The sequence below is a fragment of the Crassostrea angulata genome, chromosome 7 (assembly GCF_025612915.1).
Source record: "Crassostrea angulata isolate pt1a10 chromosome 7, ASM2561291v2, whole genome shotgun sequence".
Lineage (NCBI taxonomy): Eukaryota > Metazoa > Mollusca > Bivalvia > Ostreida > Ostreidae > Magallana > Magallana angulata.
The window spans coordinates 19817721-19961899 of NC_069117.1; the positions used below are offsets into that span (position 1 = coordinate 19817721).

Here is a 144179-nt window from a genome sequence, read left to right on the forward strand (position 1 = left end):
TCACTTGTCCAATTTTTGTTAGTATAATTTTTCAGTACAGATATATACCTGTTCAACAGGGTTGCATTTTTCAGCGGCTTCGTTAAAACATTAAATGCATGCCATATTTAAGAATGTTTTCAAAGAAATAAATGTTTATTTTTTTTATCAAGCTCTATATGTGTAGGAAAAATTACATATTATAAATTAAAACGTATTTTAATGCAATTAAAGATCAATTCCTATTCTCATAGCCGGATAGTTTATACCACTTTTTTAAAGCTATTTATCATCACGTGATGTCAAGCTTACCTTAGTACGTAAACAAGATTTCGACGCAAAATTATGTTTGGCCTATAAATAGTTGGCTAACAAGTTCAGAGAAGTTAAATAAGAGGCGGAACGAAGTCTGTATTGGGAACTATTTTAGCAGTGGAATCGTGTGAGAAGAAGTTGAATATTACGTATAAACAGGAGCAGCTTGCAAATATTTGACAAGACAGTATGCCACACAATTATCATTTTTTTTATATAAGACCTCCTGATTTAGAAAGAGAATATATTCTAAAGCTATCAACAGGATTCTAAATTCTATAAATTTGAATTGTTTTAGTGTAAGATGGGTTTAAAAGGGGTAATATTGATGCTCGTTTTATGTAGTTTCTGATCAGGTATAAAAAAGATGGTTTGTTCTAGATATATGCCGGAAACAGTTCTATGTGAAAAAATATCAGATAGTTTCGAGTTCCGTTAAGGCCGAGAAATGTCTGATATTTTTTCATACAGAACTGTTTCCGGCATATATCGTACTCGAAACGCTGCCATTGAATTTCATTGTTGATTTACCTGAGAAAGTCAGATTACTGTTACAACTGGTAACGGTCTGATATTAAAAAGTTCACTAATATCGGACCGTCAAATGTAAAATGTAAAACCTTTGACTGCGGGAAAAAAGGGGTGACATCACAGCAGTGTTTCATTATTTTTTACCTTTCTTTTAAATTCTTAATCTTTCTGTAGGAAAATACTATTTTTATCAACACCACAAAAGCGTTTTCATATGAATGAATTTTGTAAACATCATCATATTAACAAATTTGGGTATGCTTTTACAACTTAAATTTTTATACGGGATACAAATATATTGCATTGAACGTTCATCCCAATATATTTGCATGGTTAATCATAGACATGCTATTAATTTATTTGGCATTTTTCATAAAACTGAAAAATGAAAAAAAGATTAATTTGTTTTAATGATAATGACCCTGTCAACTAATTTAATTCTAAATGTCAGCATAAGAACAGCCATTTTTGAGAGTTGGTTTTAATCAACTCTTCTATGCAGTTACTCTGACACACCGAAAGTGAAACAGTGTTTGGACCAAAGCACAAATCATCGCCGCTGACAAGACTTAATTCTTGAAAATAACTTATAAATTCGATAAAATGTATGCTAAAGCATTGTTTTTCAAGGAAACTTATTTATAAATACTTTGAAAATAGTCAGATTTTAAATGGTACGACCAATTTAGATATTTTTTGTATTCGTATGTATTCTAACGCGAAAGAGAGAGTCTCTCTTGCTTGTCGGAGATTAACGGCGACAGCCGAGCGTTTGGTTGAACAAGACTAGAGTTCAATATTGCTTGGATCCATAAATTTTCCAGAAATATTTCTATCACTGATACATAGTTTGATTGAATTAATTCTATCTTTAGATATTACTAAACATGATTCCTATGGAGTTTTATCGTCATTCTTGTGTCGAAAAAGTCCAAAAATTCATATTATAAAAATAGGCATAATTTAAATACAGACTAGAAACTACCCATACTTGTAATACAAAAAAAACAACATATCATTGATTTCAAAATAAATAAACATCGATTAAATCAACTCCTGTCAGTTCTTCGGTACTTTGATTCTCATTGTAAGCAACGAGTACATGTTTTCGGTTAAACTGCCATAAACCCTAAATTATAATAACTGTCCTGTTTATCACCCTTTAAATTAACTTTGACAACTTAATATTTTTCTGACGCAAAGAAAACTGTCAGAAAAAATATTTATAGTTCACAAATAATCATATCATACTCAAAACTACTTAATCCGTCAAAAATATTTTGACACCAATGTGCGTAATTTTTCCTGTCAAATACGAAATAATGCCTCATTCATATGATGCTTATAATCGGGTTAAAGAGGTCTTTCCCAGGTCCATCAATTTTATTGGTAATTATATCTAATAATGACAGAGTTTAAGCTTTGTAAGCCATCGAGGGCAAATGAATTATAATTTTATTCAAATATATGTACCATGTCATAGAATCAGCAAATCTTTTTTAACACCGTTAGAAAATAGGTTTTAAAAGTTATCGCGAAAAAGGATATTAGGAAATAAAAAGAAATTTGCAATATTTTAATCTCAATATCTTATTTTGTCGAAGCACAGAGTCTGGGATTTATATGCATCTATGTCAAAGCCGTAAAAAATACAACTTTAAAAGGAAAGGTTTGTGAAAAACAAAGATATTGACGTTACAAAAATATAAGCATCATAATTATCTTTGAAACACAAATATTTTTTTCGTATTGCATTCTTGCATAATATTTTTACGTCTGTTTCATTAAAAGTATTACATTTAATGATAAGATTGCTTATTAATATATATAATGCTACTTTACAATTTTTAGAACCTTATGTTTTAAATAGAACCCCCAACAAACAATCGCATCGTGGTTATCTTTTCATATCAAAAATATTTCTTTATATTGCAAGGTATATATAAATGATGATGATCAACAATTTTATGCAATTGAAGAAAAATACCAGAAGTCTTGTATTTCGTTGTTTACTTTATGGTAGAGAAGATATCGTTATACCTTGGTCTATATGGATTTACTTTTTACTTCGTAGAAAGCATTCAGTGAGGTCAGTGCTGTGAATTTGTAAAGAGGGGTGACAGATATCGCCTTGATATTTGTAAAAAAAAAACATATCAAACACAATAAATATATACATGTAACTATCTTCTACTTCTACATCTACTTTGCCAGAATTGTGATTGTAGACTCCATTGATTTAACTTAAGACAATTTGTAATTTTGTTGTAATATTCAAATTAACCTTATTTTACATAATTATGTTTTCTTAGGACTAAACTATGTTATACTATATGGCCATACGTTGAAGGCATATTCCTTGGGTTTTGATTGGTTTATCTTAATTATGTGTCTCAATATACATGTTGCTAATGTAGTATCAAACAGTTCTCATATATTAAAATAAATTTTGGATTTGGTATCTGAATCAAGTAAAACTTCTTTACAAAAAAAATAAGAACTAATAAAGACACTGCATAAAGACAATTACAAATGATGATAATGTTTTCATCACCTGAACAATATTCAACGTCAACTTCGAACAGAAATTATGGGTTTGAAACCGACAAGTTTTTAACAATTGTGACAGCTGATGCCTTTTATTCCTTGTAACTTACAGAACATCATTGAATCCTTTACGATGTAAATCAAGGCAGAACATAGTTTTTGCATGGTTATATCTTTTCAAATGAGTGTATTATTGTAGGTATTAAAATCATTTGACACTTTATGGGTCTAAATGAGTGATTTTAACATTCGTTTTCAGTGTAATAAAAAAATAATAAAACATGATATGGTATTTAACCACAACACTTGGTCTTCAAAACATTTAATTGACCAGCATAAAATGGATATAAATGAAAATAGCTTAGTATTATCTTCAAAGATAACCGAAGACCCCGTTTAAGACCTCTATAATGATATGTTGACAGATGTCGAACTTTGCGTAGCTTCTCTTTCATATTATTCACTTTGATGGTAATGGCTGTTTTATCCTAAATTCGAAAGAGTACAATAGTAATTTGAAACACAAAAATACCGAATATTTTTATACCTCATTTTTTATTTTATTTTTTCCAGAATTCATTTTGATTTGAAATTCACAGCAATGAATGAAATCACATAAGTATTAATGATTTAATCCCTGATCAGCGTGCACAAATCTATGAGGTATTGTCAAGGTTTTTTTAGTCAAAATGTTTTGAATGTTAAAGGTTATGCATGCCATACAGTGATTATATTCCTTAATAACCGTGAGTAATCCTCTCGCGGAATTAAAAGGATATTAGGAAAGTTTTGGGCAATTTGTAGGTTTGTGCTAGGTGTTAACAGTGTTAACAGTGTTCATGTGTCCATGGGCAGTGTGCTAGAAAATATAAGGCTATCTAGAGGTCTACCCGTCAGTTACCCAATTGTTTGTATCTAAAACTTTTGTAAATGAGTTGAATTTCTAAAAGATATCGCTTTTGTCATCAACAACCGATTAAGAAACGAGCGACATTGATGTTATCAGAAAAGTTTACCCAAATGCCCCTATAATTAGAAGACTTTGCCCGAGCCGCTCTGACGCCAAAAATTGGTTGCAGGCTTCTAAATACCATCTGTTAATCATGTTTATTTTTTAATCATTTCTGGCTTGACTAGCATTTTAAAAATCAAGCAGTTGACATGGACATGCTAGTGAGCTTTTTTTGTCAATAAATGCAAATAAAACTGGTAGTAAATAGTGATGGCAAAAGATAACTGATATCAATACTCCAAGAGGAAAGTATTTAAGCATCGACAGAAAATATGACAGAAGTATGAACGAAATTCGTTTTGCCTTTCAAAAACTCCCTTGTTATATGTGCAAGATATGCATGAGCAAGCTAAAAACTCGCTAACAAACAACATAAACAGTATATAAATCATTGAAGTAACAGTGTATGTGTAATATATTTTGCTTAATTAACTGTTTCTTATACCTATTTACAATACATTGCAAATGTTTTTTTTTATTTATTCATAGCTATGATGTTAACCTTAAGCAGTTATTAATGTGCTGTTCAATTGTTTTGTCCATTACATACGTTTGAATTTCCAAATTCTAATAAATAAGGAATAAGAAATCATTCTTTGAGTATTATGAGGTGATAATTTTGGTCGGGGCGTGATCAAATCCAATAAAGCCCGAAGGGCTCTATGATAGATTTGATCACGCCCCGACCGAAATTATCACCTCATAATATTCAAAGAGTGACTCCTTATTACTTATATTTATATAATTTTAAACCATCGTACGGTTAAATATTTAAATATAAATAAGCAAACCCTGCTGCCGCCTCAATTTGGCTTTATGAGATATATAGTACAAAGTCGATACTTAGTATTATCACAGGCAAAGACACTGAAGAATGTAAATATTTAACGTTATAAAGAATGGTTTGATAATTATGGTTAACTGCTCAATACTCAATGTTTGTATTTTATCTTTACTAAGGAATAGGAATATTTCTTTGAGTGTTATGAAATAATCAAATAGGGTCTGGATTATCAAATCATGTAAACTACATAGAGCTTTGTCATAGATTGGATCACACCCGATCGTATTTATTCACCTTATTCTACTCAAACTATGATTCCTTATCACTTATATTGATTTAATTTTTAGCAATGGTACGATTAAGATTAACTTAGTCATTAATGAAATGAATTGACTCTACATTAAAAACGAAATCGTAGTGTTATCACAATGACATTGGATAATGTAAATATATTGTTTGAAAACGTAAACACATTGCAATTGTTTTTATAAAACGAAAATCTAGAACGTGGAATTGAAATAATATCGTATAAAATTTAATAGATTATTATACGGTATACATGTACATGTTTATTATTGACATTAGAATCAAGCAACGAAATGAGTTTTAGACACATTAGAAAATATATTGCTATAAATGATTACAGTACAATAAGTATCACTCATTTAAAGGTGCAAATGAAACAAAGTATAATGTCAAGAAAATGTAGATTACACATGATACATTTTATACTGTCAATAACTGTACATTGAAGATAAGAGTGGTCTTGGTACGATAAGACCAGCTGTCTGTCTGTGATACAATTCTGTAAAAGTGTTTTGATGATCAGGATAAACACTGATGTATGGATTCATCATTCTATGAGCGTTTGCTAGGTTGGCCTCAGCAAGCAATTCCAAACTTACTGATGTCTGACGTTTCCATTTTGTTCTGAAAGCAATAAATATTAAATCTGGATAAATATACAAAATGAAATAGCTTTATTCTTTCGCAATTGAACTAAGACATTTAAAAGATATAAATCGTAGATATATTTGGAAAAGAAATTTTTGTATAATTTCAAATATACTAAAATTACCTTCTATTTTGGTACCAAGTTTTGACTTGAGTGTCGGAAAGTCCTAGTTTGGCAGCTAACTCCATTCTGTCTTGAACGCTAAGATACTTTTGTCGAGCAAAGTGCTTTTCAAGATTGTTAAGTTGTTGATCTGTAAAAGCTGTCCTGGCTTTACGAGGTTTCTTTATTTTGGTAACCATTTCATGTCTTAGGTAACCTTCTGAAAAAATTATATTTATCATGAAGAAAAAACAATACTGTCTATTAAAGTTGTTGATAAATTTTTTATTACCTACTCATTTACAGTGTTTATATATTTAAAAAAAATGGCGTTGAATAATTTATATGCATGTACCTGAAGTAGAGCATCCCCTCGAGGCTGGAGTGTTCAATTCCTCATCTGAATCTCCATTCGATGCTGTATCTGAGCAATTATAATCAACATTTCTGCTTTTGTTTTCTGTCGATAAAATATCACTGATCATGAACGAAGTCCTCTTTGTGAATGATTTACGACCATCATCACAAGATGATAAGAAATTAGTCCCATTCTCACTTGATCTGGAAGGTTTGCACGTTCCTGAAAACTCTTCAATGTTTTTGTTCCAAACTGCACCTATGTTTGAATGAATAGCAGAAACTAACTGCCTGCTTTGATCTTTGGTATGAATTTGGTAGTTCCTGTAGAATTCCATGCTGTTTGCTGGTAAAGCCCAAATGTTTGGATTTTTTACCCTTTATAAACGTGTCAACAATAGAAAACCGCTTAAACCAATGGCAAACTTTTCTGCATTGTAAAGTTCAGATATCCAGTTGCATGCTTCGGGGGCGGACCTTCCTTGATGTGGTTGACAGGAATTTACAAGATTTTTGGTTGCATTTAGCACTACGTTTAAAAAGTATGTTTAAGCTTGCAAATCTTTGGTTTCTCAGTAAATTGCTACTAATACGTTGCTTCAATTAAACCTTCTTTTATTTACCATTAAGAATATGGCCTTGTATTTTACCTTTCTTAAAGACAATGGTTTATTAATTTAAGATTGCAGTGTCTGTCTTACAAAGAACAGTTTTTGTGATTCAAATTCTTTGAAAAATTTTTTATTTAAAGAACCTGAAATATCAATTGTGATATGTTTTTATGATTTTTATGTTGAAAGACGGTGTAATGGGGTTTGATATTAATTTGCATACTTGATGGTATAAATCAATTGTTATAAATATTCTGTTATAAAATCCAACGACCAATTTTTTGCGGTACTATGTATTTTGTTGTTGTGGGCTAGTTTTGTGCCTTGCTGCTTCCAGAACATGTATTTTCAGCCATCACTTTGTTTATGCAATGTGGAATAATTTGCAACCAGTTGAATATTGCCAGTAACCTAACTTTAAAGTGAAGGGGAAGGGGGGGGGGGGGAGGGGCTGGCAATTCATAAACATCATTGATAGTCCTCCATTAGAAAGTTAGCTATACTGGATAGTAACTAGTATAAATTAGACCTTGACAGATTTTGTTTGTGTTTTTTAAGGTACAAATGATTGAAGTTCTTATATGATGTTCCTATCATATCTTACTTGTGGTGAAAACCCTTCAAATCGACTAGCTAAATGGATGCAAAATACTGGATTTGTAGCTAGAGGACATGGTTTCGACATAAGTAATTGCTACATAGATAGAAGTATATAGATTTTAAAAGTGTTATTTTGTCAATTGCAATTGAGGCGTTGATATATTCATTGATAATGAATCTTATCCAAACCGTTAAGTTATATATATATATATATATATATAAAATAATACCTTCTTATTTTATCTAAGGTGTTTAATTTTCTCTACATTCATAAAGTGTAGGTTTTATTTAAAAAATTATAAAGCGGAAACGCACATTTTAGACTTTTAGTTAAGCATATGATGTTATATACTATTCTTATTACAATTAAACAGGTAATGATTACTCTTCAAATGTCGCAATCTATAATATTATCGATGTGTGAAGTCACCTGTCCGCAAATGGTTTTCTTAACATAAAAAACTAGTATTTGCCTTTTTAAAAGCAACATATATGTGACACCGAAAGAATTTATTCAGAACAAATTTTTTCTAATATTGAATGACCAACAGGGATAATGTTGTAAAGAATGTGGTAAGAAAGTGTTTTATATCTTGTCTTGTGTTAAAGATTCCAAAAACGAAGTAAAGCAGACTTAAATTGAGGTCTATCTTTTCATCTCGTAAAATCGACTAAATGAAATTGATATTCATTAATTGACCGATTAGAAGATTCCAAGATAAAAATTAATTGTAATAGCTACCGAAAACATTATTTCGAAATGGTTTTAGGAAACGTTTTCATCTTATTTTTTATATAAAATATTTATGATTACCAATAGAAAAATTATACCCTTAGATAACATAATACATTTCTTAAGTTATAAAAGTAATCGTATTATTTGCTGGGAACAAAGAAATTTGTAAATTGTTTGCATTGAAACCACCATAAGGATAGGAAAGGGATAGAATTTCTTCAAATGGAAATTTGAATCCATTTGCTTTGAATATATGTATTTCTGATGTTGTTTATACCTCTATAGTTAAGACGGATCTTTTTGGGAGAGTTATCGTAAATAGGAAAAATATATACCACAATGTATATGCTAATCACGGCTTGCACTAAAAGCAACAGACATTGTTCCTCCTCAAGCAAGACTGCTAAGGAAAAAAATAATATTTATATATTTTCTTTTGATTAAAGTATGCACAATGTTAGAAAGTTGGACTTGGTTGCAAATATTTGACATCGAAAATCGTGAATAATATTGTGTTGAATCCTCAAACTTTAAACATTTTCGTCGCAAACAATTTTGATGTTCCTGATGCAGGAACAATGTATTTGTTCACAAGAATTTATTCACAAGTTTACTAGTATACAAATTTCACTTAAAATGGGATCACTTGTGAATTGATTGAAAAAGGCAATCAATTTTCTAATATTTGAAATATATTTAATTATCTTAAAAAATGTTCTTTAAAATGTTGTTGCAAAAATATTGCATTTAAACAAAACTTTGAAAGCGAAGAAGAAGACTATAATTAAGGGTACATTGTATTTAATTATATTATTTCGACAAAAAAAGTTAACCATTACATGAAAAATAATTTGACCCTGAAATGTTTAAAAATTGATGTAAATGAGATAATAATATATAAATGTTACATTTTGCTCTTTAAATGTATAGTGTTATAATATTGAATGGGCAATTGTGAGAGTAATTAAACGATCAACACGAAGAACTATTTCACTATTTGTACTGTATTGTATTTCTCCCGAATTTAAATTTTCTACTTATCGTGTCCAAAGAACTCATTATTTGCCCCATTTAAGTTCATTTTATGTTTCTCAGAGTTATTAAGTTTGAAACCTGTAAAAAAAATACATCATTAGGTATATTAAATGAATCATAAACAATCTTAAATTTTAGAATATTAAACCTACAATTTACATTGCCGACCGCCAAGTGAGGTCTAATTATGTTTATTATTCGGTCTTAATATCTCAAACAGGTAGAAAGAGCTTAATATATGTATTTAAACGAAGGCAAAGCACTTTTCCTATTGATAGTTTCAATACAAAGAACCATGGTTTAGAAAAAAATAAATTTGATACTTTTATCTATTAAAATAGACGAAAAATATGCATTGAAATTTCTGAAATACAGTTCCTTTTACAATTTAACGATATAGTAATACTTATCAATAGACGTCAAAATATGTGATGCATTTTTCACATGAGTATCACGTTTTGATTCTAATTTCCTAAAGACTATTTGGCGATTACAGCCAAATTATAGGTCTTTTGTTAATTGCTGATAAATATTAACAATTTATGTGTTAAACTTACAAATAAAAACGAAGCACGCGAAGAGCAAACCATCTTTAAAATGACAAAACATGATCGGTAATTTTCCAAGTCAGTAGGGTTAAAAGTATAATACGCTGGAGACGGCTTCATTGTTATTCTGTGTGTAATAGAATATCGTTATGACAATTATAACCGTGTCTGATAACTACAAACTATGAAGACTTTTTCCGATAAAAGAAAGATATGTTAATGGGCTGGGAACTTGTATAATTGTTAGGTTGAGCATTGAAACCCAAAAAGAAATTAGACGCACAAAGTGACATAACAAAAAAGCGAATCAATTATAATAATTATCATTTTTCTTCTTCTATTGTTCTTTACATTAGTCATACATTTATATGTGAAAAATGTGTTTTTCTTCCAAATATTTTGAGAATTGGTAATGTATTTTATAACATTGTGCCTCTATGCTCTACATGCAATGCATTATAAAGAACAAATGTTAATTATACTTCTATAAGTATTTATTTATTATTTGTCTTGAGTGTTAAAATGTTATCTATGAATTGCCATCGCCTATCTCTTTGCACATTTTTCACACAGATTGGAATTGGTGTTAACACGATTTTCAGTCCGTGTATCTACATGTTAAACACAAATAAACAGGCCAGCAATTGTCATTAAAGTGTCGTTTTTAACAACAAACAAGAGATTAAATGGAGATAAATGGCATCCTTTAAAGTTATCGTCATGTCCATCAAAACACACAGTAAACTGAAGCATTTTCTAAACAAATGGGTCTTTCAGCAGAATCCAAACAATTCAATTACTTTAAGAAATTTAACAAATTTCATAAAATGTTATGTAAAGACGAAGATATGATAGATTGTCGGCAAACAAACAGATGCTTTGTGCTGCTGTTGCTTGCAAAAACGGACCAAGGGAGACAATTGCTTTGGAGGTTAATTTTTTTCTTCGTATCGCAGAGATCATCTTCTTCATATATTCTTTACCCCTGTCATCTTACTGATGCAGTTAGTGATAAATTTGTTTTAGTTATGAAAAAGCAACTGTTTGTTAAAGAAATGTATCATTTACAGTGTCACGTAATACCATCTACGCGCCGAGAAGTTTTTCTTGCGTTTATATTTCTGTACCAATCAACGAAACCTTCTTTTAAAACTTGAAACTATTTCAACAGCTGTGATAAATGAATAAGAATAGATTCAAAATACACACACACACACACACACACACACACACACACACACACACACACATATATATATATATATATATACACACATTTTTTCATCGACTAATATGCAATTGGGATCTGTCAATGTGAATGTAAAAGTGATGCGAGGTTAGCAAAATATATTCAAAATCGATGAAATACTATATATATATATATATATATATATATATATATATATATATATATATATATATATATATATATATATATATAGTCTTGCCTAGATGGACGAGTGGGTAGCGCGGTGGCCGCTCACTGCTAGGAGAATGGGCTCCAGAGGTCGTGGGTTCAAGCCTCGGTCGGTATATATATATATATATATATATATATATATATATATATATATATATATATATATATATATATATATATATATATATGTATATATATGTACACGATTCGGCTAAAATTGTAATGAATCCTTAAAGAAATGGTATAACCTGTGACAAACTGCGGTAACATTAATGTTTTTGGTGACGTTACACTTTACACCAGTTCAAACTACCGATACGCAAGTTTTACTTCTGACAAATCTTTTCTTTAACAATAAAAATATGGATTTTGATTACTTTCTGAATGCATATTACATGTATTATTGTTGTCTGAAATAAATTTTGTATTTAAAGGATATTTGACAAAAATATTTGGCGCTGTGTTGGCGCTGTGACTTGTGTGTTAAAGCTCAATTCATCTTTTTTCTTCTTTCCATCATATCACAAGAACGCTTGGATTTCTGATCAGTGGTAAGAGAACATATGTTTAGATAGCTTGATAGATGAAGACCATCAACACTCTGAGTGGTGCCTACATGTCTTAACCATCGTCTGATGTTTTCTTCCGATTATTTTTGATAATGTCCTCGGCATTGCCAGTTAAAGGTACTTTTGGACCAGATCTTCTGAAACCTTATTTTGTCCAAATCACAAAAAGATGGATTTTTTTAATCTTGAAAAGGTTTTCAAATAAATTGTTAAAAATACGTCTCTTTAAGTGATAAATGTTTCTCTTTAAATTTCAATGCTGATGTTCTATCTTTTTGCGCATCAATGTAACATAACGCAACTTTCTTTCTACTATTTGTATTTTAAAATAATGAGTAATCACTACATCTAAAATTGCTAGTTGGGTAAATTTTAACAGTGCTCGGAAGTAAACAAAGAATCCTACTATGGAACAACTTAACCTGAATGGCCCTTAAGTTTTTGAAAGCATCCTCGTTGAAAGGAGATACAGATAATATTCAATCCAATAATCTGTCTGGAATCAGAAGAGATGCCCTGTAGCCAATTCAAAATACGTCAGAGATAGAGTGATAATAGAAACAAATCCAATGCTCACTAAATTTCAACATCTTTAATCTTTTTATTTACAGAGCAATTTGTATACTGAACAAATTTACATTAATTTCATACTTTTTACGGAAAGGATATTTCATTTCTTCGAAGGAGACAGGGGTGAACATTAAAATTGTAAGTGGGTGGGTGTACTTTTATATTTGAACTCTGCAATATGACAGTTTAATTTTGAAATAACTTGATATAGGTGTAGATACACAAATTACATTAAGACAAGTTTTTGCACATTTCAAACTTGGTATTTACATCCACTCAGTAGATAATTTTTTACAACATATAAGAAATGGTTGATATTTGCGCCACTTTAAGATATATACCAAATACTCATTTTTACAGGGAGTCTTGCATATAGAGAGAGAGAGAGAGAGAGAGAGAGAGAGAGAGAGAGAGAGAGAGAGAGAGAGGATATCTATATTGTGTGATTTTATCTTTGCTTTATCCAACGAGTTGAAATGGTGTATATATTCGCGAGGCTTGCCGAGCAATTATAATATTTTCAACGAGTTGGATAAAGGAAATGTAAAATCACACATTTATAAATGTTCTATTTATCTCATACAATTTCATTTATAATTTGAAACTTTCGAGACAGTCCCTTATATGACCGGAATTCATTTTTTTTTTCAAAAATTAAAAACGATGATGCAGCGTTGTGTTATGCGGTTATTGTGACCTTGCGCAATACATTAAGTTGGGAATGCTCGTTAGTTTGAATTGACTCGAACGAGGAACGGTTGTTGATGTTTTATAAAACAAACACTAGCCTAATGATTCGAAATAAAATTAGTGAATACGGATGCTTACTGGTGGTGGAAATAAAGGCTTATGAAACATTATTTCGTTAAGTTCTTGTGTGTAAACACAACCAGAGCGCTCTGTTTTCATCGCGTCGTCAGTATGAACTCATTGATAGTTAACGTACTTGCAGTTTTATAAACTACACAAAGCAAATTTAAAGTTGTAAGGGGGCTAAACTTATCAAACATCTTGACAAACAAGAAAATGGGTCTTTTGGTTACGGTTGTGTATAACTTTGCAGAAAGGGGGGGGGGGGGCTAAGCCAGCCATCCCCCCCCCCCCCCCCAAATAGCCCCCCGGTTCCGACGCCTATGCTTTTCCTTCATATTTCTAATTTAAATCTTTAAAATCCATTTTAAATCATTTTTTTTTTGTAGTAGATATAGTTATGTTGAAAGTTCGAAAATAGGTCACTGAAGCGTTGAGGCGAGGGGCTGTGTCAAAAATAGTTCGGACCGGAAGTATTTGATAAAGCATCACCCGTTTGATATAGCAAAGGTTTATCCCACGGGTAATATACACCACACGTATGAGATAAATAAATAAATAAATAAATAAATATATATATATATATACATATATATATATATATATATATATATATATATATATATATATATATATATATATATATATATATATATATATATATATATAAAGGTCGATTTTACAGTTACAACTAATAATTATGATTGCTCTTACTTTGACCTTTTTTAATTTCTTTTTTCTGCATCATCTATTTTGGAATATTTTTTGGGACATTTTAACAATGATATTGTAATTGTCTATAAAAAGAAATAAAATTGAATATTGACCGCTTTCTCTTTTTATATTCGTCTGTCTGTTTGATTGATGGAACGAAGTAAAAAATTTCGGAAAGTACTTGGAAATCATTAAATGCTATTTCAACGTTTAAAAAAAGCGTGTACTCAAATATCCTTTACATAATGTATATTTCTTACACTAAACAATTCAGAGGTATTTGGCGAGGAGTATTAGGACTTGTTTCTACCTTTCGACCCATATGAAAAAAAATCCCGACAAAAAATGTAATAACTAAAGGAAATTTTAACAGTTATTGAGAGATCGTTGCATTAGTGATTATTGGCGAAAAAAGAAATTGTTATTGTCCTTGAAATTAAAATTCTGTTCCTTATTGATTCTTCCAAACATTTATCAATTGTCTTGTGAAAAAACACCACGAATACGTTTGGCTTTTTAGGTATGTACTGATAACTGCACAGTCCACATATAGTTCAAATAAAAAATAAAAATCAACAGATCTGTTTACATATTGTTGACAAACCATACATAGTATAAATAGACACATTATGGTCGATTTTCATTCCTTAACACGTTTTAGTACATATCAAATTTACGGTTTATGTCCCATTGTACTTGTAATATCGAAATGCAAGATGAATTTCGAATAACAATGTAAGAAAGACAACTCAACGTTGTTGCAGTCTGTAAATGTTGTGAATTACACCAAACATGAGCCAGACATATTTTGATAATGTTTTAATACACTTTGTACATTTTTTTTTCCATTTGAATCCATCCATTTGAAACAATAGAAGTTGTTTAATTGATCAAACAGTGTACAATAAAAAAAACGTCAAAAGAACGGATTCAAACCATTTCTTTCTTTACAATAAACACGTCCGAAATTTGCGCACTTGAAATTAATAAGACTGAAAACCAGAGTATATTTCTTATGCTGGATTTGTATCGAGACATGGACAATACGATGTAGCCTACATTAAAATCATAACATATAGCTGATTAAATGATTTACACGCAATGATACAACATATATACACATATAAATGGGGCGTAAACTCGGAATGAAAACTACTCAAATTACTCCTTTTCAACCAAAATTTGGCCTACAGACATACATTAAATGAATACATTTATGTCATTGCCCTAATGTTTTCTGTTCTAAAGCGTACGCTCAAAAGTGTTTGAAAACAAAATGCCAAAAATCATCATGAAAAGCTAAATAAATTTTGTTTAATTTGATATACTCATTTTTACGGAAATATGCTTGGCATTTAGTAAAATAAGATTTATCAAAAGTACATAGGAGTACAATGCCTCTCATATCCCCCGCATCCAGGATGTTTGAACATCAAACGTACGGTCTTACAGAGAGACCTTATACTCGAAGATGTGCATCAGGAAATATAAAATTTGGACAAACACGATCACAAATACTAAAGATTTTCAAAACTTTATAACTGTAACACCTCGTGATAAAAGCAACAAAAATCAAACTCGATCAGTGATAATTGCTGTGTTGGAGAGAATGGTACAGTGGCATCTGCATGATATATCCCATATTCTCTTTTCTCACCTTAACTAATTGGAATACTGATCGGGTGCATCACTAACCAATCGTAAATAAGAATAACAATAAGAATATTCCAAGAAATAGTTACTGTTGATTAAAAGTAAAAAATATCAAACTTTATTTGTAGGGCATCATTATGAAATTAAACCGGAAGATTAAAATCAAACCTAACCCAAACAAAAAAGTTTTACAGGAAGGGGACTAATAAAACAGTTCCAACAATATACATATAATGCATTTGCAATTAATGTAAAATCAATAAATAACAGTTTCAAGAGGAAAAACATTTTTTAAAATGTAAATTACGTCGTCAAAAATGTCATGGCTTCTTGAACAACATCTTCCCCCTCAAGATCTTTAGTTTTCAGCCATTTCAGGGCTTTCTCTTCTATCAATTTCCATTCTGATCTATGTTGATCAAATTCTTTTCGAAAGACTGCAATTATGATGGCTGTAGTCCAAACATCCAAATCCTTAAAAACAAACAGAGTTTGATTTCGAATAAAATATAAGGAGGAAATAGTATAATGCATGCCATAAAAGCCTACCTTATAAGAATAAAATCCAAAAACATTGTCGTACACTGTTTAATGAAATAATTTTCAATGTACAAACGAATGACAAAATAAACAGATTTGACTTAATATCAATTCTACATACTTTAACAACAGCCGCATCCTTGATTTTTTGAAGCCCAGTATTTAGAATTCCACATAAGCCTTCATCAAGCGTCCATGATCCGTCAAACTTCTGTTTTTCAATTAACTGAACCATTTTCGATGAAGGATGTCCTGGAAGGAAGAAACGAATTTGATGTTGATTTTAAATATCAAAACGTTTGATACAACCAATGGCTAGAAATATACTGAACCGGTCTGCAACAACCAATGGTAAGTTTGTATTGCGACATGAAAAATAAAAGTACTGAAGAAGTACTGAAAGCCGGGCTCTTTTGATGTGTCATTATGCATATTTTGTAGTAAAAACCGGCAAAATCTCTCTCTCTCTCATCATTTTAAATTTCGGAAATGCGCCTGAGAGAGACTGGATTATTTGTTAGCAGCTATAAATAAAAATATGTCTGTCTAGTAGAAAGAAAATCAACAGTTGCATTGAAATTTGAAACAAGCGTTATAAAATCAACCCCCTTCCCCTCATTACTTCTATATGCAGCCAAACACCAATGCTTTTAAAAGTAGACCATGGAAATTCATGCGCAATGTATATGTGCCAAAAACGCGTAGTCTTGTTTTTAAAACACGTAATTAATAAGAAAGGAAAAAATTCAACGCTAGATTTATTCGCAAACAAAAAAAACCCCAATAGATTTGACAAAACATGGCTCTCTGTTTTACTATTTGGTATAGCGGAAGCTTTTGCTTAGACGCTGCTCGGTTTTTTGTTTACTTTTGAAGTTGTGCTATTTATAAAATCATTGTCGATTTGCCTGCCTACAGCTAGGACTCTGCTTTCTGCTTTCAGCAAAGCCCGGCTAAAAAACGCTCTTTGTTTTCTTAGGCATGAGCTTTATGTGATACATTAACATTTTGCAATTCAAAGAATTTCAAAACTATCTATAACAATCTTCATAAGGTCACAATGTACATAATCATATTTTATAATGATCTTTCATTAGTTTTTCTATGAAACGATTTTTCTCTACATATTCAGTAAAACGTAAGGAATTAGATGTAAAATAGACAAAATATTTAGAAATTTTTCCTCAATTTAATTTGATTTTCTGCTCATTTTTCTTTAAAATGTTGTAAAAAAAAGTTCCTTTTTTATTTCTTATTAAAAATAATTTGTTTTTCTTTTTATATATTTTTTAATTTTTTCAATTAATATATGAAGTAAAGATAACGTCTTTACGTCTTATCTGTTTATTGGCGTTTATAGTAAATAATGCTTTAATGACTCAGTCGCAAATGAGAACAGTTTTTCTTTCTTTCATTTTTAAGAATATAAAACCACTAATGTGTTTACTTGCATTTTTAATTTTTGGCGTTTAATGATAATTTGTTATTTAAAATTAAATCGTTTTTATTTTTTTTTTGTCTCAAACGAATGTATTAATAAACAGTGAATTTGCCGCTTCGGAAATTTTCGGCCTAAAGAGTTAAAAATTATTTGTTTACAAAATGATAATGACCGTAAAATATTCTCTAGAGTTCAACGAAAAAAAGATAAAACTTATCTGCTGCTAATGTTTTGTTCGGCACAATTAAATAAACAGCATGCAATATTGGGTAAGCGTTTGATTCTTTCTACCACTTGCTACATTATTTAAATTACATTTAAAAAAGGAAATTTCCGGAGTGGTGAATATGAGACATTTTATTGTTATAAATTTGACACTTTTCGTCCTGCTTTTCTTAAATTAACATCAATTCTCAGCTTATAAGAATTTCTGATTTGTTCCAATTAGATTCCCTGTGAAACAGGCTTGGGGCAAATTACATTGTAAAGTAATGCATTACATTACCATTACTTTATGAATTTGGGCATTAAATTACCATTACCATTACTTGATTTTCTTGAAGTAATGCATTACATTACCATTACATGAGTAAAGTAATGCATTACCATTACCATTACTTTGTTTTAAAAAAGCAAAGCTTATAAAGATGTTTTGCAAATGTTTCAAATATAAAACACTCTTTAATATATCTACAGGTTCATGCTCAGTATCAGGTTCAAATTCAATGACTATACAAGAATCATTTTGTATTTGCTCAATATATAATCATCTTGTGGCATTATGAACAACATTCGTATTACATAAGTAAAATGATATTTATAGACATTTGGCATGATACAATGTAGGATACGAAATAGAGAGTCTGACACAGAATTGCATGCATAACAAAAAACAATTTATGGAATAATGTTGCGATTATTAAAAGCTAAATAGAGATACCGGTATTTATATATAAATAGAGATTACACAAATCTTTATAATTTTGGACACTTAATTGTATTAATTCATAAACAGATGGTTTTTCCCAATTATATTTCTTAAGATACGGTGTTTTTATTGTATTTCTTTCTACTGACGACACTTTAAGACAAAAGATTGCTTTTGCACTTTCAAAGGGTTCATCTTTTAACTGCATCCTGTTAGTTTGAAAATCTTCCCAGCTATACTAAATAAATGTTTTACAGGAGCAGTCGAAGCTTGGACTGAAAAGTACTGTTTGACGATCTTTATCTTAGGATATATTAAGTGCAATAATCGAAATAATACATGAATCTTGTATTTTCTATCAGTCCAAACTAATGTACAGTGTACGTAATATACGAGAGAGAGAGAGATAGAGAGAGAGAGAGAGAGAGAGAGAGAGAGAGAGAGAGAGAGAGAGAGAGAGAGAGAAAATAAGTAAGTAAAATTAAAATTTAAAATAAATTTAATCAAATTCAGTTTCAACTATTCATTTATTCATCACATTTTTAAAAGTGAACATGCATAAATAAGCATAGTATTGCAAAGTAATGCGATGTAATGCCAGCATTACACTAGATTTTGGAAAGTATTTAATTACATTACCATTACTTGTAATGCTAATTTTGTGGCATTACACATTACATTACTAGCATTACTTTGAAAACATGTAATGCATTGCAATGTATTACTATTACATTTAGCATTACCCCAAGCCTGCTGTGAAAGTGAGTAGTTCAGCAGACACAAAACTGACTCCCCAGTATTACGAATAGTGTAAAAACACACGGTAAAATATGTTAAAGCAAATTATAATAGTGGAACATTTTCATCCATCTTTTTTAAAATCAGATCCTCTCATGTAATCGCGTGTGTAGCCATATACTTGAACTTGGACTTGAACTTGGACTTGGGGATCATGACTCAAAATCACGAAAAATCCCAGGCTTAATTACATTGTAAGTCAGAATTTCAGTCATTTACCAAATACTTATTAACCATTTTTTTGCACATAAAATGTGTTGATACAGTGTAGCTACAACGTAGAGAAAAAATTCTACAATAAATTTTGAACTGAGTTGCAATGTAATAATACAATTTTAATTCTATGCACAAATTCTGACTTGAGTCTAAGACAGCTTCACGATTCTTCCTCCTGATTTTGATATATTAATGATAAAAAACATTAAGTACAGTTGTTGCTTTTTCATTGCAATCAATTCTTTCTAACAGTTAAAAAATGTCTTCAATTTGTTGCAAATTTATATATTATATTATTATCTGAAATGAGAGAAAAGTGAACACTTAGCCCCATTGGCTCAAGGTCAAACAGGTATGACACATGAATAGCTCTCACCAATACTTGTCTGTACAGTTTCTTTTGATTCTGCACTAAATGAAAAGTGTGACTTATGGCTGGCGAACAGAATAAATTGAATGGAGAGGGATGGTGGACTTCACAAACACTAATTCCTGACAATGTATATTGCTAAGTACATCTAATTAATGATAATCTATAAAGCATGCTTTATCTATTCTACATGCTACTCTGAAAATTGAATTTTAATTTGACATATTGAAAGCAAAAAAACCCCCACAGTTTAATGATATCAACGCTCTCAGGCATTATTTAAGGTTTATGACAAACAAAATACAAGAGAAGACTTGAACAAAGCTATTCCACAAATCAAGTTTTATTTATTTCATACGGAGAGAAGCCGAATCGTTTTCCAAAACTATTCATTATACAGCAATTGTTATAACGTATACACTAAAAATAGACAAAAGTGAGATACCTTCAGCAGATTTAGAGTCGCTGCCCCTATCAAATTCATCTTCTGCAACCAAGGAAACATTTATTACCCAATTGTCATTGTCATAGATTCTCATTAGATATTGATATTTGAAATTTCAATGTAGTAACGAACGATTTATTACGCGAAAATTTACCGTCCATGTCCAAATGCTGATCCATATGGGAATCTGATTAAAATAAAAGTTAAAAAAATCTATATCTTCTCTTGTCTAGAAATCCTTTATAATAAAAAAAAAACATTCAAGGGGATCAAACGAAAAAAATTAATAAGCTTTGCATATCTTAATTTTACAATTACTACTTGTACATCATAAGATCGCTTGTAAATATATGTATTTAATTATCACTTCTCAACAGAAACCATACATTGATTATAATACATTTCCAAAACAAGTTTGCTAAAATATGACCCTGAAATTAAAATAAATAATACAATATATATTTAAACGACCTTTTAGAATTCCATTTGTAAACGTAAAACTTTTACAAAAATATATTTTTCTATTTAATATAATTTATAGACATGTAATTTAATATGCAAACCTAATCCACTATTCTTTACTTCGTTTGATGTCCATAAGTTTCGTTTCGCTTCAGGCTTTTTCTTTGCAAAAAAACCTGTAAAAAGAGTCGACAATAGTTGAAAAGTAACCGACATTTAAGAGTTCTACATAAATTAAAGTACTCAACTATAATATAAATGATACAGAGGCAAAAAGTTCAAATCACTCACCAGAACCGTTAAAAACATTTGAAATCCTCTTTCCTAAACCAATACTACGTGAAGACGTTGATGACCTCGCTTGGGTCGTAGAACCACTAAAACCATATGACGCCTTGCGTTGAAACGACTGTACATCACTTGATAAGCTGAATGACTTTAATTCTTCTGCCGAGTCTCCACAGAAACAACAGGCTATCATATATTTAGGTCGTAGTAGTGGAACTACAAGTTTGTTGTCTTTATCCACACCCACAAATGCTGTGTGTTTACATGGAATATTAACTTCAACGCTAAGTGTAGTCACTATAGTATCTAAAAAGACATACATTAAGTCATTAATATAAAAAATTTTCAACTACAATTTTAATTTTCATCTTTATCACATGAAACAGTAAATTAGAAAATATAAATAAGAAAACGTGTTTCAGACAACGTTACTGTTATGCAAATCAGAAAAAGATTCATAGACCATATACAAGTAGTTGTTTCGCTTTAGTAAACATGTATATAGAACCGACCAGGTATAGACAGGTCATCTAAGAGCAATCAACCCTTTCAAACACAATTTTTTTTATCAGTACATGTGTGTGCGAACGTTGAAGTATATTTGATATGTATTAAAATTTACATTGTATTTTGTTGATCTATTTGGAAATGACACGATCATGGGGCTTTATTCCAGTTCATCGCTATAAAAGTTGCGTGGTGTGGTTGTATATTACGGCGAATAAAGTAGTTGATAGCTCACTCACTCTAAGACATGTGTTGTTTTTATTTATAAAATAATTAGAATAGAAATACTTTATGTTCGGATGAGTGAAACGAAGGAGAACATAAATAAACGTGATACTAGTATGATGGTTTAGCTTGAAAATAGTGACAAATACAATGTTGTCAATGGCCAGAAAATACAAAACGTGCATTGTAGTAATTTGAAATTGAAATATATCATTAAAATCAATGCATAGGTCCAATATCTATTAAATATCATTAATATCAGTGAAACCATTTTAACTACTTAGTTAAAGGAATCTGACCCATGGATGAGAAGTAATTATTAAAAACAAGTTGTTTATCTACGACATTTTTTCTCAACACTTGAAATTAAACTACTAATGTGAGGAAATGTTGATTTTATTTCATCAATCGTTTATTCATCTGAAAACAATATTAACAATATTTGACTGGCAAAAACTAAATTGTGTAAATGCGCTCCTTAACAAGCCTTGGAGTAAAATAAATTTTTATGTCGGCGGGTCGTGTAAATTTTATCTGCAATGATTGTTACTGTCATAACCCGTATGGACAAATTAAAAATACACATAAATATTGTTTATATAACATCTTTCTCTGAACCTCAATTATGCATAAATAATGAGTAAACGTACGCAATAGCACTTTATTCCACATTGTCATTTAATGATGAGAACACAGCAAATTATCGCCTTTTGATGCAAGAAAGTTTATAATTTATTTATCTATTGTTACTAAAACGTAAAAACCGTTCTTTTTTTTTTGTCGATAAAAAAGTAAGATTCATTAATTTTCGATTTCATACAAACTGATTTTGGCATTTGCCATGTAAGTGTTAGCCATTCCAATCCACTTTACTTGGAAGTTAGCAAATTCAGTCCTTGCATTTATACCAGTAATACGTTGAAGCTCCATTTCCGACAGTTTTGTTTTTGCAGCCAGTCTGTGCAGTGGGAATGAAAAATCAACGCCACTGCATGTATCCAAGTTGAAATCAAATTCAAATGAAAACTCTACTGACTTGTTGCCAGCTTTCCCAATCAACTTCAGAGAGTTCTTGTCCGAGTAATCCTATAAATTGACAAAATTTCAGGGTTTTGCAAAATGTACTTAATTTCTTTATACTTATGGTTGTTCAAGCATAAAGAACATGGACGAATAAGATGGCGCAAATGCCTTTTGGTTAATTCGGAAAACCAAATTTCAATTTCTTATTTCCATATAAATTTACTGCTTATATGTAATTGCTTTCTATCATAATAAAATCATGCAAAAGCATAACCAAACTATTGTCGGGTCAAAAATTCAAACAAACACGAAGAAAAAGAGATAAAAGATTCAAAGGTTTCGAACCTTTAACTTTTAGGAGCTAGATTGTTCTAACCACTGAACCATTTAAGTCAAAACAGTTGATGGCAATCATTTGCAAGTAATAATCTGTCAGCGAGTGAAGGGACTTCTATTACTTTCCTGAAATGCTCAAATGCTGCTTATTAAACGATGATTCTAATATATGGGTTTTCATATCTCGTTGATTTTGTTTACTTCAATTTTTTTTCTACATGTATTTACATTATACTTTAACTATACCATTAAAATAATATTGAACACAGACCCGCTCTATAGATTAATAGGCACTGAAGTGTTAAAATGTCGCCGTTTGAAGATTTTGATATGCATACATAAGTTCTTTTAATTCAAGCGCTGTATAGGATATTTAGCTAGCTATACGATGCTGAAAACATCAATTTATTTATTTTAGAAGAAAAATAGATACATTGGTATTCTACTTTTTAGCCCAACTGAACCAAAGGTTCAAGTGAGTTTTTCTGATCACCTGTTGTCCGTCGTCCGTTCGTCTGTCTGTCTGGCCGTCCGTCTGTAAATTTTTCACATTTTTGATATATTCTCTAAAACCAATGGACCAAATTTAATTAAACTTAAAAAACAAAATATTTTTAAATGAAGGGGATCCAAAATTGTTAAAACAAAGGACAAAACCTTTTTTAGGAAGATAAATACGAAACAATAAAAATAGGGTAGTTGTCTTCTTCTTAAGAACTACAGTGTTACAATTTGTGAAATAACAAGCATCCTCAGATAGTGAATATTTTAATTGCTCAAATCAGGACCCCCGGATCAATACTTGGGCCTCAAGAGAGGTATAAAGTTTAATATAAAAATATATAGGGAATTGTTTAAAAATCTTCCTCTCAAGAACCTTTGCACCAGAAATGCCAATTTATACATTTAAAAGCTTTTATTTATAGTGAAGACTCCATATTGTAAAAACCGTCACCCCTTGACCAACACTGGGGCCCCAATAGGGGTTCAAATTTCAATATAAGAATATGTAGGGAATTTTTTTTTTTTTACAAATTCTTCTCAAGAACTACAATGCTACAATTTGTGAGAATACTATGCAAACATCCTCAAATAGTAAATTCTAAATTGTTAAAACAGTGACCTTGGACTAATACTGGCGCCACCAGATTCAAATAAAAGTAAACTAAACTAGAAAACTGACCAGTCAGGAAGGGCCCCGCTATGACAATTAATATAGAGAAGTGAAAAAAACTTTGAATTCCATCCTCTTTATATTAACAATGATGAAAAATAAATGCCCGGCAGAAGATGTAAAGAACTGGAATATATAGCTTTGCCTCAACTTCAAACAAACATCACTTGCAGACACATGTGTACGGTAATACATATAACAGATAAAGACGGACCTTAGATTTCTATAAAATTATCATAAATCATTGTGTACGGTATTTTAACCAAAATAAAATATGAATATCATATTTTAATTCCATATTTCAAAAAATGTACACAATACTACACATCATTCAAAATTGACCTTAACTTCAAAACAAAGTTCATTTGCAGACACAGGCAGTGCAGTAATTAATCTCAATGTGACAGATAAAGATAAAGCTTAGGATTTTCTTCCTGTGGAAGGTTAATTAGTCCCAAAGGACAAATATTGCACAGCCTTCCATGAATACAATGATAACATTCTCAGCAGTTATCTCCCTTTGCCCATTCATTCTCAGTAGTTATCTCTCTTTGCCCATTCATTCTTATGCATAGTTAGGAATCTACCCCACCACCCCAGCTCCAAACCAGAAGACATAGAGAACCAAACTTAGCATCAAAATATGTATTTCTGCCATACCAAATTTGAACTTGATTGGGCAACCATAAAAAAAGTTATTAGAAAAAAACAGAAAATTTGTGGACGGAAGAGTGACAGGCGGACGGACAGAAGGACGGACGGACAAAGTGATTACTATAGGGCACCCGCAAATCCTTGCGGGGCCCTAATTATTTTAAAATCTTCATAAGAAATGCAAAGGTATGTTTAGTTATTTTTCTACGTTAGCATCCATATATCGTCATATCCGCATATCAATGTCACAGTATCTTCCTATCATTTTTTAATGAATATTTGTAGCTCATTTTACAGTTTCGTTATCTTTTACAAGTTGAGACTTAAGATAATAATATCGGTCAGCTGAGGCATCTTAGATCATAGGATATGATAGCTGCAGGTCTGTAGCTCCCGGTCTAAAAAAAAATCGGATGGACGACCTGGGAGCTACAGTGCCTCTCATGGTAAAAAAAGTTGTGCTAGTTTTGGACCGATTGATCTTATTTCCGAACATATTCTGTACAAATACTTGATTTCAAAAAATTCCGCGGACATTTTACTGAAGATATCATCACTTTATTTATTTCTGATATTATTTTAAACACCATCACCAGTCCCGTAAAGTGAATTGGTGCAGTTTTTATTTTCCGAGGTCGATTAGCATGTTTCAGGGAAAGTTTGAGGCAAGGGAAGAGACGCTATCAGTAGGAAATTGCATGAAAAAGTTAATGGGACTAATTTTTTCACATAATTTGTGTGTAAATAAGGTTAATCAGTCCCAAACAAGCGCATATTTTTGTGCGCCGTAAATTGCAGATTTTTTCTATGGGAGGCACTGTAGCTCCCAGGTCATCCATCCAATTTTTTTCAGACCGGGAGCTACCTGTACAGACCTGCAGCTAAGGATATGATGTCCAAAAATGTAGGCTTCTCTTGATGTATTGTTTACTTATTGTAAACTCTTGGAAAATATGAGAGTTTTACAATATTTTCAGAGTTTCATATTAAAAAATTTCGAAATATTGTTCAGGTGAGCGATGTGACCGATGCGCTTCTTAATTATTTTTCGTTCTATAAGGCATCTTATCCACCTATTTTGGCAATCTTCTTATTACTAGTAATCATAAACAAAATTACTTTAAATGGAAAAATATCTCCTGAAACGTCAAGGATTTTTGTTAGCGAAGTTTTTCAACACCTGACTAAGTAAAAACTAAATGTTGGTATACCTTTGGAATATCTCCCGATAAAACTGCATACAGAATCGTTTTTTCTCCTGGAAAAATTGCAGGCACTTGTTCTGGGATATTGATAACACAGCATTCTTTTGGTAGGCTCCATTGTAAGGAGACGTCAGATATCCCATGAGTCATGCTACACCTCAAGACGTACATAACCTTTGAACGTTAGCCAAAACTGCTAATTACTACATAAAAGGATATTGATCTTGAAAACAAACAAGTACCTTTACAACATTTGCCATTTTGAATGTAAATTTCAATTAAGCTCAAGGCACAAAAGCCTGGTAATTAAAGACAAACTTAACTGGTCTGAATAATCTTTAACAACCTTTGATTGAAGGCGATCGTTGTCTTTTACAAAGGTGGCCTTTCCGTTGCTTACTCTTGCAACATCTTTTACAAGCTCTGTGGAGCAACCGTCTCCAATCCCAAAAGTGAAAACTCTATAATTGTATAAAGTAAAATAATAATAGAATTGAATGACTATATTTTATGAACTTTATAAATGGTGAACTATAGTACGATATTCGCTAGTATTTACATCAAAGAAATATAACAAATGAATCATTCATAATTTGTTTAGTAGGTTGTAAATTCAAACCTTGTGTTTTTCTGCTTTTGTACAAGGTCAACTATTTTTTTAACATTGTTAACCTGTCCATCAGTCAGCAAAAATATCTATAAAAAAAAGAAAAAAAAAATTAATGAAAGATAAAATGATGAAAATTGTCAAGGATTTGTAATATTAGTACCTTTTGGAATTTTATCATATTTAGATTTAATTTGTTCCTCAAATGCTTAAGAAAACGGCATATATTCAAAAATCAAATTTCTCCGAATGTAATACGTGTATCTGAGTTGTAACATGAATAGGATTCAACTATGAATGAACATTTACAATAATTTTCAATTCGTCACTCCATCGTTTTGCTTTGACTGAAATAGATTAAACAATGCATACCTTAAAGTTAAAGGGGTAGTATGGTCACGATTTTGGTCAAATTCTATTTTTATGTTTTTATTATTTACAATGCTTAAGAAATGCATTTCTAATGATCAAATAAAATTTGAGAGTCATTTGTAGAGTTATAAGCAAGATACGAGGCTCACAATTCTCTGTCATGTAAACAAGGCTCGTGTCCTGTTTTTGTTTACATAAGTTCAATATACCAGTAAAAAACCTTTTTCCAGCTTATTTATCTATCTTTTTTTATTTTAAGCATAGTTAAGCAGTTTTTAACGTCTAACACATTCGTTTTAGGTTTAAAACTGGAAATTTTGCTTCAACGTTCAAAATGTAAACAAACGCTTTGTTTACATAGCGAAGAATTTCAGCCTCTGTGACTCGCTTATAACTCATCAAATGACACTCAAATTTCGGTTGCCTGTTAAAAATGCCTTTCTGAAGCATTGTAAAAATAAAAACAGGAAAAATGATTTATGACCAAAATCGTGACCATGCCCCTTTAAGTAATAGCTTTAAGTAAATACATGTCTGTAGCTCCCGGTATGAAAAAATTCCGATGGACGACCTGTCATTCGTCCGATTTTCTTCAAACCGGGAGCTACAAACCTGTAGCTCCGTTAAGTAATCGATATACCAATATATCAATGAAAACTGGTATTTAATAATTATTAACTGTACATATATATATAAGAAAGTACATGTACCTGTCTAGCATAAGAATCGGACGATTTGTTTTTAAATACGCTCTCCAGTGGTTTAAAGATCTCGGTACCTCCCATTTCTGCTGTCATACTTTCTTGTAGAGACAAAGCTTCTTTCAAAGTACTCTCAGTATACGGCTGGCTCCTACATGTACACACGATAGTAAGAAACGTGAGGATTTATTGTTTACAAAAATGTTATAGTGTGGAAAAAATATTTATTTATTTATTTAAAATTTTATCAAATTTATGGGTTTAATGTAACTTATCTAACAAAAGTGTGATTTAAAAAGCAACTCTAGCGTCGTAGTACCTACTTAGAAAAGAGGGAAGAAAAGTTTGTTCCGAAACTGACGACATTAAATATACAGTTGACAGGCAGGCTTTTTAATAACAAAAGAAGGGTTTCCTTTGCTTTCTCAATGCGTTCCCCTCTCATTGAACCTTAAAAGGCAAAACAAAATGTAATGTTAACATGACTTGTCAGAGGGTGATCAGAATGTTTTGGTACATGAATAAAATCGATCTAAATACTATTGAGCAACAAACTTCCCAGGTCTAAATTAAGTTTCATTATTATATAACAATGTTTTAAAAGGTGTAGAAAAAAAATAATTCTACACTTTAAAGCACCGTGAGCGTATAACTAGTAGTTCTTGGACACACTCCGTGGTCCATATTCAACATTTACATTATTTAGAACAGAATCTTTACACGCGGGCCTTGTTGTATGATCGTTTTCTTATTCAATTTTTAAAAACAAATTATGTATAATTATCATATAATTGAACTGAACTTACAAGAACGGTCAATAACAAACACAAATTCACAGGGCATATTTCTGTCTGCTTCCTCGATTTCAGGAACAAAATTAACCATCAACACATCTGATGACAAAAACGCACCTGAAATGTAATATCAAACATAGATTATTTACATAGTTTTCATGGGATCTATCATTCTGTTTTGGAGTGTAAAAATTTACAGATGAAAAATTGCGAGTTTACCTCCGTCTGTTCTGCCTTTCTCCAGAAGAGCTCCTGGTTTCTCAAAACCTTTGTAATTCAGTACAATAGAAAAGTCCGAACCAGGCTTTAGTTGCTTCGAAGTTGACATCTACAGAGTATAGTTGGTATAAATATTGCATATATATATTGCGAGGTACTCTTATACCGGGTATGATTTTTCCTATTTTCTGTGAATGATTGAAGGATAAAATTTCACTATAACGGTAATAGCTAAATTCATCAATCTCGAGTGCTACCTTCATAGAATATAATGATGATATCATATTACATATTATAATAAATATTGACATCTACCGAGTATGATTCCCTCTATTTCTTACGGAAACGTATCGTTAATTCATAGCTCTATGGAAAGAGCCAGACTGAAATCAACACGCCTCGTTTATCGATTGGTTGAAACCTACAGCGTCCTAAGAAAAATAATGGACTGCAGAAATGACCATGATGATGTCACACTCAAAATTCCCATAGGAAACGTTTTGGCTGTTTCTTTTATCTAACGTGCTGGTGTTCATTTAGCGATCATTGCAGAAAAAAATTATATAACTCGCTAACGCGGATTATGAATTTTTTCTGCAATGTCGCCACCTTCATATCCCGCATTAATCACAAAAGAAAGCATTTTATTGTTCAAAAAAACTTTCAAATCTACCATTCCAGATAAATGAAAAACATAATCTTTCTTTTACCTTATTTCCTATTATAGCTCCTAAGACATCAAATTCCATTTTATTTTCAGACATCATTAGATTTTTACCCCCAGCAACTTCTACCGCCAGGTTAACGGTCAAATCTGAGTAACAGACAGCACCGACTTCCGATAGTGACGTCATCGTTGGTTGTACCTGGTTTTCCAACGAATTTGATACTTCAGTTTCTTCATCATTTGGTTGATCAGTTGGTGCTGAAACATAAAAGCCAATATGAGTATTTTTTAATCAGTTATATGTAATGGTTCTATGTATTTATTTGTGGAAATTTTGAGAAATAAATAGATGTTCTATCAACTTTTTGTTAAACTTCCAAACCGACTTTACACTGTTTTATTTTAGCTTATATACGTGTTTTTTCATGCAGACTTAAGACTTACATTAAAAATATTATTACTGCGCGTCATATATTCATTTTCTACATAGACAAGTTTGTGCGAGGAGTACATTATCATGAAATAGTATATTCTATAATGTTTCCACTAATAACTAGTATTCCACGAATATTGATGAAACCACAGTTTACTAGTATCTTAAGTTGATCAATGAAAAAACCTTACTGCAGTCAGGGGTATAACGAGGATTCAGGACCATCGGAAGCATGAACGTCCCTGTCTGGTCACAGCTAAGAGCCAGTTCCTGAACGTAGGAGAATGTCAGTTTGGCGGCCATTTTGGCCGGCAGATTTCCTACTCTCACACGAAATATATCCCCTGCATCGTCGTCTTCTGACATGTACACAGCAGTGAGGCCGCTTTCGACAGCGTCCACATAAGTGACCTTCGCCTTCAATAAAAAAAAAACCCAATTTTTATTCTTGTGCCTCTTTTGAAAAACAGGGCCGTCTGTCGGTATATCAAACGTAGTCCGATTTACATCTTAAAAGTACCTAGCTGTGTAACAACTTTGATGTCGGTCCAGCAAAGTACTTTTAAAGGGGACGTTTAAGTGTTTTGAAGGTAACAAAGTGAAAGGTCAAGGATTAAGTACCCTTGACATCAACCGGCAGATTACTAGAAATCATTGGAGCCTTTTGCAGGTAAGACAACTCACTAGTTACCTACATAGATGACTCCTATTTATATATAAGGTCACTAGACATTTACCCTAGCATGCACCGGTTTAGTAAGATGGACACTATTTTAGAAAACGAGTTAATCATTAATAATTTTGCCAAAAACCAACCAATCTTGAATCATAAACAGGTTTATGGTATATTATGCATAAAGGAAATAAAAACAGTGTATTTTCTTTAATTTCGTATCAAAAATTCATTTTTGCCGCTCTTCCTTCACAACGGGATAGAGGGCTCGAATTGGCTTAGGGCTCAATGGTCTGCTATGAATAAATTTACAATTTGCGCAAGAGGTTGGTGAAGAGCACTTGCCCTTAGCATATATATATATATATATATATATTATATATATATATATATATATCCTTCGTGTAGTCATGATTCATGTAGATATCGATATAGAAAAAAGTTTTTAGCAAACGATAACACAATACTCAATTTCTCTCGAATTTAACCCAAAGCGCTTTCGCCTGATCGGATCTTCAGTTGATTTTAAATTAAAACAGAAAAACTAACTGTTACAATCTAAAATTCACTGAAAAGCCGACCAGGCGAGAGCGCTTTGGATTAAATTCGACAGAAATGGTTAGGAGTATTGTGTTATCGTCTGCTAACAACTTTTTTCTATCTATCTATCTATCTATCTATCTATCTATCTATCTATCTATCTATCTATCTATCTATCATCTATCTATCTATCTATCTATCTATCTATCTATCTATCTATCATCTATGATATTGACATTAGGGGGGAGCTTACAATCAAGGAGATTATAAAGTTTGAATATATATGTATCATGTTTCCAATTACTGTCCCCGATTTCTTCGACAATAAATTATTAAACACTGATGCAGAAAAATTAAGTGTCGTTTAGCAAAATTCTGTCAGGTACAATATTTACAATATTATCACCATGTAAAATGTATATTTTATATGTTGCGAACATTCTCTATAGTTTTAGCTTGTTGGTAAATTAACGTTATTTACTCTTCTTAATTATCGTGAAATTCCTTCTTACTGTGATGTGATAGAATTTAAATTAATGTTTATCAAACGTCTTAACTGTAACAATGCTTTGTGTTTTTAGAAAGCTACCTTTTTCAACCTCTTTCCTTTTCTTAATAATACATAATGCGTTTGTGGTCCTTACAATTACCCAAAGGAAATTACATTGGTAACCCTGTTCATGATTAAGCATAAGTACTTTACATAACTTTAACATCTAAATACCTGAGATTTTTCCTGGACCTCTGCTACAATCGTTCTACCGTCTATCTCCGCCTCAAACTTGTAGACGGCTGCGTCTGAGTCCAGGGGAAACACAAAATCTGTCTCAATGCTCTCATCAGCTTCGTTAACATAATGGAGGTCTGACTTCACGTTGGCGATAAACCCGTAAATTGACACCCGAGTGTCGATCTTCTTCAAAGGAACTACAAAACAGATGATCACTATGTCACAATATTTTTTTTTTACAATTGCAAAATTATTATATGTGCACATATACATTAACATGTCACATGGGTGTTCTTGAAAATCGTGAATCCAAATATAAGTATCGTCTCTAAAATTCTTGCATCATTATCATAATTTGAATTCCATAAATACGTGAAAAAGATTGTTCTAAAAAGCTTATCTCTTAACGGATGAGCTCCTGAGACACCCTTCAGGTTTCACGGGGGGTTTATCACTTGACCAATCAATTTAATTTACCAGAAAGTTTTGAACTTGACTGGTGTGCATCTTCAAACAAATGTTCAAATTTAAAAAAAAGTGTAGTTTTATTTTTTATTTTTAGAAAACAAATATATAAGACGACAAAATCAAATCCAGACATTAAGTTTAAAACAGTGTATTATAAACCTCGCATAATCTTAAATTCTTAATACTAACAGAAAATTAATAATGAAAACATTGTTTACGTTGTGCAGTTTTAAGGAACTTTAAAAGAAAATTTCAGTGACAGATTTAATGAAAAATTGGTCATTGACCGGGTTATTTGAAAGTTAATGACAGCTGTACATGTACAACCAAACACTCCATAGTTCAATCAAAATGCGCACTGTATAAGTAAAAGCAATGTTCTCATTCTTGTTTGTGGAATATTTGTGCCATATGAGTAAAAATCTATCTTGGCATGTTTTCTTTTACTATTATAATAACAACTTCTAGAACATGTATTATAATAGTTTGCCTCATGTGCTATCTGATTAAAATACAGATCCATACAATTATAGTGAAATATCTCAATCTTTGGTTTGCTTGAAATTGCACACAACTTTTATATACTTTCAAACAAACTTAATTAAGTTTTTACCGGTGCCAGGTTGATTCGCTGATATAGACACCAATCCACATTTTGGATTATTCATGGTGAATCTCTGAAACATAAACAAAACAAAAAGTATAATTCACAATTCCAAGAGACTCCTTATGTTGAAAATTATCGTGACATGGTTTCTAAACTATCAAAATAAGTCGTGCACTAGCTTGTAGTAACAAGATGTGTATATTAAAGACTCATACATGTACCATCTAACACTGCATTATAACGTGATGTGATATAATAACTGGACATACTACCGGTATAAGGTCTAATTAAAGACAAACGAACGAACACGAATCTTTGATCTGAGTGGCCTACAAGTGGTTGGATATGCCTGCTTTACTTGAATACTATCGATACGTTTTAATGAAAATAAAGCCAGATTATGATACTTGACATAGATAGGGCTTATATGCAAATATTGATGTTCAGTTTGTTTTACATTTAATATATATATATATAACTGCATTCTTTTATTAAAAATTCATTAGCACACGGGTCTTGTGAAAACTCGTAAAAGACGAGAAAATGTTGACCATGTTTAAAGTATCTAATTAGGCAGTTTGCCTCAAAACGGATTAAAACATACATTATGATTTACAACAGGAGAGAGAGAGAGAGAGAGAGAGAGAGAGAGAGAGAGAGAGAGAGAGAGAGAGAGAGAGAGAGAGTAACCACCATCATACTAACCTACAAGCAAGCTTCGCTTCAATTCACAAAATACAAAGTGAGATTAGGATGCAACACCTTGTTTCATTGGGTCATTAACCAAAATAAACCATTACGAATTGTCAGGTTTGTTTCCTGATAGTTTACAGGTCTAGTAATTTCCACAACGCCGAGCCCGATTAATTATTCAACTTTAAAAGGTATCTCACAGGTAATTTTTTTCGCTATAAAATCCAATGCAAGAAAAAACATCGAAATTATATTTTCTTTAGGAATGAAATAAAAGCAGTGTTTTATGATAACTTACTCATTATCAAACATAAAAGGGCACAGCCAATACGACATTTTTTCAAGTTTTCTACATTTATCTACATGTACGAATACGCCCACCTCTAAAAACCCCCGAGTTTTCAGTTGTCTGTAAACAGAATGCGTGCATCCCAGGATGTCGGATTATATACCTTATATTAAAATAGTTTCCGTAAAAAGCCAAATTCATTTTACAAACTACAAATTTCCTAGTCAAAGATTATCATATTAATTTTATTAAAATCGATCATGGGAAAATGTAAAATTCGGGCAACAGAAAAATATTTTAAATGTATAAACTACAATGGATATGATACATTGAGGTAGTCTTGATATATCCATTATTGATACCGCAGTGTATGACAACCCTATACTAGCATATAAATGATTTTATTTTACATCTGAAACAACCAACTACAATGTATGAATAATTAAGGGTGTCAAAATGATACGCGTAGATTTAAAAAAGTACGAAAGCCCGGAAGGCTCATTCGAGATTGGAGATTCAAATTTTGATATTCTAAATACGATTATTCGTGAGTTTAAGTGATTTTGCTCGACATGTGAGCATTCTCCACCGATACGTTTTAACCCCGATTGCACTCGCCCCGATTATGTAAAACCGGTTCGAGAAGACAGACAATTTTAAAAATCTGCTTTGATATAAAAATTTGATAATGATCAGCGTGGTTTTAGCCATGGATGTAAGATTTGATACTTACATTCAGTGTATATTTCCCCTTATATCTACATTGGAAATCTGCGACGTAGCCGACCTTCAATTTCCTATATGGACGTATATTCAGTATAGTTCCTTGTTTGCTTGCATTGGAAATCTACGAGGTTCAACTCCCTTTGAATGCACTTGGCTAAATCATGCTCCATGAGCACAAATATAAACCGTCATTACGCATTTTGAGTATATTTATATTTGTAATATTGAATAAAAAGTTTAATCTTACATAACCAATTTGATATGTACAATTTGATATGAAAAATTTTAATTAAATCATAGCTACTCGTTAATAAAGAAAAAAGATGTTTCCATACAGTTTCTGGCACTATAATATTAGTCGCAAAAGCGAACTAAATAACATGTTAATATACTAGACGTTCCATGCATGTTTCATATCACTGACAAAGAGCGTATATAATGGCTTTACAGCAACGATACACATATATTTCATACAAACAGACATCAGTATGAATATAAGCATTGAATGCTTATTTTTGAATGTCGTCGGTCCCACAGGGGCCAAGCCCGTTTTAACATCAATTTCAATGTAACCATAAATAAAGAAAGGGGTCAAACTCTGACTCAGATAAAAAACTACCAGCTCGGTTCAAAAGCCTTATAAATCAATTATTTTTTACAACACTTGCAATATGCATGTATTTTTCAGAAAAGTAATATCTAAGATACACTCATGCCGAATTTCAAGTGATGATTCTTAAAATAGCGGAGATACACGTCATTATTCTCTCGAAGTCGCCAGTTTATTTTTACTCGGACATTTACCGGTCCAGGGCTCACGATGGGATTTTGCCTATGAACAACAGCAGTATTGCAAAAAGTCGAGAAACATTCGCACTAATCTTTTAAAATCTCACATCAAACGCACGTTACTTACATCCTTAAATTCCGATAAAATTCCTTAAATACTCTCCAAACTGAACTTTTATTCTGCAGCCACATCAACTTCTGACCAGGCCGGCCATTGTGGTAGAAAATGTTAAACTCAATTTCATTGGTTAATATTCCTGATGGTCCAATCAGAATCAGTCTTTCTCGAAGACGTCAAAATGGCTGACCCTCTTAGAAGTCAATGTGGCTGCAGAATAAAAGTTCAGTTCGGAGAGTATTCAAGGAATTTTATCGAAAGTTAAGGATGTAAGTAGCGTGCGATTAGTGCGAATGTTTCTCGACTTGTTGCAATACTGCTGTTGTCATAGGCAAAATCCCATCGTGAGCCCTGGACCGGTAAATGTCCGAGTAAAAATAAACTGGCGACTTCGAGAGAATAATGACGTATATCTCCGCTATTTTAAGACCCATCAACTTGAAATTCTTAGGTGGCAGGGGACAGTTCTTTTGATACAATTCATTGTAGCTAAGGGATGCTTGTCTTCGGAACTCTGTAACTAGAATTTCCTCTGTTCCAATTCAGTACAAATACCTTTAATTCACCCTTTATAAGGCCAATCACCAATTTCTGAAGAAAATTACTTGTCAAAACCTGTAAAATTCTCTACATACTGGTTTTTTATGAGATTATGACCCTTTCATATTCTGCTAATTTTTCATGATTTTTCAGCTTTTTAGACCTCCCTTAGTTAATTCCCTGCAGAGGGTTGACCTTCCGTACCGCGTGCATGTTGCACTATCACATGTCAGAAACTTACTGGTGTATAGTTTACAATGTCCCATTAACATACTTTTCGTGTTATTTTACCTCCCGTCTGTAACTTGCAATTTCACTATGTAAAGTCAACACAACAGTCATAGCCGCAGGTTTCGCATTTTACGTACGTAACATAAGGGGCCTACATATTGCATATCAATTTCAACAAAAGACACCCCTCTAACTAATGATAATCATTAAAAATCATTTCATTAATATTAGCAACACTCATAAGCCTGCAAGTACAGCAACTCTCAATTTTACCAAAATATTGACCGGGTACTATATTCGAAACTGCCCCTTGCTACCTTAGATATTACTTTTTTGAAAAATACATGCATATTGCAAGTGTTATAAAAAATAATTGATTTATTAGGTTTTTGAAGCGAGCTGGTAGTTTTTTATCTGGGTCAGAGTTCGACCCCTTTCTTTATTTATGGTTACATTGAAATTAATGTTAAAACGGGCTTGACCCCTGTGGTCGGTCCTATAAAACACCAAGCGGTGCAGATAAATTATCATACCGCGCGTTAGGTATTCTATTTGCCTGCACCACTTGGTGTGTTATAGGACCGACGAAATCCATAAATAAGCATTCAGTGCTTAAAATTATATTCATACTGATGTCTGTTTGTATGAAATATATGTGTATCGTCATCATGAAGAACAGTCATCATGATTTAAATTTACAACCTGAGCGACAAGAAAGTGCATTGTAGTGTAATACACTAGATGATATTTCGCGCAATCGCGGAAATTAACACATTACACATTAATAGGATAAAATGCCTAATATATTGAACCATATTTTATTTATTTTTTTTATGTACTGTGTCCGAAATTTTTCATAATTGCTTACTTAACATATTCTTTAGAATTCAAATTAAAAATAAAACACGACTGCATCGCTAGATATTTAGAGGAGCGTGCAAAGTTGAAAAATCGAAACTGAAATGGATGACATATACATGTACGTGGCCGTAATTCGTTTTGTTGCAACTGGCTGAAAAAAAAACAATTTAACTTATTTATTTTATTTCAAACCAGTGAGTGGGTATCTAGTACGATGTATTTCTAAATGTTGTTCTTTAGGTCAAATATTGCTATAATTTTATCACTGTTTCAATTAAGAATTTAGGATAAACAACTGTTATGAAAAAAAAAACAATTTGGAGGAAACGGGGGTCCCCATTCAATTTTTTCGTTTATGTATGCATCGTTACATAATTAATTCATATGGACGAAGAATACAATCTGTTAATTGTTTACAAGTTAATGATATGGTTTACTTCCGATCTGTCGTAGTATAAAAATGTTTTAGATTAAAAAAAAAACCGCTAGTTTATCAAAAATTTATTTGCATATTTTAAACCATAGTTGTCAGGTCCAATTAAAGTATCTGCCCAAAAGTTAACTCGCCCTACATTTTCCGCCATGACGTTGATTAAGGTCTTTCCATCAAAATTAAAATCACAAAAATATTCAATTTTATCTTTTATTAACTTTTGCATTAAGCAAAGATGTCCTAGTCAAGATATGAATATCTACCCGCGATGCATTATGACCTCGTCCTACGCTTTTCGCCAATACATTAATTAGTCAACCAGCGTTCTTGGTTACCCAGTTGTGGAAAGGTTTATCTCATTCTCTCACCAAAGGTTAAAACTAAAATCGCGCGTTCATGAAACGAATTGCCTAATTTTAATTATTCAATGTCTGTCAAATATTAACTTCTACATATACTTTGAGTGAGTTCCCAGTAAACATATTTTTTCAAGTAATCATCCAACATTATTTCATTGCAAGCATTTATTTTGATGCAAACTCCCACGGACATGGATCCGCCAAAGCGTGACCACCACTTTACTCTCATTTTTGCTATTTTGGGCTGTTTTATCGAAAATGAAAGTAGTTTATTACTTAATTTAGGAATGATAACTTAACAGGTAAACTTCAGTTATAGCGTACGGACATCATATCACACGTGTTGAAATACAAAAGGTGTAAGCAGTTACTCTGGTGCAGGCATTTTTTTAGTTTAATGGCAAAATGTCTTAATTTAAAAGTGTAGATGCATGATAGCCATGATTGAGATCACACACATACACACACACAGAGAGAGAGAGAGAGAGAGAGAGAGAGAGAGAGAGAGAGAGAGAGAGAGAGAGAGAGAGAGAGTATGAACAAGCTGACATACACACAGACAGAAAGGGTGCTATAAATGAAGCTAACTGTACACCTCTTGCAAAAATTTAGTTTAACACTTAACGCTCTGTTTTGGTTTAACACCAAGAAGGATATGATGTGTTGTTTTTTGTTTGTTTTGGGGTTTTTTTGTTTTTTGGTTTTTTTTGGTGAAGGGGATCACTTCCACAATTTCAGTAAGGATGAGCAATGGGCCTCAAATCCAAGATAAATTTTAAGATAATGAGCATAACACGTAAAGCACAGGGGTTGACAGAAATGGTTTTGAATATTTCCATAAAGACTATGCTTGGAACTTTTAGATCAAATATTTCAATATGTTTATTTAAAAGGGTAAATTGCAGTGTTTAAAAAGGGGCGAGATCGCAGTGTTTAGAGAATTCATTTTTTGTAGTAAACTTGAAACTAGAAGAACACGGAACTAGAAAAACGGAAGTGAATGTCCGGGAAAGGAAGATGATGAAGGTCTTCTCTATATGAAATTTTTGTAACTGGTGATTTCGAAAACCCTGATCTTTCCATCCTTGGAGTCGCCCACCCAGAGTCGATGTTCACTGTCAAACATAAGAGCAAATGGAGATCCAAATCCTACGTCGCATCTTGAAGCAAGGTACCCCAAAAATTGTCCAATAGGGCTCAAAATATGAATGACATGATCCGCTCTATTCCCCACAAATATATCACCTCCTTCGTCGTGGCAAACTGGACCCGGAACGAAGACGGAGAATCGATCCAAAAATGTGCCACTAATTCCTAAGGAAACGCCAGTATATCTGGTCAGCAACTCTCCTTCAGGATCAACAATATAGACACATTTGTTTGCAGTGTCAGATACGCAGATCGTATCATTTGATTTACAATACGACATTGCTCTAGGCTTTCTCATATAACTTTCACTGGAAAACCTGGTTATCTTTTTTAAAAAATGTCCACGTCTATCGTAAAAATGAAGGGCCCCCATTTCATCATTGTTGTTGGTCTCCTTTGATTTAGATTTACCAGGCTGATCCCTGCACCAGCCAACACAAACAATTTGTCCGTTATTAATCTGACACACAGCTGTTGGGTTTAAGTTTTCAGTTTTTGTAAACAACTGGACATCTCCGTCTTCCTCTTTAAGGAGCATTCTTTCGTGAAAATGAGCTATGATTTTCTGTTCCATTCCTATGCCAATGATACAAGATATTCCTTGGTCGTAGAAACGTCTGTCCAGTTCAGTTCCTTCGATATCAACACGAACACATTCAGGACCGTAGCATGTGATGATTTCACAAAGCCCAGTTTCATTTTCATGCATATTACTGACAAAAATGTTTTGTTCGTCCCCTGGATAAGATGACATTGGTTTTATTGAAAAGGAAGATTGCAAAGTAGCATTAAATTTAGTTTTGATAAATTGTCCCGAAATAGCTAGATGAAATGGAAGAAGCCCGTCGTCACTGAGGTCTTTATCCTCATCCTCATCCGACCCGGAATCGGAGGTGACTTCATATTCATCATTAGAGAGCGTTAATGCCAATTTATGGGAGAATTTGCAAGAAGGACAAAGTTTCAAGTCACAATGGGAACATGGTTTTAAAGGAGTCCTCTCGGGACATAAACTGCAACAAAGTTTTTCATCAGGCTCTGGTGGTTTTAATTTCACAAAGTAATTATCAGGTAGCTTATCCAGACATCCAAAGAACACCTTTTGCTTCTGTCTACATAGTGGACATTTTATCTCATCTCTGTTTTCAGATTTCTTCTGATAACTTTTTAAACATGAGAGACAAAATGTATGACCACATTTCAGATTTTTTGGTGTTGCAAACTCGTCCCAACAAATAGCACACACTTTACTGTCGTCTTTCAAATTGCAAGCCATTCGCTTAACCTAAGGGGAAAATGTAAGTTTTAGTTTCAAAAGCTATTTCATATAACTTAAAGTAAACGACGAGATAGCGGGACCAATTTTCAGGTTATTGTTTTTGTCACGTTATATATGAAAATATAGCTGTACACTTATGTATTCAAGAAACAGATGTGTTCAGAAATTGTTATGGAAGGAACAAAAATAAAACTTACTTTCTTTCGCTACACGTACGATAGTCCTACTTTCAATTTGATTTTCACAAGAAATTTCTTTTTCAACATTTTTCCAAATAGCATCCGCGTTAATCTCAAGGGTTACATAAAAATAATGTGCGCGTTAAGGAAGCATTCAAACGGTTTTGTGTCTAATAAAAACTGTACTCGTATACTGTAAAAATATCATTTTTTATTAAGAGCAAAATTTTGGCTTTATGAAGTGCCGGTACATAGTAGAGAATACTCTGCTTAAGGTATAATGTTCAGTACAAAATTATATAATACATGTAATTTGAGGTCTTCAAGTCCTCATAGAGTTTAAAAATTCCCAATTCATACACTATGAAATACCCGTATGACCAAAAGGTTGAACTCAGAAACAGATACCCATCTGGGTTTTTTTCTTCTAAAATAAAAAAAAAAGAGACTGTAACCATACGAAAGAGCCCCCCTCCATTATGGCTATGTAAAAACTTTATTACCTACCGTGTCCTCACCGTTCTTTTGGTGATCATGATTTGAACAAAATTGAGTTATCTTGAGGATTCTTCCACACAAGTTTCAAATTTTCTGACCATATGGTTTTCAGAGTTCAGAGTGAAAACTTAGGAATAGACAGCTTAAAAAAACTTTATCTGGAAAGAAAAGTTGCAACTTAAGTAAAGCACCACATCTATGTTTGAAAAGGAAGTTTGATGGTAAAAAAAAAACTAGCCATAAGATCTACCTAATATATGAGATATTTCACCGTTGAAATTTGGGTATTTTCCTAAATTTTTATATAGAGCTCTTTTTCTAAATGAGACAAATACAGTCTAAAAATGGCCACTACCAACGAGTCCTCTTAAATCATGATCAATTGTGGTAGTGATCGAATATTTAATTCTTTAAATACTATATAAAGAACTTATTCTCAGAAACAATTAACCCACAAAAGTTGAAATTTGTTTTAAGCATCCCAAGGAAGTTTCGATTTAAGTTTTGTTCTATGTATGATATCCGGGGGGAGGATGAGGCCACGATAGGGAGTCAAATATTTACATTAGACAATATATACACTTAAGTAGTGAAAATTTCTTCTTAGGAGCAATTAAAATCTTTACTATGCAAGCGTCATGATAAATCGTTGATTCTTTTTTATTCAAACTCTCACTCCTGGATAATTCTGGGGCTTCAAAAGGGGTTAACGTTTAATTAAGAAATAAATATGGAAAATATGCTCAAAAACTTTGATGTACGATGTGATATGATATGCACACATATAAGAAATGTAGATTCGAAATTGTTCAAACTGTGACATTTGAATTAATACTGTTGTCTCAAAGAGGTTCAAAACTTAATATAGAATCCTATTAGATTTGAAAAAGTTTAAACTATGATCCCACAAAGTCATAATGGTATCTCTGGAGAAAAAAATCAATAGAGGAATAGTAAATAAATGGTAAAAAAAATCTTTTAAAGATATTCCTTTTAAAGAGACAGTACGACGCATCTTATCGAAAAACCGACTTGAGAAAAATTTCCGATCCGGTTCGGTATTTTTGTACTACTAATGAATGTATAAACTTTCAGAAAATTACAAAGTTCTCCATGCAATAAATCTAATTATTTCATTAAAATTAATAATTACGTATAACCTATCACATAAATACATCGCAAAGTGTTCGGGGTTCAGCCTTCTATACTTTTACGCATGCGTATTTACTGTAAACAAAACACATGCAGGGCTCGCGAAGAATCTCCTGGACAGGTTTGTTGGTAAAAATATGTCTTTTCTACTTCTCATAGGTAATAACTGTTCAAAGTGTTTTAAACAACCACAATTATTATTTTGTAAGCATGTATTTTTCGTGTTTATCATAGGAGTTGCTACAACCTAAATCTATTTTTATAAATGAGGCCCCTTGAGGGGTTATTTGACATATTTATGTCTATTCATTTTAAAATGAACCTAAATTGGTAAACCATTTATAAATTATCGAGTAAGTAAGGATGTGTTTCATTTATAGAATCGCTTTAACTTCGTTTTCCATGATGACTGTAGTGGGACGAAGATCTTGTAGTTTTCAGCACGTGTCAATTACTGTCAATCAAAGTCCACGTGGTACAAATAAACGATATAAGATTATTCCGGTTTGTACGGCCCTTGAATTTCCGGAAGCTCATAATTAAATATGTGAAAGGGATTTTCATGTATTTCAACTATTGCAATAAACGTTATTTCTTATTTACTAACTATACAATAGGTAAATCTGAAGTTATTCACACGTGTTTTCAGCTGTACTGTCTCTTTAAGAACTTCAATGCTACAATATGTTTAATTTTTATGTATTAAAGCTTATTGATTTAGTTTTAATTCTAAATTGTTGAAACAACACTGGAGCCAAAATGGGTTCAATGTTCATTATACGTATAAAATATTTTAAACAAGATATACGCTACGTAAACTTCACAAAAATTCTTTGATAAAAAATATCGTTGTAACTCGACTGAGTTATGTTTTAATGAGGCAATCTAAGAAAATACAATGCAAATTGTGGCATTTAAGCATTAATATTTCCTATTTTACGAAAGTTCTGCTTCTGATCTACAACTAAAATGTTTTGAAATTTAACATCATGAGTTTACAATTTGACACAACAAATTACTATTCGAATACTAATTCTTATTTCCCTGAATATTAAACTCAAAATGTCTGCTTTAATAGGAGGGGGGGCTATCCCCAACATTCTCCAACTAACTCCCTTGCATGTTATTCGAAATAATTCGAGACAAAATATTAATGCATTAACACATCAGTCAAATATCGTATCTAGAACCCAAGGAGTCTGAGAAATAACGTTGCGATATCAGTAACGCTGATATTGGTTAACAACAGAGCAATGTGCTTTCTGATTGGCTGAATATTTTTTTTTATATCGTATAACGAATGTTGCTTACGTCACAGTTGGAACAATTTAGGCTTTTTTTTAATAAACCGCTTTCCGGTTTATAAAGCGTAAATTGCCCTAAAGCCATTTTATTAAAACAATAAAATGCTTTCGTTTGTGATTCATTCGGGATATGAAGGTAGCGGTTTTGCAGAATAAATACATAACCTGCGTCAGTCAACAGCCAAATACTAGTAGTCTCCTGTGAGACCTTGAGTCTAACATCATCATGATTATTTCGTACAGTCCGTGATATCGATAGGTTTAGACCAATCGATAAACTAGCCGTGTCAATTTCAGACTTGTCAATTTCTTCTCAATTTCGACCACTCGATAAACGGGGCATGTAAATTTCAGTCTGGCTGTTTCTATAGTGCTATAAATTAACTACATGTATAATACATGTTCGTAAGAAATAGAGGGAAAAATACTTGGTAGATGTAAATATATTCGTATAAATTAAGTAGATATTATCAGATTCATTCCTTAATTATGATGCATGACAATTAAAATGTTTGTAGAGATATCTTCCAAACCAAACTATATACTTTTATAAAATTGCATAATTTATGGGCCCATTGGGGTGGAGGTAAAAAAAAATTACTATTTACATTTGTCTTGACCTTCAAAAAAATTATAATGATGCCGGGAAAATTGTTCTAAAGCGTTCTTGTAGCAATGAAAATTACAAAATGTCGAAATTAAACCTGCCCAAAAGGTAATACCGATGACATATACCGTGTTTAATGAAATGAAAATCATAATAATGATATTACATACAGTTATAAAACCATATAAAAGTACTTATGATCATATACGACTTACTTCTTTCCTTTTTACAATTATACAACTTCGCTAAAAGAATAACTTAATAGGGTTAAATATGCTTGCGAATTCAAAAATGTACAACTGAATGGCGAATACGTCACATTTTAAAGCGATAAAAATAAGAGGTTATCTCTTCACCAACATGAAATTCATAACTAAAGACATAATTTTATGGCCATATCTTATACATGTCTTTACATTAATACTTCTTATGTTGTAAAAATTTCTAAAACTTTACTTCCTTGAGCTAGTTTCCTAACAAGCAATGTCATCTTCTATAGATTTTTGCATTTCTAAAAGAATTGGTCAGCGTAACACAGAATACAGGAACCTACACCAATCTTGAACCTGATTCAATTCACGGTACACAGGATTAAAGAAATGGAAGCGAAAGTCCTGGAAAGGAAGGTAAAGAAAGGTTTGTATTCAAATTATTGTTGTAGCTGGTAATCTCAAAAACCCTAATTTGGCCGTCATTGGAGTCACCGACCCAGAGTCTGTGGTCGCTGTCATACATCATAGAAAACGGAGACCCAAATCCAATGTCACATGTAGAGGCAAGGTATCCGAGGAACTGTCCTCTTGGATCCAAAATATGAATTGTATCGTCTACTCTGTTTCCGAGAATTATATTTCCTTCACAATCGTGACAAACTGGACCCGGTGCAAACATGGAGGGCTGAAACGAGAAAAGACCTCTGACAATGCCACCGCCAGTGTATCGATTCATCAATTCTCCTTCATGGTGAAAAATATAAACACAGTTCTTCTCAGAATCTGATACACATATTGTATCATTTAACTCGCAGTGCGACATACTCATGGGCCTTTTGAAAAAGTTTTCATTTAAGTTACCAGTTATTTTTTTCAAAAACGACCCATGTCTGTCATAATATTGAAGCGCTCCAACACTTTCAATGTTTGTTCGCTGAAAATTATCGCTCTGAGCCTTGCACCAGCCAACACAAACAATTTGTCCGTTGTTAACTTGACACACAGCTGATGGGTTTAATTTGTCAGTTTTTGTAAACAACTGGACATCTTTTCCCTCTTCCACTTTTAAGAGCATGCTTAAGTGGAAATTAGATATGATTTTCTGTCCCTCCCCTATGTCAAGAATATCAGATATTCCTTTATCGAAGAAACGTCTATCCAGTTCGGTTCCCTTTTTATCTACAAGAACACATTCAGGTCCCAAGCATGTGATGATTTCACAAAGTCCGTTCTCAGTTTCGTGTAAAGTACTGACATAAATGTTCTGTCCGTTTTCAGGATTGGAGGACATGGATTTTATTGGAAATGAAAATGACAGGACAGCGTTAAACTTAGTCTTGATAATTTGTCCCGAAAGAACTAGATGAAATGGGAGAGATGCTTCATCTCTGAGGTCTTTATCTTCATCTGACCCGGAATCAGAGCTGCTTTCACATTTATCATTAGAAAGTTTTAACGCCAATTTATGGGAGGATTTGCAAGAAAGACAAAGTTTCAAATCACAATGTGAACAAGTCTTTAATCCAGTCTCTTCGTAACATAAACTGCAATGAAGTTTTTCTTGAGGCTCGGATGGTTTTAATTTCACAAAGTAATTATCGGGTAACTTATCTAAACATCCGTTTGGCACCTTTTGCGTCTGTCTACATAGCGGGCATTTTATCTCATCTCTGTTTTTAGATTTCTTCTGATAACCCTTTAAACAGGGTAGACAAAATGTATGGCCACATTTCAGATTTTTGGGTGCTGCGAATTCGTCCCAGCAGATGGAGCACGATTTACTGTCATCATCCAAACCGTCGGCCATTTGTTTGATCTGGTGGGGAAAAAATGAGTTTCACTGAGTTTCAAGTTGAAAATGCGAAAATATTTTGAACAATAGCATCAGATAGATATACAAGTACTAGTATATGTAATATAGAATTTTTATATTATTTTCATATTTGACTATATATTTATAGCATTCATTGAATTTAAAGTTCTTCTTTCTTATATCTAGTGCAAGGTCAAAAGTTACCTAACTTATAGGTCAGTAGTGGAATATTCTTGATCCTTGTTTACAAATTGTGTATTCTAGATGGTCAGTATTAAAAAGACGGTCAACATGTTATCTAATTTTTTATTACATTGCAGTATTAGGACCAATCACTAGGGTAATTAATTGATTCATCAAATATTTCATGTACGTGATCACTGTTTGAATAAAGATAAAAATGTTGAATTTCGATAAAGTTTATTATTATAGGCCAATGCTGAAATTGGTGTTATGAAGTAAGAATTTGGAAATTTGGCAAAGGGGTAAACTTTTAATTAAGATTATGAAACAGTGATCACAGGATGACCACATGCAGTCAAGTCACATGGGTACTAAGAAAGTTAACAAGTGGAGACGTCATGAAAACCGGTTCTGGGGTATAAAATGGCCAAGCGAGCCCTGACAACCTCAGTTGCGGTTTCTCATTAATAAAATTATAAAGACATACAACTTGTTTTCTTTTAAGGTACGTATGTGTAGTTCAAATCATCTTAGCTTTAGAAATAGCATTTATAAGTAAACGCGACTGATATGTAATAACTTGGAATTTAAAATGTCATTAATTAATTAATTATTTTTCAGGATATTTTGTTAAATTAATTGAATTATTGTTATTTATCAATTTATTTTCTACTATTATGTTAAGTTGCGGTAATTATTTTTCAGGATATTTTGTTAAATTAATTGAATTATTGTTATTTATTAATTTATTTTCTACCTTTATGTTAAGTTGCGGTTTCTTGTTAATAAAATTATAAAGACATACAATTTGTTTTCTTTTAAGGCCGAGCAATAGAAGCTGAAAGCAAGCATTTAGATCCATTGCCCTCGCTGTCCAAGCATCCCCACGAATAACATTAAAAACCAATACAACAATCTGGTGGAGAATAAATTTGATCTTCGGAATGGATCTTAGAAATGGAAAATCTATCAACAATTTTCAAACCAATACAACATATGCCCTATATACAGATCCTCGTGTGTGTCTCAAGGAGGTTTTATAAAGCCATACTAAAGATGTCAGACCTCCACGGACAGCTAGCCTTTTTATCATTAGTGAACAATATCTATTTACCAGATTGCCGAATGGTATACATACTGTAAAAAAAAATTTCAGCACTGTTCAAGACAACATACACTGATTAGTGTTTCCCAATGGGACATTCGATAAACTGAATCATAAGGTAAATGCAAGGATTTTGTATATTAATTAGAAATATATAAAGGCCACATTATTCCATTAATGTATTTATAAAAGTAAAAATTATTTGATTGTTAATTGTTTATCTTTGTGATTTGTGTAAAGGACTTTACAAGTAAATAGATCCAACTGCACACAAGTAATTAACGTAACCTGCTCTTATAATAGTCGAATTACATGTATATGTATTCTGTTTTGCATATGGTGATTGTCATATTGGTTAGAATAAAGAGTTAAAGCATAATTTAAAAACCGATTTTATGAAGGTTTATGGTCGTTGTTTTTATACTCAAGTTATCTGTCTGGAAAACACCAAACACTTAATAACAAGGCAGCTTAAATCGATCATTTCCCCAAATTTAAAGTATGTTTAATTGATTTGACAATCATACTTTCCTGGAAAGCTTTGTCTTGCATATTTTCTGGCATACAGGAAAATACAGGGAAATAAAGAAGATGGGGGAACAAGATAGCGCAAATGCCCATTTGGTTTTGTAGTAAAAAACAATTTAAAATTATTTTTTTTCCAACCAAATATACTAGATGATGTTATATTACAAGTTTACAAAAGCACGATTTCTAACTATATTCAGTTTTGAATATTTTAACAAACCATAAGAAAAAAAAATTATAAAGTTTTCGTGGTATCGAACCCACAACCTAAAAACCCTAGCTCTATAATGTTACCTCATATCTGGTGCTCTAACCACTGAGCCATTTCAGTCAAAACAAGCATCATTGTTAAATGCTAAATGCAACTTCAACCACGAATTGACGAACTTGTAGCATTTCTCTAAAACGTTCAATTGTTGAAGTTTTAAAAATGACACTATTTGGAGGTTTTTACACGCATACGCCAGTTTAAATCAACCTATTCTAAATATTTAACATATTTAAAGTTATGGTAAATATACCTTGTTTTCAATAATTGAAAAAGAAATTATGGGATTTGTTCATATTTTAAGTTTAAAGTATCTTATCTATCCTCATACAGGCAGTTTACACGCCCTTTTCACGCATCTTCTTTAAAATTGAAATAAAAGACCTTCAGGTGTGGTCCATGTGATGAAGATAGACGTAGTACGTAAACAGAAAAGAAAGAAAGAATATACAACAAAATGTACAGACAATCCCAAAGGGACTACCATTTGTGTCCCTGGCAAACGCCATTCCTACTCCACACCAACATGTAATAAAAGTAAAAGTTATCGTGCCAAGTTAAATGGTAAAGAAGTAAAAAAAAACACTTACTTTCGTTACTGCACGTACTGTAGTCTCACTTTCGATTTGAATAAAAATCCCCGTTCTATTTTTATTAACGTCGCATCTTTTACCAATCTTCGCAATCATTACCAGTGTATTGCTAGCTTGAGTTTCAAATTACAACGGTAAAATGCTTTATATAAATTCACATAGATGTTTAGTAAATTTAATAAAGTTAATTCCCAGAAGATCGACATAGATAAATAAACCTTTATTATCGTGTTTTCAACTGCGGAGAAACAGCTCCGGATGACCACTCAATGACATCACTGGAAGAGGAAGCTTTACTTTTTAAAAACATTTTGTAAATTCCAATGGAAGGTCGGATATAGGAACAATCTTCTTGCAAATATTTAATTTGTAGCTATTGTTGGATCATAATTGATTTTTTTTTAATTTGATACCAACTAGCTCCTAAAGTTTAAGAGACAGTACGTGTACACTGAGCTGAAAATATGTGTTTTACTTCAGATTAACCCATTGTATCGTTAGGATGTAAGAAATAACGTTGATTGTGACTGTTGAAGTGCGTACACATCCCGTCCCCATACCTAACTAATATAATTGTCAGCTTCCGGAAATTGAAGGGACGTACATACCGGATTAATCTTATATCGTTTATTTGTACTGCATGTATTTTGATGTTTTGTCTAAACTATTCAACACTATGGAGTTATTTATCTTACTTACAAGTTTAGCTTTTAAAAAAAGCTTACCGTCTTGAGAGCGCACCCGAAACAGCAGTTACATTGTAGTTATCAAAGACAATTTAATTCTTTTTTATATAAATTTCACCTTCCTCTACATACCATGGCGTGTGGAACATTTTATGTCATTATGTGTCTTTAAAGCCTGCGTTGAGAAATGCGTACCCGAGCTTCTTAGTTGATATCGACTAGAGTAGGGTAAAAGAGGTCTTAAGAAGGGTCGTAGACTCGTATTATTTTGATAAAATCAAAGTTATATCGCTGCATTCAGCATTTTGTTTAACAAATATTACATGTAGTTTTACATATCTAAGGTGCAAACAACTTTACCGATATTAGCCATACCGCATCAATTTTTTTTTTTTTTTTACATTTTTGTATTAATTTAAACAAAAATAATAAAAGAAAAGCAAACAGTTTCAATAGATATTATAGAATATTGCTTTCAACTAGTTGGACCTGAAAATCAAAGACTAAATTTCATTCATAGCAATTTGTAAATGCTTTTTTGTTTTCTCACTTTTTAAGATTTGAAATCTACGAAATTTGATAAGTCGTACGTGAAAAAGATCATCAGAAAATTACCTCCCTTATGCCGAACACTATTTCAACCAATGATTTAAATGTAAATTTTCACATCATGTATTTTCTACCAATCACAAAGGAGAGGAAGTGCACAACCCGCAATCGCAACTTCTCGGGCTTTTCCGGCAAGCTCGGAAAAACACCTCGAATGTATTACCTAGGCGTCCATGACAACCCCCCTTTTTGTAAAACTTGAAATGAATAGAGCACATTTTACGATCTGTTGAGATGTGAGCTATACTTCATTAAAGTAAACGATATACACTAAAATGTAACACAGACGCGACATACAAGACTGTCTAGCCGATACTTATTTTAATGGGAAGCGACTCCATTTTGAATAAAATTCTAACATCCGGTGATGTTAATCAGGGATGGGGTAATTGAAAAAAGTATTTGTAATTGAGTGTAATTAATTACATTTTTCAAAGTAATTGAAAGTAATTTGTAATTGAGTCTGTCTTCAATTACAAGTAATTGAATGTATTTAAATACATTCCAAAAATATTGTGTATTTTCAATTACTTTTCAATTACATCTCAATTACTTTTTTTCCAAGTATAAAATATAAAAAAGGTGTCTTATAATGATAAATAGATTTTATACATGTTTGGCATTGACTTTTGTTTATACAATAATTAAAAGTCCCATAATGTTTCATATGTTTATACAGCATAACACACTGCCCAGGGCAATAGGTAAAGATTTAATTTTGTGGAGGTGTGAACTCCTCTAATACCCAACAACCCCCATTGATTTTAGACTTAAGGGAGACAAAATATCTCTTTCTTGTGATTTATAGCAATTATTATTTATATACTGATATGCTGTACTGCCGAAAGTTGTACTTTCTGAATGAACATAGTTTTAATATGTGAATAAAAATTAATTCACTATAGAGAAAATGTTATTCAGAACCAAAAATGAAGTCAATGGTACTTAATGAATTTAATATTAAAGAAAATTTTTCTAGAAATTTTCAAGAAATCTGATCTGAACTGAACTGTACAACCTTTAAAAACATAACCGTACATGAAGCTCTGTATATCTTAATGCTGTTAATATAATTATGTATATGTTCTCAAGATTAAAAAAAATATAACTAAAGTATTTGAAATGTAATTAATTACATTTATCAAAGTAATTGAGAGTAATTAATTACATTTTAAAAAATCAATGTAATTGTAATTGCAAGTAATTGATAAAATTGTCAATGTATTTGAAAGTAATTAATTACTTTTCAAAGTAATTGACCCCAACTCTGATGTTAATACATTCGAGGTGTTTTTCCGAGCTTGCCGGAAAGGCCCGAGAAGTTGCGATTGGCACAACCCGGAGACTGTAAATTATTTCAACTCTTTATACCGTCTTCCAAGGAAGACGGTAAAAAAAACTCTCCCCATTGAACCTCAAAGAAGCATTGACCCTTTCATACATCTAACTGTGCTGTATCACAAAGGATAAATCCAACAGTACCATACACACGCCTAACCAAAACACCTTTTATTCATGGACGAGTGAACATGTGTGCATGTTATAGTAAACCACTCCGCTGTACTCAGCAGACTTAAATTTAGATGATGATTTTTTTTAACGCAAGGTACATACAACGTGCATAATGTGCATTAAATAAATAAATACAAATTTCAAAATGTTGAAACGTGTATTCCCAACATAAATTCAAATTTATAACACAGAATCTTGTCATCCTCACATGTTTATCCGATTAGCCACGAATCAAATTTCAGCAGAAATATATCTCCTTTTCTTAATTTTTATAGATCTAGGATCACATAAACCACTTCCATAAACATTTTTTAGACTTCCTCTTTGAACCTTGAACCGTATCAATCTTTTTCATTACTTTTAACAATAAAGGGAATATTTTCGCACTATGACTTCATAAGACTAATCAAATTTTTTAACAAATCTTTGTCTGTTAATTTACGTCTAAATTCTAATTTTTCCTTTCTTCTTGCAAGTCTATATAAGATGAAGTTGAACTGACCAGGCCTAAATAGCCCCCTTCCCATCAACTGGCTTTTATGGATTCCAAATTTGGATTTTAGATGTTCTCATGTTGAATTTTTAACGCTTGAGTATGGTGGCATATCTCTGCCCCTTTCTATCAAATATGTCGATATGCAAGATAAATATGTTGGCATACAAGATAGTTATGTCGACATGCAACATAACTATGTTGACATGCAAGAAAATTGCAATTAAATAAGAATTATAAAAAATCTCAAATATCGCTCACTCGTGACATCCTAGATGTTAGATGATACTTTGTTATGTCGACATACAACATAACTACATTGACATGCAAGAAAATTGCAATTAACTAAGAATTATAAAAAATCTCAAATATCGCTCACTCGTGACATCCTAGATGTTAGATGATACTTAGTTATGTCGACATACAACTTTTTTATATATTAAAATGCAAGATAAATATGCTGATATGCAACTTACAATGTATTTATGTTAACATGCAACTTAGTTTTGTTCTTATGCAACTTAATTATGTTCACTTGAGTGCAATGTCAATAAAAAGAACTTATAAATTGATCAACATAACGATATAAATAGACAATATCAACATTTGACTAGTCTACATAGTTATCCCTCAATATGCCACCATACATGATTCTGTATATTTACCATTTTCTCATGAAAATCATTTCAGGGAAAGGTACATATTCAACAGATGTATTATTAAATACTGTAAAGCCTTCAAAAACATCACAAATTTGTTTATTTCACTTCGTAAGCAATAGATTTTGCTATGGATATGTAAAATGTCATATCTATTTATTTTACTAATATCCATATATAGAATTCTTTTATTTTGAATGTAGAATTAATTTTAATGACAGGAAAGTATTCTCTAAGAATTAAACAAATATGATAATTATACACATATGATATATACATCTATTGTCTGTGAAATACTAATATAAAAGCCGAAGGAATTTCTGTCTTCTATACTCACGATTCAAACAAACCAATTTATCAGTACGGTTTTGTAGGAAACATACAAAGATCAAAAGCAATGCTTCCTTAATAAAACAAACAAAGATTAAAGGGTCATCATTAACAATATTAATGTGCTGTGTGATGAAGAGAATTCTTGAAAGACATCACTTCAAAGATTTTTATTTTCCCGTTTCGATGATCCCCAATCCAAAGCCTATTTTGGTAATCAAAGCACAAACTGTATGGGTTACCAAACGAAGATTGGTTTTTCGTCTCGATGAACCCACAGAGATCACCGTTTGGAAGTAACAGGTGAAGTGACCCGTCTGCAACACTGGCTACCACCAGGTTTCCTTCTGGGTCGTGACACAAGGATGAAGGCAAAAACATATCGATACTCAGCCTGAGTCCCATCGATCTTTCGTCGCCGCCTCTTCCTTTATATTTTCTAATGACGTAGCCTTCATCCGTCATAATGAGAACTTGATTACTTTCTATATCAGCCACACATACCGTGTCGTTCTGAGGATTAACAGATACGCAGATTGGTCGCCTCAGCGAAAACTCATGACCAACTTTACTAAACTCATTCAAGGATTTTCCGGTCTTATCAAATATCTGTAGAGCGCCCTGTGAGTGTGAACGTCTTATCCGATATTGGTGGTCGTTTTTGGCGATACCAGTGCATGCTATCCTCCCATCCTTAAATGTTGAGAGAGAAAGAGGCCTGAACGAATAACATTTTGCAAATACAGATATCCGAGATTCGTCAACCATCTGGAAAATAGCTGAATCTGCACAGTTGGAAAACAAGATTTTGCCCTCTGTTGTTTTCGTTATTCCACTAATTCCTTCACTGAAGCTCTTTCTCACGAAAGGTCTGCCTCTGATTGTACACTCTATCATTTCGGGCATTTGCTCATAAATGACCAAGCAAGTGTTTTCTGATTTCGGAAAAATGCATGCAACTGTCATTTGTTCTTCGGAACGACTAGCTTCACAAGGAACTTTGAAGGATGACAAAAATTTTACTATCAATTTTGTGCCAGAGTTATGCTCAGAAAAATGTAAAAGTCTGCTCAAGGAAATTCCGCCACCATCATCCGACTCGTCATCATCTTCGCAGCCATCAGATTCAAGGTCAGAGTCTTTCAACTCGCCTGACATTTTCAAAGCAAGATCGTGTGACGATTTACACGAATCACAAAACTTAACAACACAGTGCTTACACGGGTTGATCTCCAGTACCTCTACATAACAAATTTCACAGCATTGAACAGATGGGGATTCTGGGGGCCTCAGGGGCACAAAGTAATTATCCAACAATCCATCTAAGCCCCTGTCGTCGAGTATATGCTTTTGGCGACACAAAGGACAGACTATCTCGCTGACTTCAACTTTCTTGGTGTAATCCTGGAGACAAGGTTTGCAGAACGTGTGGCGACATGAGAGAAGCTTTGGATGTAAAAAGGAATCAAAACAAATAGAACAAGTACTTGCGTCGTCTTCTGAATCCATGTGAATTATAGTTTATCTGCTGTACTTCACACTTTCTCTATTTCAACCCGATCACAAGGACGGAAACCAAGCAATATAGAACAAGGAAGAATATTCTACATTCTATGAAAAAATTGTTTCTGATCCTATGTAAAACTATAGAATGCGTATGTTGACATCAGATCCCTAAGTTTTAAACAAATATGTTCTGGCGCGGATCAAAACAATTGCTGGTGGGGTAGTGGGTGTTCCTTGGAGAGGCTTATGTTTCCAAGGGGATAACTTTGGCAACCTTTAAATGAACTCATTTAGTCTGATTTGTAAGGTTGTTGCTGTCTGGACTGGACTCCCCCTATACTAGTATTTAATGAGATATATTCAGAGTATTAGTTTGGTTAAAATACTATTATTGGTTGGAGACAGTAGCTACCGATACCTTAATTATCTTAAGAAGTACTACGTCGTGCGCTCAGATGTGTTTGCACACAATGTTGCAGGTTGAAAATATATTCTTTAAAAAAATCAACACATCAATGCATAGATTTTTATTTGTCCGGCCAATATATCCTTGCATTTAATTGTTTGTAAAACAGGTTTTTCATGCAGTGACTAGTAAAACCAATCCACTTACAGTTTACATGCATTAAAATGAATATATACTTTTGTTTCCGCGACGCTGATTGTACAAACATTACGAAAGCCCATTGAGCTCATTTTCGTTAGTAAAAAAAAAAAAAATTCGCGAATAAACGCGAAACTTTCGCGATAAAACGCGTTAGTTTCGCGAATAAACGCGTAACTTTCGCGAATAAACGCGAAACTTTCGCGATATAACGCGTTAGTTTCGCGAAACTTTAGCGAATAAACGCGTAACTTTTGCGAATAAACGCAAAACTTTCGCGAATAAACGCGTAACTTTCGCGATATAACGCGAAACTTTCGCAAATAAACGCGTTAGTTTCGCGAAGAAACGCGTTAGTTTCGGGAATAAATGCGTTAGTTTCGCGAATAAACGCGTAATTTTCGCAAAAAAAAACGCGTAACTTTCGCTAATAAACGCGAAACTTTGCAAATTAACGCGTAATTTTCGCGATATCACGCTTAAGTTTCGCGAGGAAACGCGTTAGTTTCGCGAATAAACGCGTAACTTTCGCAAATAAACGCGTAACTTTCGCGAAATAACGCGAAACCATTATATAAATATTGTCATTTCATACAGAACCTTAATGAAGAAAATCGATTGAAAACATACACATTTTAAGTTTTATATCATAAAATACTTATTATTTATTATTATAATATACGTGTTATGTTGATTTATAAAGACAAAATTATCATCATTTTACGATATTCAGTTGTTGCCGATCCTGTGTTCGAACAGGCATTCATTGATGATCTTTTTCTTACAAAATTGATATAAATTCAATCGTCGGAAACCTTAAAATCTTAGTATTAATATGTGATTTTGGAGGACGAATTTACGTCATCTAGATTTGAGCAAAAGCTTGAAAATTACAATTCACAGCTTGACATGCATGCATGCATGCATGCATGTATGTATGTATGTATGTATGTATGTATGTATTGACTATATAAACACAATACAATTGAGATATATACAACCAAATTTAATTAGAATATCGATATGTTGGAGAGCTGTAGGAGCTAAAACAGGTACATATCAAAGCAATTATAGCTACGAATGCACGCCAATCAAACATCACATAATTTCTCTACCGATTTACATTTCATAAAGCAATTTTTAACAGAAATTAATCACAATTTCATGTAATCTAACAAGATAAGGCCATTTGAACTTGCCAGTATAAATGCTATCACATTTACTTTGCATAGTGATTAAATTTTTCAACCATGAAAATACATGTACACAGTTTAGCAACAGAAAAGTCAATATCGATAATTTTAACAATAGTTGTTCAAACTTACTGAAAATTGGTAAATTTGAATTAATTTATACATCCTATTAAAATTTGCAAAGAAATAATTACCCTGCCGTGTAAAAAATATTTAATTATAGTGTTTTATAGTATGTTATATATAGTATATTGTATATATTTACCGAAATAGCTAACTGGCCATATCCTGTGGCGGGGATTGCGGAATACTTTGGTGTATATTGTGAACCAGTGGCCTCATAAGCTGGTCGTCTCCCCCACCCTTCCACAAGGCGTGTTCGGGATGTTATACATACATATAAGTGTTTATGAAATATATATCCTGATTTGTTAATATTAGAGGTTCATAACCTGTCATGGCTGGTTCCACCTCCAACTCGCACAATCGGGGGTGGGGGGGTGGGGGGGGGGGGCGGGCACAGTCTGCTAAGCAAAGTATAAACCAGGTGGCAAGGGAGACAGGAAGAAGGGCAGTCACTCATTCATCTGCCCAGAACGTGGTGACCGTTCGGATCGAGAACTTGTGCTTTCACTCGCCCCCTGGGCGCCCTTAATTGTCTTGGTACTCTGAAGGTATGTATCCCCAGTCCCCTACAAAAATGGCCGCCTTCTCCTACCATTTTTAATTTGTAAAATGTTTTTTTGTTCAGTTGTGCCTTTAGTAACAATAAATGTATTTCAAATCAACACAGTATAATTATTCAAGGCATTTATAAGCATTTAATGTAATTAGATATGCTTTGTGCATAACCCCACTGCGCACCCAGCAGTTGGCGGCTAGTGCCAAGACGACATAAGTCACGGCGGGTAGTATCTACCTGTCTGTAATAATTCATTATAGTGTCTGTAATCATTTTATTCGGTTTTATCGACTTTTATTGAATTAAGCGATTTCAACTTAAACACATCTCTAAATTGTTAAATATAACTGTAATTTCACTTTATATCCCCCAAAATGTGTTAAAACACAACTACATGTATTACTAGTAATCATAAAACATCAACAAAAACATGAATCAAAATACACTATGCCGAAAAAAAAATTCTGGAATGCATCTGATGTCTTCATGTGACAATCGATATACCTTAAATCATTTTGGTAAGTGCAAAAAAAAACCCACACGGTTTTATGTTCAGTACACACTTAGTATAATACAACCATATTCATGCAATAAGAGAGGTAAAAGAATATGTGTAAACCTACAGTTTATTTATCTATTCTGTAAAAATCTATGGTAAGGTGATTGCTCAGAATCACGTACATCAAAGCTGTTTTTATAGCTAGAAATTTCATATATTCTGATCTTTCCATCAAATCGATCCCCTAGCCAAATCCTGTTCTTGTCATCCATCATTATCCCTGCAGGATGACCGAACCCCTCGGCGTCTTTAGTTAATATATAACCAAGGAATGTTCCATTCGGGTCCAAAACGTGCAGAAGACCGTCAGCAGTATTCGCCACAATGAAGTTTCCATCAGGGTCGTTACATACAGCAATTGGAGCAAATTCGGTAGGGTTCCATAAAAAGCGAAACTCTCTGAAAGTCCTTCCAGCGTCATATCTTTTTATAAGATTACAATTCTCGTCCGTGATTATAGCACATCTTGAGTCTTGATCAGCTACACATATATTGTTATTAAAAGAACTGACAGATATACCCATCGGGAATCTTAAAATTGGTCCATCTGGTCCCTCTGTTAGTTCTCTAATCATCTTTCCAGCTTTATCGTAAATAATTAACATGGCCGCTTTTTCTCCTTCTTTTTCTTCTTTTTCCTCTACAGGTATTACAAAGCCTGCAACAGCTATGCGTCCATCTTGAAAAGGAGCTAAAGTTATAGGCCTACAACCTTTGCACTGTGCAAATACAGTAATTCTGTTTTGCCCATTAATTTCTAAAACAAAAGGATCCTTTGGATGCACAAACAATATACGATTGTTTGCTGTCTCTCTCATATCAGAAATCGAACCACTAAACATTAATCGATTAATTTCTGTCCCATCCGGTTCATATTCAACAATTTCCGGTCCAACATTTATTATAATTAGAAATCGATTGTTTCCTTTGGGAAAAATCGTGTATATTGGCGGGTTTTGGTCCTCCTCAGCGCTGTTTTCCATCGACTTGACTTTGAAAGCAGAGATAAGTTTAACGTTTATTTGTGTTTTAACAACTTGACCCGACATTAACACACTAAATGGTACATTGGGTTCATCATTTAAGTCTTTATCATCGAAATCGACCGGGGTGTCGTCATCAGATTCAGAGTCGGCGTCATATTCACAGCTTTCACCGGCCATCTTTAGAGCTAGTTTATGAGATTGTCTGCAGCTGGGACAATGTTTTTCTAAACAATGCAGACATGTCTTTAAAATGGCTTCGTCAAAGCACACGCTACAACAAAGCATCTCTGGCTGGTCCGGAAGTCGGCGATGAGCAAAGTAATTGTCAAGCAACCCATCCAAACCCTCCTTGTTTAATTTTTGCGTTCCTCTACAGATAGGGCATTTTATTTCCGTGGAATTTTCAGTTTTCTTTAGGTAGCCTTTTAGACATGACTTGCAAAATGTGTGACGACATTGTAAAAATTTTGGCTGTGTAAATGCTTCCCAGCATATAGCGCATAAATTTTCATCCTCGTCTGTATCAGACATTATCGATTCAAGCATCTCTGTAAAATCAAAGTATACGGTGACCTTTATCTAATTCTATTTTCACTTTTCATTTTGAACTACCACAGATGTGATATGCACTATTCACGGAAGTATTAATATTAAACAAAAGATTCCAACCTTGATAACAATAAGACGGAGTAATCATACACTGTAGTATGCATTTTTTTAATGGTTCTAAGTAACTGAACTAACACTAAACAGGCATAAGATATTTATAGCTCTGAACAAAACAAAAGTAGAAACATGTCACTTTGAATGAAGAACGTTTTGTATATCACTTCGTTTAGAGAAATGTGCTTCAAAAACTTGGAATTGTGAGATATTTACCTGAAGAGGATATTTCCTTCTGACTTTCCGGTGTCGGACTGTCTTGTCTAAAGAAGTTATTTATATCGACTGGGATTTTTCATAAGACAGCCAGGTGACTTTGTTATAATGATTTTAAATGTTCACGTTTGTGTTATCGTATTGAAAAACCCCATTGAGAAACGAAAGTAGAAATACCTATAATGAATCAAGTTTTGTTTTTAAAGGATTTACTGGGATAGGTAATCAGTATCTTCTTTTACTCTTTTTTTGTTGTTGAGAATCTTCCTGCTTTGGAAACCAACTATTCATATAGAAGTATAACAGTTTTGGTTCTATTATTAATATAAATAGTTCTTCCTGTTTCTAATGGAAACAACGGTAATTCAAACCAACGACAATGGTCGACAGTGTTCCATCTGTCTGGACAGCTTTAGATGCCCGAAAATATTGCCATGTAAACACACTTTTTGCAAACGATGCGTTCTCGGTTATCAGAGGGAATACGAGTCGGATGACGAATTCCGATGCCCACTATGTAGAGAGCTGATAGCTCTCCCACAGAATGGAGTTGAGGGGTTTTGTGATAACTACTTTGTCCGGGACATTTTCCCCGAAAAAGTTTGCGATGTTTGCAACGTTGAGGAAGACAAGGTCGATGACTGTGGTTACTGTGACAAGTACCTCTGTTCCTTTTGTGCAAGTGACCATGTTTGCAAAAGACTGTACAAAAGATCTAAAAAACGAGATCCACATGGACTTGGATTGTTCGGCGATTCCGACTCGGATTCTTCCTCTGATAGTGATTTTTCATTGTATTCATCATCAAGTGACAGCGATGATGATAAGGTTCCGCTTGAACTGCGCAAACATGGACCAATTACCCTCGTAAGAACGTGTTTCAAAACTGCTGCTGACCGAACAAGTGAAGAGGAGTGTGTTTCATCGATTTTTTCTGTGTCAACCGACACTTTAGCATATCTGACTTTTGCTGGATTTCTTTGTCGTTATGTTGACATCCATAGTGGTTCCGTGGTGTCTGAAAAACCGATAGAGGAAGGAGCCACCGATTTATGTGGATCTGGAGACGGGACCATTCTGTCTTTGATTCAAAACTGTTCACTTGTTAAGAAAACAACTAACAACACAACTGATGATAAGTCTTTTATACCTATTAGAAATTGTGACCCGTTAAAGATTTGCGCGATTTCGAATGATCGATTCTTGGTTCTGGGAATTGGAAAGAAGTCTTCAGTTGTTGGTCAAATTATAGGCATGGATGGCAAAATATTAGACAAATTTAATCTTAACATCGAGTATTATCCTCATTCGGTTGCTATTAACAGAAGTTCAAATGTCATATGCATATCATATGCAGAAATCAATTTCGTTGATGTTCGAGGAATTGATGGGCATTTGATCAAACGATATTCAGGGTGCCCTTTGGAACAAATTGAAGAAGAATTTCAACCGCTATCTGTGGCAGCTTTTGCTGATGACGGTTTCTTGGTTTTGAATAGCATAACAAAGACATTACATAATATATCATCGTTGGGTGAATTCAAGGGACTTGTTATTTATGAAAACTGTGAGAGCCCATGCAGCATTCACGTGGACAAATCCGATCAGATATGGATAGGGGACAGTGAAGATGGCACTTTGAAATCTTTCCGCGTAGACGCATATTTAAATGTTTTCCCGGATACGAAAAAATACGAAAAGGAAAACTCAAATGGTGAGGAAAGGCGACTTGGAACGTCGCGTCGATTTGACAGGAATCTACTTTCGTTTCGTGATAGACGAATGCATCGTTTAATGAAAAGCAGAAGGCATTGGCACTTCCTTGACGACGAAGTTGACCTAAGTGACAGAGATTTTAATAATTTTGTTTAATTTGCTAATGTGCATCTGTTTGTGGTTTTAATTTTGATAATATTTAGGTCAAATGCAACATTAATGTAATGTATTTTTCTGTTGTTTTCTTTTGCGAGGCTAAAAACAGAATACACGTGTAGTTTTTTAAGTAAATAGATTGAGAGAGAGAGAGAGAGAAATAGAGAGATAGAAAGAAAGAGTCACATGACAGAACAATTAAATAAGTACGTGTATATTAAATGTAATTGAAGCAAAAATGTTCCAATACTCCACCCATGACTTTACATAATGCGTGTTCCTATGCTTATATACTAACATAAAGTTCTAACTCGTCTTCATAATTAGACGTAAGCAAGATAACTTAAAACAATGATGAATATCACGTTTTTCAGAAATAAATACATAATTATACATATGTTACCCCGGTCTCTGATTTGATACTGGGTTGTTTACATAGAAAGAATGCTAATTTTACTTACTATTTTAAAAAAGATGAAGAAAAAATTGAAATTGTAAGCATGTTTTATTATGAAAAACCCTATCATTAATTTCCATTAATGATTAATAATCAAGTGTTTTAAGCACATACTCGTACAATTTCTTTTTTTTTTTTATTAGTTTAGATATGCAAGAAATTGCCATTTTGGTCACGAGAACTTCACTGAAAGATATTTTTAAACCTGGCTATAGAATAAATTTTGATTGTGTTATCTTCCATATCCCCGACGGCTATGATTTTTGCTTCGTTGATACAGACTGACGATACGCGCCTGAATCCTTCCAAGTTTTCTGTTTGAATGTAGCCCTTAAAATCACCACTTGGCGCCAAAACATGTATTATCCCATCTGAAAAGTTGGCAACGAGTATATTTCCTTCGCTATCATAGCACAGACCGGATGGCAGAAATTGATAAAAGTCCGAGGGTTCCATGCCGATTCCTCCGTCATACCAAGAAAGAAAGGCGCCACACTCAGAAAAAATACACACACATTTAGAGTCTTTGTCTGTAGCGCATATTTCATTACGATCACTTACTGCAATGAATATCGGAAATTTTACAAATTTTCCTTCAGCACATTGTACAATTACTCGCGCCAAATTCCCTTTTGTGTCGTAAATCTGGATTGCACCGTGGTCGTTGCTATCCTGGCGTTGAAAGGCTGGGCCTCCAGCTACAATACGCCCGTCCTGGAAACGGGACAAACAAAATGGCTGGTAAAGAACGCTTTGAGTAAAGACGGTGACATTATTTCGGGTGTCTTTCTTCAACATAAGACCATTTTGAGGCATTGAATACAAAATGTCACCTCCTGGTAAATAAATAAAATCACAAATAGCTTCTCCTTGTAAATAATGTCTGCGGACTTCTGCTCCTGTTGAATCATACTCAACAACCTCCGGACCAAATGATTGAAGAACCAAGAAAGTGTTGTTCTGTGTTTGTCGAATACTACGCACGGAAAGTCCTTCGGAAAGGTCAAGAGTGCTATACATCGAATCTATTCTACACGAGGCTACCAGAGTTGCGTTAATTTGTACTTTGGTTAGATGATTCGAGAGAAACATTTGTGGAAGATTAAGCAATTGCTCTTCATCTGACAAACCATCTTCGAGACCCCCATCGCCTGGTGAATTTTGGTCGATTTGATTCTCACTCAATTCTATCGCTAGCAGGTGCGACGATCGGCATGCGGCGCAAAGCTGTTCCAAACAGTGCGAACACTCTTCTAGTATAGCCTCCTGAAGGCAACTGCCACAGTAGAAGGTTGGTGGTGCTCTTGTGGTTTTTAATGGATCAAAGGAATTGTCTAGTACTGTGTCAAAGCTATTCTCACGCAATTTGGTTTTTATCCGACACAGTGGACAAGTTATCTCATCGTTTTGTGGGGAGGTTCGAATCAGTCCTTGTATGCAGTATTTGCAAAACGTGTGGCGACAAGGTAAAATTCTGGGAGAGCTGACTCTGTCACAGCATATGTGACAAACCGAGGCTCCAAATGCAGGGCGATTTGCCATTGACACTTTGATTCTATTTCAATATATCAACTATAGGTCATTAGCTCACTCTCTTTAAAATAACTGTTGTCGTAGTTTAAAAGTTACTTTGAACTTACTATTTTATATTGCTACATGCGGGTATGTATTGTGATATTGAACCTTGGTACGCTCTTTAAGTAGTCTAACTTGAAAAGACTGAAAATTTCCATCTAATATTAGCGTAATAATATTATATGTCATAATATTATAAATTTTTGTTTAGAATGTCATTAGTTGGGTCGAAGGTGGAAAACAAGTGCAACGTTTTCGCGGAAATTGCTTATTATGTTTGTATACAATCCTTTCATATTGATAAATATAGGACAATTTACACTGGGAGTTTTCGATGTAAAAATAATATTACCGTACTCGTACAGTGCGAATGTACCTGGACAGTACATTTAAATATGGTCGATAAAGACAGCGTGTCGTACATAATACTGTGCCCCTTGTAAATATCATATTGTAACTTTTGAATTTATTGGTTGAATGTAAATATAAAACTTTCAACCCGGCACGTTCAAAATTTATTATAATTATGCATATGACTAAGATGTCAAAGTTCATTCAAACTGTTACATTGTACTTTGTATAGTATATCAAGATAAACTTAGCAAGAATTCACATTCCTGGTCGGTAATTTCCAGTAGATTTAATAACAGCAAATGATCGAGTAAAGGAAATCTTATGCTGAAAATTATTTGACTGAAAAAACACCAATTGATTTCAAAAACTCCGTGGCTTTGCGGTGTTATGCGTTGGTTATTCTATTAAATATTTATGATTCAAACAGACGCTTACTTTCTTTTTAGTATTTTTTTAATTCATGAAAGTTCATGATTTCGTTTACTACATTCAAAATAAACTCAAATATCAAATAAATTACATTAGCATATAATACAAGAGTTGAGTGGTGTTATGTAACCAATTATTTTCCACTTCTTCGATCGCTGGTTTTATTTAAAATGTCAAATAAGAAACAGCAGCGTTTAATATAATAGTTACAAGGTGTTTTATTACAAACTATTTTCCACTTCCTCAGTGGTGTTATCAATCGTTTCTTGCATTTGTTTCCACACTCTGTCTATCAAGTCATTCAAGTCACTCATTGTAAGTCCTGTGGTTGGAATTGGCGGTAAGCAAGTCACTATCACGGTACCTACACAATATGAAAAAATCGTCAGATTTACTGTACGCATATTATCATTTTGAAATAAAGCTACATAATTAAATTCATCAATTTTGTATTTTAAATCTTGTTTGAATATTTTCTATTCTTGTGATCAGTGCTAGTACGCCAATTAATTCGGTATGAAAATTTCCATTGCAACAAAATTTGATATCGTACATTTCATTGCGCATTTTAAACATTGTTGACTATTTTCTCATTTTTTTTAAATCAACAATGTGTCAGGTTAAGTTATGGTGAAAACGTGTCATTGGAAAATGAAAATCATTTAATTTTGCAAATTGTATACCTTGTTTAAATACTTTCTTTTTCTTGTCATAAAAATGGCGATAACTGGATGCAACTACGGGGAGTATTGGAATCTATAAAAATAAAAATCATTGTCTAATTAATAAATGAATGCATAAACAATAAAAAATTATCACTATTTTTTGTTATTTTTGAAAGAGTGAGTAACTTCTAATACCTGAGCTTGAATAGCCATTACAAATGCTCCCTTCTTGAAAGGAAGCATTTCTTTCCCCATGTGGCGAGTTCCCTCAGCGTAAAACTGTGGCTTCAGCTACAAAATATACCCATAAAAAGTCAAACTATGTAAAATTAAATTAAATTGCATGTTGAAAAGTGTATAATATACATATACAATGTATTATGTACGAGTGGTTGAAGTTTTGGAATGTGGGGATGGGGAATTAGAATTTACAGTATTTTACACTTTTATTGAGTGTGAGTTTCAGATGTCATGAATAACCAAAAGAAAACAATCGGAACTGAATGATTATATATTATGTTAATGTCCGGGAACTTTAAGTTTATTCAGCTAATATATTTTGTCTCTATTCAGTTTCAAATATGATGCACTTAATGACTCGAGCTGAAGCATATATGAACCTTCTTACGGACAACCTCTTCTCTAGCACTATTAAGCGACTTTTTCGCCGTTTCAGGGTTTCCCCTGTCAACAAATATAGATCCACTGCAGTAGAAAGCCAGTCCTAGCAGTCCAGAGAAGTAGAGCAAGGATTTCTTCAGTATCACGATGGATCCCTTGTAATTCCCAAGCTGCACCATGACTGAAAATTTACAGGTTGTGAAAATTGAAATTCAATTCAATTATGAAATTAAAAACTATATTTGATATTCAAGTTTCGGTTCCTGGACACCCACTTACAGTTTCCATCCAGAGAACTCTGGTGATTGGACACAATAACGCAAGCTTTGTCATCCTCCAAGTACTTCTGGTTCCTGACTATGTACTTAGTTCCAATGAGGTACTTGTTGGTCAGTTGGACCCCGATGCTAAATAATCTGTCGTAGAAGGGAGCGCAATGTTACAACAGTTAACTCTCTCTCTCTCTCTCTCTCTCTCTCTCTCTCTCTCTCTCTCACTCTCTCTCTCTCTCAACTGATTGATATTAATAAGAAAAAATAAAAGTCGTTCTTTTTCACACATATTTCTAAATACACGTTTACTTTGTTTACGATCATGGCATGTTTGTTAACATTTAAAGGGTCGGGAGGAGTTATGAAACTGTCGCACTGGCAATGGCGTAATATTTGCTTGTAAAAAAATTGGACTTTGGAATCACTTATCCTACTTATGATAACATGGTTGATTTAAAAACACAACGCTTGGTTTACATCTCGAATATTCAAGAGTTGTGTTAAATAAATATACACATATAAGGTTTTTGATGATTTACCTTCTATTTTCAGGTATGCGTCCATAAAACAACGAAGCGAGTATTGGGAATATTGAGAAAAATTGCCAGCTTAAATTGGCGATTAAGAGTTTCCCCAAAAATTGAATTTTATCATAAAATATCCATGTGACAATTCCGACGACTAGAGATGATAAAATCACAGAATATGAAATTCCAAACACCTCACTGTTCTCCGTTTCACTCATTCTGCACCTTTAACTCCCCTCCTGTTCCACGTGGGGTGTTTGTTTTCGTTTTTCTAATGAATCATAATTTGTTCTTATTCCGAAAACGTAACTATGTGTGCAGTGGCTGATAAGCCGGGTACGGTACAATGTACACCGAGTCAGTCCCTCGACTCATGAAGGGGTTAATAAACAACGACACAGCCACCACTGAATACGGAAGAGGTGTTACATGTGTTTCTTACAGCGTGTATTGCCCAAGGGTTACATGTAGGCTGCCTATGAGTTACTTCTCTATGTATGAATAAATATTATTAGCTTAACTTTTGGGTTGTTTTGTGACAATTTTCAACACGCAGGTTTTACGATCGCAGTTCAGTTCAAATATTTTGCAGGCAACGTGACCTACCTTTAAGTGTTATCTCAATGAAATGGTCAGGTCATATCTTGTTAAGCTGGTTCACGTGACATTATTTCCTTCATTTTTACATCTTTGCTATATATTTTTTTTCTAGATTCTAATTGACATATTCTTTCATCATATGATTAGATATGGGTGGGGCAGAGGTTAGTCGCGAGTATACTGTGGTTTTAAGTCGTACGTGCAATTTAAAAACAGGATCGAGGAATCTTCTGGTTGTTGGGGTGACAGATGTATTGCCGAACAGAGGATTCTAAATGTTTATTATCTCCCCAAAGAAGCACATGTAACAGTAAGCTAAACACTCACTGAAGTCCTATCTAATTAAAATTAGATGTTAGATCCGCTCACTTACTCGCTGTTTGTGTAGCGAGTAAGCGAGCGGATCTAACATCTAATTTTAATTAGATTGACTGAAGTCTAATAATCTTTTTTTTTTTTCAAAATACAGAAACTTTTTGTTCAAATTCAAATATATGAAATAAAATAAATATGGAAAGTTAAAATGTTAAACCAAGAAAACTAAAGCGATATCACCAACAGGGTGGCTTAATATTATCACTGACAGTGCATCAGTTTTTAACATATTTGAAATATCATACTACGTAAGTTCTTAAGATTTTTTCCTCAGTTTTAGTCATAAATGTTAAATTATTTGGAGAAAAAAAATGGCGAGTACCTCAGATGTCTTATGAAATTATAAATAATATCTTTGTTCACTATTTCCTATTAAATATATTAAATTTATTTCAAAAAAATATATATATTATTTAATTCATTATAAACCGTTAAACGATAAAACTGTTAAATATATATATACATTTAAGTAATACTGGCTTACCATTTTCAAGAACAATTTAGCAGTTTAGTTATCGTCAAGGAGATGAAGAGACCACTTTGTACAGAAAAGCGCAATAAGAGACTACATCCTATTTTACTAGTCAAGCTATCGTTAAGATGAAGCTTCTTTCAAAGTAAAGTACAGTACAATGTGGCATGGAATGACGTTTTTTGTGGTTTTTTTTTTTTGCATACTTACATGCATGTAGGTGAAAAGCTCATATGAGAATTAAAGTTAATTTCAACGTGTTAGGTTTTTAAATGAAAAATCCGAAAAACTTTTATTATCTTGGTTCAATGCTAACCTGAAATAATCAAATCGGGATCGATATACAAATATTTTTACTGCACGTGACCGGGAAATCCGAAAATGAAAGAAGGTGTTGCAAGCATCGTTGTTGTGTGTTTGACTTTTATATTCACCAGTGCTCAGACCGTGCCATTTAAAGAGCTGTACATTGACCAATATGTAGATCACTTTAACTTTGTGTCTTATGGGGAAAGCATATTCAAGGAGAGATATTTATTACAAGGTTTGTAATCTCAGATAATCGCTTCGTTTATTATATAACAGCTGTACAATAATAAGCACACGCCACAGGAGCCGGGTTGTTTCTAATCAATGATAAGCTATACTTAAAAAAAGAATAATTTTAGTATAAGGTTTTTATTTAAGATCTATTGAAAAAGCTTCTATTTTGCCGGTCATGTGATATATCAGCAGATCGGATAATTGTGCCTCTACATCAGCTGATGTAGTCTTATTAGTCCCCTACCGGTTTCTGTCTGTCCCACTTCAGTTTTCCACACTTTTTTCTTTATGCATTTAAGGAAAAATATGAAATTTGCTGAACAGCTTCAAAATGTCAAACTACAGATCAAGTTTACACTTTTGTAGCGTCTGGTTGACATATTTTCGAGAAAATTAATTTTTTATATTCCAATTTTTTAATGTTCTGGTTCGATATTCTGCATAACAGTGCATTGTTTTCACAATTTCCACAAACCGATAGAGGACGTGTATTGCTTATGCAATACTCTCAGAATGCTTGTTTAATGATAGTGTTTTATTGGTTTTTTTTGTAACCGTCTTATTGTTCAAGAGAGGTATTTGATTTAGATATTTTAATACAATATAAACATTCTTTGGGGGCAATTTTTGTGTATTCTACATCTGTCATCAAGTTAACCTAATGGTATTGAGCAAGGAATTTATTAATATCAGGGAGATTCATTTGACTGACATCTCTGTGGAAGAAACATCGGTACACAAATATATGTCTCAACTAAATTTGCTGAGATTTTGAATTCCTTTAGAAACATTCAAAACTGCCAGAATAATTGCTCACTAAAAAATTAATGAATTGAGTATGTTGGAATAAAGAGTACTGTAAAATTTATATTTGTGAATGCCCTTTAGATTTTGGCATGTTCTTTTTAATATTTTACACCATTCTTTCACTAATCAATGTCAATGATTATGATGGCATCTTATCATTTGTTGTCCAAAAGTGCTCTATATGTAGCCCTGTTCATCAACAATTTCTCATGTTTAATGTTATACAGTTAACTACAGATCTGTAGCTCCTATCTTGTGTGAAAAAATTCAGATGAATGAACTAGGAGCTACAGTTCCTTACATATGAAAAAAATGCAATTCATTGTGCATAAAAACTTCATTATTTTTGACTAATTTTCTTATTCCCGAAGACATTCTATACATAACTTCAATTTCAAAATCTTTTTTGAACTTGAACTACAGATATGGTCACTTTAGTTTCCTCTGATATTCTTTTAAACAACATTAAAAGTGAAGAAGTATTGTTAATATACATGTAAAAATGATGACACTCAATCTACACATTAATTTAACATATAATGCTTTATTTTCTGATTTGTTTCAAGGGAAAGTTTGAGGCAAGTAAAGTGATGACATCTGACAGTAGTATATTGTCTGAATGAGAATGGTTATTAAGATTTCCATGATTGGCATCAAGGTTAATCAGGTTTGCATGTGTGCGCTGTAGATTGCAACTTCTTCACATGTAATGACTTTGGCCGCCAGCTTGCCCATCCCATTTTTCAGGCCAGTAGCAACAGACATGCAGCTATATGATACGGTAAATTAAAAGTGAAAATATAGATATGAATAGTCACCTAAAATTTTATGATGATAAATAGATTACCCTAATGGTGGACATTAATGAACTTTGGCAAACAAGTGAATTTTAGTCATTGTCTCAATTACTAAACAGTCCAATTTTTTTTCTCCATTTTTTATATTTAACGACTTTAGGTCAAACTGAGCAAATGTAGGTCAAAAGGTCTAATTCGATCAACTAAATTGAACCAAAATATCCAACGCAAGTAGTAAGAAACATTTAAATTTAATAATTTTGATGATATATCTACAACTCGCTTTAATTTATGCCAGAATTTGCCAGGAAGTTATCCTTAACAAGACACATGGATAAATTGACGTAAAATAAACAAGTATTGTAAAAATAATCATAGACAACAATTAAGGAAGATATTTGATGTAGTCAACAGATGGTTGAGTATGTACTTGGGAATTGGGCTTTTTCCGTACATGTATAAGGATTATTATATTCACTTTTGTACTTATATGTGATGTGAAAAGTTATTTATTACCGGGTAATTCACGACTGTTTTTTCAATTAAATAGATTGAGAAAAAAACAGTGAATATTAACAATTTCATTTAATTTGCTCATGTAAATTTATTTTTGATTGCTGCAATTTTTCTGAAAATTATGAATAGAGTCCAAAATTTTATGTTCAGTTGTTTGGATTTGATGCCTATCAGTTTAACTTTTTTAGCTCGTTACTGATCGAGATTCATTGATAATATATTTCTTTGATAAAACCATATCACACATTGACACACTATACATATTTTTAATTGAAGCCATTATATTGTTTTTATTTGACACAGAGTCATCCTTTATTAGGTAGGCAAATAAGGCAATCTGTATGGCGAAATGATTTATCGCTCATTGAGTTGTCTTCCTTTAACTGTACAGAAATCAATGGGTAGCGATTGCAATCCACATGTATACTAGTATTCACACTTTGGGAACATTGTACTCTAGCTATTGGAATAAAGAAAAACTGTAAGTGCTAGTAGTGATTTTACATAGACTGATATATATTTTTATAACTGTGTGGTGCCATTATATTAGGAGCATGTATAAATTAAGTATGATGTAGGCCTTATGATTGGTTCAATTTTGTTACATTATTTTAAAGTTATGGATGGTTTAAATTTGTTTTTATGAATCTTTCCTCCTTCTTGGCAGCATGATTTCATGCAAGAATGTCTGCATTTGAGAGTGTAGATCTTCTATGAAATGTTGGTCACATTGAAATGGTCCTCAAGGGAGTCTGTTTGAATTCTTACAGATCAATGGTGGAAACCAGGAGTGGGCCCAATCTTCTTCTACACAGGAAATGAGGGCTCAATAGAGGAATTCTGGGACAACACGGGATTTGTGTTTGATATCGCTCCAGAATTTAATGCTCTCGTGGTGTTTGCGGAACATGTACGTATATAAAATGTTTAATATCTCGGCATAACTGCCAATTCTAGCAGAAAACCTTGGTCAGCAGTTTCTGTGAAATATACACAAAGTTTTGAGGTATAATTTTTCAGAGGCTATAGAGCCATATTTTATTAAACAGTTAGTAGTGAGAGACATCATGACCAATAATGTTTTTCATTAATTTACAATAGTTTTCCTGTACACAATGCAGGGATTTTTCTTCCCCTTGAATCCAGGTGCCATCAACTTTGGGAAAAATAGCAATATTTGGTTGAAATGGGGAAAAATATCTTCATACAAATAAAAAAAAAACCCAGCAAAAAGTCTAATATTTAATGGATTTTCATTATTCATAATATGAAGCTGGCTGAAACCACACACCTTTATTTTTTTGTCTTTTGCAGAAAAAACACCTATTTGTCATTTATGAATTTTTAAAAATTTCCATTAATCTATTTTCATATTGGGAATTTGGAATAAACATGCACTTTTCAGCATTGTGAATGGGGCCCCAGAGAGACCCTATAAAAATCCATGTCATAAGAATTCAATTTGTTGAAACACTAGTGAACCGGTATATTGAAGGCCGTCCAACGTGACCAACCATACAACATTTTTACATGAAGTATCAAGACCAATTTATACACTATTTTTTTACTACCTAATAGTTATAAAACTTTGCCAATTTCAGTAATTCTTCCAATTAAGATTGATCAGAATTAATTTTATGATATGTTAGAGCAGATAGCTTTGGTGTTTAGACTGCACAGTATACCACTCATAGCTTGAAACTCGAGTGGCTCTTGTGCTATTGCATGTAACATGATAGTGACAATGCTAATAAACTGAAAAGAACTAATCTTTTTGTGTATACTCTTCAGTTAAGTATATCAGACATTATGGATGCATGACTACCATGTGTTTAATGCAGTTAAATACAGTGTAACGTTTTTGACAAACACTGATGTACTGCTACATGTACTGGTACTATTACAGTTACTAGTACTTTAAAAACACCTACAGAAAACCGCAACTTGGTGCCACAAACTAGTGTCACAAACCACATAAATTGTCACCACCACCATAAATTGTCACCACCACCGCTACCACACACATTGTCACACCACACACATTGTCAAACCACACGTCAGACAGGGAACCTCTCTCATTTCGTCATGGTTTCCACAGTCATTAATGATAGACTTGCAAACAGCCTTGATAACAATCAGGTGTATAGTGGCTTAAAATTGGCTTATCAGACATAACTTAATTACCACTACACAGTGCATGCAGAGTCCATTAAGAGCATACATATGGTGCTGTAGAAGTGCTGTCAAAATCTGTCAGGGCCACTGAAAAACCAGTCCCTCAAAACAAAATGAATGTATAAGCATTCAAATTTTAACAACCTTAACAAATTAATAAATTGTCACAGTACTGATTTCTTAATTACTCAAAAAAAACCAAAACAAAACACCAACCTAAAGTGTTATTCAAAAGTTGAACCTTTATTGGGATTGAATTTATGTCAAAATCTGCTTAGAAAAATCAGATTTGTTAATAAGCAAGTACCGGTATGCTTTCATTGACAATACAAACACGCAAAAACATTTTTTGTAGATGTTTATTTTGTACTAGATGCCTTGTAAAAAGAGGTAAACAAACTTGTTGTTTATCTCATTGGGTGGTCATGACATACTAGTACATGTTGCTTTCAGAACTCCAGTGCTCCTTTTATTAGAGAGTATTGTAATAATGCTGCTGTCAATACAAGTATCGTGCAGGATTTTTTTCTTTAATCATGTAAAACTCTGAATTCCAAACATGAATTTATTACACTTTTATACTTTATTCTCGTAATAAAGTGATTTTATATCTACCGTAGAGATATTGATTTTTTTTTTTCAATTTTAAGGATTTACGATAATACAGTACTAAAGCATTTTATAGACTGTATATCACAAATGGTATGTTTAATTCAACTTTGAATTTTAAAAAATCTGGTTTTGATTCATATTAAGTGCAGAGATCCCAAATTTGCCTGTTACACCTGTGCTGAGTAAATCTGTGTCCTGCTGATGCACAGGCACCTGACATTAATTTTTTTTAAATAATAATTCTCTTTACTATAATAATATTATATTACATATTATTATAGTACGGTACATAAATATATTTTGTCATAAAAAAGAAAATGGTTAACGACAGGTGCCTGTGTCCTGTTGCTGCTAGTACTCATCAGGTAGGGGCACCGTCTCTCTCCGCGTCTCTCTCCGCGTCTCTCTCCGCGATGATTCGATGGTTTGTTGATGGTTCGTTATTGATCGGTAAATCCCACATGCAGTCAGGCTGAGAAGCAGCAGTCAGCCTGGTAAACGCCAGCCCAGCAGACTCAACAGCATGACAAGCAACAGGCAGGATCTGAACCCAGGCTCCCGGATATAAACACACACAATCAGGTAAGGAATTATATATACGGCTCATTCTATTAAAACTTTTCACCCTCTGAAAATTTCATATTTAGATACATGCATATTTTTGGAGGTTTATATCAAAAGCAAACAATGCTTTGAACCAACCAAGAAAAGGGTTTTATTTTTGTTTCATGCTGTAAGAAATGTTTGATGTGATACTAACTTAAAAAGAATGAATTTAAGTATTTATAATGAATATTTATTATCCCCATCTCCACATTGACAATTTTATGTACTGTAATGGAAAAAATACTGGTTTACCTGAGGTAACAAATTTTTTTATGTAACATCTTTATAGACTGTTAATTTTTTCTAGATGATAAAATTATACAGATCTCAAATATGACCCAAATACACAAATTACACAGAAACTATACACTCAGCATACATAATTTTAGTTTTCAATCTAGGTACTAAATAAAAAAAAAAGATATGAAAAAAAAATGCTTGAATGTTAGATAAGGATTTGAAATGTAAGGATCAGCAAAAATGTCAAAATGGCCAGAATATTTTGTTTTTTGTTTGATTTTTAATTCTATCATGATATTATACTATATGTAGATTGACACCAACCTTGTTTTGTGATATCTTGGAAGCAGATTTTTGCATTGCAATTGTGGCTTTTTTTTTACTATGAATAATGGATAATAGGAACATTAAATTGTTTGTCAATTCAGAATGACTCAGATTCCCCGTGGAAGAATTTCATGCTAATGGCGGAAAAAAAATCATCCAAATCAATACTAAACCCAATCAAAACTATAGTGAACCAATTTAGAAAAAAGGAAACTGATGAAATGAAACTATCCAAGGTGGGTAGGAGTGTTGAAGATTTATAATAAAGACATTTATTTATTTAAATTGAAATAAAAAAGCAAAGGCTTGAATATTCAAACTTCATAGATTCTAAAGAGTGCCACCTAAAAATTTGATTGCTTGAGGTGATGGTTGTGGCAGAACCATGGATTCCCTTAGCTGATTGATTTTTGTCAGTGACAGATTAATTTGTCAGTTCCCTTAATTGCAAATATCTATCAATCCCCTTCAATTTTCTAGAGTTTGTCTCCATCAGACCTTATAACAGGGAAGGGGGCATTTTAAGTCTAAAAGATTGGGATTATTTTTTGTGGAGTATAGATGTATAACAGAGATCCCCAACAGTAATATGCCATGTCATGGCATTATAATTTGGGGCTCTAGTTTTTCTTCTCAGCTAGGAAATATAATTCTTTAATGGATTTTAAAAATTTGCATCTTAAAACAATTAATTGTAATTGTAATATAATTTATTTCCCCAAGATTGATATTTTATTATTATGGACCCTGCATTTTTAATTTTCAATCCATTGATTGTTTGGAAAATCAAGTCTGTCTAAGAAATAATAAATACATGTAATACATTTTTTATCAAAACTCTTGATTTAGTGGGATTAGTACATCAGAGCTACCCTTGATAAAGCAACTTTTTCAAGTTTCGGTATTCACATACAAAGTGCATTGTATATGTATAATGTTTCAGTCCTTATGTTTCATTCATGAATAAACAATGCAAACTTTTGTTTCAAACCCAAGCCACAAAGGATACTAAGCATGTAAAAAAAAAATAACCCTGAATGGTAGCTGATAAAATGTCAACTGCTAGAGATTGTGTTTTCAAAGTTTTTAAGGAATACTTCAACTTATTTAATAACTAAAGGTAATTTTATCTCATTTCACTATAGACTAGATTTTGTCTGAACAATTGCACAACAAATAAGACAGAGGGAATACAATGACGGATTCAGTTTTTACTGGCATTGAGGAACAGTTTATTCACTTTTGCAAATTAGGCCTCATTCAAAGGCTGTTTAGTAAGTGTTTACCATCGAATGATCTAGTGGGAATTGATAGCCCCACAATTATAGGTACTTGGCATCTGTCTGTCTTGGAGTAAGTAGCTAAAGCTGATGGCTACCATCTGACGGGAAGGCTGTCAGAGTGAGGCTTGAACCGCTGGTCTAGCCACAAGTTGTATTTAGTCAATCTGTGCATTGATTCCTGGCTATAGGTGATAGAAAATTAGTGTTGATTGTTATTGAGTAAGGCCACATTATTATGCCATGTTATTATTTATTGAATGAGGGATGATACATTGTTTGTCCAGTCTGACGCAGTAAAACCTGTTCGCAGAAGCTCCTGTATTTGTTATTGGCCTGGTTTGATCATATAATGTCAGTCGTCTAGTTCTTGATTTTATGATGGATTTAGAAAAGTCACTGGTAATGTCTGTTAATGATAATGCAGAAGGTATAAAGGACATTGTTATACAATGTCAGTTTCTAAAAGGTAATCTGACTTTTATGTTTTAATGATGTTTGAGACATTTTGTCGCACATTTGGAGCTGGTATTGTAAGAAGCAAAAGAAAAATCTGGGGTATACTGCATTTTACAATGTCTACTACTTAATCAATATTTCTGGTAGATGACATGATTTTCTCAATTATTTACTCGACATCTAGTTTCATTTAAAGATTTATTTCAAGTTGAAATGGAAACTTAAATGCATGCACATATTAAGAAAATTTAAATATTTTTGTCTGATGAGCTGTATGTAGGTAGCAGGATTATTTTGTGTTTCACAATTCAGAGATTAGCCTATCCTTGATCACGTTGATCCAACAACTCTGTGTCATATTACCTATTGAACTGTATGTAGTGTACGTATCTTTAGGAATTGTAGTGAGAATAACAGGGATGATTTAGTTTCGAGAGAAAAAGGTATTAACAACATCTTGTTATTGTTTTGTGGATAAATCTGCTTCTTTTTTTTTTTGTTTGTTATAAATTAAAGTATTTTTCAGATACATGTAAGTATGTCTTGCAATAAGAAAACTATGGTAATTGAATGAATCTTTCTCATTGATCCTGGCTCATGTAATGAGATTTTTGTCTTTTCAGAATTAATAAACAGGTGTTTTCAAGGTTAATGAAATAATACTCAATATTGCAAACTTGATGTACCGGTATTTTACTACATGTATTATAAACTATAGTATAGGGATGAAATTTGCAAATTTTGAAATCTGATCAATAGGCTTATTGAAGAATGCTGTGTTGTTGCCATAGAAATAGTATTCTATATATCTTTATATGTCTATTGTTACCTAAGTAGTTTTGCTTTTGAAGTCTCTGACTGTTAATCTATATTAAAATAGATGTATGATGTAGGAGAAAGCACTGATTTGTGGTTTTAGTCAGGGTGTGCTGGGAATGTGTTAGGTGCCATAGTGAGGTTCTGTGGTAAACAATCCAGTGCAAACACATTGTCTATCACAGAGAAAATCAGGAAGGTTTTCTTAATCAGACCATCGTTTATCTTTGCAATAGTGGTTGAACTATGCTACTTAATTAGTTCATGTGAATACTTGAAGAATATGTGTTTTTTATGGTGAGTTTTCATGCAGAATTGTGTAAATCTTTGAAATTACACCCTCTTTTCAAGTTATTGTGGCGTACGTTAGGAAAAGTAAAAACTATTTTTACGATTTATGTCAAGATGCCAATTAAGTGCATTGAAAAGTTTAAATCATACGTCTAATATTTTTTAAAAAGTTACCATTTTTGCAAGGAATTCATAATATATTTAATGCTTTATTAGTTGATGCTTGTATGCTAGCTCATAATCTGTGCTTGTAGATAATTCGGTACCTCCCACAGAATATCCATCAACAAATTAATTAAAACTGCAAATCTATTCGATGCCATTAAAAGTGTCTACATAAACATGGCCTTTATTGATAAACTTTATAACCTAAGATATATTTAGTATGTGAGTAAACATATTACATTGATTCCTCTAATGGAAACTCTTTGTACAATATTGTCATTTAGGTTTTCTATTCAGTTGATGAACTGCTTAAGTATAAAGATCCAGTGCTATTTGTCGAAGAATAGATCCATCACTGGATTTCCCCGTATTTCTGTGTTCTGTGATCTGAATGGTGTACTATTGAGCTGTTGCATGCATTGTGTCAATATGAAAGCAGCGGGTGATTTTGTCTGTGTATACACTGTTTAATGGCTGTCAGTAGAAGTTAATTCTGTTTGAATGTTGCTGAAGATTAGTCTGTCCCTTACAATATCAAGATAGATTAGATCTTATTGAGTGTAATAGCATGCAAAAAAGGAGTTATTTACAACACACACCATGATCATTAAAATCTAACTTGTTGATGAAATTAACGTGACTTGGAATATAAAATAGTCAATAGTGTAAGAATATGTATATATAGATTGAATATGATGAATTTCAATGAAAGTTTTAAAGGGGGGGGGGAATCATGTATTTTGTGTTGACATTGTAAATGTAATTGAAGAAGTTTGAGGTGTGGCATATTGATGTTTGTCATCTTAAAATATAAACCCTTTACGGTATTCAAAAGTGAATAATTCTAAATGGTGCAATTCAGCAAATATTTAAAAGGTATAAACAATACACATGAATATTTTTCAGTTCAGGATATTTAGATTGATTGAGATATCTGTAGATTGAATTGTCATTGTTCATCCACGTTTACAAGTATACCTTGTAATGGCTTATTTTTTTTTATGTTTTTCAGCATGACTTTGACACACTGCTGGAGTGAGACATTACCAGGGTGATGGAGTTTCGAGCCGAGAGCCTGGTGACAGTGTTCTTCACAGCTCTCATCCTCGGCTTCAACACCCTCATCCTCCTAGTCATAGTGTGGACAGAATCCATCCGTAACATCAACAAGATCTACTTTGCCTCACTGACCATCTCAGACCTCTGTGTTGGAGTCTTCATCACACCATTTGCAGTGTTCAGTTCCTTCAGTAACTCTTGGATCGTTAATGATGAGAAGTTCTGTCACATAGAGGCTTACCTGCTGGTGATTTTCTTTATCGCAGGTTTGTACTCCCTAGCATGGATCAACGTGGACCATTATCTTGCCATCAGGAAACCACAACGACACAAGGTTGCCATGACAACAACTCGATCCCTATGCTGGATCATATTTGTTTGGATTGGGGCTGTCAGTTTCTGCAGTCCAACTCTGTTTTCCTTCAAAAAGCAAGCCAAGTATTATGAGGAGGTTTTTCTCTGTACCATTAATGCCGGTTCTCACAAGCCGTATTTTGTGACTGCTGGGATTCTGGTAATTTTGCCCGCATTTTTTGCATTGGTTTCTACCAATGCATACCTCTTCACCAAGTCATTCCGAAAAAAGAGGCACATGTATCAGACTATTCTGATAGATACAGCCTCGCGACCAAATAACTATTTTATGAACTTCATCATTTCCATGATATTCCTTATTGCTTGGATTCCATGGCTTGTACTACAAATATATGGAGAGTTTATAGAGAAAGTCTCCGAGTATCCACATTCAATACATTTCTATTTACTATGGTTCGGAATTGGAAATTCCTTTTACAAATTTTTCGTCTACTTGTTGTGGAGTAGAGATTTTCGGAGAGGCCTGCGACAACTGTGTTGTCATAATGACTGTAAATGTTCAAAATGCTCAATGCCGCAGAGTGTGAGTTTAAACTTTGTCACAGCCAATGCTGGGAAGTAATGGAAGACTCCTCTGACAAAAATGCTTTCAATTTTATTTCGGTTTTGGCAAGATAATGGGTGTCTGGATTCCCATTTACTGTAAAGCAGTGTTGAGATTTAAATTTTCTGTGAAAACAGGATCTATATTGAGATTAACACGTTTATATAAGATAGCAAAGTAGCAAATTATGTAAAAAAGAGAATTTCTAAATCAATGGTTTGTTTCACATACCAGTGTATGACAAAAGTTAACAAATGAAGTACCTCATTAAATAGTTGGTCTAGTAGGCAGTTAATCTCTTTCTCAGAGACACAGAAGCCCAAAATCTTTGCCTTATATGTCTATGAAAGATAATCTAGTTGTACTTGATAATTGCAAACTTAATCTTTTCATTTTCTAGCAATAATTGCAGCTTTCCAGCTTCTGTTAAAAAATTGAAATTCAGAGAAAAGATCTATGTTTTAGGAACTTCACAATAATACCCCTGGTACAATGTATTATTCATTGATCATTTTTTTTCCCTAAAATAAATTGTGAGTTTAGGTTATGTTTGATGAAATATAAATTTACTTAGAGAAAAATCGGTTAAAACTTTGAATTAATATTTCACAAAACAGATTAAAATCTCCTATGCTAGAGTGACATGCTCACTCTAGCATATTTTATGGTATAAAAAGATGATATACAATATGTGCATATTGTCCATGAAATTTCACCTTCCAGAAATATTACCACAGTATTTTTTAATGCGATGTTGTTTTTTCCAGAGTTTGAACTTGCATATGATTTAATCATTATGATGTGCAAAGGATGTGGATTTTTCACATCATTTTATGATGTTTTGACACATGACTATACATGACATGTTATTTCTCAGTTCATTGGCATAAGCTTGCTGTGATGTTATAGATTTGTACTGTGATAATACTGAAAATTCCAGATTTCATCTTCTCCCCCGAGTAGCCCAAGCATTATACTAGTCTTTCTTCTATGACGGCACTGTTTATTAATCTACACTCTCATCATCATCATCATCACATCTATTGTTATAATTAGTTAATAAATAGCATAAATAATCCCAGTACAAGCACTTAATTGATACACCTAAATGCAAACACCTCATCAAAATCGTACTTTTTTGTTGCAAAATTTCTTCTTTTTATTTCCCACCTACATATATATATTCTAACTCCACTTAACTTCTCTGGCCATCTCTGCACAGCTCGGTAAAACACTTTGAATGTATAGACATAACCTGATGTTAGAATTTTAAACAAAATGAATCTCACTTTCCATCAATTTAAGTATCTGCTAGTAGACAGCCTTGTTACGTCTCTTCTCTGGTATATTTTAGAGTAAATCATTGAATTTAATGAAGTCAAAGTCCCTAAAACTATCGAATTTTAAAAAACAAAAAATCTGTTGGTCTTTAGTAACAAAATTTAAAATGAAATTGAAAGATCTGATAAATATGATTTTTTAAACTCTAAATTGAACTTCAATTTGATATTTCTCTCTCTCTCTCTCTCTTTCTCTCTCTATATATATATCAAACCACACATTAGACTGTCTTGCACATCTACATGTACATCATATCATGTGTGAGTCTTGAGTAAATCTTCGTGGCTTTTTATGAGTGACAAATGAGTGTCATTTCAGGTAATGTATTATTCTCAATAGTTCATGCTGGTTATCTATCAAGCCAAATCAGTTTTATATTCCTCCCCCCCCCCCCCCCTTTAGAGAAAATGGGTTGACAAATTATTGTACAAAGGTCTATGTAATTATTTAATTTAATTCAAGTTTTGTAGATGATATTAATTGTACTTGTATATCCATTTTCTTTTAATTTTTCAATTCACATATACAATGTTTTTATGATATGTATACATGTATGTACATTAAAAATGTTGATTCTTTCTTATATCATTTTTAGCTCACCTGAGCCAAAGGCTCAAGTGAGCTTTTCTGATCACAATTTGTCCGTTGTCTGTCGTTGTCGTCGTTGTCGTTGTCGTCGTTGTCGTTGTTAACTTTTCACATTTTCATCTTCTTCTCAAGAACCACTGGGCAGATTTCAACCAAATTTGGCACAAAGCACCACTAGGTGAAGGGGATTCAAGTTTGTTCAAATGAAGGGCCACGCCCTCTTTAAAGGGGAGATCATTGAGAATTATTGAAAATTTGTTGGTATTTTTCAAAAATCTTCTTCTCAAAAACTATTTGGCCTGAAAAGCTAAAACTTGTGTGGAGGCATCATCAGGTAGTGTAGATTCAAGTTTGTTCAAATCATGGTCCCCGGAGGTAGGGAGGGGCCACAAGAAGGGGATTAAGTTTTACATAGGAATATATAGAGAACATCTTAAAGAATCTTCTTCTCAAAAACTATTTGGCCAGAAAAGCTCAAATTAAAATGGGAGCATTCACAGGTAGTGTAGATTCAAATCTGTCCAAATCATGGTCCCCAGGGGTAGGGTGGGGCCACAATTGGGGGATCAAGTTTTAAAAAGGATTATATAGAGAAAATCTTTAAAAATCTTCTTCTCAAAAACTATTAGGCTAGAAAAGCTCAATTTCAATCAGAATCATCTTCAGGTAGTGTAGATTCAAGTTTGTTCAAATCATAGTCCCCGGGGGTAGGATGGGGCCACAATTGGGGGATCATGTTTTACAAAGGAATATATAGAGAAAATCTTTAAAAAGCTTCTTCTGAAAAACTATTAGGCCAGAAAAGATCAAATTAAAATGGAAGCATCCTCAGATAGTGTAGATTCAAGTTTGTTCAAATCATGGTCCCCAGGGGTAGGGTGGGGCCACATTTGGGGGATCAAGTTTTACATAGGAATATATAGAGAAAATCTTTAAAAATCTTCTTCTCAAAAACTGTTAGGCCAGAAAGCTCAAATTTGAGTGGAAGCATCCTCAGATAGTGTAGATTCAAGTTTGTTCAAATCTTGGTCCCTGGGGGTAGGGTGGGGCCACAAAAGGGGGATGAATTTTTACAAAGGAATATATAGAGAAAATCTTAAAAAATCTTCTTCTAAAAAACTATTAGGCCAGAAAAGCTCAAATTATAATGGAATCATCTTCAGGTAGTGTAAATTCAAGCTCGTTCAAATCATGGTCCCCGGGGGTAGGGTGGGGCCAAATTCGGGGGATCAAGTTTTACATAGGAATATATAGAGAAAATCTATAAAAATCTTCTTCTCAAAAACAATTAGGCCAGAAAAGATCAAATTAAAATAGAAGCATCCTCAGATAGTGTAGATTCAAGTTTGTTCAAATCATAGTCCCTGGGGGTAGGATGGGGCCACAATGGGGGATCAAGTTTAACATAGGAATATATATTAAAAATCTTCTTCTCAAAAACTATTAGGCCAGGAAAGCTCAAATTTAAATGAAAGCATCCTCAGGTAGTTTAGATTCAAGTTTGTTCAAATTATGGTCCCTGGGGGTAGGGTAGGGCCACAATTGGGAATCAAGTTTTACATTGGAATATATAGAGAAAATCTTTAAAAATCTTCTTCTCAAAAACTATTTGACCAAGAAAGCTCAAATTGGCGGGTAACCATCCTCAGATAATGTAGATTCAAGTTTGTTCAAATCATGGTCCCTGGGGGTAGGGTGGGGCCACAATGGGGGATACATTTTTATACATAGAGAAAATCTCTAAAAAAATCTTCTTTTCAAAACTATTAAGCCAGGAAAGCCCAAATCTGAGTGAGAGCATTTCCAAATCGTATAGATTTAAGTTTGTTAAAATAATAGTCCAGTGGTATGGTGGGGCCACAGGAATAGGAATATATAGAGAAAATCTTTAAAAATCTTTGTTTTTAAAGACCATTTGGCCACAAAAGCTATAGCTTGTGTAGAGGCATCCTTGGGGAGTGTAAATTCAAAATCACAGTCCCTAGTGGTAGGGTGGTGCCGTGATGGCGGTTTGAATTTTTACATAGGAATATATAGAGAAAATCTTTAAAAATATTCTGGGATAGTTTTTCTGTCCAAAACTCAGTACTTAGTGTGAAAGCACAGGTTATGCAGATATAAGTTTGATGAAACCATGATACCCTAGAGAAAAGTGGGGCCACAAAATGGGGGGGGGGGGTATAAAGGAATAGAGAAAAATCTTCTTACAGGTACAACAACAAAAGGGGCTTGGTATTTACCAAAAGAAAGAGGTGGAAAAAAATTGGCAGATTTTCAATTATTTTTATCAAGATCTAATGTACTTAGTCGTCAAGATAGTTTGATACTGTAATGCTAATTTGATCAGGATTAAGGCAATTGTTGCTCAGGTGAGCGATGTGGCCCCTGGGCCTCTTGTTTATAAATGATGTACTATTCCTTGTAACCAAAATTCCAGATTTTACAAAGGATGATAATACGCTGTTCTTGGTATGAACTTATAGAAATGGTAACGTCTAGCATCTATACATATTGTAATCTGTAAAATGTTTTTTATGCCATTTGTATTACTTTGTACGGCGTGTGTCTCATTGTTTAAGAAAATCAAATACTTCTGTTGTACATGTATTAATTTCTTTTGTTGGTTGCGTGGGAAAGGTGTAAGTTTAAATGACGGTGCTGAATTTATGATTTGATAAGATCAAGGGATGGTGCACAGATGGGCAAAAATCATATTGCTTTAAGTGCTAGCTTTCAAAGTCACTTGTTTTTATGATATTGTGTACCCCAAAGAAATAAAATGATACTTAAAAAGTGTTTTATTTTATTAACCTCTGTAGTTTCATCCAATCACCAATTTGCATTGCAAAGGGCATCCAAAATTGCTCAATTTCAATATTTATTTTAAACTATGAAATCAACCGAAGAGATTTTCAACACTCAAGCTTTTAAAATGTAGACTCGAATTGCAGATCATTACATATAGAAAAGAGAAAATTATAAAGCACTGGCTCCCTTTTGAAAATGTCGTCAAGAATTCCTTTTCAAAAATTCCCATTTGGTTAATTATTAAATAATCAGTTATGTCATGTATTTGAAATAACTTAATGTATACAGACTTGAAGTCAAAAATTGCTCTAAATCGTAAGTTTTGCTGGTGTTCAGGCAAGTAGTCAGTCATTAATCCCTGCATTACCATTGCAGATACAATTATATAAAGAAAGCTACTCATTGTCATTCATATTGAGTTCCAAGTAGAAGATTTTTATGCTAAAACATTCAGAATTACCCTCTGTAATGAAACAAATGCTAGCTCCTATCCTCAGACCAGTAAGACGCTATTGTAAATCCGCTTAGCAAGGAAATCTCCATCAATATTGAACAATATTCAATGTTTCTGTTCATTCGTATAGTTCAGCTTAATGTTCGTGTTCAGTACAACTAATTTTGGGCAAACATTAGACAAAATGTGTGAGAACAAATGAAAATTTATTGATTTATTTAAGATCTGGTCTTATTTCTACCAGGCCGATGGATTCTTAGGAGACATGACGGGTATTGTACTGCTTCACTTGCATATGTACATAACAATATGAGAGAGCTGATTGCTTGATGTAAGATTGCCTTGGAGCAATATTAAAACTAAAATTTGAATAAGATACAAGAGGTTAGAATACAAACTGCCCAAACTTAAGCCAACTTCTTCTTGGCAATCAAGAACTCCCTGGACCAAATCAATATACAGTGGCTATTAGAAGCTCTCCCTGATGACTTAAAGATTTTCATGATAGATGATGATTAATTTCCTGCCAACTGTAACTTGTCAGAAGGGTGAAGAAAGATCATTAGAAGTAAATAACACTAGATTATTGGATTTACTTCTCCTTCTGAAACAATATGAGTTCTAACATCCCCCATCGTGTTTGATTGCCTTTCTAGCTGATATATTTATTTGTAACAAATTCAGTGGTATACCATGGAATTATTTTAAAGTCATCTGGGTCACTCAGGTGACTGAGTATTGCTATCTGTTTTTGTCTGTCATCGTACGTTTTCAGTCATAAACTTTTGAACATTTTTAGCTTAACCAATTTCAACCAAATTTGGCATACAGCATCTTTGTGTAAAGGGGAAGTAAGAATTGTGAAATTCATGGCCCCTGCCCCCCTGAGGCCTGAGGGTTGGGGCTTAAACTATCAAAATTAATGCAATCTTAAAAAATCTTTTTTACTCCTGGCCATCAAGTAGCCAACCTGCTTGCATGATTGTAATAAGCATTGAGATCTCTGCCAAAATTTTGAAAATCATCGCCCAAGGGTTAGGGGTTCTGGCGCTAGGGTAGGGTTCTTATGATTAAAAAGTGCATGAAAATGCATTAATCCTTTAAAAATCTTCTCCTTTGCTCCTGGGTATTTAGCCAATGAACTTAGTACATAGTACTAAGTACCAAAATTGTGAATTTCATGACCCCTGGGTCAGGGGTTCTTGTGTAAGGACGGGGGATCTAATGATTATATAGTAAAAATACATTACCATAATTCTTTTAAAATCTTCTCCTTTGCTCCTGGGTATTAAATCCAATGAATTAAGAACATAGTTATGATGAGGGAGACTCAGTCTCTTCCAATATTATGAATTTCATTGCACCTGGTTAAGGTGGCTCTATACACCCACAGTTTATTCAAATTTTCAATAGAAGACCACAAAACATATACTTATCAAATATTAAAATGACGATAGGGATACTATAGGTATTTTTAAAGAATTTTTTAATGTTTTTTCGTGTTTTTGTAAAATATTTTTTAAAAAGACAGCTATCATGAGAGAAATCATTTTGTCATATGATGGATATTTCCTTCGGACACATAAAAAAAAATATAACACTTCCTAACATTCAAAAATGTTATTATTGCAATTTTTTTTAGTATTTCCCCAAAACATATTTTTTCTTTTTTTCATATACATTAATAAATGTGAAATAAAAAATTGAATGAAAACAATTGCAAATAAACACAAAAAATATCTAAAATTTTATTTGGTATGAAAGTTCCTCATGTAAGGGTTATCGTTCCTAAGTCCCAAGGCCCAAACACCTTGGGGACTTTTCATTTCTGAGTTGAAGAAAATTTCCTAAATATAATGTTGGAATGATAAATACATGCATATTTCATTATAGACTTTGCCCTGTATAAGTGAATATAATCACTTTAGTGCAAAACTAAGTCAAATAAATAAAGGGAAACATTGACTAGGCTTATAGGATTTATGTATCCCAACCTGAGAGAAATTCAAAGCAACCCTCTCATCCCCGTTAGGTGTCGATATTAATGTGCATTAAAGTATATTATAATTGAAATATTTTCACCTGTTTAGAATTTTCTTTCACGGTATTCAACCAAAAAATACGTTTTAGAAAGTTTTGGAAAGTTAAAAAATTTATTGTTCTCAACGGGAATCGAACTCATGACCTACTGGTTTGTAGTGAACCCACTAACCCACTGCGCTACGGTGTAACATATCGATGATGCTAAAGAAACTCTTTAAAAATTTATACTTGATTTTATTGTTTATTTCGATAAATAATACCACACAACGTGAAGGTGTCACATACCACATTACTTGTAAGTAATGAATTTTCCAATTATCAAATTAAATCTATCCATTTAACACATTTTTCAAAATAGCGGTTCCCATACAATTCACCTCAGTTTAAATCAGCCAATACTGGAAATGCATGATTCCAGATTTACTTTTTTGCGTACTGCGTCATCAAAAAGTGTTGTATAGAGCCACCTTAAAAGCCACACTGCATTTACTCAGGTGGCCGATAAGGCCCATGGGCCTCCTGTTTTAATTTCATGGGGTCAGTTTTGGTGGACTCACAATTTTTTAAAGGTTTATGGAATGTAATTTCATGGATTTACTTGTGCATTTAATGAGTAAAGACTGTATCTCATAATTCAATATAGATCTTTATTTGTGGGTATGGGTTACTCATGAAATCTATAAAAATTGAGGCATCAGGAGTTCTTATAATTCTACAGAGGAAACATTTACTATAAAAATATCATATTATGGTTGAACATTTTATAATTAAAGTTCAACGTTTGTGCACAATTTGCTATTTTTTAAAATTTCCATTTTTTCATGATTTATTCAAATAACAAATACTTTGATATATGGCCTCTTATTGTCTGAATGAATTGGTACTTTACTCTCAGGAAAACAATTTTGAAACAAATATTTGCTTTGATAAGTAATATACAGTCCATAATAGACCCAATCCTGTTTTTATTTGTATTATTTCTTTGTGTCCTTAGGTATGATTGAGGATTGATATACTGGTAGATATAAAGTGATACTGTAAATAAATGCATTGTGTTTCTTAAGTTTGCATTATATTTGATTATCTTTATATAAAAGTTTGATAAATAATGATCTAACTACTAGTAATACATCAGAATGAAATGTCGGTTAATTTGTATCTTAAACCATCCAATGCTGAAAAAAATACTTCTAGGTACATATTAACCTATATATTACACTGCAATATAGAGAAACAGAATTAATTAAGTATTTCATCTCTTTGAAGACTGAATGTTTGAATACGGGGAAAAAACTTCAAATCCCTCTGAAATGATCAATGAAACAGTATAACAATAATGGGTAATAGATGGTCTACAGAGGCTCTAGGAGGGTAATTTTCTTTGAAATTGCGAATGGCAAAGCGTTTACAACAGTATATTCCTCAATGGTGTACTTGAGGTTTAGAATTGCTTGAAATCCTGTTACAAAATTGTTAAGCAGTCATACAAAGTGCTGAATAGTGAGACTTTTCATCTTGATGGTCTCTTCCATTTTCTTCTGTTAATCCTAGTCACATTGTTATTTACTTGGTATTTTAATGCAAGAATTGCATTGAAATGATGCTCATGTTTAAAGTGTATGTATTGCAAATACTTATTTATAAAGTAAAGAAAAATGATAAATATGTACAAAGATAGATCAACACCTAAATATGACACTAAACAATTAAGAACTACTGCATTCTTGACCATCTAAGATTGTCCATAGATTGTGTTTAGAATAATCAGCCTCTAATAACAGTTGTGGAAATTGGAAGGCTAGCAGACACCCTTGAGAGGAGACAGAAGGAGAGCCTGACTGGAATATATGATATGTAACTAATACAGAAGGTGAATGCTTTCCTTTCATAGCATTCCTGTCATGTACACGCTAGCAGATCTTAATTGTATTATTTCCTTTGCCTTCACTTATGGTTTTCTTCTTATTACATGGTCTTATGCTGTCTTAGGATTTCAAAGCTGAATGACGGCAGTTTTTCTTTGGCTCTTGAGGCGTTGTCAGTATCAATAACACACAACATGTGAAGACCCACAGTATTCTCTTTAATTGTTAAAAAGAGTTTCTGTTGTAAATTGAAAAATGCAGAAACAGCTGAATTTGATCTCATGTTATTAGTTTCTTCATCCAATTAGTATAGCTTCACCATTTATCGAATGTGATACAACTAAGGATAAATAATTGATTATGATGTGCAGCTAATTGATTTTTATAAAATAGCTACAAGAATCTTGTTTGATGTCAGAATGAATTCTGTTCAATTTTCTTCATAATCAGAATCTGCCTGCTCTTGTGGAATTTTCAATGAAATTTTCAAGTGTTGATTTGAGCTCTTCATACTACATGTATATCCCATGGCCAGTCTCGCATACACCTTGACTGACCACTGGATTTTGATTTAATAGTTCTCGCAGGAACTCAAGTCTTTAAATTCATTAAACTGATATGAACATATTAAGTAAGTTATATGAACTTACCAATAAATTAGTAGGTTTTACAAGTCTGAACAATGATGGAGTGAACAACTGCTTGCATCAGATGTGCTTATTTTCATACATAAAGCAAGACTGTATATAAATTTGTATATAAACTTCATAAAGCATTTTTCTGATTTGATATGTTGTAATGAATTTGATGTACTGTGTTGTGCAATGAAAATAGTCTGACAGGCTTTGACACTTTGGTGCATATGCATAAACTGTGTGTTAAACCTTGCTTAACTATTTTAGCATACAACAATCATCCAAATCATATAACACTACATGTATTTTAACTGCTATACTGGTTATAATAGAATTCAAATACTGAGCCTTGCATAAAAAAAAACTAGCAGATTGTATAATGCCTGTCATAGGGCTGAAAAATCTACAGTAATAATCTTCTTGTGGAACTGTATGAGGCATAGGTTGTACTTAAACATTGCCATTAAATTTCATTGCATGATTTAACTAATGTTACAGCAGTGTTTTTTGTGATATAAGTTATAGTCTAAGGGTCCTCCAAACCTTTGGAAAGAGATTTGTATATAAACCCAATCTTCTATATTCCTTTAAGAAATGGAGTCTAGCATGTATCTGACTTGAAAATGACAGAAAAAATTACCGTTACTGAATTAATTTTAGGGAAAAAAATCAACTTCAAAAAATGCATTGCTAATTAGGAAAATAAAGTTGCTGCTATATTCGAACCCAGGACTTGCTGGTCATGCAGTAAACTGAAGCTATATACCCATTGCGCTACAGAGATAGACACCCAAATTTGGTGATGACTAATCAGTTTCACAATGGGCTGAAATGTCCATGTCGTGACATATGGTGTAATGAAAAGTTAAAGTCATGGTCATTTACATAGCATCATTTATATACCGGGTATATATGCCATAAATCTGGAAATTTTCAGCAAATTTGTGTGTGCTCTGCATTCGCAAAATTTTTTTTCTTCCTGAAAATTAATCATGTTGTGACATCCTGTTATGAAAGTGAAAGTCATGCCCATATATATAGCATCATTTATATACCGTTAATCTGAAAGTTTTTAACATAGATAAATTTTTAGCAAATTTGTAATTTGCAAATTTATTTTTCCTGAAAATTACTTAAAAATAAAAAAAATATTGAAAATTTTGTCAAAGGCTGGTCTCTACTCCATACTATATGAACAGGTTCCGTAAGTAGTAGTCATTTAAAAAGCCTGTTTACATAACCAGGTAATTACCCCCTATAATCTGCGTGTGGAGAAGAGCTTAACTGATGATCGATATCTTTGATTGAGCATTCTATCTATCTTCAATTAATTGTTTAAAAAGCATACGTTTTATCTATCATGATAAGACTAAATGCATGCATGATTTATTACAGGTATGTTTTATTTTGAATCGATTCTCTTTGCTTCATGAGTTATTCAATGAATGTTTTATTTTTCTAGACGTTCATTTCTATATTTATGAACTGATTAAAACAAAGTAAGATTTTTTTGAAGGCGGGATCTTAAGTCAAAAGTTGGAAGTGTTATGAAAGAAATTGCTACCATTTCAAAATAAACGTTAACTAGTTTATTCACAAAAGTGTCATCACCATCTTAGTTAGGCTTGTTGGTTAAAATCAAAATCCAACCATCAATCATGCTTAGAGATCAAATTGATTTTCTAGTTGCAGTATTTCTAGAGCTAGGTGGCAGTAATATACGATATCTGGAGATAAGCTAACATTGTGCATGTCAAATTGTGTGACATTTGATATTTGAGTGCTTTTAATTTTTAGCGCCGATGACAATTTGCAAAAATTTAAAACGTTAAAATTGATTTATAGCTTTATGAATCAGATTTGCCAAAAATGACTGACGTAAAAATTTTCAGATTTACAGTACTGGGGTATATTTAGTACACTTATTTGTGTACAAGTTCTATGGTAATAATGAGATCTGTTAGAATATCATCACTTTTCTTCGTTTTTGAACTTTCTTGCTTAATAACCTTACATTGAAAGTGTCATGTACATTAGTTGATCGAACAATTTAGGCTAAAAGCTTCAAAGCTTAATCTTTTGAAAATAAATTAGAAAGGATATTTACTGCAAATTATTTGTAATAAAACACATTCAGTGATGTTGATCATTCTTTATGACAGGAAGACAAATTCTAATGGACTTCTTTTATTTTCAGCGTTTCTATGGAAAATCTTTGCCGTTTGGGAATAAGAGTTTTTCGCACCCTTATGTTGGATTGCTAAGCATCGAACAGGCTCTAGGAGACTATGCCGTTTTGTTATCAACCCTAAAGCAAGAATTAAATGCCACTTCCTGTCCTGTCATTACTTTTGGTGGCAGGTCTGACACTTTCTTTGAATCATTTTGACTTTGAAGTCTTAATTAATTTAGTCAAATTGGTAAACCTCGTGCACACTAATAAACTCAACCTAAAAAAGATCAATGAAACAAAAGGAGCAAAATTACATTTTCACAATTTTTTGAATTAGCAAAACATTTTAAATGCATATTATGCTCTTTCTTAAATATTGTAGTAAATTTGAAAACTTTGATACTTTGTAATCTGTAAAAGTGAATATATAAAAAAAAATTGCTTAATTATTTGTTATTTATCGGATGTTGTTTTCAGCTATGGAGGAATGCTCAGTGCGTACATGAGATTTAAGTACCCTAATTTGGTGGCAGGGAGCATAGCAGCAAGTGCCCCCATTTTTCTACTGTCTGCAAACTCCAAAAGAGATTTCTTCTGGGAGGATGTCACCAAGGTCATTAATTTTGCTTCATTTATTAATTATACATTATTTATATAACTCTGGGAAGACCAGTTCTTTCTGGTCTTTTTTTTTTTTTTTTGGATTTAAGTAAATCATCTAGAAACAAATTATTTTGACAGGATTTCAATGCAGTCTCACCAAAATGTGTTGATAGAGTTAAAAAAGCCTTTGTCATGATGGATGTTATTTCAAAGAAACCGGGAGGTAAGAGCTGTGAAAGGATCCTAAGGCATCCACTGTGTGTTACAATATTGGGCTGATTTTAGTGTGTGTAAGATTTTGAATGTCTAAGAGATCAATGTTGCATATGCTTTTAATGTTAATGATTTCAAATTGTTTTTAAATGTCTCTGAGTCTGATGCAGTTCTGTTCTTTCGATCTGCATGGGCATTGACAACAAACTTGATAGAACAGACAATTCCTATAAGAGATAATTGTTTCATTTATATACATCATCCTGCTGCTTCATTGATTTCTCTCAGGAAACAGAGGTATAATGTTTAAGGTTGATCATTATATAATATAGTGTAATAGGGTTCCCCTTTATGTTAACATTAATCAGCCTCCTTATTGTCCTTGGCTTTATAAGTGGATCACTGCATGGAGACAGCATGCTTAGGTATTCAGCATCAATTTCATCCATTGCTTGGATATCAAAGTGAATGTGTCAGTTGATTGGAGGCACACCCTATTAATTTCTGATCTGGTATTTCATACAGGAATCAAAACATGAAACCAAAATATGTGCAAGCGTCATTGATAAACATCTACCATATAGACCTTGACTTCGTTTAGTTGATTGAGCACAACATAAAATTGTTGTTTATGATCATCTCAGGCTATGATGCTGACTCTTACAAGAATACTAAATATGCCATATATATACAGATGAATGCAAACAATCTAGTGAATGCGTAGAAGTGCCCAATTTCTTTTGTTAGAAATTGGATCTGATTTAGACATTTATTAAGGCAGCTTTGATCACAGTGTAGGTCTACGATTTCAATGTCAAAATAATTTTCAATAGTAGCAGACTATTACAGGTATCAAGTATTCTAAACTCACAGACTGTGGTTTCAAAGGTATGACGTCAACGTTTTAATCATTCAGCCTGATCTTTGTTTTCGTTTGTTCCAACTTTGAAGGTCCTGTCTAAATGTCTACTTTTGTCTCCATTTAGTTTTCACATTAAATAATAATGAAGTTGAATGATGTTAGGAACAATCAGCGTCAAGAGATGGAATAGACCTCCAGGGGGGATACTTTAGTCTTTTTTTAAAATTTTTCTGGTATATATTTTATGTGGCCCCAGTTGCTAATAATAAATCAAGCTGAATTTAATCTTCTTTTTGTGACTTTTTTTGACTGCACAGATTTATTTTATTATCTGGAGTTGAGTGAATAGGAGTAAAATTTTAAAACTTTATCCTCCCCTTTCAAAAGGATAGTTTTACCAAATACTGTCCTGAGGAGACACCTAGTTCCAAACATTCTTAATTAAAGGTCTCTATTTGTTGGGATATTAATTATTTTTGGTTTGTCATCATAAATAAGTGATATCATTATTCACTGATAGGATACTCGAGTCTATTTCAGTTGTTATGGTATTTGTTGTCATATGTTGAGTTTATCATATTTTGCAGAAGTCAAATAATCTGATGTGTGTTATACTGTAGGCTGTATACATGTATCATATTCTTTGCAGAAAAATCAGTAAACGTATTTATTGATTTCTTAGATTCATTGAACAGCTACTGATATGCTGTAGGGCATCTTCTTTGAAACTTGGCATTTTTAAATTGGTCTGCAGAAGTATTTTTACTTCTGTACAGTTAGATTTTCAAATTTCTGTATGCCAGATAAAATCTACCTTATTCTTTTTACCATACCATTATGATAACTAGACCATTATTGTCATTCTCCAAAAATGGTATGAAATTTCTGTTTGCTGGATGGAATCTATTATTTTTACCAGACCATTATCTTAACTAGACCATTATTGTGTCATTCTCCAAAAATGGTATGAAATTTCTGCATGCCAGATGGAATCTATTCATTTTACATGACCATTATCTTAACTAGACCATTATTGTGTCATTCTCCAAAAATGCAAAGATGCATGTACCTGTAATTGGTTTTCCTTTATGATTGTCATGGGATCTAATTTATTGCTCTATAACACACCCCCTCCTCCATTAAAAAATATAAACAACAGAACAACTTATTATCTTGATAATCAAATAGTAATCTTATAATTAAGGATCTTAATACAATGTATTCTTAATAATCAAAATGTATCCATATCTAGAGGACTTGAGAATACTGATAATCACTGAGTCTAATTCAATATTTCTGATGATTACTCTGGTTTGCAGGCGATCACTTGCACGCAGAGTGCAAACTTTCACAAATGATCCTGAATTGGTCTTTAAATTGAATGTGTTTGGAATATAATAATTGGATTTTTCTCTATTAACAGATACTTCTAAGAATGATTCAGACTTCTGCGTGTCTCTGCTTTGGAATGAATCTGTAAAATCTAAATTTAACTTGGAAAATAATGATTGCAGTGCATTTGATCAAGTAATAACAGTAAAAGCTTCTGCGTTACTGTATTGCTGTTAAGGAAAGGATAAAATGACACTTTGTGCTCATGTCAACCATTCTACTCTCAGAAGAAATGGCAAAATAGTGGTGTCCGTGCCAAACTTGTCAAGTGCAGCCATAAAAATATCTATTCCAATCAAGAAATAGACCAAAGAATGTTTTAACAAACTGATATTACGTGTAAAGTTAATCTGACAGTGGATGAATTTTTATTTTTTGCAAATTTCAAGACTAGACGTAGTCTAGTGAAATCCGGTCAAAATTAAAATCTAAAATGGACTTTTCATAAAATGGGCATGCATGGTTGTGAAATCTGAAAATAATTGATTTTTGTATTCTATTTCTTAGCAATATTATTTACTGTTGCTTGAAAATTCTGAAAATTGTACAATATATATGATATATATAACCTATCTTATTAATTGATTAAATGTAACAAATTCTACAGGTTTGAAAGAACTATCCACTTCTTTTGCCCTTTGTAAACCACTGACTTCAATGAACGACTATCACCATTTGCTTGGATGGATAAGGAATGCCTTCACATACCTAGCTATGATGGATTACCCATATCCCACCTCATTTATGGGAAACTTACCTGGATACCCAGTGAAGGTAAGACAGTGTGATGATGAACTGTTTGTGCTCTAGTCCCTAGCTACAAATTAAAGTACCGTACATTGGATTTGTGGTTTTTTCCAGCCCACTACAACAAAGAGTGATAAGTGAGTGATTATAGAGAATATTCTCTACAGAAAGCTCTTAAATCAATGTGTTTTCCAAATACTTGTCAAGCTTCAAATGAAAAGTCATCTTGAATTTATATTTGAACACTTGATGAAGACCATTTGCATGCCTTAGATGATACATTGCACTTGCAGCCTTCACACTAATTTTCATGAATTTTACAAAATTGCTCAGAAACGCAGTTTCCAAGAAAATGATTAGTTATAGTTAAAGTCAGCTGTAAATCTTTTTGGGTGAAAATTAATATTATCGAAAAGTACAATGAATTATTTGAGGCCATCATTAAGTCTTTAATGTTCTCTGGTCCATATTATCAAGGCGGATAGGAAGGGATGCTACAAGTAAACTCTTCTGATCAAAACTTGTCTGTTGCCTGTCGTTGTTGTTGTTGTTGTTGTTGTTGTCTTTGTAAACTTTTCACATTTATATCTTCTTTTCAAGAACCAGCGGGCCAATTTCAACCAAACTTGGCACAAAGTATCCTTGGGAAAAGGGCTTTCAAGTTTGTGCAAATAAAGGGACTTGTCCCCTTTAAATGGAATCAAGATAATATAGAATTATTATACCCCCTGCAAACGAAGTTTGGGGGGGGGGGGGGGTAAATAGGAATCACCTTGTCAGTCCGTCCGTCTGTACATCCGTATGTCTGTGCAAAATTTGTTTCCGGTCCATATCTTTCTTGTGGAGAAACATTGGAAGTTCTTACTTCACACAAAGATTGCTTATGACCCTAGGGTGTGTCATGACCTTGACCCAAGGTCAATTGAGGAAGTTCAAGGTCATTATTTAAAAAATGCTTAATTCCTGTCTGTGTCATGTCTTGTATTAATGGAAATAATTAGAAGCTAAAATTTGACACACAGCTGGCTTGTCTCAGGCCATATAAATTATTTTTTAGATTTTCATCCCCGTCTCCCTGAAAGTTGCCTGCCCCGATGTATTATTTTTTTTGGAAAAAAAATTGTGTGGAAAAAAAAGATTTCGAAAAAAATCGGGCTCAGTATACCAATATTTCAAAATGTTTATATTACATGGCTGCTTGACATGTGGATTTTTGTTTGATTCGAGTAATGTTTGTTAACATAAGGATGCAAATTTCCTCAGGCATTAACAATTAACTTGAAATAAAATGGAATTTAAAGAATAGAAATTGGTTTGTGTACTTATATAAGCATGAACAGTTTTAAAAATAGAGCAGTTGTTATTTATAGAAAATGGACCGTGAAATAGATTCATCCAATATTTTCTATAATAGAAAAAATACATGAGTTATGATTTTTTCTTAGCGGGGGGTATCAATTGTGAGGTTGCTTACAGTACCTCTAGTTGAAAATTTGCTGGTATTTTAAAAAAAACTTCTAAAAAAAAGTTTGACCATGCAGAAAAGCTGTAACTTGTGTGGGAGCATCCTTAGGTAGTGTAGATTGAAGTTTGTTCAAATTATGACATCCAGGGCTATGGTGGGGCCACACTGATGGTCAAATTTTTACATAAGAATATATAGAGAAAAATCTTTTAAAATCTTCTTCTCAAAAACCAATTGGCCAGATAAGCTGTAACTTGTGTGAAAGCATGCTCATGTAGTGTAGATTATTCTCAAAAGCTCAAATGTTATAGTAAATAGTATTATTTATGTAATAGTTGATCTTCTTGAGAACTGCAATGCTCAATATGTAATATGACAATGAAATCATCATGAAATCATCCATGTCAGAAGGGGCTTCATGTTTAGGCTAAGAATGACTGGAGAAACTTTTGAAAATCTTTTTGTACAGGATCAATTTTACTAAATTGTTCAGATATTTTACATACAACTCCATTTAGATGATTTTATGATGGCTGTTGTGATCAGGTAAATAACTTACATGGCCCATGAGCCTCTTTTTTAAAATTGTATTACACATTGATAATCGTGATGAAAACCACAGATTTTTTCCTATTTATTTGACTGGGAAAGCTAGACAAAATTAATGTTTATTGTTTTAAGATTATTTATTCTGTATGGGTTTTAAAAATAATATGAAATATCTTGTATTTAAAAAAATGTAACCATGTAGATTAAAAGTAAAAAAAAAAAAGATAAAAAGATCAGGTAGGGATGATTTTGACAGGTTAGTTGGAATATATCAAACAAATCTCTTTTTATTGTTGGTCTGAGTCTGATCCAATTGTTTGAAACAATCAGAACTTGTGTTGCACATGTTTATAACGAAGCAAAATTGCCCATCTCTGGCATTTTGTTATAAGCATGTTTTACTGTAGTTTTTAACATCTTGCAGTTTTTAACATCATCATATGGGTCACTAGGTGCTTATTAAATTTAGAATGATAGAGGGAGGGTTTTTATTTAAGGAGGCTGGGGGTCAATAAAATAACCATCTGATCTTCTCTAAATTTTCCGATTTAATTTGCTTTGCTTTAACTATCATTTAGTGAAGAGGAAATTCAAAAAATTTGAATAATTTGCTATATCTGTATACAAAGCTCTCCTCTTTAGGAAATTAATATAGTTTATAAATGGCCACGGCCATCCAGTCTTCTTAACTTTTGATAAGCTCAACTTATTCTGGAGATTCAAATTGAGAAATCAGTAATCTTTTATCAGTACTCCAAGGGGCCATTCATCCTCTAGAGATCAGACTGGTTTTGAATGAAAACTTTTCTGTAATAAGTTATTGGATAGTGTTGTGGATTGAACATTTTCCAATCTCCAAAATTGCATCAGATTCTGGGTAAGCTTAGAATCCCTTTCAAATAGAAGAGCTTTGGGTCCAAATTGAAAGTCGTGAGGAAGTGGCAACTTGGCATCTCAGATATCTTTATCCGAACGTAGAATGCGTAAAGGGTTATTTTTGGTAATCCAGGAAATTACTCAATTATGGTTTGAAGTATTTTCTGCTGTTGGAAAATATCCATTTCAGTATGTATCACCTAGTGCTATTGGTTGTAGATTTTAGTTATTTATCGTTGGTGGTTCATTTAACATAAAAATACTTTTGTGGCAGAGAAAGGTTTTTTCGGTTTTTTCAATTATTGAATCAATTTAAAGTATAGTGATACAATATTACAAGGATACACTTGTTGTTGATGTTGTTCAGAATTACAGATATTATGGAAAATGTCAGGAAACAAGAAATAAAATATCTGTAACACTGCATGTACTGGTTTCTTGATGAGATGTCATGGAAAAAGAAATCCTCGGAAAATCTACAATATAATCTTGATAATTGGGATGGACTAGCACATTTGACCAGGCGTTACACATGCAAACTGGTGATACAAAGAAAATATTCTAAAGAACTGGCAGAAATGAATGATGTTTAGGAAAATACAGTTATGTTCTTGATTCTTAGAATTGATTCATTTTATTCAAACATAAATGATTTACCATTGAAAATAGCATAGTATTTATAGGATAGGAGGTAGAGTGCTCAAATTTATTTTTAAAATAAGGACATGTATTAACATGTACAATTTCCCACAAATCCTGTTAAATCCACAATAAATATTGACGGAAGTTTTACAATCCATTCACACAACACGTATATCAACACATTAAAAAAAAAAAAAAATTATACACTTTTTGTAATAATGAGTGCAAGGTTGGGAAAGATTAAAACAATGAATTTCTAGATTATAATATGTGATTCTGTATGCCCATAACCATTAATACTAAATACTCTGTGTTCAAGTTCTTTGACTGACCTTGAATTGTGCATGTACGCCAACCTGACATGTTTATTAACAACATATTTATCTGGAAGTAATGATTTGAAGTTTTCTTTTGCAAAGTTCTCTGCATGTTTGTCTTTTCCTCATATGAATGAATCTCATCAGAAGGACATTGAATCAATTGGTTTTTTAGCTCACCTGAGCTGAAAGCTCAAGTGAGCTATTCTGATCACATTTTGTCTGTCGTCCGTCTGTCCGTCCGTCCGTCCGTCCGTCTGTCCGTAAACTTTTCACATTTTCAAAATCTTCTCAAGAACCACTAGGCCAATTTCAACCAAACTTGGCACAAATCATCCTTAGGCAAAGGGGATTCAAAGTTGTGAAAATTAAGGGCCACACCCGTTTTCAAGGGGAGATAATTAGAAATTCATGAACAATTTCGATAAATTTTCAAAAATCTTCTTCTCAAGAACCAGAAAGCCATGAAAGCTGAAACTTGTGTGGAAGCATCCTCAGGTAGTGTAGATTCAAAGTTGTGAAATTCATGACCCCCGGGGGGTAGGGTGGGGCCACAATGGGGGGGTCGAAGTTTTACATAGGAATATATAGAGTAAATCTTTAAAAATCTTCTTCTCAGAAACTAAACAGCCAGGAAAGCTGAAACTTGTGTGGAAGCATCCTCAGGTAGTGTAGATTCAAAGTTGTGAAATTCATGACCCCTGATGGTAGGGTGAGGCCACAATGGGGGGTCGAAGTTTTACATAGGAATACATAGAGTAAATCTTTAAAAATCTTCTGCTCAGAAACTAAACAGCCAGGAAAGCTGAAACTTGTGTGGAAGCATCCTCAGGTAGTGTAGATTCAAAGTTGTGAAAATCATGATCCCTGGGGGTAGGGTGGGGCACAATGGGGGGTCGAAGTTTTACATATGAATATATAGAGTAAATCTTTAAAAATCTTCTTCTCAGAAACTAATCAGCCAGGAAAGCTGAAACTTGTGTGGAAGCATCCTCAGGTAGTGTAGATTCAAAGTTGTGAAAATCATGATCCCTGGGGGTAGGGTGAGGCCACATTGGGGGGGGGTGTTAAAATTTTACATAGAAATAAATAGAGTAAATCTTTAAAAATCTTTTTCTCAGGAACTAATCAGCCAAGAAAGGTGAAACTTTTGTGGAAGCATCCTCAGGTAGTGTAGATTCAAAGTTGTGAAAATCATGATCCCTGGTGGTAGGGTGAGGCCACATGGGAGGGGAGGGTGTTAAAGTTTTACATAGGAATATATAAAGTAAAAACTTAAAAATCTTCTTCTCAGAAACTAATCAGCAAGATGATTCTTTATAATTGTTAAAACTTTGGCTCCAGGACAATTCTTCGGCCTCACAAGAAGGTTCAGAGTTTGATGTAGCTAAATACCCCATATATAAACAATTGTAAAGGATCTTTTTGAGAACTGCAATACTCAACATGTGATATGACTATAAAATTAAAGCAGGCAGCTATTTTTTCATTAGCATCTTTTTGTATTACTGTATTGAGTTATTGCCCTTGATTTATTGATTCTTGATTATTTTAATTAATGCATCCACTGTTAACCAATTATTGTGATGATTATTTTTATACAATAATAAATATTAAATATTCAATGTATATAAGTTGCTCTGCATAAGAAGTTTGGGGTTAGGCCGGATTAGTGTGTTTATTTTTGATTTCCAATTTTTAGATACTATGAATTATTTTAGGCCGGCACATATATAGGGACAGTGTCTATTGCATAAAGTGACTGTTTGGGGTTAAACTTGAACAGGTATGGAAAGATTGAGTGTATGAACATCCCTGCTCTATCTAATCTACGTGTTTTCTAACCTTCGATACAAAGTGTGCGGTCATTCCTGCCTTGTATTGCATTAAGACAAGTGTGCAGTCATACCTGCTTGTATTGGTGGTGGTTGCGGCGGAGCACTAATGTATGGTCATCCCTGCTGGTGTTCAGGCCTCTCTAGCGCATGTGTGCGGCACTCCCTGCTTGCGTTAGGTTGAGCTGTTGGCGCAAGTGTGCGGTCATCCCTGCTTGCATAAACATTGGTACCTGTTGAGTTGCGTAGGTGTGCGGTCATCCCTGCCTGCGTAATGTTGAGTCCCTATATATGTGCAGGAGCGGTGATTAAAGTCTGCTCTTGTAAATATTGGCAGCAATCAGGGCTATCCGAGTTCCAAGGGGGAAAAAGGGATTTTATTAATACAGGATCTACATGTATTATTGTACATTGTCCAGATTGTTTGTATTATGACTCCATTAAGCTGACTTTATCATACCTATTGTTCCTCAGGTGAGCGATGTGGCCCATGGGCCTCTTGTTTTTTTCCTTTTTGGCTGAATAGGTATAATTCTTTGAAGTAAAATTATATTAAATATAGTGTGAAAGTTTTCATGTTATTGGCTATTCATTTCATGAGATTTTTTTTATAAAACCCACCCCATCCAGTTTTCATTATTTCCTAATCATCTACTCCCAAAATTAATTGGATGTGTCCCTGCAATGAACAAAATTGAAAGCCAATCACCCGAGCTGCTTTGTTCCAAGTTTGGTTGAATATGGCCCAGTGGTTTAGATGCATTTGAGAATGTAAAAAGTAAGCAAACTGAAAAAGGACAGACAGATGATGCAGGAGAGAGTACCAGAAAAGCTTGCATAGAATTTTGTTCAAGTGAGCTAAAAAGAACCCAATCAATTTTATTGAATGTTACGGGTGATATTATGAGGTGACCTCAAATGACTTTACAAGGTCAATGATATGTCAAGTAAACATATAGAAAACATGAAACAATTACAATTCATGTACCTGGTAGTTCAATTCCATTGTTGCCACCCTGAATTTGACCTCAATGAAGCCAACAGAGTACATACAATGAAGTCTAATCTCACAAATGGCTTCCCTCAAATACTCTGCTGAATTACTATAGAGACTCTTCTATTCTTCCCAAAAATAGTATTCGGAGTTATTTCACATCAGTGAATTTAATATTTATAGCCATTATTGATATGTGGTATGAATTGTGTCAACTTAAAATATGACAAAGTTATAACTCTGTATATAACTTGTTTGTCATCAGTTGCATCAGAAATAAATGATAAGGAGTGGGATTATGATTTGGTTTGTTCTTAATGCATGCATGTGATAGGAGGGAATTAATTTATAATATTCAACCAGTCAGGATTTTTTTATGTGTATCAATCTGTTAATTGAGATTTTTCTCTCTGAAGCATTTCTTTTGTAAAAAAAAAAAAAAGTTTGCAATATCCTGATGGATTTTCAAGACATAACTATGCAGAATAAACTAAAGTTGATTAGGGGGAGGGAGTAACCTTAAAGTGGTAAATACACATTTTATCTGGCCATGAAATATAACCACTAATATGTAATTCCTTTTTGTTTTATCCTGTATGACTCCTTTGATACATACTTTTAGCAACAACCCTGTACTTTTACCAACACCTTTCTCTGTTGGGTTTAAAATGGGGCTTCCTATGAGTAACGTACTGTAAGCTGAAACTCTCAATCAAAATACATGACAAGTTGATGATCTCCTATACATCATTTTGCTAATCTAGGGGTTTTCCTTTTCATTTGATTTATTATCAAAGGATGCTGAGTACATGACTGTATAATATGTAAATTCAACTATAAGACTTGAGCTTTGTTTACATAACAACCAATTCTAATTACCTCTGTATCTCGCTTGTAACTTGACTTTAACATTCAATATTTTGGTCAATCATTTAAAATGCACAAGCTAACCATTGTATAAATAAAAAATAAAATTGTTGATCTTAATTCGTGTCCAAGTCGCTTTAAGGATTTAGTCTGTAAATTTAAAGTGCACACTTTTAAGAATCAAAGGATCAATATTTTCTGGAGCTCAATAATTAAAAAAAAAAAAAAAGGTTGATTCTCCTGAGAAAAAAAAAATGGAGAAAATCAGCAAATACAAGCTACAGTGAGGATTTGTGTGATTGATTTTGATCAATAATTTATGTACTTGTTGATCTATCCCCTATCTTATGAAGTTAACCACTTTTCTTTTTAACAATGACAAATCCCCAACGATGTATGATAACGCCTGAATATCCTATCTGGGGAATTATTTGTTAAAATCATAGATTTGGCTTTTAATTTGTAAAATATGCAATAAGGCCTCTTTTTTTCTATTATTGTTTTCACAATCAAATAACCCAAAATTTCAAGAATTTTAAAGAAAAGGGAAAAAAAACACCTTGTGTGTGTAGAGTCAGGTGAATGTATTTAGCTGATGAGCCATTATATTTTTTAAAAGAATGAATTTGAAGAACTTTTTACAAAGGGAATTTCATATCTTTTTGTGTGTGGGCCGGATTGGGATGAATGGTGCTTAAATTACATTCATATGCATTACTATTGCATTTATAAATTTGAAAAAAAAAAAATGTGTCTTCATTATTTTTTATTACGGTATTTCGAGCTACTGGCCCACTTGTTTGGAAACAGTTTTGAAAAAGTACCCATAGTCCAGAGCAATGATAACGTTATGAAAATGGTAACAAATGTTTGAGTGATTGATTGAGAATTGGAAAACCTTAACGTTTTGTAATTTGTAAAACTATCATAGAGCCAAGAAAATATTAGCAGAAACATAGAGTTCCAGAGTTCCACAATTAAGCCTTAATATTTTCAGTATAGTGGTAATCTTGATTCACAAATGGCTTCCATGTAATCTTGTAAAGTGCTTTGATCAAAGTCTGATTCATTTTGTAGATACATGGTTATTGCAGAGCATGATCTTTCCTTGTACCATAAAAACCTGTAGTAACCTTTGAATATGATTTCATCCATCTCCAATTTGTATTGAATTTTGCAATGTCATAGGAGGCCTTTTATAGGCAGGAAGATGCTATATTTTTTGCTGGATTTTTTAGAATTCTACCATTTATGATCGTATGATAGAAATTTTGCATCAATATACCTAATGAAATGCCTACCTAGGACCAGGTAATGTACCTCTGGGTGGGTTGAATCATGTTTTCTTGTTTTATAAGCCTGTCCAAGTGCTCTTTTGTAGGAACTTGCAATGTAGCCTAGTAGAGTGTTTTTATGGGCTTCTAAATACGAAATCAATATCCATTCTAGTTATGAGGTGCTTTTGGCTGAGTGATAGATTTACAGGCCATTTGCTTTATTACTGTAACTATAACATGTGGTTATGAAACTCCAGTGTTTTCCATCAATTTGGTTGGAGTCTTTTTTCAGTTATTAAAGGGGCATGGTCACAATTTGAGCTGAAAATTCTTTAATTTCATTTTTCAATTTAAATGCTGACAAAGCTTTACTATAAAGGAATTTGTAATGGTGAATCAAAATTGAATGTCAGGCGAACAGTTACAAATGAGATACAGAGCTAACAATTCTTTGTTATACATGAACAAGTCAAAGCTCCTGACATGTTTTTGCATTCAAATGTTATACAATCATGTATATGTATATTGGTAAAAGTTTAATTTATATCATTTTTTTAAGGCGTCGAGCTAATGCTCGGCAGCCTTCTAGCGATCGTCTGGATTGGCAATCGTCCAAAAATTCATGCACTGCACCGCCTTTTTAATGCGCATAAAAAATAAGTTCCTTGAAGTAGTAAACGTATTACAAGATTTGTATTCCTTTTATTCAACTAAATTGTGTACAAAAAAACCAACTTTACCTCCCTGGTTATTGACAACTCATTGCATTAGTATAAATTTGCTTAATCAAGAAATGGCGGATGAATACAATAAGGTGCAATGTAAACATTCACTAAAATATTATTTAAGTTTATCGCTTACATTTTGATTGGAGACTGTGCCCGATAGAAATAAAATTTGATATGTAAATGTATTTGTTATCGGGCATGGTCTCCAAAATAATTGTAAGCGATAAACTTATCTAGAGATTTTGTTGCAATTAATAAACACGATAATGCAGTTGATTTGGTCGAGCATTTTAGATAGCACGTGTGAATTTGTTTGTAAACAACCATAGCATAGGTAATCTTGTTTCAAACGGGAATTGAAATAAATTAAAGTATGTTTTATTATTATAATTAGGGACACGCTGTTAATGTATTCAAATTATGAGCCTGTGAAATGTGCAAAGACTTTTTAAAGCAGAAAGAAAATAATTTTTTTAGAGTTTTGAAATTTCTTCGAATTTTGTAACTATGATGAGTTATTGTATTATATACTCATCACGAATTACCCTCATCACTACCTATTTTATAACGAAATATACTGATTATTGTTTTTGAAACAGCACAAAGCGTAATTTCTTTCCTTTTTTATTCTAATATTATTTGATAAACGACTATATATATTAGTACAGAAATTCAAATTATTGATATCATTCTATATAAAAGAAAATGTCAGCTCGACGCCTTTGTGGCCGTTCCGGCCTTTGATTATTTGAAAGTTAAAACTTGTATGGCTTTTCAGATCACTAACAAATATATTACTTCTCAACTGGATTTTCCAGTATTACATTAAAATGACTGCATTTCATTAATGAAAAGTCCGCGAAGAAAAAAAAAATTAGAATTAGGGTATAATGACAAGTCCCTGAGTTTTTTTCTGGAATCTGTATTGTTTCAATTTTTTTTCATGATTATTTCATTTCATTTGACAAAATGTTTATTTACAACATGTTTTACCTTAAAGGTAGCTTGTGGCATGATCCTCAACAACACAGATGTTGTAAAAGGCCTATATCAGGCTTCAGGTAAGATGTTGTTTGTTTTGCAGCATGATATTTTTACATCTACCGAGTATTTTTCTGTTCTATTTCTTAAGAAAACTGATTGTGATTCATAGTTCTATAGAAACTGACAGGGTTGAAATTATACAATATCCAGTTCTAACTAGTTTATCAATCGACTGAAACCTAAAGAAACTAAAAAAAAAACCACAGACTGCACAAAATTATTATAATGATGTCAGATGGCATTTACTCAAGTGTTAATTAGACATGCCTTTGTTTTGTATTGTATATTTTACATACACTGTCTTAGACATTGTTGCTAAAATGAGCCATGTGGCCCCCAGGCCTATCGTAGTACTTCTTTGTCATGTTTTAAAGTGTTACTACATGTACCAGTAAGTACCGTACTTGTCATCCTTTTGCAGAGATATTTTACAACAGTACCGGTCGACTTTGCTTTGACATCTGGGCAGACTTTATTGAGTGTGCTGATCCCACAGGATGCGGGCTAGGATTCAATAGCAGGGCATGGGATTATCAGGTACCCTTATTGGGGTTAATCTTGAAGAATACAACATTTTTTTTTTCAAAAAGTACTTAGTAGGGTCAGAGACATAAATAATATCGGTTGGTCGATTGGAGACCTGCAAGAGTAATCCTAATTTGCTCGTTTGCAGTATGGAGATCTCCTGTAGATCTCCACTGTCTACTTTCCAAATAGCTGGTAGACAATGGAGATCTGCTGGAGATATTCAGGACCAGTTCTGGAGGTAGCAAACAAATACACCCTAGGTGTTTTATGGGGTTCAAACATATATTTTAGGTTCACTAACACCATGTTAAATGATTTCTGTTTAAATTTACTCCACAAACTATGTTAAAATTTTAATGTATGTAGTGTGCAGTTCAATCATGATTTAATTTCTTTTGGGAAATAATTACTATTATCTGATTTAATATCATAATTTTAGATATGATTGACCTTAAGGAAGTGGTAGTAATTCACATACAATGCATGCACATGTTTTTTCCTCTTAGTCAAAATGTGATATGATTTCTGATCATTTATGTTTTTGGATGTATTCCGTAAAGAATGATGTACAGTAAAGTGATATAAGGTCTTAAAATTTCAGCAGCTATGAACATGAATTTTATTAATTCATGGGAGTGTTCACAAAGGTATGAAGCCAGTAAATCAGTGTCTGTAATTAACTTGTTACAGGCTTGTACTGAAATTCATCTTCCTGCTGGGAGTAACAATATCACAGACATGTTCCCAGTGCTGCCATTCACAAATCCAATCAGAAATCAATACTGCCAGAAGACGTGGGGCGTGGCACCGCGGGACTTGTGGGGACAGGCACAGTTCTGGGCAGAAAGTAAGTAAGATAGGTACATGTAGATATCTCCACGAACAATGTACAAAGGAGTCATTCACTTGAAAAAAGGGTTTACATTCCCTTTGTAAAGTTCTACTTCAGAAATGCTTACATGTACTGACATGTATAATTGTTCACAAGTTCCAATATGATGGAGTGAGTTAATAAACACCTCATACAATTACATATAAATGTAGTTTATATATGTCTATAAATATACCAATTCAATTTACACCTACATGAACATTATATTAATTGTACCTTTGTAATTGGTCACATTGGCTATATTTGGTTGTTATTCAGCTGGTTTGCAAGACCTTTTTCAGAGAGCATTTGTCTTTATTTCTATTCTGAGTACTATATGGTATTAAGTTTCGGTAATCATTTCTCTATTTAGCCATATTAACACCTTGCATTTTTTACTCCATTGTGTTTGCCATACATAAAAGCATCCATTATAGATTGTTGTACGTATATAAACTATTTCTATATAATGTTTGAAAGCTATATCACATGTTATTAGCCGACATATTTTTTTGTTGGTCATTTGAGATTAATTTCATATTACACAGTTTTTACCATTGATATATACTCAAATATACTAGTAGAAAATTACCAGTTGTAACAGGTAAAAAAAATTCTAATGCAGGCATATAAAGAAGAACAAAAGGAAGGGAGTGGCTTTATTTTTTTCTTCAAAATTAAAAGTTCTGTTATCTTAGTAATAATGTTTTGTTCATTTTTTAACAGTTAAGTTTTAATATAAAAATATGAATGTACAAATTAACAAGATATCCAGTTGGCCAATTATACTGTTACATATGTACCAGTTTTTGCTGAAATTTTTTAAATTATTAAAATTTATTAAATTAATGAATTATGTCTATAAGAACTTTTGGTTGATTGTCTGTATTCTGTCTTTCCTTGTTCTTTTCTGCATCTCTATTGACGATTTAAAAAGATAAACCTGCCTTTTACAGAAGATAAATATTTTTGTCATGGTAGAGAAGTTAAAATGTGGCATGGTTTTCATAGAGTAAAACTGTTCCTTGTTTCTTTGAATTAGGCTGTCCAAAATTAATTCTATGTTTAACATTGCCTCCACACGTAGGTTTTGGAGAAATTGTTAAAAAAAAAAAAACAAACCCCAATTTCCAATTTTTTTTTTCCTGTTTGATTTTATTTTTTTCCCAACTAAAATGCTGCAATCTGTTTAAGGCACATTATTAATTATATACATTGATGTCCAATGGGATTGTCTTTAAAACTGATAAGAAGGATCATGAAGCAGTTAGTTTACATAAATTTTAAATGCACTCACTGCATTTGTATTAATTAATATAAATGAATAAAAAATAATTGTTTGAAAATTTTGTTTGTTTTAATTTTATCGCCCTAGCTCCATTATAGGTTTGGTGTTTTGAAGGTGATGTTAAACATAAGAGTTAACTTTAAGCAGCCTTAAATAACAAAACAATTACATTAGTTTTAGTGAAGATTTTTAATACATCTTAATTTTCGTAAAAGTTTGTGTGCCTTTTGTGTTTACTTACAAATCCTTTCTGCTTTCAAGACCAGCTTAATTCCAAATTTAGATTTATAAGAGTATATTAAACAAGTAATGAAATAGAACTAGACAACATAATGAGTATCAATAACACATTTATTCCAACTTAGTACCAGACAACATTATGAGGATCTACATGACATTGTGTAACACATTTATTTTAATTCGGTTTTTCACTCTCAATTTTTGAATTCTAAGTAGGTGGCAAAAACAAATTCAAGTACCTGTAATTTTTAAACAGATATCGATGACTGGTTTTTCTTGGTTTTTTTTCTTTCAAAGATCAATGTGATATTCAAAGAATTGTAAGACTCTATGTTAATTAACAATGGTATGCTAGATTTTTTGTAAAATTTTATTACTAACAATGTAGTTTACATATTCACATAATGTAAGAAGTTTTCTCAATTTAATGAAAAGAATTATTTTTATTCAGATCGAGAATCATTTTGTAGATTTAAATTATACATGTACTAAGGCAAGTATTAAGAATCTTTGGAGTATCAAACTAATGATGACTCTGAAGTGGGAACTGTTGGAAGTATTCCTTTGGAAACCAATTAAGAGAACCAAGATTTTTTCCTTATGTTTATACTGTTTTATGTCCAATTATTAGATGTTTCATTTAAACATTTATAAAATAATTGCCAGTGGGTTGATCAATAATTTGGTTAACCTTGAGTAGTGGTTTGTAAAATGTTATCATACTAGTGTCCTGAAGGGTACTCTGTCACTGGTCTTGAAATGCTTTAATTAGCTATCTCATGTTAGGAGGATTATATTTGGATCAGATGTTGAAGTTTCTGTGGTAATTATGGGCTGCTGAGTTCTTCTGTAAGTGGGAGATACCTGAGTCTGTTCCCAAATATGGAACTGTCTGCAACTTGCATGCATAAATTGGATTTCATAGCTTAAAGGATGCAAATTCATTGATTTTTGACCAGACTATCAAAATTGGTGATGTACATCTGCTTTTATTTTAGTATCTAACTTGTACACAGTTGCTTTTACCTAAAACAAGGTGTTACGGTGGTACAAAATACTTGTGTTTAAAAGTAACAACATACATATATAATAAAGAGAGGAAACTCCTCTAGATATTTTTGTACTCTGTTGTAGATATCAAGTCAGCCAGTAATATAGTTTTCTCCAATGGTGACCTTGACCCATGGCACAGAGGAGGGGTAATTATTTTTTTTTAATGATATATTTATTTACCCAGTTTTTCCTTAACAATTTAAACTCTCTCTCTCTCTCATAACTTGCTGTAACATTTCTTTGTATGTTACTTTGTTTATAGGTAACACAGGCACCTAACCCTTCTGTCGGAGTCATAATGATAAAGGGAGGAGCTCATCACCTGGATCTTAGGTAGATATATTACCATTTCCAATTTATTCATGTACATTCAAGATTCACGGATGTACCGTGAAGATTGAAAAATGATTTTTGTTTGGTTGGTTGCAACGTAAGATTTAGTCTCCTTTCATGAATATGATATATACAAATAAAAGCTGAACACAATTGTCATTCTACCCTGACATGTTGATATAGGCCGGGGGACACCCCAAATACAACAGAAATAAAATATGCCATTTATTTTAAATTGTGGCTGTGTTCTGCTTTTTTTCATTTTCTCCAGACACCCAGCAAGAGTATATATTTCATTATATCTTTTCTTAAGTTTAATGAACAAAACATAACATATGGAACTGCATGATAATTTGATTATCCTTACTTTCAAGAATTGTTTATATTGGTAAATTGGTTTGCAATGATAAACATTTAGAATACTATCCTTTGTTTACATCTGATCACTATTTTGTGCAGTTCTAATCTGTTTGATTATCATTCAGTGAATACACTGTTTTTCACAGATTTAATTTATGTATTTTTAAGGCTTTTTAAAGGACTGTTACGGGTAAATCAGTTTTAAAGTTACGTAAAACATACATGCTCTTAATGTTCACCTGAGATTAGAAGGAAAATCTCTACAGAATAGAACTAATTATCAAATCAATCATCCTATAATATTTACTGTATTCTGAATTTGAAAATGAAAACTTTTTTGTGAGAAACAAAATCAGAGGTTCTTCATCATATATACCTTAAGACACTTTGGTAAATTAGATTCATATGAGTATCCACAGTAATGTAAATATTTACAGAATTTGCGAAGTTGTCTGACACTTATATGTACCAGGTATATAGGGGAACTTGTCACTGTATTTGGTACTTGAGATCTGTCTTCAGGATCTTGAAGCAATTTTAGTCATTTTAGTCGTCAGTCAAAATTTCACTCAGTCATAAAATAATTGTTTAATAACATGGCAACTGAAATTTGTAAATTAAACTAAAACTTAATATGCAGACAATTTTAATAGCATTTCAATTTTGTCACTATTTTCCAATCAAGAGACATTAAGACAGTGTACAATTTTGTACCTAAATGCTTTGTGATAATGATCTGCTTTACTTTTTTAATAAACTTTTCTCTTAACTGTAACTGTCTTTTCAAACATTTAACTATTTTTTTATATGTACTAATTATGACTTTTTTTCCCTCTGTTGCAGAGGCAAAAACAAAGATGACCCTGCATCAGTGATACAAGCAAGGAATCAGGAAAAGGACTACATCAAGAAATGGATAGCAGAATCCAGACAATCTCATTAATGCCAACAGCATAGTATTAATTTGATATTTTGTGCTGAATGAACCAAAGTATCAAATGGAGAATTTGTCTGTGAGCAGTCTGTGCTGTAGTCATCCATAGTCTCTTTTTTAAACATATATTTTTTTTTACTAGAATGTTATATACTAATTTATACCTTGTACTTGTAAAACCAATCACTCATTTGATTACTGATTTTTTTATATAACACTGTGATAACATAATCATGACAATTTATAGTAATTTTTATTATGCAAAGGCTAATTAAAGTTCATTCATTGACAAAAACATGTAGGGTAAAAATGTGATAATAGTAATCTTTCCTGTTGTGTGTAACTTTCAGATGGTGTTAAATTTTTTTGATTAACCAATTAGTGAGTTTGTTTTTTATTCCATGGCCAATGAAGGCTTCACTAGAGATCCACGCAAAAACTCTTGCTGCTCATGTAAAGACACTCTGTTCCTTCACCACCTTGCAATACAAACACTTGCCATTCTGCTCATCAATTTATTATCATAATAATGAATCTTAGTTTTATCATCCCGCCTGTACTTTTTTCCCCTTCAAACTTTACTGTATCGTTTAAATAAAATGTCAGATATGTAAGAAAACATAATCATATAAAAACTAAAAGGGCCTCTATGTATCTGTATTTAAAGTACTTGGGGTGCGCTCCGTTCTTGAGTGCCAATTTAAGGTGGACATTAATGGGGTTGACGTCGTTTCCCACTTTAAAGTTAGCCATTATGTACTTCAGAATGGCCTGTCTGGAAGATCCACCACGCTCTTTCAGGGATTCCAAGGCGGCCCTGATCATGTCAACGTACTTGGGGTGCGCTGCAGGTACCTTAGGCTTAGTAACCTTCTTCTTGGCTGGGGTTGTGGTTGCTGTGTCTGCCATGGCTTCGGACGAAACGAAAACGCTGTACAATTCACTGCGAACTAATACGAGGAAATAGTGAAGTCTCACGCTCTCGCTGCTTTTGTTTACAGCGGGCGCGGACGTCCTCGAAAACATCCCTTAAAATCGAAGCGCATATGCATAGTAGAATCGATGTGTGTTTTGATGCCGATGTTTACATCCTTGCTGCGCCGTTTAATGAGTACCGATTGCACCTATTTTATGAAAATCACATTGTGTGGATATATCCCTACCATATCATCTGCATATTTTACGTAAATTCTCCGCTAAAGGAACTCAAATGAAAGGAAAACGTAGGACAGAGTAGCAAATTCCAACTCCAAATGCCGATAAAGTCACGCAATGTCTTTAAAATTGATAATTATTCACAGAGAATTACATTTTTTTAACGTCCAACATACAGACATAAGTGTATTGTATATCGTCTATTGTGTAGAAGGCCCATACATATCTTCTTTTAAGTGAAATTCACACCAGGTCCATACACCCAGAAACACACGATACACAGAACAAGAGCAAGAGAGAATTATAAATTTTTAAAGTTGTCAGAAAGAAAAACAAATAAATAAAATAAAAAAAAGAAAGAAAAAGTCGTCACTTTAATAATAATATCAAAATATTCAGTGGCAAAAGTCATAGGATTTTTTGAAAAATAAAGAAAATTGAATTACATTATCTACTTTACGCGAAGTGCGACGTACAGTATAATACGTGCAAGAAAACGGCGTTATGTTAACAAATGCACATACAGTCAAAAAGCATATCAACATAAATATAGATACACTCAGGTAGTAGTTGATCATGAATTGGGAAAAAAAAACGGGTGATGAATGACGTGAATAAATAATTAGTTCATTTGTGCAATCGTGATAACATTGCCAAAACTGCAGTTTTCACGTGTGCACATCTTACTTAGACCTTAATTTGTAATGCGCAGACCATGCATACGTAGGTGAATGTACATTCACCGTTTTGATATCAATTCAAATAGAAAAAGAATAATAATAATAATAATAATAAAATAACGCACAAATGATCTCCCCCATGAAACACTGTATAAAATCAGAATCGGATGTCGCAATTGTTCAAGTACATATCATTCTAACATTATGCATGCATTTATATCACTAGTTTAACCAATGAGCATGATCGAGATTTGAGCTCAAATTTTAATTTTTTCACACACTAATGTATTTTTGAGGGGTAACTGATATAAATTAAATTTGTGTTTAGCATTTGAGAGCGTTGGAACAACATCAAATTGGATATTAATTGAACATGAATAGAAATTTATGTAATTGGTTGACGGTGTGTGGCAATGCATTCAATAAACGTGTAATGGGTATCTGCATTGTATATGTGTGCTTAATTACATGGTATAGAGACATCTTTCCGAAAAATATGGGTGGCCGTGAAAACGGCCGTTTGGTACAGACAAGTCAAGTCGACAGGGCTGACTTTTTACTTGGCGGCTGGCTTCTGGGTCTTCTTGGGGAGGAGCACGGCCTGGATGTTGGGCAAAACACCACCCTGTGCGATGGTCACACCGGACAGAAGTTTGTTCAACTCCTCGTCGTTGCGGATAGCAAGCTGCAGATGACGGGGGATGATTCTGGTTTTCTTGTTGTCACGGGCTGCGTTGCCTGCCAACTCCAACACTTCAGCGGCCAAGTACTCAAGGACAGCGGCCAGATACACTGGGGCACCGGCTCCCACTCTCTCGGCGTAGTTGCCCTTCCTCAGCAGACGGTGGATACGACCAACGGGAAACTGTAGTCCGGCACGGGAAGATCGGCTCTTTGCCTTTCCCTTCACTTTGCCTCCTTTACCACGTCCTGACATTTTAGATTGGTGTGTGGGTTGGGCGCTGACAAAATTAAATCAACGAATAACACGCCATGCGCTGCGCCACTCTATTTAAACACTTCCACGGATTGAGATGATCCACCAATCACAACGCTCGTTTTAAACGCACCTCGGGCGTCCTGACCAATATGATGTTTACAAAGACGTCCGCAATTTACCTGTACGCTTCAATCCGCCTCTTGTTATATATAAATCTACCGAGAGCAATGCGCCATTCATAGTTTCAGTCTTCACACTGTAAACATGCCACCCAAAGTTGGATCTAAAGGTTCTAAGAAAGCTGCCACCAAGGCTAAGGCCCAGAGAACTGGGGACAAGAAGAAGCGCAGGAGGAGGAGGGAATCCTACGCTATCTACATCTACAAAGTCTTGAAACAGGTGCACCCTGACACTGGAGTTTCCAGCAAGGCCATGAGCATCATGAATTCTTTCGTCAATGACATCTTCGAGAGAATTGCCGCTGAGGCCTCCCGTCTGGCCCACTACAACAAACGCTCAACCATCACCAGCAGAGAAATCCAGACTGCAGTCCGCCTTCTCCTGCCAGGTGAATTGGCCAAGCATGCTGTCTCTGAAGGTACCAAAGCTGTCACCAAGTACACCAGCAGCAAGTAAACTGCAGGGATATGTAGTTGACATAACCAAACGGCCCTTTTCAGGGCCACACAATTTTTTCGAAAAGCTACCATCATTACAATACGCAGTTACTGGTACATTAAATTTGTGTTCAATAGTCATGATTGTTTCAAGACTATACATTCACTATCAAAATCAATGAGGGTTGGAGGATCAAATGACATGAATATATTTCTTTACATTATCATTAAATCAATGCGCAATAACTGACCTATTTAAATTTAAACAATAGTCATCTTCTGACATGTGAAATGTGGCTTACTTTAATATCATTCTTTGATTAGGCTAAGTGTAAAAGTGATTGTTCATAACTCATGTGACTTCCAACCACTCTTATTTCGAGTGCATGTGGCAGGGGAAATGAATGCTAACTCATTACTAATGACAGGTAAAAGTGTAGTATGTCTCACAGAGTGTGTCGGTGTATTTCACAGCATTTGTGATAGAGGCATCTTTTCTAAAAGTTTGGTGGCCGTTAAAACGGCCGTTTGTTTGTTGTCAGTGCTGCAAGCACACGGGAGTGGCAGTTTAACCGCCGAATCCGTAGAGGGTACGTCCCTGTCTCTTCAGAGCGTAGACAACGTCCATGGCTGTGACGGTCTTTCTCTTGGCATGCTCTGTGTATGTGACTGCATCACGGATGACGTTCTCGAGGAAGACTTTCAAGACACCACGGGTTTCCTCGTAGATGAGTCCAGAGATACGTTTAACTCCACCTCTACGTGCAAGACGACGGATGGCAGGCTTGGTGATACCCTGGATGTTGTCTCGAAGAACTTTCCTGTGACGCTTGGCGCCCCCCTTTCCAAGACCTTTTCCTCCTTTACCACGACCAGACATGTTTACGTTCAGTGAAGATGTACTGAGATGAACTTTGTTTCGCGATACCAAATTATATATAGCTTCAATTTACGACCCGTGAGAAGGCACCATACCTTGAAAAGTTCGGCAGCACAAACTAGGCGATTAGTAAAGTCAACGCTGATTGGCTAAGGTATAAACCTGCCTCGGGCCTTATCTGTTTTGCATGGAATCCACATACACACATCTTACATATTTACTGTGTCGGTTTTCTTATCATAGTTTATACTTAATTTATATCATTAACTGTTACGAAATATTAAATATATATACATGTTTATATAAGTGTACTGCACACCTGTACAATTCATCGAAAAGAATTAAATTGGTAATAAATGAATGTGCAGTGTGTAAAAAAAAAAAAAAAAAAAAAAAAAAACCAAAACAAAACAAAACAACAATAAAAAAGACAAAAAGAAAAAAAAACCTGATCAACAGGATGTATCAAATGGTATGAGGCAAAAGATATGGTCAGAGCCAGTAGCTAAAATCTAAGAGACATTAACTGATTTCACAAAATTAATGTAATTTATTCAAAAGACACAATATGATTCCTGTATTCCTTCTCCATAAAGGAACATACTCCTATTTTAATAATAATTAGCAGATTGACCTTTAGGAACATCATGACTATGTTATAAATCCATAATATAAGAATGATAATGGTATTTACATTTTTGTTATAATTAAAGATATCTTCTTTCTTTTTTTTAATGTACACATTTGTGTTAGTTTGAGTTTTGCTCGCAGTGGGACAGTTACCATTTATAGCAATAGTTTTGACAGTTTGTGATATATCAATTCACTATTTCTCATGTTGTCCATTTGTTAAGAAAGTTTCCACTGAAATATACCTGTATTGCTGTATTTATTTTATTCATGGGATATATATATGTGTGCGTGTGTTTATGCGAGCCATCTTACATATATTTATTATAGATGAATGCACGCTTATTCAAGAATTAGAGTATCAATTGTATGTAATATGAAGGCATCTTTTCTAAAGGTTTTGGTGGCCGTGAAAACGGCCGTTTTGAGTTTGTCAAGAGACAAAAGAGAACCTAAGCTCTCTCGCCACGGATACGTCTGGCAAGCTGGATATCTTTGGGCATGATGGTGACTCTCTTGGCGTGGATAGCGCACAAGTTGGTGTCCTCAAAGAGTCCGACAAGGTAGGCTTCGCTGGCTTCCTGGAGAGCCATGACGGCTGAACTCTGGAAACGCAGGTCGGTCTTGAAGTCCTGAGCAATCTCACGGACCAGACGCTGGAATGGCAGTTTCCTGATCAGCAGCTCTGTGCTTTTCTGGTATCTCCTGATCTCACGAAGAGCGACGGTTCCTGGCCTGTATCTGTGGGGTTTCTTGACGCCACCAGTTGCTGGAGCGCTCTTACGGGCTGCCTTGGTGGCCAGTTGTTTACGTGGAGCTTTACCTCCAGTAGATTTTCTTGCGGTCTGCTTGGTACGTGCCATCTTCGACGAGTGTCAAATGAATGAATGAGCCAGACGGTCCTCTGTATACACTTTATACCGAGTCGACGATTAACCGTCTGCTCTCCGATATCACAGCACCCCCACTAACGACAATCGCCATTGGTGATCTTGACCGAGAGAGGTGGTCAGCGATTAGTCGATAATAACCCGTTCCGATTGGCCAGGTGAAAAAATCATTTCGATCCGGCTTTTGCACAGAATTTGTGTACTCCGAAAAATATCGTCCGTGTACTTAGTGGAACAAAACTTTTATTCCAATTATAACTAAAACTTATTTGATTTACATAAAGTATTAAACACCATCTATATTCTACAGGATGTAATTGATACTTAAAAAAAAGCAAAAACAAACTGATCAATTAAATAACAACCCATTAGAATATTGCACAACTTACATTCACTCAATATTTTAACCTATTGATTCTCTGGCATTAAAATGGGAATAGTATATGCTGAATGATCATCTGATATCTCAATTGAATTACAATAAACCCAGCATCATAACCCCCCCCCCCCAATAAATAAATAAGTAAATAAAGATATAGATTTATCAAAGAGAAACATAAAAGATCTATAGTTCAGAATATCTACGTCATATGCATTTATATGTTTTATCATTCATGATTTAGCTAAGTAACAAAATAACTTACTTTTATAGTTTGATTTGCACAGAAATATCCGGGCATGTAAGTCCAAAACACTAGTTGTAATTGTAAATACAGACACAATGAGAGCCACTTGATTCTGGAAAGAGAGGGGAAAAAAATCTCAGGAAGACTGTATGTTTCAAAGTTCATCATGCAAACTATAAGATGTAGATTTCAGTTTTTTGCTATCCTGTTCAGTGTCAAAGAAAGAAGAAAGAAAGAAAGAATAATGTAACCAGAGTAGAATCATAATAAAATAATGTTTAAAAAAATGCATGTTTGTTCTCTCTCTCTCTCTCTCTCTCTCTCTCTCTCTCTCTCTCTCTCTCTCTCTCTCTCTCTCTCTCTCTCCGTATGTTTCCTTTCAATCAGAATTCAACATCACTAATCTTATGATAATGTGTATCAACCCACTTTCTAGTTAGTCTACAACATATATGAATGATGTACATTATTTGTTGTACTCATATCGCTTAGCCTTATAAATGTTGGATTTGAACAATGTAAATGCATGTATTCTTTTTTAGTGTATTCACTAAACAGACCTCAATCAATATCATGCAGTTAGTTGCAGGAGCAAAATAAAAAACAAAAAACACATTCATACTCCTGTAAATTTTACTACTCGACTATTCATACTCTGGTCTGTAGCCGTGAACATTATGAAAAAAGCATGCACCTTGCATTACAAACCCTTGCCATGTTACTCATTTACAATTTGCTTATATCTCCATTTTAATATCTTATTTGTGAGTTTGTGTTGTTAATGCCCCCCCCCCCCCTCCTTCTGAACCATACCATAGTCAGATATGAATTAATAATATGTAATAACACATTATCACAGAAAAACTAGAAGGGGCTTAATGTACCTGTATAAAGTGTATATGAATTCATTGTACTTGCATGTTTCTTTGCAACTTGCATTTGTAATTAAGACATCTTTTCGAAAAATATTGGTAGCCCTAAAAAGGGCTTTTGTTGAAGGTTTGCAATCTGCAATGATGCTATGATTGCTTATTTTTTAGCTGCTGTCTTCTTGGGAGTCTTGGCTTTCTTTGGCTTGGCTGCTGCTGCTTTTTTCGGAGTCTTGGCCTTCTTTGGCTTGGCTGCTGCCTTCTTAGGGGATTTGGCTGCCGTCTTCTTCTTGGGTGTCTTAACTTTCTTAGGTCCAGCTGCTTTCTTGGGGGACTTCTTCTTCTTCTCAGCAGTCTTTTTCTCCCCTGCCGCCTTCCTGGGCTTAACAGCTGTGGCCTTCTTTGGTTTGGCTGCCTTGGGTTTGGTGACTTTCTTCGCCTTTGGTTTTTTCTCTGTCTTTGGCTTGTCTCCTAACTTGAAAGAGCCAGTGGCGCCTGTTCCTTTGGCTTGTTTCAGAGCGCCTTTCTTCACTCCGTTCTTGAGTGCCATTTTAAGGTGGACATTAATGGGGTTGACGTCGTTTCCCACTTTAAAGTTGGCCATTATGTACTTCAGAATGGCCTGTCTGGAAGATCCACCACGCTCTTTCAGGGATTCCAAGGCGGCCCTGATCATGTCAACGTACTTGGGGTGTGCTGCAGGTACCTTAGGCTTAGTAACCTTCTTCTTGACTGGGGTTGTGGTTGCTGTGTCTGCCATGGCTTCGGACGAAACGAAAACGCTGTACAATTCACTGCGAACTAATACGAGGAAATAGTGAAGTCTCACGCTCTCGCTGCTTTTGTTTACAGCGGGCGCGGACGTCCTCGAAAACATCCCTTAAAATCGAAGCGCATATGCATAGTAGAATCGATGTGTGTTTTGATGCCGATGTTTACATCCTTGCTGCGCCGTTTAATGAGTACCGATTGCACCTATTTTATGAAAATCACATTGTGTGGATATATCCCTACCATATCATCTGCATATTTTACGTAAATTCTCCGCTAAAGGAACTCAAATGAAAGGAAAACGTAGGACAGAGTAGCAAATTCCAACTCCAAATGCCGATAAAGTCACGCAATGTCTTTAAAATTGATAATTATTCACAGAAAATTACATTTTTTTAACGTCCAACATACAGACATAAGTGTATTGTATATCGTCTATTGTGTAGAAGGCCCATACATATCTTCTTTTTAATGAAATTCACACCAGGTCCATACACCCAGAAACACACGATACACAGAACAAGAGCAAGAGAGAATTATAAATTTTTAAAGTTGTCAGAAAGAAAAACAAATAAATAAAATAAAAAAAGAAAGAAAAAGTCGTCACTTTAATAATAATATCAAAATATTCATTGGCAAAAGTCATAGGATTTTTTGAAAAATAAAGAAAATTGAATTACATTATCTACTTTACGCGAAGTGCGATGTACAGTATAGTACGTGCAAGAAAACGGCGTTATGTTAACAAATGCACATACAGTCAAAAAGCATATCAACATAAATATAGATATACTAAGGTAGTAGTTGATCATGAATTGGGAAAAAAAACGGGTGATGAATGACGTGAATAAATAATTAGTTCATTTGTGCAATCATGAAAACATTGCCAAAACTGCAGTTTTCACGTGTGCACATCTTACTTAGACCTTAATTTGTAATGCGCAGACCATGCATACGTAGGTGAAAGTACATTCACCGTTTTGATATCAATTCAAATAGAAAAAGAATATTAATAATAATAATAATAATAAAATAACGCACACATAATCTCCCCCATGAAACACTGTATAAAATCAGAATCGGATGTCGCAATTGTTCAAGTACATATCATTCTAACATTATGCATGCATTTATATCACTAGTTTAACCAATGAGCATGATCGAGATTTGAGCTCAAATTTTAATTTTTTCACACACTAATGTATTTTTGAGGGGTAACTGATATAAATTAAATTTGTGTTTAGCATTTGAGAGCGTTGGAACAACATCAAATTGGATATTAATTGAACATGAATAGAAATTTATGTAAGAGGTTGACGGTGTGTGGCAATGCATTCAATAAACGTGTAATGGGTATCTGCATTGTATATGTGTGCTTAATTACATGCTATAGAGACATCTTTTCGAAAAATATGGGTGGCCGTGAAAACGGCCGTTTGGTACAGACAAGTCAAGTCGACAGGGCTGACTTTTTACTTGGCGGCTGGCTTCTGGGTCTTCTTGGGGAGGAGCACGGCCTGGATGTTGGGCAAAACACCACCCTGTGCGATGGTCACACCGGACAGAAGTTTGTTCAACTCCTCGTCGTTGCGGATAGCAAGCTGCAGATGACGGGGGATGATTCTGGTTTTCTTGTTGTCACGGGCTGCGTTGCCTGCCAACTCCAACACTTCAGCGGCCAAGTACTCAAGGACAGCGGCCAGATACACTGGGGCACCGGCTCCCACTCTCTCGGCGTAGTTGCCCTTCCTCAGCAGACGGTGGATACGACCAACGGGAAACTGTAGTCCGGCACGGGAAGATCGGCTCTTTGCCTTTCCCTTCACTTTGCCTCCTTTACCACGTCCTGACATTTTAGATTGGTGTGTGGGTTGGGCGCTGACAAAATTAAATCAACGAATAACACGCCATGCGCTGCGCCACTCTATTTAAACACTTCCACGGATTGAGATGATTCACCAATCACAGCGCTCGTTTTAAACGCACCTCGGGCGTCATGACCAATATGATGTTTACAAAGACGTCCGCAATTTACCTGTACGCTTCAATCCGCCTCGTGTTATATATAAATCTACCGAGAGCAATGCGCCATTCATAGTTTCAGTCTTCACACTGTAAACATGCCACCCAAAGTTGGATCTAAAGGTTCTAAGAAAGCTGCCACCAAGGCTAAGGCCCAGAGAACTGGGGACAAGAAGAAGCGCAGGAGGAGGAGGGAATCCTACGCTATCTACATCTACAAAGTCTTAAAACAGGTGCACCCTGACACTGGAGTTTCCAGCAAGGCCATGAGCATCATGAATTCTTTCGTCAATGACATCTTCGAGAGAATTGCCGCTGAGGCCTCCCGTCTGGCCCACTACAACAAACGCTCAACCATCACCAGCAGAGAAATCCAGACTGCAGTCCGCCTTCTCCTGCCAGGTGAATTGGCCAAGCATGCTGTCTCTGAAGGTACCAAAGCTGTCACCAAGTACACCAGCAGCAAGTAAACTGCAGGGATATGTAGTTGACATAACCAAACGGCCCTTTTCAGGGCCACACAATTTTTTCGAAAAGCTACCATCATTACAATACGCAGTTACTGGTACATTAAATTTGTGTTCAATAGTCATGATTGTTTCAAGACTATACATTCACTATCAAAATGAGTACCCATCTTCACAGAAACTGAAATTACAACAGGCTGTCACATCTAAGAATAAAACAGTTCTGTCTCTATTACTGTACACCAATTACTTATTGATCTTCATTATTCAATATTATCGTACAATTTAATATATCAAAACGGCGCAATCTACAATATGGTCATAAAATAATGAGCTAAACATTATCAGTGTCTGCTTTTCAATCATGATTAAAGTCAATTTTTCCCCATTGAGAGCCTCAGTCTCAAATGAGATGAAGTTCAAGGTCACGTAATCATAGAAGTTTGTGTCTTTCAATAGTTCAGACGCGGGTATTTTATGTCTTTTCTTTTTGGATTTTTCTAATGAATTTTCACTGGTAACGTTACCGGTGAGTTATCATAGCAACATTGCTATTGTAGAACATATGTTCTATTTGATTTTCCCATGTGGGAGTCTTTTTTAGCACATAAGACTACGTTCAACACGTGTTGATCATGATGCGCTGGACCTGTTATCAGTGACGTCACTGCTACAGGGCGTCATTTTGCTTCTTGAAGTTCTTCATGCCATGTGGTGTGAAGAAATAAGCAGTTCCTAAACTCAGATAACATTGATTTATCGCTAAACCTGTATTTTTTAACATGGCTAATGAGCCGGGGACGTCGTACATGCGAGAGTCCGACAGTTTGGACATTGTCGATCAGGTTGACGACGATGCAGGTCAGGATGAGGAACGCAACGTGCAAAGGCACACGACGCAACCCAAGTCGAAAATGTCCACGAACGGTATGTTTGACATTTTCATGAGCAAGCTCACAGAAGTTCAGAAAGAACTTCAGGACTTGAGATCGCAAAGTAAAGGGGACACATCGAGAAAACGCGGGCGGAGTATGAGTACTCGTAGTTCGCCTCCCCCTGTTAAGAAAACAACAGTGAAACAGAGCAAAAGCTGTAATCGATCGTTTCACGAACTCAGTGATGATGACTCTGACGAAGAGACTTCAGATAAATCGGACGCTGAGGACGCACTGAATTCCCTTATTGAGGGTGAAAATTGTAGCTCGTCGGACGACGATGAAGCATCCGCCTTGCACGAATTATCAGAATTCTTTGGCGATGAAGACAAAACTAGCGAGCCATTAAGCCCTGAGTTGGCTAAAATTATGGAAAAAATGTTCACATCAAAAACGAATTCGGAGAAAATAAAAGAAATCTCCAACAAATATGACAGGCCAAAAAACATCAACAATGTCTTTGCTCCAAAAGTAAACAAAGTAATATGGGAAAATATGTCTGCAAAAAACAGGGCAAGCGACATTAAACTTCAAACCACTCAAAACCTGGTGGGTAAAGCTATGATCCCCACTTTGAGACTGTTTGATATTCTCATCAACACCAATGCTAAGAAAGCGATTGATGTGAAGAAAGCAAAACAATTGTGCGGCGACATTTTGAAGTTTCAAAAATGTGTGTTTCACAATTTGTCCTTCAAACGGAGGGAACAAATTATTCAACCAGAGAGAAACAAGCAATTCGTTAGCTTATGCTCCGCTGAAAGCTCATCCGAAAACCTTTTTGGAGATGATTTAGGGAGCCAAGTCAAGAACGTGCTAGAAGCAAAGAAGCTTGCACAGAAGATATCGAATAAAGATTACAGTGGAAAATACAGAATTCCCAAATTCTCAAATAATTATGGGAAAAAGCCAAGGCATGGAGCTGGAAAGAATAATTCTTTTTTGTCCAAGCAGTTCAGCTTCAACAAGAAAAAGAAGAAGGGGGAAACAAATCAATAGAAACAGATGATGTTAGTACTTGCATGCCTGAGAATATGTACACAAATGTAGATCAAATGGCTGTGGTGAACACACCTAAAAATTTTATTGCTGGCAAAATCAAAAATTATTTTGATAATTGGTGTAAATTAACTCATGATAGTTGGATTCTTGATGTTGTTAAAGGCTACAAAATTGGCTTTATTAGAGAACCTTATCAAGTGTGTTCACCAAAACCATTAACTTTTTCGGAATCTGAATACAAAGCAGCTCAGATAGAATTAGAGAAGTTTTTGTGTAAACAAATTGTAGAAAGAGTCTGCAATATGGATGAATGTGAGCGTAAAAATTCTTTTTATTCAAACATTTTTCTTCGTCCCAAAAAAGACGGATCTTTTCGAATAATTTTGAATTTAAAAAATTTAAACCAATATGTTGACAATTGTCATTTTAAAATGGAGACTTTAAAGTCTGCATTGTCGCTGGTCAAATCGAATTGTTGGTTTAGTGCACTAGATATTAAAGATGCGTACTACTCGGTGAAAATTCATCCAGATAGTAGAAAATTTCTTAGGTTTAGATGGGAAAACAGAACATATCAGTTTACTTGTTTGCCTATGGGACTAGCAAGTGCTCCTCGTGTTTTTACTAAAATCATGAAACCTGTTTTTTCTGAACTCAGAAAATTTGGTCATTTAAATGTTATCTACATAGATGATGTTTTGTTACTGGGCAATACAAAAAATGAGTGTGAAGATAATCTAAAAGCCACTATAAAGTCACTAGATAGTCTTGGTTTTACCATTCACCCAGACAAATCTCAGTTTCACGCAAGTCAAAGTATTGTATTTTTAGGGTTTATTTTGGACTCTTCTTCAATGACTGTTAGATTGACAGCAGATAAAGCTCAATCTGTCAAAGAAATTTGTGAAGTGATTTTGAATAAGAATGAAGTAACAATAAAACAGGTAGCACAACTTGTGGGCATGTTTGTAGCCTCTGAACCAGGAGTTGAATTTGCCAGATTGTATTATAAGAATTTAGAAATTGAAAAAGATGTAGCTCTTAAACTCAATAAAGGGAATTTTGATGCACACATGAAAATTTCAAATCAAAGTAGGATATTGATCAACTGGTGGTCCCTTAATGTGTGTAAATCTTTCAAATCACTAGTTAGAAACCCACCAAATTTTGTTTTTAAAAGTGATAGTTCGAAGTTTGGTTGGGGTGGGGTAAACGAAGATTCAGGTGAAGCTATTAGTGGTTTATGGGATGAAAACACTTCTGAATCACATATAAACTATCTAGAACTTTTAGCGGGGTTTAAAACCATAAAAGGACTAGGAGAGAATTTAAGAGACTCGCATGTTCGACTGTGTATGGATAATTCTGTAGCTGTGTCTTATGTGAATAAGCAAGGAGGCAAGATCTCAACATTGAATGATCTAGCTCATGAGTTATGGCTTTGGTGTATAGATAGAGACATCTGGCTTAGTGCTGAACATGTTCAGGGTGCAACAAATATTATAGCTGATTCATTATCCAGAAAAAATGTTGACATGGAGTGGAAACTAGATGAAGTGGTTTTTCAAAAATTAATTAATGTGTGTGGAAAGTGTGATGTAGATTTGTTTGCATCAAAAGACAATCATCAATTAGAGAAATATTTCTCTTATACTCAAGATTCAAATGCTATAGGAGTTGATGCATTTGCACAATCGTGGAAAAATATTGACTGTTATTTATTCCCTCCTTTTAGTGTCATAAGCAGTGTCTTGAAGAAAATCGAGGAGGAGGAAGTACAGTTTGCATTGTTGATAGCTCCAGTGTGGAAGACCCAGGCATGGTTCCCGCAGCTGTTGCACCAAGTCGCAGGTCCTTGCTATCTTCTACCAAAAACAGAACACCTGTTGAAGCTGCCGAAAGATCCGAAGCGGCAACATCCCTTGACCAAGATGAAGATGGGTGCGTTCAGTTTGTCCGGCAATGCTTACATGGTAGAGAGTTATCAGCAGACACTATCAACATTATCTGCGGATCATGGCGGGAATCCACAAAAAGACAGTATAGGGGTTATCAACAGAAATGGTTGCAATTTTGTTGTGAAAAACAGAGTGATCCATTTAATGCAGATATAAATTTAGTTTTAGATTTTCTTACTGAACTGTATAAGAAAAACCTTGGTTATAGTGCTTTAAACACAGCAAGAAGCTCATTGAGTTCATTTTTGTCTTTGTCAGGTCAGTCTAATACGAAATTAGGTGATCATTTTTTAGTTAAACGGTTTATGAAAGGTGTTTTTTTGTCAAGACCAACTTTACCCAAGTATCAATTTACATGGGATGTAAATAAGGTTCTAGGGTTTCTGAAAACTTTGTCACCTGTACAAGATTTGTCTTTGTTAGATTTGTCAAAGAAATTGGCAATGTTATTTGCTCTTTTGTCAGGACAAAGAAAACAAAGTTTACATTTGTTAGATGTTAGAAATGTCTCAGTTAGAGATGATATGTTGATCATTAGATACGGTGATTTGTTAAAACAATCAAAGCCAGGACATCATTTAGATGAAATTTGTATTGCTGCTTATCCAAATGATGTAGATTTATGTATAGTTAATGTGTACATGGAATATGTTCAAAGAACTATGAAATTGAGAGGCTCAGGATCTAGACTGTTTATAAGTACTCAAAAGCCTCACAATTCAGTTTCTGTAGACACTATTGGTCGTTGGATCAAAGGGATTATGAAGAGTGCAGGGATAGACATTAAGTGCTTTGCACCACATAGTACAAGATCAGCAGCAACTAGTGCTGCAGCGAATGCTAAGCTGTCTGTGGATACAATTCTTCGAACCGCAGGATGGACAAGTGATAATACTTTCAGAAAATTTTACAACAAACCAGTGAAACTTTGCAGTGATTTTAGTAATGCTTTACTGGACAGTTTTCATAAAGCATAGCATAATGCTGCATGTTATGTACTTAAGTGAACAGATTTTTCTTTTATTGTAAAATAAAAAATGTTCAACTCAAATATGTGTTGAGAATTTTAAATCTCATTTATTTATTGGTGGAATGATGTTTATTGGGTCATCAACTCTGAAGTCTCATTTGAGACTGAGGCTCTCAATGGGGAAAAATTATAAAGTTAAACGAGACTTACCTGGAAGGTGAAGTTTGACTGTAATTTTTCCACCATTGAGAGACGTAGGGATCAAATGCCCAACCCTAGGGATTTTTTCTAGTCCCGCCCTATAATTTTCTGTTACTTGATGCCCCAATAATTATAAATACTCCTCTGAATTATGATTACGTGACCTTGAACTTCATCTCATTTGATCCCTACGTCTCTCAATGGTGGAAAAATTACAGTCAAACTTCACCTTCCAGGTAAGTCTCGTTTAACTTTATAATTTCACTGCCCTATATTTTAATAGTTTTAATCCTTTTCACCATAGCAATTTAATATCATTTCAACATGTAAGATAATAAAAATACAATTCTGCAGTTTTCAATTAAAATTTCTGATTTCAATTACTTATTCTGTCATGTTTTAGACACTTACAAGAGAAATCAATGAGGGTTGGAGGATCAAATGACATGAATATATTTCTTTACATTATCATTAAATCAATGCGCAATAACTGACCTATTTAAATTTAAACAATAGTCATCTTCTGACATGTGAAATGTGGCTTACTTTAATATCATTCTTTGATTAGGCTAAGTGTAAAAGTGATTGTTCATAACTCATGTGACTTCCAACCACTCTTATTTCGAGTGCATGTGGCAGGGGAAATGAATGCTAACTCATTACTAATGACAGGTAAAAGTGTAGTATGTCTCACAGAGTGTGTCGGTGTATTTCACGGCATTTGTGATAGAGGCATCTTTTCTAAAAGTTTGGTGGTCGTTAAAACGGCCGTTTGTTTGTTGTCAGTGCTGCAAGCACACAGGAGTGGCAGTTTAACCGCCGAATCCGTAGAGGGTACGTCCCTGTCTCTTCAGAGCGTAGACAACGTCCATGGCTGTGACGGTCTTTCTCTTGGCATGCTCTGTGTATGTGACTGCATCACGGATGACGTTCTCGAGGAAGACTTTCAGGACACCACGGGTTTCCTCGTAGATGAGTCCAGAGATACGTTTAACTCCACCTCTACGTGCAAGACGACGGATGGCAGGCTTGGTGATACCCTGGATGTTGTCTCGAAGAACTTTCCTGTGACGCTTGGCGCCCCCCTTTCCAAGACCTTTTCCTCCTTTACCACGACCAGACATGTTTACGTTCAGTGAAGATGTACTGAGATGAACTTTGTTTCGCGATACCAAATTATATATAGCTTCAATTTACGACCCGTGAGAAGGCACCATACCTTGAAAAGTTCGGCAGCACAAACTAGGCGATTAGTAAAATCAACGCTGATTGGCTAAGGTATAAACCCGCCTCGGGCCTGATCTGTTATACATGGAATCCACATACACACATCTTACATATTTACTGTGTCGGTTTTCTTATCATAGTTTATACTTAATTTATATCATTAACTGTTACGAAATATTAAATATATAATACATGTTTATATAAGTGTACTGCACACCTGTACAATTCATCGAAAAGAATTAAATTGGTAATAAATGAATGTGCAGTGTGTAAAAAAAAAAACCAAAACAAAAAAAAAGGAAAAAAACCTGATCAACAGGAGGTATCAGATGGTATGAGGCAAAAGATATGGTCAGAGCCAGTAGCTAAAATCTAAGAGACATTAACTGATTTCACAAAATTAATGTAAAATATTCAAGAGACACAATATGATTCCTGTATTCCTTCTCCATAAAGGAACATACTCCTATTTTAATAATAATTAGCAGATTGACCATTAGGAACATCATGACTATGTTATAAATCCATAGTATAAGAATGATAATGGTATTTACATTTTTGTTATAATTAAAGATATCTTCTTCTTTCTTTTTTTTAATGTACACATTTGTGTTAGTTTGAGTTTTGCTCGCAGTGGGACAGTTACCATTTATAGCAATAGTTTTGACAGTTTGTGATATATCAATTTACTGTTTCTCATGTTGTCCATTTGTTAAGAAAGTTTCCACTGAAATATACCTGTATTGCTGTATTTATTTTATTCATGGGATATATATGTGTGCGTGTGTTTATGCGAGCCATCTTACATATATTTATTATAGATGAATGCACGCTTATTCAATAATTAGAGTATCAATTGTATGTAATGTGAAGGCATCTTTTCTAAAGGTTTTGGTGGCCGTGAAAACGGCCGTTTTGAGTTTGTCAAGAGACAAAAGAGAATCTAAGCTCTCTCGCCACGGATACGTCTGGCAAGCTGGATATCTTTGGGCATGATGGTGACTCTCTTGGCGTGGATAGCGCACAAGTTGGTGTCCTCAAAGAGTCCGACAAGGTAGGCTTCGCTGGCTTCCTGGAGAGCCATGACGGCTGAACTCTGGAAACGCAGGTCGGTCTTGAAGTCCTGAGCAATCTCACGGACCAGACGCTGGAATGGCAGTTTCCTGATCAGCAGCTCTGTGCTTTTCTGGTATCTCCTGATCTCACGAAGAGCGACGGTTCCTGGCCTGTATCTGTGGGGTTTCTTGACGCCACCAGTTGCTGGAGCGCTCTTACGGGCTGCCTTGGTGGCCAGTTGTTTACGTGGAGCTTTACCTCCAGTAGATTTTCTTGCGGTCTGCTTGGTACGTGCCATCTTCGACGAGTGTCAAATGAATGAATGAGCCAGACGGTCCTCTGTATACACTTTATACCGAGTCGACGATTAACTGTCTGCTCTCCGATATCACAGCACCCCCACTAACGACAATCGCCATTGGTGATCTTGACCGAGAGAGGTGGTCAGCGATTAGTCGATAATAACCCGTTCCGATTGGCCAGGTGAAAAAATCATTTCGATCCGGCTTTTGCACAGAATTTGTGTACTCCGAAAAATATCGTCCGTGTACTTAGTGGAACAAAACTTTTATTCCAATTATAACTAAAACTTATTTGATTTACATAAAGTATTAAACACCATCTATATTCTACAGGATGTAATTGATACTTTAAAAAAAGCAAAAACAAACTGATCAATTAAATAACAACCCATTAGAATATTGCACAACTTACATTCACTCAATATTTTAACCTATTGATTCTCTGGCATTAAAATGGGAATAGTATATGCTGAATGATCATCTGATACCTCAATTCAATTACAATAAACCCAGCATCATACCCCCCCCCCCCTAATAAATAAATAAGTAAATAAAGATGTAGATTTATCAAAGAGAAACATAACAGATCTATAGTTCAGAAGATCTACGTCATATGCATTTGTATGTTTTATCATTCATGATTTAGCTAAGTAACAAAAGAACTTACTTTTATAGTTTGATTTGCACAGAAATATCCGGGCATGTAAGTCCAAAACACTAGTTGTAATTGTAAATACAGACACAATGAGAGCCACTTGATTCTGGAAAGAGAGGGGAAAAAAATCTCAGGAAGACTGTATGTTTCAAAGTTCATCATGCAAACTATAAGGTGTAGATTTCAGTTTTTTTGCTATCCTGTTCAGTGTCAAAGAAAGAAGAAAGAAAGAAAGAATAATGTAACCAGAGTAGGATCATAATAAAATAATGATAAAAAAAATGCATGTTTGTTCTCTCTCTCTCTCTCTCTCTCTCTCTCTCTCTCCGCATGTTTCCTTTCAATCAGAATTCAACATCACTAATCTTATGATAATGTGTATCAACCCACTTTCTAGTTAGTCTACATCATATATGAATGATGTACATTATTTGTTGTACTCATATTGCTTAGCCTTATAAATGTTGGATTTGAATAATGTAAATGCATGTATTTTTTTTTAGTGTATTCACTAAACAGACCTCAATCAATATCATGCAGTTAGTTGCAGGAGCAAAATAAAAAAAAAAACACACATTCATAGCTATGTTTGGTGTTTGTTTTTTCTCTCATCTCACCCCCCACCCATAATTTTTCTTTCAAATCTTCATTACTACTCCTGTAAATTTTACTACTCGACTATTCATACTCTGGTCTGTAGCCGTGAACATTATGAAAAAAGCATGCACCTTGCATTACAAACCCTTGCCATGTTACTCATTTACAATTTGCTTATATCTCCTTTTTAATATCTTATTTGTGAGTTTGTGTTGTTAATGCCCCCCCCCCCCCTTCTGAACCATACCATAGTCAGATATGAATTAATGATATGTAATAACACATTATCACAGAAAAACTAGAAGGGGCTTAATGTACCTGTATAAAGTGTATATGAATTCATTGTACTTGCATGTTTCTTTGCAACTTGCATTTGTAATTAAGACATCTTTTCGAAAAATATTGGTAGCCCTGAAAAGGGCTTTTGTTGAAGGTTTGCAATCTGCAATGATGCTATGATTGCTTATTTTTTAGCTGCTGTCTTCTTGGGAGTCTTGGCTTTCTTTGGCTTGGCTGCTGCTGCTTTTTTCGGAGTCTTGGCCTTCTTTGGCTTGGCTGCTGCCTTCTTAGGGGATTTGGCTGCCGTCTTCTTCTTGGGTGTCTTAACTTTCTTAGGTCCAGCTGCTTTCTTGGGGGACTTCTTCTTCTCAGCAGTCTTTTTCTCCCCTGCCGCCTTCCTGGGCTTAACAGCTGTGGCCTTCTTTGGTTTGGCTGCCTTGGGTTTGGTGACTTTCTTCGCCTTTGGTTTTTTCTCTGTCTTTGGCTTGTCTCCTAACTTGAAAGAGCCAGTGGCGCCTGTTCCTTTGGCTTGTTTCAGAGCGCCTTTCTTCACTCCGTTCTTGAGTGCCATTTTAAGGTGGACATTAATGGGGTTGACGTCGTTTCCCACTTTAAAGTTGGCCATTATGTACTTCAGAATGGCCTGTCTGGAAGATCCACCACGCTCTTTCAGGGATTCCAAGGCGGCCCTGATCATGTCAACGTACTTGGGGTGTGCTGCAGGTACCTTAGGCTTAGTAACCTTCTTCTTGACTGGGGTTGTGGTTGCTGTGTCTGCCATGGCTTCGGACGAAACGAAAACGCTGTACAATTCACTGCGAACTAATACGAGGAAATAGTGAAGTCTCACGCTCTCGCTGCTTTTGTTTACAGCGGGCGCGGACGTCCTCGAAAACATCCCTTAAAATCGAAGCGCATATGCATAGTAGAATCGATGTGTGTTTTGATGCCGATGTTTACATCCTTGCTGCGCCGTTTAATGAGTACCGATTGCACCTATTTTATGAAAATCACATTGTGTGGATATATCCCTACCATATCATCTGCATATTTTACGTAAATTCTCCGCTAAAGGAACTCAAATGAAAGGAAAACGTAGGACAGAGTAGCAAATTCCAACTCCAAATGCCGATAAAGTCACGCAATGTCTTTAAAATTGATAATTATTCACAGAAAATTACATTTTTTTAACGTCCAACATACAGACATAAGTGTATTGTATATCGTCTATTGTGTAGAAGGCCCATACATATCTTCTTTTTAATGAAATTCACACCAGGTCCATACACCCAGAAACACACGATACACAGAACAAGAGCAAGAGAGAATTATAAATTTTTAAAGTTGTCAGAAAGAAAAACAAATAAATAAAATAAAAAAAGAAAGAAAAAGTCGTCACTTTAATAATAATATCAAAATATTCATTGGCAAAAGTCATAGGATTTTTTGAAAAATAAAGAAAATTGAATTACATTATCTACTTTACGCGAAGTGCGATGTACAGTATAGTACGTGCAAGAAAACGGCGTTATGTTAACAAATGCACATACAGTCAAAAAGCATATCAACATAAATATAGATATACTAAGGTAGTAGTTGATCATGAATTGGGAAAAAAAACGGGTGATGAATGACGTGAATAAATAATTAGTTCATTTGTGCAATCATGAAAACATTGCCAAAACTGCAGTTTTCACGTGTGCACATCTTACTTAGACCTTAATTTGTAATGCGCAGACCATGCATACGTAGGTGAAAGTACATTCACCGTTTTGATATCAATTCAAATAGAAAAAGAATATTAATAATAATAATAATAATAAAATAACGCACACATAATCTCCCCCATGAAACACTGTATAAAATCAGAATCGGATGTCGCAATTGTTCAAGTACATATCATTCTAACATTATGCATGCATTTATATCACTAGTTTAACCAATGAGCATGATCGAGATTTGAGCTCAAATTTTAATTTTTTCACACACTAATGTATTTTTGAGGGGTAACTGATATAAATTAAATTTGTGTTTAGCATTTGAGAGCGTTGGAACAACATCAAATTGGATATTAATTGAACATGAATAGAAATTTATGTAAGAGGTTGACGGTGTGTGGCAATGCATTCAATAAACGTGTAATGGGTATCTGCATTGTATATGTGTGCTTAATTACATGCTATAGAGACATCTTTTCGAAAAATATGGGTGGCCGTGAAAACGGCCGTTTGGTACAGACAAGTCAAGTCGACAGGGCTGACTTTTTACTTGGCGGCTGGCTTCTGGGTCTTCTTGGGGAGGAGCACGGCCTGGATGTTGGGCAAAACACCACCCTGTGCGATGGTCACACCGGACAGAAGTTTGTTCAACTCCTCGTCGTTGCGGATAGCAAGCTGCAGATGACGGGGGATGATTCTGGTTTTCTTGTTGTCACGGGCTGCGTTGCCTGCCAACTCCAACACTTCAGCGGCCAAGTACTCAAGGACAGCGGCCAGATACACTGGGGCACCGGCTCCCACTCTCTCGGCGTAGTTGCCCTTCCTCAGCAGACGGTGGATACGACCAACGGGAAACTGTAGTCCGGCACGGGAAGATCGGCTCTTTGCCTTTCCCTTCACTTTGCCTCCTTTACCACGTCCTGACATTTTAGATTGGTGTGTGGGTTGGGCGCTGACAAAATTAAATCAACGAATAACACGCCATGCGCTGCGCCACTCTATTTAAACACTTCCACGGATTGAGATGATTCACCAATCACAGCGCTCGTTTTAAACGCACCTCGGGCGTCATGACCAATATGATGTTTACAAAGACGTCCGCAATTTACCTGTACGCTTCAATCCGCCTCGTGTTATATATAAATCTACCGAGAGCAATGCGCCATTCATAGTTTCAGTCTTCACACTGTAAACATGCCACCCAAAGTTGGATCTAAAGGTTCTAAGAAAGCTGCCACCAAGGCTAAGGCCCAGAGAACTGGGGACAAGAAGAAGCGCAGGAGGAGGAGGGAATCCTACGCTATCTACATCTACAAAGTCTTAAAACAGGTGCACCCTGACACTGGAGTTTCCAGCAAGGCCATGAGCATCATGAATTCTTTCGTCAATGACATCTTCGAGAGAATTGCCGCTGAGGCCTCCCGTCTGGCCCACTACAACAAACGCTCAACCATCACCAGCAGAGAAATCCAGACTGCAGTCCGCCTTCTCCTGCCAGGTGAATTGGCCAAGCATGCTGTCTCTGAAGGTACCAAAGCTGTCACCAAGTACACCAGCAGCAAGTAAACTGCAGGGATATGTAGTTGACATAACCAAACGGCCCTTTTCAGGGCCACACAATTTTTTCGAAAAGCTACCATCATTACAATACGCAGTTACTGGTACATTAAATTTGTGTTCAATAGTCATGATTGTTTCAAGACTATACATTCACTATCAAAATGAGTACCCATCTTCACAGAAACTGAAATTACAACAGGCTGTCACATCTAAGAATAAAACAGTTCTGTCTCTATTACTGTACACCAATTACTTATTGATCTTCATTATTCAATATTATCGTACAATTTAATATATCAAAACGGCGCAATCTACAATATGGTCATAAAATAATGAGCTAAACATTATCAGTGTCTGCTTTTCAATCATGATTAAAGTCAATTTCACTGCCCTATATTTTAATAGTTTTAATCCTTTTCACCATAGCAATTTAATATCATTTCAACATGTAAGATAATAAAAATACAATTCTGCAGTTTTCAATTAAAATTTCTGATTTCAATTACTTATTCTGTCATGTTTTAGACACTTACAAGAGAAATCAATGAGGGTTGGAGGATCAAATGACATGAATATATTTCTTTACATTATCATTAAATCAATGCGCAATAACTGACCTATTTAAATTTAAACAATAGTCATCTTCTGACATGTGAAATGTGGCTTACTTTAATATCATTCTTTGATTAGGCTAAGTGTAAAAGTGATTGTTCATAACTCATGTGACTTCCAACCACTCTTATTTCGAGTGCATGTGGCAGGGGAAATGAATGCTAACTCATTACTAATGACAGGTAAAAGTGTAGTATGTCTCACAGAGTGTGTCGGTGTATTTCACGGCATTTGTGATAGAGGCATCTTTTCTAAAAGTTTGGTGGTCGTTAAAACGGCCGTTTGTTTGTTGTCAGTGCTGCAAGCACACAGGAGTGGCAGTTTAACCGCCGAATCCGTAGAGGGTACGTCCCTGTCTCTTCAGAGCGTAGACAACGTCCATGGCTGTGACGGTCTTTCTCTTGGCATGCTCTGTGTATGTGACTGCATCACGGATGACGTTCTCGAGGAAGACTTTCAGGACACCACGGGTTTCCTCGTAGATGAGTCCAGAGATACGTTTAACTCCACCTCTACGTGCAAGACGACGGATGGCAGGCTTGGTGATACCCTGGATGTTGTCTCGAAGAACTTTCCTGTGACGCTTGGCGCCCCCCTTTCCAAGACCTTTTCCTCCTTTACCACGACCAGACATGTTTACGTTCAGTGAAGATGTACTGAGATGAACTTTGTTTCGCGATACCAAATTATATATAGCTTCAATTTACGACCCGTGAGAAGGCACCATACCTTGAAAAGTTCGGCAGCACAAACTAGGCGATTAGTAAAATCAACGCTGATTGGCTAAGGTATAAACCCGCCTCGGGCCTGATCTGTTATACATGGAATCCACATACACACATCTTACATATTTACTGTGTCGGTTTTCTTATCATAGTTTATACTTAATTTATATCATTAACTGTTACGAAATATTAAATATATAATACATGTTTATATAAGTGTACTGCACACCTGTACAATTCATCGAAAAGAATTAAATTGGTAATAAATGAATGTGCAGTGTGTAAAAAAAAAAACCAAAACAAAAAAAAAGGAAAAAAACCTGATCAACAGGAGGTATCAGATGGTATGAGGCAAAAGATATGGTCAGAGCCAGTAGCTAAAATCTAAGAGACATTAACTGATTTCACAAAATTAATGTAAAATATTCAAGAGACACAATATGATTCCTGTATTCCTTCTCCATAAAGGAACATACTCCTATTTTAATAATAATTAGCAGATTGACCATTAGGAACATCATGACTATGTTATAAATCCATAGTATAAGAATGATAATGGTATTTACATTTTTGTTATAATTAAAGATATCTTCTTCTTTCTTTTTTTTAATGTACACATTTGTGTTAGTTTGAGTTTTGCTCGCAGTGGGACAGTTACCATTTATAGCAATAGTTTTGACAGTTTGTGATATATCAATTTACTGTTTCTCATGTTGTCCATTTGTTAAGAAAGTTTCCACTGAAATATACCTGTATTGCTGTATTTATTTTATTCATGGGATATATATGTGTGCGTGTGTTTATGCGAGCCATCTTACATATATTTATTATAGATGAATGCACGCTTATTCAATAATTAGAGTATCAATTGTATGTAATGTGAAGGCATCTTTTCTAAAGGTTTTGGTGGCCGTGAAAACGGCCGTTTTGAGTTTGTCAAGAGACAAAAGAGAATCTAAGCTCTCTCGCCACGGATACGTCTGGCAAGCTGGATATCTTTGGGCATGATGGTGACTCTCTTGGCGTGGATAGCGCACAAGTTGGTGTCCTCAAAGAGTCCGACAAGGTAGGCTTCGCTGGCTTCCTGGAGAGCCATGACGGCTGAACTCTGGAAACGCAGGTCGGTCTTGAAGTCCTGAGCAATCTCACGGACCAGACGCTGGAATGGCAGTTTCCTGATCAGCAGCTCTGTGCTTTTCTGGTATCTCCTGATCTCACGAAGAGCGACGGTTCCTGGCCTGTATCTGTGGGGTTTCTTGACGCCACCAGTTGCTGGAGCGCTCTTACGGGCTGCCTTGGTGGCCAGTTGTTTACGTGGAGCTTTACCTCCAGTAGATTTTCTTGCGGTCTGCTTGGTACGTGCCATCTTCGACGAGTGTCAAATGAATGAATGAGCCAGACGGTCCTCTGTATACACTTTATACCGAGTCGACGATTAACTGTCTGCTCTCCGATATCACAGCACCCCCACTAACGACAATCGCCATTGGTGATCTTGACCGAGAGAGGTGGTCAGCGATTAGTCGATAATAACCCGTTCCGATTGGCCAGGTGAAAAAATCATTTCGATCCGGCTTTTGCACAGAATTTGTGTACTCCGAAAAATATCGTCCGTGTACTTAGTGGAACAAAACTTTTATTCCAATTATAACTAAAACTTATTTGATTTACATAAAGTATTAAACACCATCTATATTCTACAGGATGTAATTGATACTTTAAAAAAAGCAAAAACAAACTGATCAATTAAATAACAACCCATTAGAATATTGCACAACTTACATTCACTCAATATTTTAACCTATTGATTCTCTGGCATTAAAATGGGAATAGTATATGCTGAATGATCATCTGATACCTCAATTCAATTACAATAAACCCAGCATCATACCCCCCCCCCCCCCTAATAAATAAATAAGTAAATAAAGATGTAGATTTATCAAAGAGAAACATAACAGATCTATAGTTCAGAAGATCTACGTCATATGCATTTGTATGTTTTATCATTCATGATTTAGCTAAGTAACAAAAGAACTTACTTTTATAGTTTGATTTGCACAGAAATATCCGGGCATGTAAGTCCAAAACACTAGTTGTAATTGTAAATACAGACACAATGAGAGCCACTTGATTCTGGAAAGAGAGGGGAAAAAAATCTCAGGAAGACTGTATGTTTCAAAGTTCATCATGCAAACTATAAGGTGTAGATTTCAGTTTTTTTGCTATCCTGTTCAGTGTCAAAGAAAGAAGAAAGAAAGAAAGAATAATGTAACCAGAGTAGGATCATAATAAAATAATGATAAAAAAAATGCATGTTTGTTCTCTCTCTCTCTCTCTCTCTCTCTCTCTCTCTCTCTCCGCATGTTTCCTTTCAATCAGAATTCAACATCACTAATCTTATGATAATGTGTATCAACCCACTTTCTAGTTAGTCTACATCATATATGAATGATGTACATTATTTGTTGTACTCATATTGCTTAGCCTTATAAATGTTGGATTTGAATAATGTAAATGCATGTATTTTTTTTTAGTGTATTCACTAAACAGACCTCAATCAATATCATGCAGTTAGTTGCAGGAGCAAAATAAAAAAAAAAACACACATTCATAGCTATGTTTGGTGTTTGTTTTTTCTCTCATCTCACCCCCCACCCATAATTTTTCTTTCAAATCTTCATTACTACTCCTGTAAATTTTACTACTCGACTATTCATACTCTGGTCTGTAGCCGTGAACATTATGAAAAAAGCATGCACCTTGCATTACAAACCCTTGCCATGTTACTCATTTACAATTTGCTTATATCTCCTTTTTAATATCTTATTTGTGAGTTTGTGTTGTTAATGCCCCCCCCCCCCCCCCCTTCTGAACCATACCATAGTCAGATATGAATTAATGATATGTAATAACACATTATCACAGAAAAACTAGAAGGGGCTTAATGTACCTGTATAAAGTGTATATGAATTCATTGTACTTGCATGTTTCTTTGCAACTTGCATTTGTAATTAAGACATCTTTTCGAAAAATATTGGTAGCCCTGAAAAGGGCTTTTGTTGAAGGTTTGCAATCTGCAATGATGCTATGATTGCTTATTTTTTAGCTGCTGTCTTCTTGGGAGTCTTGGCTTTCTTTGGCTTGGCTGCTGCTGCTTTTTTCGGAGTCTTGGCCTTCTTTGGCTTGGCTGCTGCCTTCTTAGGGGATTTGGCTGCCGTCTTCTTCTTGGGTGTCTTAACTTTCTTAGGTCCAGCTGCTTTCTTGGGGGACTTCTTCTTCTTCTCAGCAGTCTTTTTCTCCCCTGCCGCCTTCCTGGGCTTAACAGCTGTGGCCTTCTTTGGTTTGGCTGCCTTGGGTTTGGTGACTTTCTTCGCCTTTGGTTTTTTCTCTGTCTTTGGCTTGTCTCCTAACTTGAAAGAGCCAGTGGCGCCTGTTCCTTTGGCTTGTTTCAGAGCGCCTTTCTTCACTTCGTTCTTGAGTGCCATTTTAAGGTGGACATTAATGGGGTTGACGTCGTTTCCCACTTTAAAGTTGGCCATTATGTACTTCAGAATGGCCTGTCTGGAAGATCCACCACGCTCTTTCAGGGATTCCAAGGCGGCCCTGATCATGTCAACGTACTTGGGGTGTGCTGCAGGTACCTTAGGCTTAGTAACCTTCTTCTTGACTGGGGTTGTGGTTGCTGTGTCTGCCATGGCTTCGGACGAAACGAAAACGCTGTACAATTCACTGCGAACTAATACGAGGAAATAGTGAAGTCTCACGCTCTCGCTGCTTTTGTTTACAGCGGGCGCGGACGTCCTCGAAAACATCCCTTAAAATCGAAGCGCATATGCATAGTAGAATCGATGTGTGTTTTGATGCCGATGTTTACATCCTTGCTGCGCCGTTTAATGAGTACCGATTGCACCTATTTTATGAAAATCACATTGTGTGGATATATCCCTACCATATCATCTGCATATTTTACGTAAATTCTCCGCTAAAGGAACTCAAATGAAAGGAAAACGTAGGACAGAGTAGCAAATTCCAACTCCAAATGCCGATAAAGTCACGCAATGTCTTTAAAATTGATAATTATTCACAGAAAATTACATTTTTTTAACGTCCAACATACAGACATAAGTGTATTGTATATCGTCTATTGTGTAGAAGGCCCATACATATCTTCTTTTTAATGAAATTCACACCAGGTCCATACACCCAGAAACACACGATACACAGAACAAGAGCAAGAGAGAATTATAAATTTTTAAAGTTGTCAGAAAGAAAAACAAATAAATAAAATAAAAAAAGAAAGAAAAAGTCGTCACTTTAATAATAATATCAAAATATTCATTGGCAAAAGTCATAGGATTTTTTGAAAAATAAAGAAAATTGAATTACATTATCTACTTTACGCGAAGTGCGATGTACAGTATAGTACGTGCAAGAAAACGGCGTTATGTTAACAAATGCACATACAGTCAAAAAGCATATCAACATAAATATAGATATACTAAGGTAGTAGTTGATCATGAATTGGGAAAAAAAACGGGTGATGAATGACGTGAATAAATAATTAGTTCATTTGTGCAATCATGAAAACATTGCCAAAACTGCAGTTTTCACGTGTGCACATCTTACTTAGACCTTAATTTGTAATGCGCAGACCATGCATACGTAGGTGAAAGTACATTCACCGTTTTGATATCAATTCAAATAGAAAAAGAATATTAATAATAATAATAATAATAAAATAACGCACACATAATCTCCCCCATGAAACACTGTATAAAATCAGAATCGGATGTCGCAATTGTTCAAGTACATATCATTCTAACATTATGCATGCATTTATATCACTAGTTTAACCAATGAGCATGATCGAGATTTGAGCTCAAATTTTAATTTTTTCACACACTAATGTATTTTTGAGGGGTAACTGATATAAATTAAATTTGTGTTTAGCATTTGAGAGCGTTGGAACAACATCAAATTGGATATTAATTGAACATGAATAGAAATTTATGTAAGAGGTTGACGGTGTGTGGCAATGCATTCAATAAACGTGTAATGGGTATCTGCATTGTATATGTGTGCTTAATTACATGCTATAGAGACATCTTTTCGAAAAATATGGGTGGCCGTGAAAACGGCCGTTTGGTACAGACAAGTCAAGTCGACAGGGCTGACTTTTTACTTGGCGGCTGGCTTCTGGGTCTTCTTGGGGAGGAGCACGGCCTGGATGTTGGGCAAAACACCACCCTGTGCGATGGTCACACCGGACAGAAGTTTGTTCAACTCCTCGTCGTTGCGGATAGCAAGCTGCAGATGACGGGGGATGATTCTGGTTTTCTTGTTGTCACGGGCTGCGTTGCCTGCCAACTCCAACACTTCAGCGGCCAAGTACTCAAGGACAGCGGCCAGATACACTGGGGCACCGGCTCCCACTCTCTCGGCGTAGTTGCCCTTCCTCAGCAGACGGTGGATACGACCAACGGGAAACTGTAGTCCGGCACGGGAAGATCGGCTCTTTGCCTTTCCCTTCACTTTGCCTCCTTTACCACGTCCTGACATTTTAGATTGGTGTGTGGGTTGGGCGCTGACAAAATTAAATCAACGAATAACACGCCATGCGCTGCGCCACTCTATTTAAACACTTCCACGGATTGAGATGATTCACCAATCACAGCGCTCGTTTTAAACGCACCTCGGGCGTCATGACCAATATGATGTTTACAAAGACGTCCGCAATTTACCTGTACGCTTCAATCCGCCTCGTGTTATATATAAATCTACCGAGAGCAATGCGCCATTCATAGTTTCAGTCTTCACACTGTAAACATGCCACCCAAAGTTGGATCTAAAGGTTCTAAGAAAGCTGCCACCAAGGCTAAGGCCCAGAGAACTGGGGACAAGAAGAAGCGCAGGAGGAGGAGGGAATCCTACGCTATCTACATCTACAAAGTCTTAAAACAGGTGCACCCTGACACTGGAGTTTCCAGCAAGGCCATGAGCATCATGAATTCTTTCGTCAATGACATCTTCGAGAGAATTGCCGCTGAGGCCTCCCGTCTGGCCCACTACAACAAACGCTCAACCATCACCAGCAGAGAAATCCAGACTGCAGTCCGCCTTCTCCTGCCAGGTGAATTGGCCAAGCATGCTGTCTCTGAAGGTACCAAAGCTGTCACCAAGTACACCAGCAGCAAGTAAACTGCAGGGATATGTAGTTGACATAACCAAACGGCCCTTTTCAGGGCCACACAATTTTTTCGAAAAGCTACCATCATTACAATACGCAGTTACTGGTACATTAAATTTGTGTTCAATAGTCATGATTGTTTCAAGACTATACATTCACTATCAAAATGAGTACCCATCTTCACAGAAACTGAAATTACAACAGGCTGTCACATCTAAGAATAAAACAGTTCTGTCTCTATTACTGTACACCAATTACTTATTGATCTTCATTATTCAATATTATCGTACAATTTAATATATCAAAACGGCGCAATCTACAATATGGTCATAAAATAATGAGCTAAACATTATCAGTGTCTGCTTTTCAATCATGATTAAAGTCAATTTCACTGCCCTATATTTTAATAGTTTTAATCCTTTTCACCATAGCAATTTAATATCATTTCAACATGTAAGATAATAAAAATACAATTCTGCAGTTTTCAATTAAAATTTCTGATTTCAATTACTTATTCTGTCATGTTTTAGACACTTACAAGAGAAATCAATGAGGGTTGGAGGATCAAATGACATGAATATATTTCTTTACATTATCATTAAATCAATGCGCAATAACTGACCTATTTAAATTTAAACAATAGTCATCTTCTGACATGTGAAATGTGGCTTACTTTAATATCATTCTTTGATTAGGCTAAGTGTAAAAGTGATTGTTCATAACTCATGTGACTTCCAACCACTCTTATTTCGAGTGCATGTGGCAGGGGAAATGAATGCTAACTCATTACTAATGACAGGTAAAAGTGTAGTATGTCTCACAGAGTGTGTCGGTGTATTTCACGGCATTTGTGATAGAGGCATCTTTTCTAAAAGTTTGGTGGTCGTTAAAACGGCCGTTTGTTTGTTGTCAGTGCTGCAAGCACACAGGAGTGGCAGTTTAACCGCCGAATCCGTAGAGGGTACGTCCCTGTCTCTTCAGAGCGTAGACAACGTCCATGGCTGTGACGGTCTTTCTCTTGGCATGCTCTGTGTATGTGACTGCATCACGGATGACGTTCTCGAGGAAGACTTTCAGGACACCACGGGTTTCCTCGTAGATGAGTCCAGAGATACGTTTAACTCCACCTCTACGTGCAAGACGACGGATGGCAGGCTTGGTGATACCCTGGATGTTGTCTCGAAGAACTTTCCTGTGACGCTTGGCGCCCCCCTTTCCAAGACCTTTTCCTCCTTTACCACGACCAGACATGTTTACGTTCAGTGAAGATGTACTGAGATGAACTTTGTTTCGCGATACCAAATTATATATAGCTTCAATTTACGACCCGTGAGAAGGCACCATACCTTGAAAAGTTCGGCAGCACAAACTAGGCGATTAGTAAAATCAACGCTGATTGGCTAAGGTATAAACCCGCCTCGGGCCTGATCTGTTATACATGGAATCCACATACACACATCTTACATATTTACTGTGTCGGTTTTCTTATCATAGTTTATACTTAATTTATATCATTAACTGTTACGAAATATTAAATATATAATACATGTTTATATAAGTGTACTGCACACCTGTACAATTCATCGAAAAGAATTAAATTGGTAATAAATGAATGTGCAGTGTGTAAAAAAAAAAACCAAAACAAAAAAAAAGGAAAAAAACCTGATCAACAGGAGGTATCAGATGGTATGAGGCAAAAGATATGGTCAGAGCCAGTAGCTAAAATCTAAGAGACATTAACTGATTTCACAAAATTAATGTAAAATATTCAAGAGACACAATATGATTCCTGTATTCCTTCTCCATAAAGGAACATACTCCTATTTTAATAATAATTAGCAGATTGACCATTAGGAACATCATGACTATGTTATAAATCCATAGTATAAGAATGATAATGGTATTTACATTTTTGTTATAATTAAAGATATCTTCTTCTTTCTTTTTTTTAATGTACACATTTGTGTTAGTTTGAGTTTTGCTCGCAGTGGGACAGTTACCATTTATAGCAATA

At 34.1% G+C, this 144179-nt stretch overlaps 21 protein-coding genes across 25 annotated transcripts; 7 read left to right on the forward strand and 14 right to left on the reverse strand.

Annotated features, from left to right (window-relative positions):
• Positions 1–5506: 5506 nt before the first annotated feature.
• Positions 5507–6963, reverse strand: LOC128192567 (barH-like 2 homeobox protein). The gene is made up of 3 exons (XM_052865351.1): positions 6581–6963; positions 6247–6445; positions 5507–6098 (listed from the first exon to the last, which is right to left on the reverse strand). Exons 1-3 carry the CDS (start codon positions 6918–6920, stop codon positions 5903–5905), a joined length of 735 nt encoding a protein of 244 aa, XP_052721311.1. The 5' UTR covers positions 6921–6963; the 3' UTR covers positions 5507–5902.
• An 8036-nt stretch (positions 6964–14999) lies between these two features.
• On the reverse strand, positions 15000–35983 carry LOC128157046 (von Willebrand factor A domain-containing protein 5A-like). The gene is made up of 20 exons (XM_052819399.1): positions 35972–35983; positions 34987–35100; positions 33278–33341; positions 32191–32393; positions 30445–30670; positions 29864–30078; positions 29154–29262; positions 28947–29051; positions 28464–28590; positions 28150–28291; positions 27080–27156; positions 26807–26921; positions 26467–26634; positions 22977–23154; positions 21340–21642; positions 21150–21224; positions 20729–20773; positions 20587–20628; positions 16510–16640; positions 15000–16322 (listed from the first exon to the last, which is right to left on the reverse strand). The coding sequence occupies exons 1-20, from the start codon at positions 35981–35983 to the stop codon at positions 16152–16154; spliced, it is 2622 nt and encodes an 873-aa protein (XP_052675359.1). The 3' UTR covers positions 15000–16151.
• A 1497-nt stretch (positions 35984–37480) lies between these two features.
• LOC128192566 (uncharacterized) lies at positions 37481–41112 on the reverse strand. Its single transcript, XM_052865349.1, has 2 exons — positions 40936–41112; positions 37481–40744 (listed from the first exon to the last, which is right to left on the reverse strand). Exon 2 carries the CDS (start codon positions 40733–40735, stop codon positions 39344–39346), a length of 1392 nt encoding a protein of 463 aa, XP_052721309.1. The 5' UTR covers positions 40736–40744; positions 40936–41112; the 3' UTR covers positions 37481–39343.
• Positions 41113–44596: 3484 nt separating this feature from the next.
• LOC128192565 (uncharacterized) lies at positions 44597–49420 on the reverse strand. The gene is made up of 2 exons (XM_052865348.1): positions 49178–49420; positions 44597–46506 (listed from the first exon to the last, which is right to left on the reverse strand). Exons 1-2 carry the CDS (start codon positions 49274–49276, stop codon positions 45070–45072), a joined length of 1536 nt encoding a protein of 511 aa, XP_052721308.1. The 5' UTR covers positions 49277–49420; the 3' UTR covers positions 44597–45069.
• Positions 49421–52011: 2591 nt separating this feature from the next.
• On the reverse strand, positions 52012–55112 carry LOC128157492 (uncharacterized). The gene has a single exon (XM_052820071.1). It carries the CDS (start codon positions 54976–54978, stop codon positions 53587–53589), a length of 1392 nt encoding a protein of 463 aa, XP_052676031.1. The 5' UTR covers positions 54979–55112; the 3' UTR covers positions 52012–53586.
• Positions 55113–57736: 2624 nt separating this feature from the next.
• LOC128193242 (uncharacterized) lies at positions 57737–60019 on the reverse strand. Its single transcript, XM_052866588.1, has 2 exons — positions 59879–60019; positions 57737–59547 (listed from the first exon to the last, which is right to left on the reverse strand). Exon 2 carries the CDS (start codon positions 59543–59545, stop codon positions 58085–58087), a length of 1461 nt encoding a protein of 486 aa, XP_052722548.1. The 5' UTR covers positions 59546–59547; positions 59879–60019; the 3' UTR covers positions 57737–58084.
• A 205-nt stretch (positions 60020–60224) lies between these two features.
• Positions 60225–61823, forward strand: LOC128193241 (uncharacterized). The gene has a single exon (XM_052866586.1). It carries the CDS (start codon positions 60227–60229, stop codon positions 61748–61750), a length of 1524 nt encoding a protein of 507 aa, XP_052722546.1. The 5' UTR covers positions 60225–60226; the 3' UTR covers positions 61751–61823.
• A 413-nt stretch (positions 61824–62236) lies between these two features.
• Positions 62237–64200, reverse strand: LOC128193243 (uncharacterized). Its single transcript, XM_052866589.1, has one exon. The coding sequence runs from the start codon at positions 63747–63749 to the stop codon at positions 62391–62393; it is 1359 nt and encodes a 452-aa protein (XP_052722549.1). The 5' UTR covers positions 63750–64200; the 3' UTR covers positions 62237–62390.
• Positions 64201–64571: 371 nt separating this feature from the next.
• LOC128193244 (1-acyl-sn-glycerol-3-phosphate acyltransferase beta-like) lies at positions 64572–67221 on the reverse strand. Its single transcript, XM_052866590.1, has 6 exons — positions 66663–67221; positions 66131–66267; positions 65851–66032; positions 65426–65521; positions 65249–65321; positions 64572–64929 (listed from the first exon to the last, which is right to left on the reverse strand). Exons 1-6 carry the CDS (start codon positions 66866–66868, stop codon positions 64787–64789), a joined length of 837 nt encoding a protein of 278 aa, XP_052722550.1. The 5' UTR covers positions 66869–67221; the 3' UTR covers positions 64572–64786.
• A 1216-nt stretch (positions 67222–68437) lies between these two features.
• LOC128192600 (dipeptidyl peptidase 2-like) lies at positions 68438–112012 on the forward strand. The gene is made up of 12 exons (XM_052865393.1): positions 68438–68641; positions 71531–71670; positions 91641–91804; positions 92094–92229; positions 92358–92442; positions 95294–95460; positions 105984–106044; positions 106449–106564; positions 107246–107402; positions 110089–110153; positions 110270–110340; positions 111544–112012. Exons 1-12 carry the CDS (start codon positions 68479–68481, stop codon positions 111641–111643), a joined length of 1425 nt encoding a protein of 474 aa, XP_052721353.1. The 5' UTR covers positions 68438–68478; the 3' UTR covers positions 111644–112012.
• On the forward strand, positions 73946–81637 carry LOC128192601 (G-protein coupled receptor 52-like). Of its 5 annotated transcripts, XM_052865395.1 has the most exons (3): positions 73946–74129; positions 74822–74956; positions 78744–81637. In XM_052865395.1, the coding sequence occupies exon 3, from the start codon at positions 78786–78788 to the stop codon at positions 79725–79727; it is 942 nt and encodes a 313-aa protein (XP_052721355.1). In that variant the 5' UTR covers positions 73946–74129; positions 74822–74956; positions 78744–78785; the 3' UTR covers positions 79728–81637. The 5 variants fall into 5 exon arrangements, with proteins under 5 accessions (XP_052721355.1, XP_052721354.1, XP_052721358.1 ...); XM_052865394.1 differs by lacking the exon at positions 74822–74956 and having other exon boundaries at positions 73947–74129; XM_052865398.1 differs by lacking the exons at positions 73946–74129; positions 74822–74956 and adding an exon at positions 75525–75840.
• Positions 112013–113964: 1952 nt separating the features above from the next.
• LOC128156506 (histone H2A-like) lies at positions 113965–114407 on the reverse strand. Its single transcript, XM_052818675.1, has one exon. The coding sequence runs from the start codon at positions 114404–114406 to the stop codon at positions 114026–114028; it is 381 nt and encodes a 126-aa protein (XP_052674635.1). The 5' UTR covers position 114407; the 3' UTR covers positions 113965–114025.
• A 92-nt stretch (positions 114408–114499) lies between these two features.
• On the forward strand, positions 114500–115156 carry LOC128156507 (histone H2B-like). Its single transcript, XM_052818676.1, has one exon. It carries the CDS (start codon positions 114674–114676, stop codon positions 115043–115045), a length of 372 nt encoding a protein of 123 aa, XP_052674636.1. The 5' UTR covers positions 114500–114673; the 3' UTR covers positions 115046–115156.
• Positions 115157–119051: 3895 nt separating this feature from the next.
• Positions 119052–120140, reverse strand: LOC128155934 (histone H1-delta-like). The gene has a single exon (XM_052817834.1). The coding sequence runs from the start codon at positions 119796–119798 to the stop codon at positions 119082–119084; it is 717 nt and encodes a 238-aa protein (XP_052673794.1). The 5' UTR covers positions 119799–120140; the 3' UTR covers positions 119052–119081.
• A 1670-nt stretch (positions 120141–121810) lies between these two features.
• LOC128155935 (histone H2B-like) lies at positions 121811–122479 on the forward strand. Its single transcript, XM_052817835.1, has one exon. It carries the CDS (start codon positions 121813–121815, stop codon positions 122182–122184), a length of 372 nt encoding a protein of 123 aa, XP_052673795.1. The 5' UTR covers positions 121811–121812; the 3' UTR covers positions 122185–122479.
• A 6938-nt stretch (positions 122480–129417) lies between these two features.
• LOC128157055 (histone H3) lies at positions 129418–129828 on the reverse strand. The gene has a single exon (XM_052819410.1). The coding sequence runs from the start codon at positions 129826–129828 to the stop codon at positions 129418–129420; it is 411 nt and encodes a 136-aa protein (XP_052675370.1).
• A 1183-nt stretch (positions 129829–131011) lies between these two features.
• Positions 131012–132603, reverse strand: LOC128157047 (histone H1-delta-like). The gene has a single exon (XM_052819400.1). The coding sequence runs from the start codon at positions 132259–132261 to the stop codon at positions 131548–131550; it is 714 nt and encodes a 237-aa protein (XP_052675360.1). The 5' UTR covers positions 132262–132603; the 3' UTR covers positions 131012–131547.
• A 608-nt stretch (positions 132604–133211) lies between these two features.
• Positions 133212–134020, reverse strand: LOC128157331 (histone H2A-like). Its single transcript, XM_052819830.1, has one exon. The coding sequence runs from the start codon at positions 134006–134008 to the stop codon at positions 133628–133630; it is 381 nt and encodes a 126-aa protein (XP_052675790.1). The 5' UTR covers positions 134009–134020; the 3' UTR covers positions 133212–133627.
• A 253-nt stretch (positions 134021–134273) lies between these two features.
• LOC128157333 (histone H2B-like) lies at positions 134274–135145 on the forward strand. Its single transcript, XM_052819831.1, has one exon. The coding sequence runs from the start codon at positions 134276–134278 to the stop codon at positions 134645–134647; it is 372 nt and encodes a 123-aa protein (XP_052675791.1). The 5' UTR covers positions 134274–134275; the 3' UTR covers positions 134648–135145.
• Positions 135146–138908: 3763 nt separating this feature from the next.
• On the reverse strand, positions 138909–140132 carry LOC128157329 (histone H1-delta-like). The gene has a single exon (XM_052819828.1). The coding sequence runs from the start codon at positions 139788–139790 to the stop codon at positions 139074–139076; it is 717 nt and encodes a 238-aa protein (XP_052675788.1). The 5' UTR covers positions 139791–140132; the 3' UTR covers positions 138909–139073.
• A 1670-nt stretch (positions 140133–141802) lies between these two features.
• Positions 141803–143081, forward strand: LOC128157334 (histone H2B-like). Its single transcript, XM_052819832.1, has one exon. It carries the CDS (start codon positions 141805–141807, stop codon positions 142174–142176), a length of 372 nt encoding a protein of 123 aa, XP_052675792.1. The 5' UTR covers positions 141803–141804; the 3' UTR covers positions 142177–143081.
• The last annotated feature ends 1098 nt before the right edge of the window (positions 143082–144179 follow it).

Bases quoted from the DNA above. Each gene is read 5' to 3' on its own strand.
- LOC128192567 (XM_052865351.1), bottom strand. From the start codon at position 6,920: ATGGAATTCTACAGGAACTACCAAATTCATACCAAAGATCAAAGCAGG. The intron at 6,446-6,580 runs GTACATGCATAT...TAATTTTTTCAG, and splicing joins GAGGGGATGCTCTACTTCAG to AAGGTTACCTAAGACATGAA. The intron at 6,099-6,246 runs GTAATTTTAGTA...TATTGCTTTCAG, and splicing joins ACTTGGTACCAAAATAGAAG to AACAAAATGGAAACGTCAGA.
- LOC128157046 (XM_052819399.1), bottom strand. The intron at 27,157-28,149 runs GTACATGTACTT...TTTTTTTTATAG, and splicing joins CCGATTCTTATGCTAGACAG to ATATTTTTGCTGACTGATGG. The intron at 26,635-26,806 runs GTTGTTAAAGAT...TAACGTTCAAAG, and splicing joins ACGATCGCCTTCAATCAAAG to GTTATGTACGTCTTGAGGTG.
- LOC128192566 (XM_052865349.1), bottom strand. From the start codon at position 40,735: ATGGCTTGCAATTTGAAAGACGACAGTAAAGTGTGTGCTATTTGTTGG.
- LOC128192565 (XM_052865348.1), bottom strand. From the start codon at position 49,276: ATGATTGCGAAGATTGGTAAAAGATGCGACGTTAATAAAAATAGAACG. The intron at 46,507-49,177 runs GTAAGTGTTTTT...TTTCCCCACCAG, and splicing joins CAGTACGTGCAGTAACGAAA to ATCAAACAAATGGCCGACGG.
- LOC128157492 (XM_052820071.1), bottom strand. From the start codon at position 54,978: ATGGATTCAGAAGACGACGCAAGTACTTGTTCTATTTGTTTTGATTCC.
- LOC128193242 (XM_052866588.1), bottom strand. From the start codon at position 59,545: ATGCTTGAATCGATAATGTCTGATACAGACGAGGATGAAAATTTATGC.
- LOC128193241 (XM_052866586.1), top strand. From the start codon at position 60,227: ATGGAAACAACGGTAATTCAAACCAACGACAATGGTCGACAGTGTTCC.
- LOC128193243 (XM_052866589.1), bottom strand. From the start codon at position 63,749: ATGGCAAATCGCCCTGCATTTGGAGCCTCGGTTTGTCACATATGCTGT.
- LOC128193244 (XM_052866590.1), bottom strand. From the start codon at position 66,868: ATGAGTGAAACGGAGAACAGTGAGGTGTTTGGAATTTCATATTCTGTG. The intron at 65,522-65,850 runs GTTCATATATGC...TATATTTTGTAG, and splicing joins AAGAGGTTGTCCGTAAGAAG to CTGAAGCCACAGTTTTACGC. The intron at 64,930-65,248 runs GTATACAATTTG...CATATTGTGTAG, and splicing joins AAAGAAAGTATTTAAACAAG to GTACCGTGATAGTGACTTGC.
- LOC128192600 (XM_052865393.1), top strand. From the start codon at position 68,479: ATGAAAGAAGGTGTTGCAAGCATCGTTGTTGTGTGTTTGACTTTTATA. The intron at 91,805-92,093 runs GTCTGACACTTT...TGTTGTTTTCAG, and splicing joins GTCATTACTTTTGGTGGCAG to CTATGGAGGAATGCTCAGTG. The intron at 95,461-105,983 runs GTAAGACAGTGT...TTTACCTTAAAG, and splicing joins TACCTGGATACCCAGTGAAG to GTAGCTTGTGGCATGATCCT.
- LOC128192601 (XM_052865395.1), top strand. From the start codon at position 78,786: ATGGAGTTTCGAGCCGAGAGCCTGGTGACAGTGTTCTTCACAGCTCTC.
- LOC128156506 (XM_052818675.1), bottom strand. From the start codon at position 114,406: ATGTCAGGACGTGGTAAAGGAGGCAAAGTGAAGGGAAAGGCAAAGAGC.
- LOC128156507 (XM_052818676.1), top strand. From the start codon at position 114,674: ATGCCACCCAAAGTTGGATCTAAAGGTTCTAAGAAAGCTGCCACCAAG.
- LOC128155934 (XM_052817834.1), bottom strand. From the start codon at position 119,798: ATGTTTTCGAGGACGTCCGCGCCCGCTGTAAACAAAAGCAGCGAGAGC.
- LOC128155935 (XM_052817835.1), top strand. From the start codon at position 121,813: ATGCCACCCAAAGTTGGATCTAAAGGTTCTAAGAAAGCTGCCACCAAG.
- LOC128157055 (XM_052819410.1), bottom strand. From the start codon at position 129,828: ATGGCACGTACCAAGCAGACCGCAAGAAAATCTACTGGAGGTAAAGCT.
- LOC128157047 (XM_052819400.1), bottom strand. From the start codon at position 132,261: ATGTTTTCGAGGACGTCCGCGCCCGCTGTAAACAAAAGCAGCGAGAGC.
- LOC128157331 (XM_052819830.1), bottom strand. From the start codon at position 134,008: ATGTCAGGACGTGGTAAAGGAGGCAAAGTGAAGGGAAAGGCAAAGAGC.
- LOC128157333 (XM_052819831.1), top strand. From the start codon at position 134,276: ATGCCACCCAAAGTTGGATCTAAAGGTTCTAAGAAAGCTGCCACCAAG.
- LOC128157329 (XM_052819828.1), bottom strand. From the start codon at position 139,790: ATGTTTTCGAGGACGTCCGCGCCCGCTGTAAACAAAAGCAGCGAGAGC.
- LOC128157334 (XM_052819832.1), top strand. From the start codon at position 141,805: ATGCCACCCAAAGTTGGATCTAAAGGTTCTAAGAAAGCTGCCACCAAG.